The sequence below is a fragment of the Phyllobates terribilis genome, unplaced genomic scaffold (assembly GCF_046119375.1).
Source record: "Phyllobates terribilis strain yellow unplaced genomic scaffold, ASM4611937v1 Scaffold_11__3_contigs__length_659146591, whole genome shotgun sequence".
NCBI classification, from domain to species: Eukaryota; Metazoa; Chordata; class Amphibia; order Anura; family Dendrobatidae; genus Phyllobates; species Phyllobates terribilis.
This window is the reverse complement of record NW_027362771.1, coordinates 632,428,627-632,572,805: the sequence shown is the minus strand read 5'-3', so window position 1 is coordinate 632,572,805 and position 144,179 is coordinate 632,428,627. Positions and strand designations below refer to the sequence as shown.

The following is a 144,179-nucleotide window of genomic DNA, read 5'->3' as shown; positions in this document are numbered from 1 at the left end:
CCATGACAAGGGCCTCTCTTGACAAACATTATCTATGATTACTTTAGTATTTGTGGCCCTCAATTCAAGTTTTCAGAGGGCCATCAGTCGGTCATCAACAGTCTGTGTAAATTTCTATTGAATATGTATCCACTATCTCAGTCACAATGTGGCACACAACCTGTGAAAAGGGCCTCCAATGACAAATATTAGTTTGGTAGGACCACCGTACATTCCAGATTTGTCCACTGCACAGGGTTTGTGAAAATTAGCCCTATGGCTGAGTCATGGTTGACACAGAAAGCCACGATTCCAAGGGCCTCCAATCACAAATAGTAGTTAGGCTGGAGTAGGAATACTGTCCTGGTTTTTCCACTGCACAGGCTGTGCCTGTGACAACTAGCTTGGTGTTACGGGTCCGGGTGGTGGAACCTCTGTGATTCGGTGCAAGGAGGGTCCAGAGAGGCATGACTAAATACCTACTCGGCCTGACCAAGGTCGCACGGCGGCTCAATCGACTCCGTGAAGCAGGGAGGGACCGAGCAGGGGGACCAGGTGCCTCTCTGGACCAACCTTGTGTGAAGGCAGGTGACTCCCACGGGTCAGATGGCAGGAACTGACCAGCACAGTGGATGAGCAAGGCAGGGAGGCTGACAGGAGGTCCGGGTAGAAAAGCAGGCTGGTTCGGCAGATAGCCAGACGGGTGCTCTGGGTAAGCAGGCTGGCGGACACAGCAGGTAACTGGCAGGTGCTTCCAGGTAAGCAGGCAGGCGGGCAGAACTATAGATAGGCAGGCGGGCTGAACAGGACTGATAGGCAGACTGGCAGGCAGAACTGACAGGCAGTGGGACCTGAGGGCTGAATCAAGTGTTAGCACACAGAGCAACAACCTTGCACAGGCACCTCCATATTGGAGGAGGTACTTTAAATAGGGGAAGTCCTCCATCCTTTGGCTGGGGACTATTTAGGATGGTGCGTGCGGCCCCTTTAAGAGGGAGGGAGCGTTCGTGCACCCTAAGCACAGTGCCCGGGAAGCTGTGCGCAGTGCGGGCCACAGTAGCTGCAGTGCGGGAGCCGAAAGACGCCGGACGAGGGCCCTGGCGGTGAGGGGAATGGCGTCTCTGTCCGGCAGGAGACAGAGACGCCGATGCTACACTTGGCTTGTGCCATTAACATCTGAAAATCAGTCAATAAAACCCAAAATGACAAAACAGCCTGTTGTTAAGGGACGTGGACGTGGTGTTGTCAGTGGTGCATGAGAAGGTACTCAGTCTGTGTCAGGTCAGAAGAAGCTAAGAAGCTTGATGCATCCACAATGTTCATGGAAAAAATTCTCGGTCTGGAACGTAAACATGTGTGGAAGCCATAAGAGTGATAGCAGATTCTGTCTTGGATAGCAGACAAGGCCTCTACGCATTTTTCAAGCAGCAACAAATCTTCCAAGACCACACAGTCTGCTGTGGATACACAGAAGGCTGGCCCTTCCAATCCTGAAGCTGGTTCTCCTTCCTCCCGCCATTACTCACAGGAGACATATAACCCCAAGCTTGGCCACGCCGAGGATATGTTTGGTACATATCCTTTGGTTGGCTCTGGCCTATCACTCTGCAGCATTGAAGAGGGACAAGAGGAGGCGGTGTGCGTTGATGCTCAAGTATTTGAGGACCTATGGCCAGAAGAAAGCTACTTGGAGGAACGTCATTTACTGTCTCCAGAGGTTAAGGCTGATGGTGATGAGACACAGTTGACATCAGGTCAGCCTACAATGTCAACTGGAAAGGAGGCTGAGATAGAAGATGAGGTGGTCGATGATGAGTCCACTGATCTGACCTGGACCATTGGCACACATAACCATGACAGCAACACAGAGGAAGATGGATGTGAAGCACCAACACAGGCACCAAGGGGTCGTGTTTGCCCAGAGTGAGAACTGGGTCAACTGTTCCCAAGAGCATCCCCGCTGTGCGTGAAGTCAGGGCTCGGGGGCGTTCAGCCGCTGTGAATTTTTTTTTCTGAAAGTCCTTCAAAGAAAAACATTGTTGTCTGTAGCATCTGCCATACCAAGTTGAGCAGAGGCCAGGGCAAAGGCAACCTGAGCACCACCAGTATGAGAAACCACGTGTCAGTCAAGCACCCTAGTAGGTGGGCGGAACACCAGGGCACCAAATCTGCATCTGCGGGTCCAACTAATAATAATAATAAAAATAATAATAATAAATACTCTTTATTTATATAACGCTATCCTATTTTGCAGCGCTTTACAATTCAGAGGTTCATATTCAACAGTCATAAGTAACATAGCTAAAGATAATACAATAAATAAAGCTAAAATATTGACGACCCTGCTCATAAGAGCTTACGATCTACAATGAGGTGAGGGTGACACAAAGGACAGGGGTTTATTTATAGTGATGGTCCAGCCATCTTGAGGGGATGAGAGATAGATAAAGGCTGCATGAGCTCATCACCAACCAGTATCTGTAGTGCTTTTGGGTTTGGTGGTGACTTATGCCATGTCGCCTGGGCTATGTCCTTCAGAATCTACTGTTCAAGAAGCAGGTGCTCATACCTCCTGCCCACAAGCTTCCATTGCTCACACACAACAAACATCAACCACATCCACTTCCTTGTCCCAGCAAAGTGTCCAATTGTCCGTACCTGAGAGCTTGGAAAGAATGCGTAAATACCCAGCCACGCACCCACAGGCACAAATACTAAACTCACACATTTACAAATTGCTAGCGGTGGAGGTGAGCCATTTTGGCTTGTGGGAGCACAGTCTTCCATGATCTCTTGGCTGCCCCACAATACAGTGTCCCCAGCTGCCACTATTTTGCCAGATGTGCTGCCCCTGCACTACACAACCACATGTTAAACAATCTGAACCGTGCTCTCACCAACGCCGTAACCAGGAAGTTCCACCTAACAACAGACACATGGACAAATTGTTGTGTACAGTGACGATACATTTCTGTCATGCAACACTGGGGGAACCTGGTGGAGGGTGGGACAAAGATGCAAACTGGAACATCACACATCCACGCACGCTAAGAATAGCGGGCCCAACTTCTGTAAGGGTTTCCACCTCTTCATATTTCACTTCCTCTCTCCTCTTATCCTGCTCCTGATCCTCTGCTGAATTACCTTCCCCATCACTGCTAAGCTGGGACCTGTGCAGCAGCGCATCGGCAAAGTGGCAAGACGCTCTGCTGAAGCTGATCGGTTTTGGTCAGAAAGCACACACTGCAACAGAGCTGTGGCAAGCTTTAAAAAATAGACCAATCAGTGGCTCTCCCCGCTGCACCTCCAACCTGGTCTGGTTGTCTGCGATAATGGGCGTAATCTGGTGGCGGCTTTAAAGATCCGCAAGCTGGTAAACGTGCCATGCATGGCTCACATGCTGAAGCTAGTTGTTTAGAAATTTCTGAAAACTTTCTGTAACTTGCCGTACCTACTTGAGAAGGTGCGCCGTATTAGCGCCCATTTCCACCATTCCTCTACTGCTTTTGCTGCTTTTACAGCACTGTAAAAAAGCCCTTGAATTTGCCAAGTCACCAACTCATTTGCGACCTGCCCACACGATGGAACTCCATCTATCATATGTTGGCGAGGATTAGTGAATAGCAGAAGGCAGTAGCTGAGTCAGCCACCACACATAACAATTGTCGAGTGGGTGTAGATCGCTGACATTTATGAGGTTCTTGAGAACTTTGAGTACTTCACCAACCTCGTGAGCAGTGATCAGGCTATTATCAGCATAACCATCCCGCTGCTGTGTCTCTTGAAACAATCACTGCATAATCTCAAAGAGGAAGCTTTGAGTGCCCAGCATGATGGTATGGAGCCAGATTTTGCAATGGGTGATACTACCCAGCCTAGCCAATATTCTGAGGCAACTTTGGGTGATGAGGAGGAAGAGGAGGAGGGAGGGGACTTTTTTCTCTGTGCTACAAAGGGGACTCGTAATGCTAAAGAGGTGATACCCAACCCAAGCTTCATGTCTCTCCAGCCTGGATGGGCTTGAGAGGAGGAGGGGGATGAGGAGGAGGAGGCAAGTCAGCGTGAGGAGAGGATGTGTACTTTTTCTACTGTTGGGGACACAGAACATTTGCCTTTTTGCAGCTTGGCCCACATGGCACCGTTCATGTGTAAGTGTCTGTAACAAGACCCTCGCTTGATACACATTTTATCCAACAGTAATAATAATAATATTTTTTATTTATATAGTGCCAACATATTCCGCAGCACTTTACAATTAAGCAGAGACATTTGCATACAATAAATTCAGTTTAAACAGTTACATTATTACTGAGGTCCCTGCTCGCAAGCTCACATTCAACAAGGCAATGGGTGGACACAATAGATGTAAAGTGCTTGTTATTTCAGGTAAGGCAATTATAATAAGTAGGGATTTTCATATTAGACTGCATGATCCGGTCATCAGCCAGTATGTTTAAGTGCAATAATCAAGTATCGAGTGTAGTTATCCTGTGCATTGAGGGTGTAGAGAAAGATGAATAGTACTGTAGGGTGCAGATTCAGAATAATATTTAGAAGAAGGGAACAGGGGAAAGTTAGTTTACTGAGTAATTGGGGTGGTAGGCTTGTTTAAAGAGATGGGTTTTTAAAGTGCGCTTGATGACGTGGTGGCTAGGTAACAGTTGGATCATCTGGGGTAGAGCATTCCAGAGAACTGGTGGAGCATGAGAGAAGTCTTGGAGATGGAGGTGAGAGGTTCAGATTATGGGGGATGTTAGTCTTAGCTCATTTGTAGAACAAAGGGCACGTGTAGGACGATAGACAGAGATGAGAGAGGAGATATAACGCAGTGCAGAACTGTGGAGAGCTTTGTGGGTGAGAGTGATGAGTTTATTTTGGACCCTGTAGCAAATGGGCAATCAGCGTAATGACTGGCACAAGATGGAGGCATCGGTGAAGCAGCTGGACAGAAATAGGACCCTGGCTGCTGCATTCAGGATGGATTGAACTGAAGAAAGTTTGGTATGAGGGAGACCGATCAGAAGAGATTTGTAGTAGTCCAGACGAGTGTGAATAAGACTGACAGTAAGAGTTTTAGCAGTTTCAAAGGTGAGAAAAGGTCAAATTCAGGAGATGTTTTTAAGGAGCAGGTGACAAGAGCGCCCTATACTGGTTGGCCACCTTTCTCGATCCATTGTACAAAAAGAAATTTCCTTCTCTCCTTTTGGAATCAACAAAGAGTTTTACAATTGAATTGTTCAAAAGGGCCGTGGTAGATCAGTTGCTGAAAACATCATCCTCAGACAATGCTGGTGGCAGAGGTACCGGCTGTTTTAAACAACAAGGGATAATGGGGAGAGACAAGAACACAAGCACCAAAAGAGGTGGGGGAAAATGTGCACAAATTTGGCAATTTTCAATAGACAAGCACAACAGTAAAGTTTATCTGTGCCTGTAACAATGCCAAGGAGGGATCCTCAGAACTGTGACCCCTCCGGTGTACATTGTACCATTTTTTAAAATGGGGGCAAACTTAGCAGACTCCCCGCATACTTTAGTATTGCGAGCCGTGAGCCACACTCACGGGGGCAGGACAATGAGAAGTGACAACCAACTCTCTATGTGTGGAGTCAGTCACGGGTGACAGATGGAGAAGACCAGCCGGACTTCGATGGAAAGATTTATCTCTCGTACAGACGGTACATGCGAGAACAAAGTCCTTGATGTCCTGGCGCAACCGGGGCCACCAATAGGACCGTTGAAGGGACTTAGTGGTACGTTTGACTCCCAGATGAGCTCCGATCTTAGGGGCATGAGCCCAGGAGAGCACCATATTTTGTTGATTAGGGGAAACAAACGTCCTCCCAACTGAACCTGGTTAGAGGACACTGTCACATTATATAATAATTTGGAGGAAGAAGTCCCTGAATCTAATACACCTCCTCCAACGGTGGTAAGACCTACTCATTCTCCCGACTGCTTGGAACCATTTTTTACGGGGTACTCCAAGAGATGAGCAGGTCGGGAATGAGAGGGACTAGACTCAGTCCGGGATATAGCCATAGCCTCAGGCTCCGGGTCGGGAGTCGCGAGTTCGGAAATGGGTCTAGAGAAGGATGGTGCCAATCGATACTGAGGTTTGGCGACCTCCAGCTCTAACCTGTGTTCTGCATGACGCAAATCAATTCGGTTTGCGAGAGCCTGACACCTCACTCATGGTCAAGTGGTATTTAAGTGAACATACATGCATCCTTTCAGATGCTTCAGTTCCTTTTAATTATTAGGTGTCTAAGCTGAACACTTGGCCCGACCTCTCCTTTTATGCCTTGGAGGTGCTGGCCTACCCGGCTGCTAGTGTTGTGTCTGAGCGTGTTTTCAGTTCCACTGGGGCAATCATCACTGATGCCTCTCCACGGAAAATGCAAACAGTCTTACTCTGATTAAAGTCAACAAGGACTGGATATCTCCACAGTTTGTAATCCCTCAAAATGACAGCAAGCAAATTCACCAAAAATGCAGATTCATGCTACTGTTGCTATTGTCACCCCCTTCCCATAAAAACCCGTTTCCTTCCTTCGTCAAGCATGACTCAGCTCATAGGGCTAATTTTCACAAACCCTATGCACATTATGCAGTGGACAAACCAGGACAGTATTCCTACTCCAGGCAAGCTGCTATTTGTGATTGGAGGCCCTTGGGATGGTGGCTACCTACGTCAACCATGACTCAGCCCATAGGGCCAATTTTTAGAAACCCTATGCACATTGTGTAGTGGAAAAACCAGGACAGTATTCCTACTCCAGCCAAGCTGCTATTTGTGATTGGAGGCCTTTAGGATGGTGGCTTCCTGTGTCAACAATGACTCAGCCCATAGGGCTATTTTTTACAAACACTACGCAGATTGTGCAGTGGACAAACCAGGAGAGTATTCCTCCTCCAGCCTAACTACTATTTGTGATTGGTGGCCCTTTGGATGGTGGCTACCAAAATAGTGGTTAAAATGGCCTGGTGCTTGTTTGTAGCAGGCAGTAGGAAATGTTTGGACTACTGCTTTGTGCAGGGCAATCAAAGATTTTTTACGTAGACTAACATGGACAGAAGGCAGGCTGACACCACAAAATAGTGGTTAAAATGGCCTGGTGCTTGTTTGTAGCAGGAAGTAGTAATTGTTTGGACTACTACTTTGTACAGGGCAATCAGATTTTTAATGTACACTAATATGGACAGAAGCCAGGCTCTGACCCCTAAAACAGCAGAGAAAATAAACAGGGGCTAAAAAAAAAAATGCAGCACTCAATGCAAATTTTGTGTGTGCAGGAAAAATATTGATTTGCCTCTGACAAGAGCTGTTTTAAGATGGACACTGTAAGAATACTTTATCGTCTCCCTACCTAATACACAAGCTCTCCCCTGTACTCAGACTTTGTTGTGAGTCTGAAAAGAGCTATTTTTTGGTGGTAATAAGGAGCTAGTAAGCACAGAACTAATACACACTGCAGGTTGCCCTTATAAGGGCTTTTGTTTGATCAAGAGGCCTATACACTCTCCCTAGCAGTTCAGTGATCTCTCCCTAAACTTATAGAATGCAGGCTCCAGACGCAATGTGCACAAAATGGCGGCGGCAGGGCTTAAAAAGACATTATGACGCTAAGCGGCCAACCAATCAAAGTAATGCCACAGCGGGGTACTCTCACAAAGAGTGCAAAGTTTGGGAAGATGCTGAGGGAGTACTTTGCTGACCGTACCAACATCCTCCGTAATTCCTCTGTGCCTTATAATTATTGGGTATCCAAGCTGGATACGTGGAATGAACTGGCTCTCTACGCCTTTGAGGTCCTGGCCTGCCCTGCCGCCAGCGTTTTATCAGAGAGGGTTTCTAGTGCCACAGGTATAATTATAACCGATAGGCGCTTCCACCTCTCAACTGAAAATGCTGACAGGCTGACTCTTATAAAAATGAACAAGGGCTGGATTGGGCCAGACTTCTCAACACCACCGAATGATAGCAGCGTAACATAAACTCAAATCCAGTGTCTTTTCTTGGGAGGTGTATTCCCATGCACCTTTCCACACCCACACATGTGTATAAGCTTCCTGATTTTGGCTATTTGCTCTTGTCCTCCTACTCCTTCTCCTCACCCTCATCCTCCACAACCATATCACCAGGTTGACGGTGATCTGTGATGCAACACCCACATAATTTTTTTTTAAAGGGTGTTTTTGATGCCCGTAAAAAAAAAAATATATACAGTTTGTTCATGTTTACCCCCCAGGGGTAAATGTTTGTCAGCCCATACACTTAGTGCATGGGCATTACAAGTATAGGAGACCCGCTCCTTACTAATAATGGGAACATTGATTTTAGGAGGCTCTTCAACCTCTACATCTCTTCCAAGGGGAATTGGAGTGCCTCCAATTTTTTGGCAGCTTTTGAATCAATGCATAGGCAAACATTATGGGAGACCCATTTTCTAATAATGGGAACATTGTTTTTAGGAGGCTCTCTGACCTCTACTTCTCTTGCAAAGGGCATTGGAGTTCCTCCAAATTTTTGGCAGCCGTTGCTTCACTGCTAGTGTTAGAACCCTCCTTTTAGTTTTTGCTATCTTGTGTTTTGCGGTCACGTGACCAGCTGCCTATATACTCCAGCTCCGCTCTTCTGGCTTTGCTGGACTTCAGTGTTGTTTTGACTGTCTCTCTAGCCTGGTGCTTTTGTGCCTATCTCTCTCTAGTTTGCTTGGTCCTCTGGGACCTCTAGTACTTTTTGTCAGTTTATCTTTTGCTCTGCAACAACTTCTGTTAGGAGGTGTCCCATTTTTGTCCCAGTCCTTAGATCCTTTAGGGACCCCTCCCTTTCTCTATAGGTCTCCGTTCAGACTAGCCGAGGATGAAGGCGGGTCTGTTCACAAGGAACAGGTTGCCCGCTACAATGTAGGGGCTCAGATTAGTCTTACTGTAGGGACAGCTCTCCCCATCTTTCTTTAGCCTATGTTGCAGATCATAACAGTAAGTCCAGCCGAAACAAAAACTTTAAGGAAAGAAATCCGGGGATCAGTATGGTTTCTGTTCAGGATTTGACTCAACGCCTGCAGGGATTGTCTCTGGAGGTGTCCGAGCTCCGGCAACACGTGAGTAGCTGCTCTGGAGCGCATTTTGTGGAACCAAAGGTAGGACTGCCTGATAATTTTTATGGTAAACAACAAGATTTTTTTTCCTTTAAAAATGCTTGTTTATTATATTTTCATTTGAGACCAAGGTCCTCTGGGAATGAATCACAACGCATTGGGTTTATCATTTCACTTTTGCACCAGGAACAAAGGGGTAGGCCTTTTCTCTCCAACCTAATGATCCGTGTTTTAGGTCAGTGGAGGATTTTTTTTCTGCTATGGGGCTATTGTATGACGATCCTGATCGAGTCTCATCTGCTGAGACAGAGCTGAGACGTTTGAAGCAGGGGTCAGGTGATGTTGAAAATTATTGTACACACTTCAGAAGGTGGTCCTCAGAAGTGAAATGGAATGATTCGGCGTTAAAATGTTTTTTTCTTGCTGGTCTAAGTGAAAGGGTTAAGGATCTGCTGATTGCATTTCAAGCACCTGAGACCTGCGGCTGTGGAAAAAGGGGAATTACCTGTTCCTATTCAGGATTTTTGGAAGTTTTTTTCAGAGGAGGAGTCGCAAGTTTTACCTCCTCATAGGGACTATGATTGCACCAGTGAGTTTGTTCCTGGAGCTACTCTTCCCAAGAGTCACTTATTTAATCTGACTATCCCTGAGAGAAAGGCCTTGGAGGAATGCATACAGACGAGCTTGGCTGCTGGTCACATTAGACCTTCTAAGTCGCCTGTGGCCGTTGGATTTTTCTTTGTTAAAAAAGAGGACGGGGTTTACTTCCTTGTCTGGCCTTTCGTGAAATTAATAAGATTACCGTACACAATTCTTACCTATTACCGTTAATTCCTGACTTGTTTAACCAGTTAGTGGGGGCAAAGTGGTTCTCTAAAATTGATCTCCGGGGGGCATACAATTTGTTACGTATGAAGGAGGGTGATGAATGGAAAATTGCTTTTAACACTCCGGTAGGTCATTTTGAGAATCTGGTGATGCCTTTTGGTCTTACCAATGCACCCGCATTTTTTCAGAACCTTATTAATGACATCCTGAGATCTTTGATTGGTAAGAATGTGGTTGTGTATTTGGATGACATTCTGATTTATTCACCAAATCTGGAGTACCATTGGCAGAGTGTACGTGAAGTGTTGTAGTTATTGAGTGATAATTCACTTTTTGCTAAGCTGGAGAAATGTGAGTTCGCTGTGCAGAGAATTAGTTTTTTGGGATACATTATATCCAGTGAGGGCTTTGAGATGGACCCGGTGAAGGTTAAGGCTGTGCAGGAATGGCCTAGGCCTATTGGTTTGAAATCGATACAGAGATTTTTGGGTTTCGCCAATTATTACAGGAAATTCATTAAGAATTTTTCTATAATTGTTAAGCCGCTGACCGATCTCACCAGGAAATGTGCGAATACGGTCCAGTGGACTACTGAGGCCATTGAAGCTTTTGTGTATCTCAAGGAGAGGTTCACTTCTGCCCCTATCCTTATGCAGCCTGATGAGACCAAGCCTTTTTTGGTCGAGGTTGATGCTTCTTCGGTGGGGGTCGGTGCAGTTTTGCCTCAGGAGAACAAGGATGGAGTACATCCCTGTGCCTTTTTTTCGAAAAAATTTTCAGAAACCGAACTTAATTACGATGTTGGTAATCGGGAGTTGCTGGCTATTAAACTCGCGCTTGAACATTGGCGTCATTTCTTGGAAGGTGCTAAATTTCCTATTCAGGTTTTCACAGATCATAAGAATTTGATCTATCTGGATGCTGCCAAGCGCTTCAATTCCCGTCAAGCACGGTGGGCACTTTTTTTTCTCGGTTTAATTTTTCTGTTACTTACATCCCTGGTACTAAGAATGTTAAAGCCGATGCTTTACCTCGCAGCTTTTCTCCCATGGTTGGTACCGAGGAGGAGGAGAGAATTTTACTGGAAGGAGTTGTGGTAGCAGCATTGGACTCCGTTTTGGAAGATGGGATTCTGAAAGCCCAAGAGGATGCCCCATCTAACACTCCCCATGCGAGGTTGTTTGTGCCTAGAACCTTTAGGAGAGATTTGTTTGTGGTGTATCATGAGTCTCGGTTGGCAGGTCATCCAGGAATTTCTGAGACTAAGAGACTTATCAGTCGCAGTTTTTGGTGGCCTGGGTGGCAGAAGGAAGTCATCAAGTGGGTGCTTCAATGTACGGTGTGTGCTAGGTCAAAGGCTTCACATACCCCTGCTGCGGGGTTGCGTTGCCCTCTGGAGGTTCCTAGTGCACCTTGGATGCATCTGGCAATGGATTTTATTACTGACCTTCCTGTGTCCGAGGGTTTCACTGTCATCTGGGTGGTCGTGGACCGTTTTAGCAAGATGTGTCATTTGGTTCCATTCATTAAGCTTCCCTGCGCTAAGACACTCGCTAAGGCGTTTGTTAAGGAAATTGTCAGGCTCCATGGCATTCCCACCGACATTGTTTCGCTTTTGGCGTGCTTTTTGTGACAGGTTGGGAGTCCATTTGTCATTTTCGTCTTGGTATCATCCTGAGTCTAATGGACAGACAGAAAGTAAGAACCAGGATGTTGAACCGTTTTTTGCGTTGTTTTGTGGCAGACAATCAAGAGGGGTGGTCTGAGTTTCTGCCACTCGCAAAATTTGCTCTTAACAACCATCCATCCTCCTCTGTTGTGTGTTCTCCTTTTTTTTGTTGTACTGGGAGACATCCGTTTTTTGGTTCGTTCTCCAAATTGGTATCGGCTGTGCCGTAGGAGGAGAATTTTTCCGGTGATTTGGAGAGAGTTTGGACTAATGTACGTTGCAACCTTCAAGAGCCTAACAAAAAGTCCAAGAAGTATTTTAACAGGAAACGTAAAGAGGTTTTGTTTACTGTGGGTCACATGGTTTGGTTGTCCTCAAAGAATCTGCGGTTGAGGATTCCCTCTAAAAAATTGGGTCCGAAGTTTGTGGGGCCATTTAAGGTGCTTCAGGTGGTTAACCAGTCTGCTGTTAGGTTGGAGGTCCCCACTTCCTAGAAGATTAATCCTGTGTTTCATGTTTCCTTGTTGAAAAAGGCAGATGTATCGGATAGGGATGCCACTGTCACAGTTCCTCCGGTAGTGGAAGACGGCGAATATGAAATTTCTCGTATCCTGAATTCCAGAGGGCATAGAGGGAGATTGCAGTACCTAGTCGCTTGGAAAGGTTTCGGTACCGAGGATAACTCCTGGGTAAGGGCAGATGATGTCTCTGCCCCTAGACTTGTCAGAGCTTTCCACAGGAGGTTTCCTGATAGGCCTGGGCCTGGAGGATCCGGAGGATCCTCATAGAAGAGGGGGTACTGTTTGAACCCTCCTGTTAGTTTTTGCTATCTTGTGTTTTGTGGTCACTTGACCAGCTGCCTATATATTCCAGCTCCGCCCTTCTGGCTTTGCTCGTCTTCAGTGTTGTTTTGACTGTCTCTCTAGCTTGGTGCTTTTGCGCCTATCTCTCTCTAGTTTGCTTGGTCCTCTGGGACCTCTAGTACTTTTTGTCAGTTTATCTTTTGCTCTGCAACAACTTCTGTTAGGAGGTGTCCCATTTTTGTCCCAGTTCTTAGATCCTTTAGGGACCCCTCCCTTTCTCTATAGATCTCCGTTCAGACTAGCTGAGGACGAAGGTGGGTCTGTTCACAAGGAACAGGTTGCCCGCTACAACGTAGGGGCTCAGCTTTGTCTTACTGTAGGGACAGCCCTCCCCATCTTTCCTTAGCCTATGTTGCAGATCATAACAGCTAGGCAAACAGTATGGGAGACTCTCTCCTTTCTAATGGGAATTTGTCGAAACTGTGGCCCTGCTCTGTGAGTCTTTAAATTGTTGATGGGGTTTTTCCTAAATTTTGGCAGCCCTTGCAGTCACAGCATGGGAATTACCGCTATAGGAGAAACACTCCTTCATAATGGGAACATTTTTTTTACTGATACCCTCCTCTTTGGCTCTTCAAAGGGGTATTGGGATGCGTCCGAATTTTTGGTAACCCTTGCCGTCAATGCATACGCAATAACAATATACAGTAGGAGACCCATTCGGTAATAATGGGAACAACAAGGCATAGCCGGCTGATGGCTTTCTGACAATAGCGAGGGACGACTGATGGCCCTTTAAGAATAGTAAGGGGTGCCTGAGGACCCTATAAAAATAGGCTTTGTGACTTTCAGAGTCCCTCCATAATAAATGAAACAGGATGTGTCTGATGATGTGTCACACACCACATGGCCAGATAAGGTTGTAAAATATTAAAATAACATTTCCCAGTGAATGCATTTGTCTTGAAAAATAACGTAAAAAAAAACAGTAGGATCTTTCTTTAGTAGAAAAAACAGAGTCGCCATTGTAACCTCAATGTAATCACATTGTTCAGCTCATGCTCCTTCTGTCACGGGTGTGTCGCCACGAAGATCGTCACGAGTACACAGCCTGACTTCTCGCAGCTGACTTGTTGGTGCTTTGTGTTTTTCGGCAGTGAGGGAGTTAATTCTCTCTCTCTCTGTGCTAGACGAGGTCCAGCCTCACCCAGCTGCAATCAATACTGCTGTAGTGAGACTCCTTCAAATGCCTGCTGGTCTGTTTGGGGAGTGTCGGTGAAAGCATTTCATTCAGACTAACAGAGCGGATCGTGGTGTTTGGAGTTTCTGAGACAAGTGTATTTGGAGTGTTTTTTCCCTTCCTCGCTTTATCATTTATCTCCTTTCCCGTTGGTGTTCCCTCTGTTGTAGTTGTGTAGTTGTTATATGCAAGGTGGTTTTGGTTTTTCCCTTGTACTGTCTCGTTCGTCTAAGTACTGTGTGTGGGCATATTATTACTTGTCCCCTTTTGTTGTGATCGGGGTCCTTCTCAGGACTAGATTACTTAGGTGCAGGGATCCTCAGGAGGTAGGGGTTACGCTGGCGGCCTGGACCTCTGTACCTTTAACACTACCTCCAGGTTGAGGGACTAGTCAGGGCCCCAGCTTAGGGTCAGCTTAGGCCCCCTACCTCCAGTATACAGAGACAGCGTGATATTTTCACCGACCCACTTAGTTTTTCTCCAGCTACCATGGATCCAGTAGCCGGTCTAGCTTGGCAGTTGCAGAGTTTGTCCATGGAGCTGGCGGACGTTAGGTCCAAGGTTTTGCATCCTCAGGAGCAAGCCGGACCAGAACCTAAAGTAGCTCTCTCTGACAGGTTCACTGGGGGGCGGGACAAGTTTTTGTTTTCCGGGAGGCATGCAAGTTGTACTTTCGGCTGCGGCCTCGGTCATCGGGGAGTGAAGAACAAAGGGTGGGAATTGTCATCTCGCTCCTACAAGGGGACCCACAATCTTGGGCGTTCTCTCTTCCCCCGGGCTCCCCGGCTCTCCAGTCAGTGGATAGGTTTTTCGCTGCTCTGGGACTCATATATGATGACCCAGATCGGATCTCCCTTGCTGAGTCTAAGTTACGTAGGATCCAGCAGGGAGATCGTCCGGCGGAGTTCCGTAGGTGGGCCACGGACACCCAGTGGAATGACCCGGCTCTTAGGAGCCAGTTTTGTCATGGTTTATCCGACAAATTACAGGATGTGTTGGCACAGTATGACTCTCCCGCGTCACTGGAAGCCGCTATGGCCCTTGCTATTCGCGTTGACAGACGGCTTCGGGAGAGGTGCGGGATAACTCTACCCCCTGTGATGACTCCACCTCCTACAAGGTCCCCTCATATGGTGGTTCCCCTGGTCAGTCCAGAGGAGCCTATGCAATTAGGAGGGACATCATTTCGGGGGAGGGGACCGGTGGTGCGCCATAAGACAGGAAGGTGTTTCTTCTGCGGGAGAAAGGGACATTTTATTGGGGGGTGTCCATCCCGTCCCTTGCAGAGTGAAGAGTCGTCGGAAAACTGTTGATCCCAGGTTGTGTGGTGGACGGCAATCTGGGAGTAGGTATTTCGTCCCTAGGTTCGTCTCAGTTTCTCGTACCGGCGGAGGTGGTGGTGGGTACGAGAACTGAGAGGATATCTGTTCTTCTGGATAGTGGGGCCGGGGCTAATCTGGTTGATGCTCGGTTTGCCAGGGTTCAAGGCATGCGATTGAGTGAGTTGGCTAAACCCATCCCCATATTCTCGATCGATGCCAGGCCTCTCGGTCAGGGAAGTTTTTTGCAAGCTGTGCATGACGTAAAACTTCAAGTGGGGGCGATACATAAAGAACTGTTGTCTTGCTACGTGTTGGAGGGTCTTCCCACTCCTATAGTGTTGGGCCTTCCTTGGTTAGCTAAGCATAACCCGGTTATTAATTGGCAAACCAGAGAGATAAGCCAATGGAGTAAATTCTGTAATAAAAACTGCATGAACACGGTCATCGGTGCAGTTACTCCTTGGGTCTTACCTCCATTTCTGGCGGACTTTGAGGATGTATTCTCGGAGAAAGGGTGTCAGGAACTACCTCCTCATCGCGAGTATGACTGTTCTGTAAAACTGCTCCCTGAGGTCAAGTTACCTAAAGCTAGGTTGTATAACCTTTCTGGTCCTGAGAGGCAGGCCATGAAGGATTATATTTCAGAAAGTCTGGCTAAGGGGCATATTAGACCTTCATCTTCACCGGTGGCTGCGGGGTTCTTCTTTGTTAAGAAGAAAGATGGAGGCCTACGCCCTTGCCTGGATTTCCGTGAACTTAATCGGATTACGGTCCGAGATCCGTATCCGCTCCCACTTATTCCCGATCTCTTTAATCAGATCGTGGGCGCCAAATGGTTCTCTAAGTTGGATCTCAGGGGGGCGTACAATCTGATTAGGATGAAGGAGGGGGATGAGTGGAAGACGGCGTTTAACACTCCGGAGGGGCATTATGAGAACCTTGTCATGCCATTCGGTCTGACTAATGCCCCGGCGGTGTTCCAACACTTTGTTAATGACATTTTTCGCCGCCTGGTGGGACAGTTTGTTGTCATATATCTGGATGATATCTTAATTTACTCGCCGGATCTGGTGTCTCATCAGGAGCACGTTAGGCAGGTGTTACAGATCTTGCGGGATAATAAACTGTATGCCAAATGGGAAAAGTGTGTGTTCGCCGTACAGGAACTCCAGTTTTTAGGCTTCCTGGTTTCAGCGTCCGGTTTTCGTATGGACCCTGGGAAAGTGCGGGCAGTTCTTGAGTGGGATCGGCCAGAGAATCTTAAGGCACTACAACGTTTCCTGGGGTTTGCTAATTATTACCGGAAGTTCATTCGTAATTTCTCGTCCATGGTTAAGCCTCTCACAGACATGACTAAAAAGGGGACGGATTTTTCTAGGTGGTCTGACAAGGCTTGTCAAGCATTCTCCTCCTTGAAAAAATGTTTTGCCTCGGCACCCATACTCATTCAACCTGATGCGTCACAGCCATTCATTGTAGAGGTAGACGCTTCCGAGGTAGGGGTGGGAGCAGTATTGTCACAGGGTTCGTCCCCTGGTAAGTGGCATCCGTGCGCCTTTTTCTCTAAAAAATTGTCGTCCGCTGAGAGGAATTACGATGTCGGCAATAGGGAACTCTTGGCCATTAAGTTAGCTTTTGAGGAGTGGCGCCATTTTTTGGAGGGGGCAGTCCATCCGGTCACCGTCATCACCGATCACAAGAACCTGCTATATCTGGAGTCCGCGAAACGTCTGAATCCCAGACAAGCTAGGTGGTCATTGTTTTTTACCAGGTTTAATTTTGTCGTTACATATCGTCCTGGGTCAAAAAATGTAAAGGCGGATGCCTTATCTCGTAGTTTCCCTGGGGCCGGGAATACGGACGACCCGATTCCTATCCTTCAGGAGGGGGTGGTGGTTTCGGCAGTATGCTCTGAGCTGGAGGAGGAGGTATTGGAGGCTCAGGGGGACGCCCCTGTTGGACCTCCGGGGAGACTGTTTGTTCCAGATCAGTTGCGACAAAAGGTGATCGAGGCACACCATAACTCAGTTTTTGCAGGACACCCGGGGAGTAAAGCAACTGTGGATCTCCTCTCGCGTCGGTTTTGGTGGCCTAACTTACATAAGGAGGTGGTAACTTTTGTCGCGTCCTGTGGGGTTTGTGCGCGCTCTAAGACCTCACATACCCGTCCGTCTGGGGCCCTCTTACCTTTGAAGATCCGGAGCGTCCTTGGACTCATCTGTCTATGGACTTTATTACGGACCTCCCTCCGTCTTCGGGTAAAACGGTCATGCTCGTTGTAGTGGACAGGTTCAGCAAGATGGCACATTTTATCGCTCTTCCGGCTCTCCCTAATGCTAAAACTCTTGCGCAGGTGTTCATTGGGGAGATTGTGAGGCTTCACGGGGTACCCTCCGAGGTGGTGTCTGATCGGGGGTCTCAGTTTGTGTCCAAGTTCTGGAAGGCGTTTTGTGCACGGCGGGGGATGCATTTGTCATTCTCATCGGCTTTTCATCCTCAGACCAATGGTCAGACGGAACGTATGAACCAGAGCTTGGAGACATATCTCCGGTGTTTTGTGTCAGAGAACCAGGAGGACTGGGCTTCTTTCTTACCTCTGGCAGAGTTTGCTCTTAATAATAGGCGGAGCGAGTCCACTGGTAAGTCCCCGTTTTTTGGGGCATATGGTTTTCACCCCCAGTTTTGTACTTTCAGTAGGGGGGGCTCTTCGGGGGTTCCTGAGGAGGAACGATTTTCCTCATCACTCGCTTCAGTATGGAGAGGGGTGCTGAAGAATCTGAATACTATTGGGAACCGATACAAACGTATGGCTGATAGGAGGAGAGTGTCTGGTCCGGACCTAAGTGTGAACGATCGGGTATGGTTGTCTACCAGGAATATTAAACTTAAGGTTCCCTCCTGGAAACTGGGTCCCAGGTTCATCGGGCCGTACAGAATCAGTTCTATTATTAATCCGGTGGCATTCCATCTTGACCTCCCCCTACGTTTAAAATTCACAACGTGTTCCACAGATCGTTGCTTAAGAGGTATGTGGCGCCGGTGGTACCGTCACCTTTACCTCCCCCTCCAGTGGTGGTCAATGGTAACTTGGAGTTCCAGGTATCGAGGGTCATCGATTCACGCTTTAATCGCCGGTCCCTTCAGTACCTGGTTCATTGGAAAGGGTATGGTCCTGAGGAGAGGATGTGGGTTCCTGCGTTGGATATTAACGCAGACCGATTAGTTCGGGCCTTCCACACGACTCACCCGGATAAACCTGGCCCTGAGGGTCCGGAGGCCCCTCGTAGAAGGGGGGGTACTGTCACGGGTGTGTCGCCACGAAGATCGTCACGAGTACACAGCCTGACTTCTCGCAGCTGACTTGTTGGTGCTTTGTGTTTTTCGGCAGTGAATGAGTTAATTCTCTCTCTCTCTGTGCTAGACGAGGTCCAGCCTCGCCCAGCTGCAATCAATACTGCTGTAGTGAGACTCCTTCAAATGCCTGCTGGTCTGTTTGGGAAGTGTCGGTGAAAGCATTTCATTCAGACTAACAGAGCGGATCGTGGTGTTTGGAGTTTCTGAGATAAGTGTATTTGGAGTGTTTTTTCCCTTCCTCGCTTTATCATTTATCTCCTTTACTGTTGGTGTTCCCTCTGTTGTAGTTGTGTAGTTGTTGTATGCAAGGTGGTTTTGGTTTTTCCCTTGTACTGTCTCGTTCGTCTAAGTACTGTGTGTGGGCATATTATTACTTGTCCCCTTTTGTTGTGATCGGGGTCCTTCTCAGGACTAGATTACTTAGGTGCAGGGATCCTCAGGAGGTAGGGGTTACGCTGGCGGCCTGGACCTCTGTACCTTTAACAGTACCTCCAGGTTGAGGGACTAGTCAGGGCCCCAGCTTAGGGTCAGCTTAGGCCCCCTACCTCCAGTATACAGAGACAGCGTGACACCTTCTCCTCCATCTCCGAAATTACCACATCAGTCAAAATCTGAAAGCACTACAGCACTGCCTTGGCCAAGTGGCAACAGGCTGTGCTGAAGATAACATGCTTAATGCTTAGGTGACAAACCGCTCAGCGCTCCAGAGATGTTTAAAGCTGTAACACAGCAGCCTGATATGTGGCTCTCACCGCTGAACATACAGCCAGGCATAATCGTGTGTGACAATTGGCGGAACCTCCTTTCACCGAGCTAAAGAATATGTCTGTGGTGAAATACAACTCACCGACAAGCTGTGGACTGGCTCCGTACCATCCCTGGTAACATTCATTTGACAACGTGTTTGTGGGTAGGCAGTCCTTCCCAGTAATTTCATTGGGGAGGGCACGGGTAATGTTGTGGGACCCGTGCTTCTGGAAGGTGTAGACGATACCGGGAGAAAACATGGCGGCTGGGGACCGAGTATGGACACCCGGCCGCCGCCGGCATGAGGTTGTGAATAGCTTCCGCCTCCACGAGCCTAAAAGGCCACCTTTCAAGTGCAAGCAGCTTTAGAGGACTTCCTGGGAGAAATGACAGCTGGAGTAGATACGGTTTCCAAAGTCCTCTCACCATGCTGAAAAATATGGCTGTGGTGAAATACAGCTCACCGACAAGCTGTGGACTGGCTCCGTACCGTCCCTGGCCATTTTCACTTGACCAGGTATTTGTGGTTAGGTGGTCCTTCCCAGTAAGTACACTGGGGAGGGCACGAGTAATGTCTTGAACCTGTGCTTGTGGAAGGCGGAGACGACACCAGGACAAATAGTGGCGGCTGGGGACTGAGTATGGACACCCGGCGGCTGCTGGCATGAGGTTGTGAAAAGCTTCCGCATCCCTGAGCCTAAAAGGTCACATTTCAAGTGCAAGCAGCCTTAGAGGACTTCCTGGGAGAAATGACAGCTGGAGTAGATACGGTTTCCCATGTCCTTTCACCAAGCTAAAAAATAAGGCTGTGGTGAAATACAACTCACCAACAAGTTGTGGACTGGCTCCAAACCGTCCCTGGCAACATTCACTTGTCCATGTGTTTGTGGTTAGGCGGTCCTTCCCAGTAAGTAAACGGGCAATGTTGTAGGATTGGTGTTTGTGGAAGGCGGAGATGACACCGGAAGAAATAGTAGCAGCTGGGGACCGAGTATGGATACCCGGTCGCTGCCGCCATAAGGTTGTGGACAGCTTCCGCCTCAATGAGCCTATAAGGCCACATTTCAAGTGCAAGCAGCTATCAAAAATTTGGCAGTATAGTATTGCAGCCTGAATGTGGGTGGGTGGCTGGCTGCATACTTGCGTTTGCATTCCAAGGAATGGGGTAGGGACAACTGAACGCTGCACTGGGACAATGACATGCACAGTGATTGTTGCATGTCTGCAACAACAGGTGCATGGCGGGAGGCATCTTTTAGGCAGTGACCTGGGTGTCAGAAATGCTTCCAGCGGTCTTCCCCCTGCTGTTCCCTTGTCTTTTCAGCACTGTATGCTTGTGTCTGATGATGTGTCACACACCACATGGCCAGATAAGGTTGTAAAATGTTAAAAATGACATTTCCCAGTGCATGCATTTGTCTTGGTTGAAAGCAATGCAAAAGTGCAAAAACAAATCAAAAACCCTACGTGTGAACATAGCCCAAGGTGTGGAGGAGCATTTTTGTTTTTGTATATATTTTTTGCCTTATATACAAGCAATTACCCTGCAAAGGATGTTCCTTAATATATTTTCCTGGAAAATCTATTTTGGATTTGTTTTTGTATGTTTTATTATGAGTCCATAAAAGTGGTGTAATACTCTGACAATGTTGTTTTCAGCAGGTACCTGTGAGTCAGAAATGCTTCCAGGGGTCTTCCCCATGCTGTTTCCATGTCATTTGAACACTGTTTACATCGATCTGGGCAATTTTTAGGCCCTCTGCAGACCGCCAGGGGGAGCCGCCTGAAAAATGGTCGAGTTTCCCATAGACTTACATTGGGCTCGTTGCTTGGGTCGAGCACCCGAGTATTCCAATTTGCTTGACCCGAGCATCGAGTACCTGAGCATTTTAGTGCTCGGCCATCACTAATAATGATATTTAGGCAATGTTTCCTATCTATGAAAAGCTAAAATCATAATAGAAAGTATGACATCAATGTCTATCACCTTGGACCTCCAGGTGGGAAGATATGCTGAAAATCAAGGATCCCATCATTTTTTTTCTACCGAGCCGCATCACATTGACTAGCCCGAATCTGAGATCACCCAGGGGAGACATGTGGATTTGACTTTTATCTACTAAATACATAAGAAAGCAGCTGCGGCCTCATCCAACACTCATCAGTCAATTGTGTAACTGTCCTGATGATTGGAGGCAGCGGAGTGCTGGTTTGTGACAACTTGATAACAGTGGGAGGGATATCTGTATGATTGTCATAACACACTCCAAAAATACAAATACCGTGTTGTCCAGTCTGAGCCTTTTCACGTGTCCAAACAACTGATTTTAAACACATTGATTATTGCCACCTTTGGGAAAAGTTGAGTAACATATTATAAAGTCTATTTTTTACTATGACCTCTTCATTTTGTCATTCCATTATGTATATGTTCCTATAAAGCACTTGAAGGATTAGCAAATGTCCTAACAGTAGTTTTGAATAATTTGAGGGGTGTACTTTTGTTTATATCTATATTACTTTTTAATTCTTTTGAACCTATCAACCCCTCAAAGTCATTTCAAACAGAATAGGGCCATAAAATAAAAAATTTGTATATTTCCTGGAAAAAAATGAAAATGTCTGTAAAATTGTAACCATAACTTTTTAGCAAAATAAAATTTGTTTGAAACATGAAGCTGATGTAAATTAGACATAAATTAGAGAAAAAAATTTTTTATTAACGTGTTTTTGGTGTCTTATCTTGTCTAAGGGAATAAACATTCATAGCTTGAAAATTGGAAAGTTAAAAATTCTTATTAAATTTCAGATATTTACATTAACAAAAAACATATCAACCTAAATTCACCGCCTATATAAAGCACAATGTGTCATGCAAAATATTAATCTCAGAATAACTGGAAAATGTATAAGCATTTCAAGGCTATTGACATGTTATAATTGAAAAATGAGGCTTGGTCATTAATGTCAAAATTGGCTCTGTTACGAAGGAGTTAAAACAACACATAAGAAAGATATGTGATTATGATGAGATAAAGATTATGATGTAGAAAGTAAACACTTGACACTATAAAAGGCTTTGAACTTCTATCGTTGGAATTTTCTGCATCAGGATTACATTCTGCTTGGTTGCTTGCTTGTCATTTTAGGAAAGGCTAAAGGCTGCATGTGTATGGATATCTGAGCTGTAATGATAGGGATACTTCTCATCAAATACATTTTTATACCGTCATTGTAAGAGCAAGTAAACAGAGACAAAACACTTAATACAATATACACAATTTTTTTTTGTACAATGTTGCAGTAAGAAAGGAATCGTCAGGAGTCTAACAATATCATAAAGATGTTTGGACTGATAGACAAATGCCGGTCACATGAAGGTGATATCTGTGAAACAGTTGTGTCATAATTGGCTGGTGGTAGCCCAGGATAAAGCAAGTATATTTAAAGGGACATCTAAGGGTGGATAGTATGGGTGGATTACAGGTCTGATAAGGGTGTTAATGTTTCCTGCTCCTCCTGCTCCTCTTCCTCCTGTGCCTCCACCTCATCCATCATCAACTGAAGGTATTTTTTCAAGACGGCATAGAAGTGGGCCATGTTGGTGGAATATTCAAAGCAGAGCAACATGGCGCACTCGTCCTGCATGGAGGCCCAGTCAATTGTTGTGAAGTGGTGTTCCACAAAGCAACTCGTACTTGCGTGCTGCAGCTGAAACTCCATTATTGCCCGCTGCTGCTCGCACAGTCTCTCTAGCATATGCAAGGTGTCGTTTCACCTCGTTGGTGTGTCAGATATGTGGTGGTGAGCTGGAAGACAGAAGTCATCCTGCAGCACAGACAAGCATGCAGAAGCAGGGTGAGAATGCTAAAAGCGCTCACACACGTCATGCATTTTCAGCAGCAAATCACACATATTTGGGTAGTTCTTCAGAAATCTCTGAACCACTAAGGTTCATCACATGCGCCAAGCAATGAATGTGAGTCAAATCTGCTAGGCCCATAGCTGCTACCAGATTTTGCCCATCATGGCAAACCACCAGGCTGGGTTTGAGGTTTGAGGTTCACGGGCACCAACCACTGTCTGCAGTTTATACCCCTTTCCAGCTCCTGTGCAGAGTGGGATGTGCCCCCGAAGCAAATTATTTGCAGAACAGCCTGCTGGCATTTCCTTCTGGCTGTGCTGAAATTGGTGGTATAGGGCTCACAGTGACCAGATGAAGCGGTGGAGGAGGAATCGGAGTAGGAGGAAGAGGCAACATATACAGAGAAATGTCCAGCAATGCTCGGTGGTGGTAGGATATTTGCTGACACTTCTTCCGTCTCTGTCCCAGCCGCCACTACATTGACCCAGTGGGCAGTTGAGGAGATGTAACGTCCCTGGCCGTGATTACTGGTTCTAGTATCTGTTGTAATATAGACCTTGCCAGTGATGGCATTGTGCAGTGCACATCTTTTGTGGTCAGAAAAGTGTGTGCAAGAGAGGCAAAGTAGTGGCAGCTGGGAGCAACGTACTGTGGTAGAGCCACCAAAATCAGGTTTTTGAAACTGGCGGTCTTCACCAGCCAGAATGGCAGCATTTTAAATGCTGGTAAAATAGAAATGCTGACATTCAGGCTCATTGCTCGTGGGTGGTTAGGGTGGAATTTCCTCTTTCTCTCGAGGATTTTGGGATTGGATTGCAGAAACCTTCCATGGAACAGTGTAGACATGTTTGGAGACATTGCTGGTCATGAGGTTGATGTCACATCCTCTCTTTGTGGGTGGGCAGGTGGCCCTGTTCAATGTGACTGAGAGGACGAGACTGAGAGCGCAGGAGGAGGCTCAGGTTTGTCATGTTTTCTTAAGATGTGTACTCCACTGCACTTCGGGCTTGCATTTGGGATGCCAGATCATGCAGGTGGTGCTCAGGTTTAGAAGATTTAGGCCTCACCTAAGGCTCTAATGGCATAGTGGGCAAACGGCTGGCCGCTAGTCTTCACTACATTGGGCGAAGTCTCATGCCAGGGAGCTCCTTTGAGCTGGCTTTTGGGGATCCATTCCCTTTGGCATAAAAGGAAGTAGCAGAGGATGTAATGGCTATGGGCTGACCACCCTGCTTTTCCACCCTGCCCCCTCTTTTGCTGTGTAACAGTTTTTATAGCACAGAGTACAAGTTTTCTTTTCCAAAGAATACAAGCTTTTTATGCAACAGAGCAACAGGATTTTTTGCCACATAGTACAAGGATTATATGGCACTAAGCAATAGGATTTTATTCCACAGAGTACAAGCTTTTTATGCAACAGAGCAATAGGATTTTTTGCCCCAGAGTGCAAGGTTTATATGGCACTAAGCAATAGGATTTTATGCCACAGAGTACAAGCTTTTTATGCAACAGAGAAATAGGATTTTTTGCCTCAGAGCAACAGGTTTTTATGGTAGAGACCATAAGGTTTTTATGGCACAGAGCAACATGCTTTTAGGGTAGTCTACACAAGACTTTCATGGCATAGAGCAGAAGACTGTTAGGGCAGTCTACACAAGGCTGCTATGGCGCACAGGAACAGGCTTTTATGGCAGTCTACACAATGCAAACAGAACAAGGCTTAAATGGCATACACCACAGGGCTTACATGCCACAGAGAACCACATTGATAGCATACGAGTAACAGAATGGCAGTGCAACCCGTGACTCGGCCAATACTTGGCATGGCTGTGATTGCTCCGGAAGTGCCCACAGCCTAAAAGCTTGTTGATTGGCTGCACAGCAGATTTTCAACAAACTTTATTTGGCTGGTGAACCCAAACATTATGATGAACTTCCAGGAAAAAGGCCGTGTTTGAGGTTTGTGCATGGACGCTAGGAGTCCGGTACAAACCCCAAAATTTACAGTTCAGTTTTTTGCCACAAAATCTAAATACTGAAAACTGTCTATTTGAGCTGAAAGTATGTGTCTTACACTCCGTGGCCTACTATAACTTCTTTGAACCCCTTTTGATCTCTTTAACTGAAACACAGATTTGGGTTGCATGGACTTCGACATTATTATCTGAAAAATTCGAAAAATCGAATAGCAACCACTTGTAACCACTATCCTATTTATCAACAACTTGTTATATTGGAAAAGCTTTCCAAAAGTTATACCATTTTGGATCAGATACCTGCTTTACTGGTGTTTATACACAGGTGGAGCAAATAGAAAAAGCCAAGGTTTCTTCAAGTGAGTTGATGCAAAAATTATCACTGTATGGGGAGTATCAAGAGCTTTTTTTCTTGATTATATAAAGAAGAAATATCTTCTCACAGAATACAAAAATTATTCTTTTATTTAGAGAGCATGAACCAGTAAGCTGTCTTGAAAGTGAAGAAATAATGGTTTCTCAACAAGGAATGCAAAAATTATCTCCTTTTCAGATATACAACAGATTTTCAATCCTAAATGTGATTAAACAATAACAAAAGCTTTTTATAGAGCCATCCAAAAATTATTTCATTTTGGAAGTGGGAATAGCCGAGCTGTTTTAAAAGTAAAGAAGCAATGGCTTATCAATGGATATTTCATTTTTGCGAACCATGAAGAGAGTATTTTTCTCCAAACAGCAGTATATCCTTGAAGAAAATAGATACAGTACAGTTATACAACAATTTGAACAAGTGCCTGGGTGTCTAACTGCAGTGGAAGAAGCTCCCCATCTACATTCCGCTGCCTGCAATATGAACCTTGAGTAGCTACATAAGGGAATAAACAGAAAAAAATGACTGGCACATTCAAAACAAGAAATAGGTGTGTACAGGTATTTACTGTTGCACAACTTCTGAATACCCACAGTTGCGGTAGAAACTTCACAGAGCAGATTACATGGGATAACAAGCTTTAACTTCTCAGAACATGAGATAAAGGAAAAAAAGCACAGTCACACAGTACTGCACCAGGAAGTAAAAACAAAACAGAAAATATAAGAGAGACTTTTTTCTATTTACAATACAGTAAACAAGGAAACTTTACACAACATCACCATCTACTCTCAGAAAAGCATAAAGTCCTCCTTCACACAAACAAAGAAGTCCACAACTGTTGCATATACCAGCATTTACTAGGAGCAGCTACCTCGATATACAAAAAACAAATAAAGCAGCACTCTGTAACACTAAGTATGCGAACATGAAGTATATGAAACTTGAATAACATTACTGCTGTAGAAAATAGAAATAACTTAGAAATCTTAGGGCATAAATTGTCCAATTCATGTGTACTTGGAATCGGCGATAACACGTTTAACGTTATATGCCTTACCGTGGCTGCCAGGCACACATGAATTCGACAATTTATGCTCGAAGATTTCTCATTTATTTCTATTTTCTACAGCAGTAATGCTATTCATATTTCATATATTTAATGTTCAAAAACTTAGCGTTACAGTGTGCTTATTTTCAAACAGCAAAGCATACATATTGCAATTGATTAGTATGCTATGGATTAGATGAACAGAAACAAATGTCTCTGATGGAATGGAATTTACACTATTTATAACATTAAGTGTTCTGGTGAATGAGGAGGAAGATTGAGCAGAACACTGACGAAAGCTGATAGTGTCGCATACAAAGGCTACATATTGGATGATTACATCATAGAAGTGTGCAAAAAAAATCATACTTGATCTTTTTCTCTTTCTCATATTGATCACCTTATCTCCATTTCAGGAAAATAGAAACATTGCAAAAATATACTCCTACTTACACAGAAAAGGTAATGAGCATTTATTTGACTCTACTTATATCAGCTTCATGCTCTATCTACTTCTCTAAAAAAAAAAAAAAAACACCAATGTTCTAAAGACAGAATAAATGGAAATAATTACATTTATTGTCACAGAAAAAGATTCAAGGATGCATCTGAGTACTGAGTTACAATTCTTCTTGTGTGATGTAATATTTAGGGATCAGACATGAGGTCATGTATATAACATATAAAACTTTTCACAATGGACTTTTTATATATCTACATTGAATGGACACTTTATTATAGACATTAGCCTGTCACAATGAAGCTTCAATATATGGAAATTGGGCACAAGATCCCAGATTGTAGAGTAAAATCAAGTGAGTATGATTTTGTGTGATCAGCTTTAGAATTAGTCCACATAAGAATTAGATAGTCAAGAGATTTGAGTGACTCTGATCGAGTCCTGTTCTGGTTCTGGTGCTGGACCAGCAGGGACAGTATTTGAAAACCATGATCTTGAGATTGAGGAAAAACATCAAGCAAAATAGGAGGACCTTGAGGACATAAAAAACTTGCTGACAGATGGACAAGCAGCATGAATCAATGAACCCTGCCAGTTAGATGCCCATAGTTTGAATGGTAGACTACTGTTGCCGTGACAAGCCACTCACTTGCCACAATCGCTTTAGGGAGAAGGTTTGGATTGGGTATAGAAGAAGACAGCAGCATTTAAGTAGTTAAATGGCTATGATCGTTACTGTTAACGATGACTGGTGTAGTCCCATGCATCACTCTATTATCGGTGTAGGCTTGGTACTACTCCGCTAATCCTCACAGTGTTGTCCAATCATCCAAAAGTCCAAACTCCAAGGCACCAGACGTTCTCCTTTGATTAGTTGCTTTATTAAGTTACAGCATAGTAGAGGAAGTATCATGCAATGTTACGGCTGCATAGAGCCTTTATCAAGGCATTAGAAAACAGGTGTACAACACTGTTCACTTGCCGTTTGATAAAGACCCTATATGTTGCATTATACTTTCTCTAACTATGCTGTAATTTAATAAAGATACTTCTAGGAGGGGAAAATCTGGTGCCTTCGAGTTTTGGCTAATGTTAATGGCAGCCACTGACTTTATAACACCGCCATCACTCACAGTCTATGGAACAGGCAACACAAGGACACGCCATGTACCATACATGTATGACGTATACAGAGAAGAGTTGAAACCTGCAACACATGTGAATGTTTCAATTGTGTACTTTCCTTCACTATTCAAAATAGTTTGTTCAAATTGCTTCTGAAGTTTATCTTTATGACCCTCCGCCACTTCGGTAGTCCATTTTTTTTAACTGTTTGACATTATCAAGGTCGTTTTGTGAATGAAGTTTACAGAACTGGACCCAGGCAACAACTAGCTCGTTAACCTTTCTCAGAAATTACTTGTTACCACACACAGTGTGTAGACAACCAATGCCTTTTTATTAATCGCAGGTCAGTTCCTGACTTTTGTAGTCAATGCAATTTAAGTACCAAATAGTGATGAGCGAGTAGGTTCCATTAACTCTTTCGGTGAGCACACTCCGGTGCTCGTCGAGTATTTTGGCATGCTCGGCATTTATTTTAATGTGGCCGCGAATGCAAGTGTCACAGCTGTTAGACAGCTGTGGCACATGCTGAGATTGATTGTTTGACAGGCAATCTCTGCATGTGTCATGGCTGTCTAACAGCTGTGACACTTGCAGGTGTGGACACATTAAAAGAAATGCTGAGCACGCCGAAATACTCGGTGAGCACCCGAGCATGCTTGCCGAAAGAGTCAATGAAACCTACTCGCTCATCACTAGTACCAAATCTTTGATAATCTTTACCTCCTCTTCAAGTGCACTCAAACCAATTTGAACAGGGACACTCCATCCATATCTCTGTTACTCTAGACACTAGGTGCCAATAAAACCTTTCTTATCTTTTTGGATCAGGATTATTACAGACTCTGGTTTTGTTGCAAGGTCTCATTGAAACAGCTAACTAACAAATAAGTACCATTGCGTCCTCCAATTATCCTATAACCATAACTAAATTATCTCCCGTGAGTTATTCTACCTTGCCTTCATTTTATATATAAATATCATGGCGAATGCTTCACATTCATACAACTGGCGGCCTCTCTACCCTGATTACACTGCAGTCTAACATTCTCATCTATCTCCCCAGAGAACTGAGGGCAACGAGAAGAAATATTAATCTCAATATGAAAAAGGAAATACCTGAAGTAAATTACATTTTTATAATATTAAACAGGAAAATGATTATAAAATGGCATTTACAGTTATAGAATATACCGTAATAATAGATTTCTTAAATTAGGCTATGTTCCTACAATGAGCATTTGGCGCTGCAGTTTTTCTTTACAAATTAACTAATTAGGGTTACTTGCATTTTCTTCTGTTTATGTATTTTTCCACATGAATTTTTATCGTGTTTTTTTCTGGTGCAAATGTTGTCCCTTTGTGGTGTATCATGTTTTAAATAAATTTTATCTGCAGATTTTCTTCACCTCAATCAAGTTTAGGGGAAAAATCTGCAAGCAAAATGTGTATCTACTGCATAGGTGGTTGACACGCTGTGGATTTCTAAACTGCACCACAGGTCCGTGTCCGCAATGTAAAAAAAGGACAGCGGGCAAGAGATTTTTGTGTGTCCCATACAGTTGAAAAAATGCATAAAATATTCAGTTTGGGGACTTAGCCTTAGAGGGAAAATAGTTTTAATTGACTTTTGAAGTAGATGTATGTGTTTGCTAATCTTGGGGGTTTAGATCAAAATTACATATTTCCACAGTTTCTTTGCAACATTTTGAGGTTACTGTAAGTCTGAGGAATTTAATTTTTGTTTTCAAGAGGGGTTTAATTACTTCTTTGGTCTACAAGCAGGAGAACAACACGACGATGGTCACAGAGTTCTTACTCTTAGGATTTCAAGTCAACCAATTTTTAAGATTTAAGATATTTACTTTTCTTTTTGTTCATTGTGGTTTATTGCTTGACATTAATTGGAAATTTTGTGATCATCGCCCTGGTGTCCACCAGCAAGAACCTCCACACCCCAATGTACTTCTTCATCTCACAACTGTCCATCAGTGACATCTTATTGACCATAGATATTGTTCCCAAGATGCTTGATGTTCTATTGAATAACGGGGCAACCATTGATTTTAATAACTGCATCTTTCAACTTTATGTTTTTTGTGCCTCAGACACATTTGAATGTCTTCTTCTCACAATGATGTCTTATGACAGATATGTGGCCATTTGTAACCCGCTCCCTTATACCTCTATAATGACAAATGTCCATTGTGTGATAATGGCCACCACTTGCTGGGTGTTTGGATTTTCCATTGTTTTGGTTTACATCATAACAACAGCGAAACTCAACTTTTGTGGCCAGACTATCATTGATCATTTATTTTGTGACCTTGTGCCCTTGATAGAAATTGCCTGTTCTGAAACCATTATTGTAGACATGGAGATTGTTTTCATAGGCTTTCCAGTTATAGTAATCCCAGCCACAATCATTGTAGTATCTTATACCTATATAGTTTTAGCAGTCCAAAGAATCCCATCCAGTACCGGTAGACAAAAAAGCCTTCTCCACCTGTAGCTCCCACCTCACTGTGGTCTCCATATTCTACTGGACAATATTCAACGTTTATGTCGTCCCAACAAAAGGTCTGACAATCACCATTACTAAAGTCATATCTTTGCTATATACTGTGTTTACTCCTTTGATCAACCCCATCATATATAGTCTGAGAAATGAAGACATAAAAAAAGCCATACAAGGAACATCTCATAGGCATGTGACCTGGAATCTCATTCATAATACTTTATGCAGATAATACACAATAGAAGAAAAAACACAAAATGCTGTGTAACCTCAAATTATTTTTAGAGAATATTGGGGCCACATTTCTCTTTCCCCTGATTTTTATTCTTTTTAGACAAGAAGCTACAGAGTGATTCAGGAGATGCCTCGAAATATGCTAAATGCCTATCAACATTTTTTTATTTAACAGCCTTTGGGTCAATCTGTAGGAAGATTAATCTTGTGCAGCCTACATAGGTCCACCAGGGTCTTCTCCACCATTATCTTGATTGTTTGAAGCCATTTTGTAGCTGGACTTCCCCTTTGCCTTGTTCCTTCTATTCTTCCGACCATGAAATTCTTCTCCAGTGATTGCTCTCTTTTGTATGAGGAGTCCAAAGTAGGCAAGTCGTAGCTCGGTGATACTTGCTTCGAGTGACATTTCTGGCTTGATTTGTTCCAAAATTGATTTGTTTGTTCTTCTTGCCACCCATGGTATCTTCTTTCTTTTTAATTTATCTTCCAGGTTTCTCCCATTGAATTGGCTAAGGATAAACATGTAAGAAAACAAATAATGAATCAGATACTGGGAAAGACTTGTATCAATATAATGCAATAGGTTCTGGGACCTTTTTACTACCTTAAATGAAGCTATAGAAAAAAAATCAAACAGTCCCTACACTTTCTGAGAGCAGAACCACCAGACAAAGAGGAGCAATTTAACAGGTTCCCGACTGCCCACTGTAGATAAACGTCGGCGCTTGCTGGGCTCTGTGCAGCGCCGACGTTTAAAAACGGTGGGTGGTCCCGCAGCGCTCAGGACCCCCAGGGTCCTGCAAGTGCTGCGATTCCGGTGCAGAGCGTTAGCTCTGACAGAGGACATCATCGGGACCTGATTGGATCAGGTCCCAATGATGTTAACCGTTTGCTATGTTCTATATGCCGCGATCTATAGTGATCGCGGCATATAGAAGATAGACAGAGGAGAGGGGGTCGTCTTTCTTACCTCTCCGGCGACCCCTGATACCTTCCAGGACCTGGCGTTGCTATGGCAGCTGGAGGTCACATGACCGCCTCCAGATCTGCCATATATGGTGTCCTGCCAGGCTCAGCCTGAAGCTGAAGCCTGGCAGGACACACTGACTGTGAAACAGTCAGCAAAGATCTCATGAAATGTAATACATGTCTATTACATTACATGAGATCAGGGATCAGAAAAATAAAAATTAATGTCCCATACAGGGACTAAGTAAAAATGTAAAAAAAAAGTTAAAAAAAATGTTTTTAAACTGTTAAAAAAAATCACAAAATAAATAAAAATAAATAAATAAAATATTAAACCAATAAATCCGTATATTTATGCAAAACCAAAAAAAGTACACATATTTGGTATCGCCGCGTACGAAACAACCCGATCTATAAAACTGTCACACTAATTAACTTCTTCTGTGCACACCGTAATAAAAATAAATAAAAACGGAGCAAAAAAATATGCTTTTTCATCATATTTCCAAACAAAAAGTGGAAAAAAATGTGACCAAAAAGCAAAATGGAAATAAAAATGGTGAAAACGTCATCTTGTTCCGCAAAAAAAAAGCCGCCATACAGCTTCATCAGCCGAAAAATAAAAAAGTTATAGTGCTCAGAATAAAGCAATGCAAAAAAAATATTTTTTCTACAAAATTGTTTTGTGTAAAAGCGCAAAAAACATAAAAAAATATACAGTAAGTGTAGTATCGCTGTAAACGTACTGACCCGAAGAATAACGCTGCCTGATCACTTTTACCACACGCAGAACGGCATAAAAAAAATCTCAAAAAACAATTCCTGAATTGTTGGTTTTTGTTAATTTTACCTCCCAAAAAACGGAATAGAAAGCGATCAAAAAATGTCACATACCCAAAAATGGTTCCAATAAAAATGTCAACTCGTCCCACAAAAAACAAGCCATCACAGGACTCTGTCGGCCGAAACATGGAAAAAATATAGCTCTCAAAATATGGCGATGCAAAAACTAGATTTTGCAAAAAAAAGCGTCTCTTAGTGTGTGACAGCTGTCAGTCATAAAAACCCCATATAAATCTGGTATCTCTGTAATCGCACCGACCCGAAGAATAAAGTAATCTAATCAGTAATATCACATGAGGAACGGCGTAAAAAATTAATAAAACCAATTCTTCACCTGCTACTGATTTGTTTATTATGTCTCCCAAAGATCGCAGTAAGGCTCGGCTCACATTTATCCTGCGCTCTGCATTGAGCACTTACCCCAGAGTTTCCGTGTAAATCTCTGAAATACGTGAATCAGACCGAACCCATGACGGAAGAGTCCCTGTAATGAGGCAGATATAGGCCACTGTGGATGCTGTCTGGCCTGTGATCCCACGGTGTCAGTTTTTTTAGGTGTGCATAAAAGTGCGGTTGGCCACAGTTTTGTGCACTTCTGAAAAAAAGGACACCGCTAAACAGAGGCCAGACAGAGTCCAGAGTAACTCTGCTGCCTCATTACAGTGAATGGATCCCGCAGGAGTTTCATCTGAATTACATCACTTATAAATTTAGATGGAAACCCCGATGTAAGTGCTCAGCCTGGAGCGCCGGATAACTGTTACGTAAAATGTTCCCAATAAAAGCTTCAACTCAGTCCTCAAAAAAAGCTAGTCCCCACTCAGGTCCATCATCTGTTAAAAATATAAGGGACTTCCAAGTTACTGGTAGCAGAAAGGCTCTGGAAAAGCGAAATGGCCCTTGCCCCCCAAAAGAAATTCAGAAAATTTTGTGCTCCCAAATCCAAATGCCTATTCTACAATAATTTGTTCTCCAATTGTCAAATAGCACTCCGTCCCCCCCAGATCTCGCCGTATGGCTGAGTGGTACGATACAGCCACATATGGGGTATTGACACTAGTGTGGAGTAGAGATGAGCGTTGTTCTACTCGAACTGTTCGCCAATCTCAAATTCGAGCTGTTTTGGGCGGTGTTCGAGCCGGTCGGCGAACACGAACAATTTGAGAAAAATTCGGCTGTTCGAGGTTATGTTCGATAACTGTTCGTGCACCAAAATCATAACTGGATTTTTTCTCAGTAATGATGAAAATTAATGTTAATACCCAGTTTGAGTGTACAGCGGGGCGGGGGGAGGGGCAGGGGATGGATCTCTGCAGGAACAATGAAGATCTCCATTTTTTTTTCTCTTTCCCGCATTTGCAGTGGGGAGGTGCAATCTGTCAGCCTATCAGCAGCGCACACACGGAGCGAAGTGCTTTTTTTCACACAAGCAAGGGCATGTGTGATTGGCAGTGTATGTCACATGTCCTTGCCCTCTAAGACCAAGCCATTTTCCCCGTCGCCACCATTTTCTCACTGCTGCAGCTGCGTGTTAGACGGCACCGCTGTTGCTGTGTGCGCTATACCTTGTTAATTTCAAGCCAATTTTCGCACAAATATACAGATAGCTTGGGAGTAGGGAATAGTTGTGATTGCAGTCCTTTTAAGGACTAGGTTACAGCATTTCCTACAACTTTTATCAGGCAGGTCTGTGCTCTTAAATAGATAGATTGTGGGAGTAAAGACTAATTGTAATTGGAGTCCTTTTCAGGACTAGGTTACATCAGTTTCTATCAGTTTTTGCCAGGCAGGTCTGTGCCAGTGCTGTGCAAGTTTTTTTCACAGCATTTGGCTGAATCTAGCAAAGCTAATCCTTTTTGGCCTATTGCAGAGTGTGTTAGTCAGTGGAGTAGCCTATCTGTGTTGCAAGATATACCACCTGTGTATAGAATACCAATTTTTTTACTGCACCTAGTGAAGTAAAATCTTTTGGGCATAGCATCATTCTATTAGTCCATCTATACTGACCTCCATCAGGTTGCAAACTGAATATAATTTTTTTCTGCATCTAGCTCTGAAAAAATATTTGGGCTTCTAGCAGTGTGTGGGACTTGGTCTATTAGTCCATCTATACTGACCTCCATCAGGTTGCAAATTAAAAATAATTTTTTTCTGCATCTAGCTCTGAAAAAATATTTGGGCTTCTAGCAGTGTGTGGGACTTGGTCTATTAGTCCATCTATACTGACCTCCATCAGGTTGCAAATTGAATAAAAAAATTTTCTGCATCTAGCTCTGAAAAAATATTTGGGCTTCTAGCGGTGTGTGGGACTTGGTCTATTAGTCCATCTATACTGACCTCCATCAGGTTGCAAATTAAAAATAATTTTTTTCTGCATCTAACCCAGCCAATAGTTTTGGCCTAATACCACAGTTTGGCCACTCAGCTCTGCTCGGTTACCATCCATTGTTTTTTTGTGCAAACAACTCCAGAGTTGTGAATTAGTTAACCACCAAAATGAGTGGAAAAAGGCCTGCTGCTGGTGGAAAGGGGAATAGGCGTGTTGGGAAGGGGAAAAAAGGTTGTGTCCGTGGGGTAGGTGCAGAAGAAAGACCATCTTCCAGCCAAACTAAAATGTCTACTTCTTTTAGCGGACAATGTGATAAGATCCCTTTCTTACGGCCACGCCAATCGCTACAAATTCCAGATGAGGCACAAAAACAGCAGGTGCTTCAACGGATATCAAGTGCTCCTTTAAGTGGGCTCTCCTCCACATCAACTTCAACATCACAAATACTCCAGTCCTCAAAGGTGTCACCCAAATCGCACTTGCTTCCTCACAGCTCCCAAATCTCCAGCTGCCCGTCTGAGTATGAGGTAGAACAGATGGTTGAGTCTGCAGAGCTGTTTACTCATACTATAGCCTGGGAATCAGAGGTCGACTCCAGCGCTTCTGTGAATCCAGACGAGGAAATGATCTGCACTGATGCCCAGAATCTTTATGAGTCGGATCCAGGACCAGACGCAGAAGGTTCTGACCATAATGTAGACCCTCATTCCCAAACTGTAACTCCTGTTGGTGGAGACAATGAGGAAGACGATGATAAGACTCAAATACCTGATTGGAGCGACAACTTTAGTTTTTTGTCAGGGCAGGAACAGGTTGGCTCTGAGGACGACGGGTGTGATAACGCACAGGGTGATGATGATGAGGTCGGAGATCCCACTTACTGTCAACCCACAGTCAGCCAAGAGATGAGGTCAGCAGAGGAGGTGGAGGAAGATGCTAGTGACGACGAGGTCAGGTTGCGCCTTCCTGGACAGAGACGTAGTACTGGAAGCACGTCAACAACTGCATCCTCAAACACAACTCTGCCTCTCACCACAAGTCGTGGTGGCTCTTCAGGTCGCATGGGTGCTAAGCCTTGCATAGCCTGGGCATTTTTTCAGATCGATAAAGATGACCCAACTCGTGTTATCTGTAACATTTGTCAGCAAAAGCTAAGTAGAGGCCAAAAAATACATAGTTTGAGTACTTCATGCATGAACCGGCACATGGACATGAAGCATAAGTTGCAGTGGGAAGCTCAGTGTGCTACAATGCGGTCTAGCCGGCCGGGCCAACCACCGTCTGCCATATCTTGTGCATCCGCGGCCTCTTCATCCTCTGTGACTGGGGGGACAGCAGTCACACCTGTTTTGGGGCGCAGACCTGCCACCTCTTTACCCGCAACATCCAGCGTGATTGGCAGGTCATCATTTTCTTTGGAGGTGGTAACACCAGCTGGTCTTGAGCGCTGTCCGACATCGATAGCACCACCTTTGGATCAAGGCAACCTAACATGTCCGCCTGCATCTTCCTCACAGACCGGCAGTTTGCCGGGGACACCCTTATCAACCCCGTCTAAGCACAATAGCCAGCCCTCGGTCCCTCAGATGTGGACAAGTAAAAGACCATTTCCTCCTAGCCATGAGAAAGCTAAGAGGTTGAATTTCACCATCTGCAAGCTCTTGGCTACAGAAATGCTGCCTTTCCGCCTGGTGGACACAGAGGATTTTCGAGACCTTATGTCCGTCGCAGTGCCCCAGTACCAGATGCCCAGTCGGCACTACTTCTCAAAGAAAGGTGTGCCTGCGCTCCACCAGCATGTCGCACACAACATCACCGCTTCTTTGAGAAACTCTGTGTGTGACAGGGTGCATTTCACCACAGACACTTGGACGAGTAGGCATGGACAGGGGCGTTACATGTCGCTGACTGGGCACTGGGTAACTATGGTGACAGCAGGACAAGGGGCTGCTGTCCAAGTCTTGCCGTCCCCACGAGTTGTGCGTCAATCCTCTTTATGTCATTTTTCCTCCACTGCTTCTGCCTCCTCAACCTCCTCTCGGTCTTCCACCTGCACCCAAAGCCTGTCTGGTCATGCCACAAGCTTTCTAACTGCGCAGAAGGGATCCTGCACACCTCCTTACTATGCTGGCAGTAGGGCTCAACGTCATCAGGCGGTTTTTACATTGAAATGTCTGGGAAATGTGAGTCACACAGCTGAGGAGTTGTGGTCAGCTCTGGAGAACCAATTTCATGAATGGTTGTCTCCACTGGACCTGAAACCAGGGAAGGCCGTGTGCGACAATGCTGCAAACCTGGGTGCGGCCCTTCGCCGGGGCAATGTCACACACGTGCCTTGTATGGCTCACGTGTTGAACCTGGTTGTCCAGCAATTTTTAGCCCACTATCCCAGACTAGATGGCCTTCTGCAGAGGGCACGGTCGCTGTGTGCTCACTTCCGCCGTTCGTATCCCGCAGCTCAGCGACTTACATCTCTACAGAAGTCGTTGGGCCTGCCACTTCACCGGCTAAAATGCGATGTGCCTACCCGGTGGAATTCAACTCTGCACATGTTGCAGCGACTGTGGCAGCACCGACAAGCCCTGGTGCAATACGTTCTGACGTATAGCCTGGGCCAACGAGATTCAGAGGTGGGGCAAATCACGCTGGAGGAGTGGTCTCAGATCAGGGACCTATGCACCCTTCTGCACAGTTTTGAAATGGCGACGAAGATGTTTAGTGCTGACGATGCCATTATCAGCATGACTATTCCGGTGATTTACATGCTGGAGCACATGTTAAACAGAATTCGGAGTCAGGTGGTGGCACAAGAGGAGGTGGAGGAAGTAGAGGAGGAGGAGTTGTATGCGGAAGGGCTAACATCTGCAAGGTCCAGACGGTCGGCAGCACCAGGGCGGCAGGCATGTGAGGGTGGGGGAGATGATTTTACCAGGGCGCATGGTAGCAGCCAAACTAGTGAGGAAGGTGCAGGAGCCCAGGAAGAAGTGGAGGACGAACTGATGGAAGACTCATCAGATGAGGGAGACCTTGATCACATTTCTGTTGTGCGAGGTTAGGGGGAGAGGACAGAGGAAGGAAGCATGATTGTTACCTCGCCACCAACACAACAGGGACTTGGTGCTCCTGGATGCACAACACACATGAGTGCCTTCTTGCTGCACTACCTGCAACATGACCCTCGAATTGTGAGAATTAGAAATAATCCTGACTACTGGGTTGCCACACTGTTAGATCCCCGGTACAAAAGTAAATTTGCAGAAATTATTCCTGCCATAGAAAGGGATGCACGCATGCAGGAGTATCAGCAGAGACTGTTGCAGAATCTTACATGTGCTTTTCCACAAAATACCAGTGGTGCACGTAGTGAATCTCACAGTTCCAACTTGCCAACCGTGGTCTGTATGGAATTGTTCAATAAAGGGCCCAAAATTAAGATAACATAGATGGGAGAGGTCTCTATGAATAGGAATTCCTAAGTATTTGATACCCTGTGAGGGCCAGGCAAAGGGAAAGTTGGACTGGATGGAATCCTATATGGATTTAGGGAGGGAGACATCGAGGGCCTCAGACTTCGCTGCATTGATTTTAAAATTTTACCATGTAACAAAGTGATCTATTTCAGCCATAACAGCAGGGATGGATATATGTGATTGAGTGATATATACTAGGACATCTTCAGCAAATAGAGAGCACTTGTACTCGGTGCCTCCCACCTCAATCCACCTAATATTGGGGTTATGGCGAATTGATGAGAGCAGGTGCTCCGTCACTAGGATGTATAAGAGAGGGGACAGAGGACATCCCTGCCTTGTCCCATTGGTGATTGTGAAAGGTGATGAAAATGTTCTGACGCACCCCCTGGGCCTTGGGACACCCGGAGCCGGACCCTTTTTGGTGGATGCTGGTGGTTGTAGTCTTCGTGGCGGCGATCCGGTTCCGTGGCTCAGGGCGGTCAAACCAGTGGCGGAACTATTTATGTGGTTTTGATGTTTAAATGTCCGACTACGCCACCCGTGGATTGCGGTCAGAGTGAACCGCCGCTACAGGGCAGACCGCTAAGGCTGGTGTTGTGGGTGCAGCAGAGCGTAGCATAACTCCCCACGGGAGGAGTATAGCCTCAGGGCAGTGTATGCGGAGGATGGGGGTGATGGTGCAGGGCAGCAGCAGTAACGACACGGAGTCAGTGATGCAGTTCAGGGCCTTTACTCACAGTTCTTATTATCCAGACCACGTCTGCAGGTAACGGCTGCCCACGTCGTACTGTGCTCACCAGGTGAGGGGCTCAGACAACTCCCAGATAACTTTGGAGCGCTTCACAGGACCCCCTTTGTGTGTCCTTTGTCTGGCCTTTCTTACCAACACTTCTGTCCGGCTGCCTCGGGCCTCCTCTTGGTAAACTTGGCGCCAGTTTCCCTGACCCTATGTGGTGCCTTCCTAGCGGGTGGAGCAAGGGGCTGCGCCACATAAAATGTCAGAGCCTCCGGTTTCTAGCTGAGGGTCGTTTCCTGCCTCCACTAGTTCGGGGACCGGTCTCCCCCTTTGGCCTGACCCCTCCACGCAGGTGGATTCAGGCGTGCGGTGGCGACTCGCCCGTCCGCACCCCTGGGATCCCTTCATTCCTCGTTCCTGGAGCCTTCTCCGCTCCTCTTCCTTCCTTCTCCCTCTTGCAGGCCTGGGCCTCTGTTACTAGGCCCGCCTCCGGAGCAGAGCTCATGCAGAGCCCCTGCTCCCTGCCACTTCTGCTCAGACTTCTCTGCACTGAACTAAGATGGTGCCCACCTTTTATACTCCCTTCTCAATGCACCCAGGAACTGCTTCCTCCCTGCTCCTGCACTGCAGGGTTCCCCTTCCTCAGTGTTCCCTCCCCCCACTCCAGCCAGGGACAGGGACTGTCATGCCCATCTCAGGGGCATATTGGTCGCCCTGCCCCACGGCAATGTGGTGTAATGCATGCAGGTGTCGGGTCCTGATCCACACTCCATCCTTATCTGAGAGTGAGATATCACACCTCTGGGTGAGGTGCAATACGTCTGTAGCAACCGAGCCCTCGGTGCTACAGTTCCATTTATCTTCAGCCTAGGTGACGTATTGTGATACAGGGCCGTGATTTTGGCTATAAAAGGGTCCCCTAGACCCCTACCCCAAGCTTTTTAAGAGAATCATATATGGCGTGCCAGGAGACTCTATGGAATGCTTTCTCAGCATCCAACGAGAGTATCTACTTACAAATTTTTAACTGCATCTAGCCCAGGAAATACTTTGTGCCTAGTAGCAGTGTCTGCTAGTCAGCGGATTATCCCGGCTGTTAAGCAAGCTACACCACCTGTAGTTTGGACACTTAATTTTTTCAAAGGAAATGCTTCGGGACCACGGGATACTTAGTGAAGAGCATCAGGAGGCACCCCAAGGCATAGGGGCTGGGACTGGCACTAGGATGCCTTGCGGTGGACAGCCGAGCTCGATCCTTATAAAAGCTTTTTAACTGCAGCAGCTTTAGTGGACGCTACTGGAGCTGGAATTACGCGGCTGCTGGCATGAGACTTGCCCTCCAATAGATCCTTGTAAATGGAATTAAAGTGTATTCATTCAAGTTCGAGGGACAATTTAAATTAAAAAGCTTAGAGCTGCCTCCACCACAGGGGGGCTCTCTCGACCCACCAGCGGACAGGCACCAGTATTGGGAGAGGGGGGCTGGCCGTCAGGGTTCACCGCGGCTCTGGCACAAACCCGGCGACATGGAGGTGGCACGGGCAGGAGCGGACTGGCCGTCTCGGCTTCTCACTTTTTGGATTTTAGAAGGGCATGACATGCCTATATCTGTGTCTCCCCCTCCTTTTACTCCTCCACCTCTTTTCTTTTCGCATGACTATATGTACTTGTCACTTTTCCATGTGTTAGTTGTGTCTTCTGAGCAGTTTGTCAGCTTTTGGACACCTTTGAAGGTGTTTTCTATGTGTTTCTATGTGTTTTTGTTTGCCTGCCATTGGTTTTAACGGTGTTCGAAGGTGTTCGACGAACAGTTCGACGAACAGTTCGGCGAACACACGGGTGTTCGACGAACCGAACCGAACTCGAACACTACGGGGGTGGCTCAACCTCCGTGTCGCCAGGTTTGTGCCAGAGCCACGGTGGACCCTGACGGCCAGCCCCCCTCTCCTAATACTGGTGCCTGTCCGCTGGTGGGTCGAGCCCCCCGCGGTGGGGGGGGGAGTAACATCTGCAGAAGAAAGACCATCTTCCAGCCAAACTAACATGTTGACTTCTTTTCGTGGACAATGTGATACGATCCCTTTGTTACGTACACGCCCATCGCTACAATTTCCAGATGAGGCACAAAAACAGCAGGTGCTTCAGCGGATATCAAGTGCTCCTTCAAGTGGGCTCTCCTCCACCTCAACTTCAACATCACAAATACTCCAGTCCTCAGAGGTGTCACCCCAATCGCACTTGCTTCCTCACAGCTCCCAAGTCTCCAGCTGCCCATCTGAGTATGGGGTAACACAGATGGTTGAGTCTGCACAGCTGTTTACTCATACTAATGCCTGGGAAACGGAGGTCTGCTCCAGAGCTTCTGTTAATCCAGACGAGGAAATGATCTGCACTGATGCCCAGAATCTTTATAAGTCGGATCCAGGACCAGATGAAGAAGGTTCTGAGCATAATGTAGACCCTCGTTCCCATACTGTAACTCCTGTTGGTGGAGACAATGATGAAGATGATGATGAGACTCAAATACCTGATTGGAGCGACAACTTGACTTTTCGGTCAGGGCAGGAAGAGGTTGGCTTTGAGGACGACGGGTGTGATAACACACAGGGTGATGATGACAAGGTTGGAGAACCCACTTACTGTCAACCCACAGTCAGCCAGTCGATGAGGTCACCCGGGCCTTTGCCTGGCCTTTGGGATGTCGCGGTGGTCGGCTCCCTGGCCCGTACCCTGGGGTCACTCTTTAAAAGGGTGGATAATTGTTAATTTTATAAGAGTTTGTGACACCACCTGTGGTATCTGGTGAGAAGCACCAGCGCTGCAGCAGTCCACTGAGGCCCATGATAAGGCAGCTCGATGGTATAGCTCCCCACAGGTGGAGCTAGGTCTCAGGGCAGCGTATGCAGGGGGAATGCAGGACAGGCGAGACCCAGCTGGGTCAGAGCAAGAACGGAAACGGACACGGTAGTCACTTCAGTACCTTTTACTGGAGGAAATTCAGGCACATCCTGGAGCACTGTAGGGTGAAGGGTGCATATCAGGATCCTCCCCAATGAGCGGGTGTAGGGCCTCCTGTTTCTTGCCTCTGCGCAGTAAGTTTCTGACCTGCCTGGAGCTAGGCCTAACTTTGCCTCTGTCCTGCGCTGGCTGACCTTGTGGTAGTGCCTTCTCTTGAAGTTCACACTCCCAGTATGCGGGGCCTAAGCGTCTCCTGGCTCTGTTACGTATCAGCACCTTAGCGATCCTGGGACTTGTAGTTCTCCAGGGATTCCGGTTATGCCTTACTGGGTCATAGAGATCCCGGTAAGCTCGGATCCGGTGTCCGGTAAATGCTTCGGGGTGAGCTGGTTAAGCTCCTCTGCCCCTTATGTACTAACTCGCCACTCGTCTTCGGCCTACTCGGGCCCTCAATAGGCTATACCCACTAACGGCAGCTTGCCGCGCTTCACCGATCTTATGATGCTGGCACACCTTATGCTCTATCTGGGCTCCCTGAATCTAGCTAGCAGGTGCCTCGTGCTCCACTGCTGAACTATTAACTGAGTTCTCTAGACTAGACTGAGCTCCACTGCAGACTGACCTCTCTTAGGCTTCTCTACTGCAGGAACTCTTCAGAGGAACTGAACTGCCTAGCTCCACCTTCCCTATTTATATCCCTAACAGGCTCCCTCTGCTGGTCTGAGGTGGAAGGTGGAGATGTGTGAATGTTTATGGGGGCCTCTTGTGGAGGATTCCATCAATACACTCTTCTAGGATCTGTGATACCAAGCGCAGCGGGGCGTCACAGATGCTATTGACGACGAGGTTAGGTTGCGCCTTCCTGGACAGAGACGGAGTACTGGAAGCACGTCAACAACTGCATCCTCAACCACAACTCCGCCTCTGACCACAAGTCGTAGTGGCTCTTCAGGTAGCATGGGCTCTAAGCCTTGCATAGCCTGGGCATTTATTCAGATCGATAAGGATGACCCAACTCGTGTTATCTGTAATATTTGTCACCAAAAGCTAAGTAGAGGCCAAAAAATCCATAGTTTGAGAACTTCATGCATGTACCGTCACATGGATATGAAGCATAAGTTGCAGTGGGAAGCTCACTGTGCTACAATGCGGCCTAGCAGGCTGGGCCAACCACCGTCTGCCCCATCTTGTGCATCCGCGGCCTCTTCATCCTCTGTGACTGGGGGGACAGCAGTCACACATGTTTTTGGACGCAGACCTGCCACCTCTTTACCTGCAACAGCCAGTGTGATTGGCAGGTCGTCAGTTCATTGGGAAGTGGAAACACCTGCTGGTGTTGAGAGCTCTCTGACATCGAGAGCACCACCTTTGGATCAAGGCAACCTAACATGTCCGCCTGCATCTTACTCACAGACCGGCAGTTTGCCAGGGACACCCTACTCAACCCCGTCAAAGCACAACAGACAGCCCTCGGTCCCTCAGATGTGGACAAGTAAAAGACCATTTCCTCCTAGCCATGAGAAAGCTAAGAGGTTGAATTTCACCATCTGCAAGCTGTTGGCTACAGAAATGCTGCCTTTACGCCTGGAGGACACAGTGGATTTTTGAGACCTTATGTCCGTCGCAGTGCCCCAGTACCAGATGCCCAGTCGGCACTACTTCTCAAAGAAAGGTGTGCCTGCGCTCCACCAGCATGTCGCACACAACATCATCGCTTCTTTGAGAAACTCTGTTTGTGACAGGGTGCATTTCACCACAGACACTTGGACGAGTAGGCATGGACAGGGGCGTTACATGTCGCTGACAGGGCACTGGGTAACTATGGTGACAGCAGGACAAGGGGCTGCTGTCCAAGTCTTGCCGTCCCCGCAAGTTGTACGTCAATCCTCTTTATCTAGAAGTTCCTCCACTGCTTCTGCCTTCTCAACCTCCTCTCAGTCCTCTACCTGCACCCAAAGCCTGTCTGGTAATGCCACCTGCTTTCTAACTGCGCACCTCCTTACTATGCTGGCAGCAGGGCTCAACGGCATCAGTCTTTACTTTGAAATGTCTGGGAAATGTGAGTCACACAGCTGAGGACTTGTGGTCAGCTCTGGAGACCCAGTTTCATGAATGGTTGTCTCCACTGGACCTGCAACCAGGGAAGGCCGTGTGCGACAATGCTGCAAACCTGGGTGCGGCCCTTCGCCGGGGCAATGTTACACACGTGCCTTGTATGGCTCACGTGTTGAACCTGGTTGTCCATAAATTTTTAGCCCACTATCCCGGACTAGATGGCCTTCTGCAGAGGGCACGGTCGCTGTGTGCTCACTTCCGCCGTTCGCATCCCGCAGCTCAACGACTTACATCTCTACAGAAGTCGTTGGGCCTGCCAGTTCACCGGCTGAAATGCGATGTGCCGACATGGTGGAATTCAACTCTGCACATGTTGCAGCGACTGTGGCAGCACCGACAAGCCCTGGTGCAATAGTTTCTGACGTATAGCCTGGGTCAACGAGATCCAGAGGTGGGGCAAATCACACAGCAGGAGTGGTCTCAGATCAGGGACCTATGAAGTTGACACGCCCCCTGGGCCGTGGGGTACCCGGAGCCGGGCCGGTAGACGCTGGGGGTTGTAGTCACTGTGGCGGTGACCCGGTCCGTGACCCAGGGCGGTCAATCCAACGGTAATTTGTATATATGGATTTTATAATGTCCGACTACGCCACCTGTGGAGTGTGGCCAAAGGGGCCGCCGCTGCGGAACAGTCCTCTGAAGCTGGTGGTTTTGCTGCAATGGTATTATTACTCACCACAGGAAGAGTGTAGCTTCAGGGCAGTGTGGGTGGATGATGGTGGTTGTAGTGCAGGGAGTCAGTATTGAACACAGAGTCCGTGTGATGCAGTCCCAAGATCTTTACTCACAGTTGTTGCAGTCCAGATTACAGGTACCAGAGCTATCTCACCCGTCGTGCTGTGCGTACTAAGTGAGGGGCTCAGTCCACCCCCAGATAGCTCCGGAGTACTTAGCAGGACCCCCTTCTGTGTGTCATTTCTCTGGCCTTCTCCCTGCACCTCACACCCAGTGACACTTCTATCCGGTATCCTCGGGCCTTGGCGGGCGACTTGTGTTCCGTCCCCTGGGTCCTATGTGGCTACCTTCTTAGTGAGACTGGTGTGGACTTTTGCCTGCAGTACATGAAATGCTGCAGCCTCCGGTTTCTATTTGAGCCTTGCTGTTTCTCCTCTAGTTGAGGGACCGGTTCCCCTTATCTGGCCTGACCCCTCTACATCCTGGTAGCAGCGGGAGTACAGGTGGCCTTCTGCACGGCCCGTAGCCCTAGGGTCCCTTCGGTTCCTGGAGCCTTCCTGCTCCCACTCCTCTCTTCTCTCCTTCAGTCCTGGGCCTCCCAGGCTAGGCCCGCCTCCGGAGCAGAGCTCATGCCGAGCCTCTGCTCCTGTCACTTTTCCTCCTCTGACTGGCTTGCTCTTTCTAAGATGGCTTCCTATTTATACTCTCCCTGTCATGTGCTCCCCTAAGCTGCTCCCCTAAGCACCCACTACATAGGATCCTCCCACCAGCTAGGGACCTGGGACTGTGCTCTCCCTTAGGAGCAATCTCGCCATAACCCCACTGCGGGTATGTGTTGGATGCAGGTGTTAGGGTCCCGAGCCATACGCCTTCCTTACCTGAGGGTGAGATACCACACCGCTGGGTGAGATGCAGTAACTCTGTGGTGACTGCACCCTCAGGGGCGCCACACACCTTTCTGCACAGTTTTGAAATGGCGACGAAGATGTTTAGTGCTGACGACGATGCCATTATCAGCATAACTATTCCGGTGATTTACATGCTGGAGCACACATTAAACAGAATTCAGAGTCAGGTGGTCGGACAAGAGGAGGTGGAGGAAGTAGAGGAGGAGTCGTATGCGGAAGGGATAACATCTCCGAGGTCCAGACGGTTGGCAGCACCAAGCAGGCAGGCATGGGAGGGTGGGGGAGAGGGATTAAACAGGGCGCATGGTAGCAGCCAAACTGTTGAGTAAGGTGCAGGAGCCGAGGAAGAAGTGGAGGATGAACTGGCGATGGGCATGGAACACTCATCAGATGAGGGAGACCTTGATCACATTTCTGTTGTGCGAGGTTGGGGGGAGAGGGCAGAGGAAAGAAGCATGATTCTTACCTCGCTACCAACACAACAAGGACTTGGTCCTCCTGGATGCGCAAGACACATGAGTGCCTTCTTGCTGCACTACCTGCAACATGACCCTCAGATTGCAGAATTCGAAGTAATCTCGACTAATGGGTTGCCACACTCTTAGATCCCCGGTACAAAAGTAAATTTGCCGAAATAATTCCTGCCATAAAAAGGGATTGACGCATGCAGGAGTATCTGCAGACGCTGTTGCAGAATCTTACATGTGCTTTTCCACAAAACACCAGTGGTGCACGAAGTGAATCTCACAGTTCTAACTTGCCAACCGCGGGACTGTCGAGTCTTCATCACTCAAACCGTAACAGTAACACAGTATCTGCTGGTAACAGCAATTTTGTGAAATCGTTTCACCACTTTTTTAGACCATCCTTTGCAAGGCCACAGGAGACAAGAAGTCTGACACATAGTCAATGCCTAGAGAGGATGGTGCAGGAGTATCTCCAAGTGAACATCGAAGCCATGACTGTGTCACTGGACCCTTGCTCATTTTGGTATTCCAATCTGGAAAAATGGCCGGAGCTCGCCACTCACGCCTTGGAGATCTTGTCATGCCCTGCAGCCAGTGTTCTCTCTGAACGTGTGTTCAGCGCTGCTGATGGTGTGCTGACAGATAAGCGCACGCGGCTGTCCACTGAGAATGTAGACAGACTCACGTTCATAAAGATGAACAAATCATGGATTCGCAAGGACTTTTCTAATCCTGTGTTATCCTTGGGAGGCTAAAAGCTTGAGGATTTGTTAATATCACCTCACCAACCGTTTTAAGCAACTGTGGGGCAATTGATGCCACTTAACCCTAGAACGCATGACCATAAAAATCTACACTTTCATATACCTGCGGCCTTTTAGGCCCGTGTGCAAATAACATTGAATAACTCAAACTCAAATGACAAACAACTATATACATGAAGAATACCTAGAGTTTCAAAATTCTAACTAAAGTAATCTTGCAGAAAATAGAAAACAATTAACAGGGCGGGACTGCGAGGCCCCAGGTATGCGTTCTAGGGTTAAGTGGTGTCTGTGCCACAATTTTGGGAAAAAATGGAAACTCTTTTTGGAGTCCCCTTGCTGTGTCTTACGTGACGTTGGCATCGTCAATTCCAGGTGGGTTGGGTCGCTCCCCCCCCCTTTTAACTGTAAGAAACTACATACACTATGGCTTGGGGTAACACAGATGATTGAGTCTGAAGAGCTGTTTACTCAGAGGTCTGCTCCAAATCTTCAGTGTCTGCTAGTCAGCGTAGAATTTTTAACTGCATCTAGCCTAGGCAATACTTTGGGCGTACTAGCCCAGCTGCGAAGCAAGCTGCACCGCCTGTGTATCTAATAAGAATTTTTAAATGCATCAAGCCTAGGCAGACTGTGGGGACCCCCAACCAAACCCAGACGCTCAGCCCCCCTACCGCCCCGCTTTCCTTGACAATACAATAATGTAACTCTTACAACTGGATGGGTGAGGATCGGTCACAGCTTTATTAACTCTTTATACTCATTCCATTAGAAAGACATTTTATTTCTAAAATAATTAAGCTTGTTGTAGCATGCCCTGGGTCTCCACTCCGGCAACTTGGCCAACAAGTGTAACTCTCCAACATGTCCTTTCTATTTCCAGGCCACGGAGGATCCTGCGTACTCGTATGCAGGACTCTGACCCCCACCCATCACTCTTAACGCTTGTTCCACTCCATCCTGGAGTCCTGACAGGAATATGTCCAGTCCAATATCCATTAAGTGAACACCGTCGGGCCGTATGAGGCCTGCTTTATCTCCTTCCAGTTGTCGGTGTCGTACAAATACACCGCCTCTGTCTCTTCTAAATTTTGCCATCCGAATATTTATTACCCGCCTTGTCCGTTCGATGGCCGTGATGTCTCGCGCACCTTGACATACCGCTATCGGCACAATCTCTGACCATACTATAGCTAGTTTTGTGAAAAATTCTCTGAAGCGCTCAGTGTCTAGTTTCATTATTGCCATTAGTTATGAGCTCTTGTGATGACCTAGGTTGTTTCCCCCGGCCTGTATAACTAAGATGACCAGACATCTTGCCTCTCTCCCTACTTGATTACCTCCATTAGTACCTGTGGCCATAGCAGGCCTCTAATACCTCTCCAGTTGAAATATGTGTTATGAAACTCTAATTTCCTCCCGCCTGGGCGGACTTTCGCCCTTTAATCTGCCCAATATATATACGAGTGGCCTATCACCCACACTGTTGGCTTAGCGTCACCTGTAAAAGAAACAAACCACGTTAGGATAACAAGTCCGGTCTTATGTATCTTGCCAAACACGTGGATCACCATCTCTCTATCCTCTGAACTTCGGTTTCTGACAGTCCTGCTCTTGCTGCTTCTGTGGCCGCGCCTATGCGGAATGAGTGTGTCCCGTAATCTTTGGGGTGGTTCCCTGCCGATGTTATGCATTTATTAAATATAGCTTGGAACTGGTATCTTGCTAATGGCGTCCCATCAATGTGTAATAGGAACAAATTACTTTGTGATCTGATGGTTAGATATGGTTTTACTATTGTTACCCGACTCAGTGTACCGTTTGTGGGTTGTAGAAGTACCCAAGTGCCCCTGCCCGCTGGAACCATTTTCGATTTGTGTATGCGTAGACGTATTGCATTATTGGCTATGACTACGTCCTGGTGTAATAAGCCTCCACTGGTGCTAATTTTGGATTGAGGGACTAATTCGCTTATGCATAGCACCCCGAAGAAGGCGATCACAAATGCAGTAGACAGTAGTGTTGCTTCAAATTGTGAGTGTTAGGGATATGATGTGAGAAATCAGTTTTAGTGACACGGGACGGGACGTCTACACTCCTGACTTGGCTGACCCCTTTTCCACCCTTTTATGGATTGTCTGATGATGAATCTTTGTCACATCTCCCCAATTCAGTAGTTGGAAGTGAAATGCTACTCCGGTAAGACACCGCTGCGCTGACCCCCCTGATATGCCCCTCATCATTAGCTGGTGGAGAAATTCTATGGTGACTTGTGATCTGGCTTGTTCACATTGGTCAACCCGTCTGCCTGCTACTAGTCGTGTACACTCTTCCCATGCCTTACCGTATGCTTGCCACGTCGACGGGGCAACTGACGCTCTGATTAATGGCATCAACTATTCGCCACTAGATCCCATAGGGAAGGTGGGCAACTGTTGTCCCGATGGGTGGGCATTGTGGAAGAGCTCTGTGAAAATCTGCCAATTGAATTGTTATAAAGCGTTAGCAGCAGCTTTAGACCCCTCAGCATAGTGGCTAGCGCGGACCCATACATTGTGTTTTAGGCACAGGAATGCTAGCCTGGGTAGTAGGCCTAGCACTGGGAGAGACGATGATGCCATCTTCTTAATGCAGTGCGCTAAGCTGGTGTTTTTTGTTATGAAGCGTATATTTTTGTAAGCCAGGAGCGCGCCCCATATTTCTATTGCTACCACTATTGGGAAGAAAAATTATTTTCAGGGCTAGATGCAGCGAAAAATTATTATTAATTGAAAAGCTGGTGGAGCTTGGTATAGATGGCCTAATACAATGAGACCCACACACTGCTATAAGGCCAAATATTTTTTCACAGGTAGATGCAGAAAAAAATTATATTCAGTTTGCAACCTTATGGATGTCAGTATAGATGGACTAATAGAACAAGTCCCACACACAGCTAGAAGGCCAAATATTTTTTCAGAGGTAGATGCAGAAAAAAATTATATTCAGTTTGCAACCTTATGGAGGTCAGTATAGATGGACTAATAGAACAAGTCCCACACACAGCTAGAAGGCCAAATATTTTTTCAGAGGTAGATGCAGAAAAAAATTATATTCAGTTTGCAACCTTATGGAGGTCAGCATAGATGGACTAATAGAACAAGTCCCACACACAGCTAGAAGGCCAAATATTTTTTCAGAGGTAGATGTAGAAAAAAATTATATTCAGTTTGCAACCTTATGGAGGTCAGTATAGATGGACTAATAGAACAAGTCCCACAAACAGCTAGAAGGCCAAATATTTTTTCAGAGGTAGATGCAGAAAAAAATTATATTCAGTTTGCAACCTTATGGAGGTCAGTATAGATGGACTAATAGAACAAGTCCCACACACAGCTAGAAGGCCAAATATTTTTTCAGAGGTAGATGCAGACAAAAAAATATTTTGAATTTGCAACCTGATGGAGGTCAGTATAGATGACTAATAGAAAAAGTCCCACACACAGCTAGAAGGCCAAATATATTTTCAGAGGTAGATGCAGAAAAAAATTATATTCAGTTTGCAACCTTATGGAGGTCAGTATAGATGGACTAATAGAACAAGTCCCACACACAGCTAGAAGCCCAAATATTTTTTCAGAGGTAGATGCAGAAAAAAATTATATTCAGTTTGCAACCTTATGGAGGTCAGTATAGATGGACTAATAGAACAAGTCCCACACACAGCTAGAAGGCCAAATATTTTTTCAGAGGTAGATGCAGAAAAAAATTATATTCAGTTTGCAACCTTATGGAGGTCAGCATAGATGGACTAATAGAACAAGTCCCACACACAGCTAGAAGGCCAAATATTTTTTCAGAGGTAGATGTAGAAAAAAATTATATTCAGTTTGCAACCTTATGGAGGTCAGTATAGATGGACTAATAGAACAAGTCCCACAAACAGCTAGAAGGCCAAATATTTTTTCAGAGGTAGATGCAGAAAAAAATTATATTCAGTTTGCAACCTTATGGAGGTCAGTACAGATGGACTAATAGAACAAGTCCCACACACAGCTAGAAGGCCAAATATTTTTTCAGAGGTAGATGCAGACAAACAAATATTTTGAATTTGCAACCTGATGGAGGTCAGTATAGATGACTAATAGAAAAAGTCCCACACACTGCTAGAAGGCCAAATATATTTTCAGAGGTAGATGCAGAAAAAAATTATATTCAGTTTGCAACCTTATGGAGGTCAGTATAGATGGACTAATAGAACAAGTCCCACACACAGCTAGAAGCCCAATATTTTTTCAGAGATAGATGCAGAAAAAAATATATTCAGTTTGCAACCTGATGGAGGTCTGTATAGATGGACTCATACAACAAGTCCCACACACTGCTAGAAGCCCAAATATTTTTTCAGAGGTAGATGCAGAAAAAAATTATATTCAGTTTGCAACCTTATTGAGGTCAGTATAGATGGACTAATAGAACAAGTCCCACACACAGCTAGAAGGCCAAATATTATTTCAGAGGTAGATGCAGAAAAAAATTATATTCAGTTTGAAACCTTATGGAGGTCAGTATAGATGCACTAATAGAACAAGTCCCACACACAGCTAGAAGGCCAAATATTTTTTCAGAGGTAGATGCAGACAAAAAATTATTTTGAATTTGCAACCTGATGGAGGTCAGTATAGATGACTAATAGAACAAGTCCCACACACAGCTAGAAGGCCAAATATTTTTTCAGAGGTAGATGCAGACAAAAAATAATTTTGAATTTGCAACCTTATGGAGGTCAGTATAGATGGACTAATAGAACAAGTCCCACACACAACTAGAAGCCCAAATATTTTTTCAGAGGTAGATGCAGAAAAAAATTATATTCAGTTTGCAACCTTATGGAGGTCAGTAAAGATGGACTAATAGAACATGTCCCACACACAGCTAGAAGGCCAAATATTTTTTCAGAGGTAGATGCAGAAAAAAATTATATTCAGTTTGCAACCTTATGGAGGTCAGTATAGATGGTCTAATAGAACAAGTCCCACACACAGCTAGAAGGCCAAATATTTTTTCAGAGGTAGATGCAGACAAAAAATTATTTTGAATTTGCAAACTGATGGAGGTCAGTATAGATGGACTAATAGAGAAAGTCCCACACACAGCTAGAAGGCCAAATATTTTTTCAGAGGTAGATGCAGAAAAAAATTATTTTGAATTTGCAACCTTATGGAGGTCAGTATAGATGGACTAATAGAACAAGTCCCACACACAGCTAGAAGCCCAAATATTTTTTCAGAGGTAGATGCAGAAAAAAATTATATTCAGTTTGCAACCTTATGGAGGTCAGTATAGATTGACTAATAGACCAAGTCCCACACACAGCTAGAAGGCCAAATATTTTTCAGAGGTAGATGCAGAAAAAAATTATATTCAGTTTGCAACCTTATGGAGGTCAGTATAGATGGACTAATAGAACAAGTCCCACACACAGCTAGAAGCCCAATATTTTTTCAGAGGTAGATGCAGAAAAAAATTATATTCAATTTGCAACCTGATGGAGGTCAGTATAGATGGACTAATAGAATGATGCTATGCCCAAAAGATTTTACTTCGCTAGGTGCAGTAAAAAAATTGGTATTCTATACACAGGTGGTATATCTTGCAACACAGATAGGCTACTCCACTGACTAACACACTCTGCAATAGGCCAAAAAGGATTAGCTTTGCTAGATTCAGCCAAATGCTGTGAAAAAAACTTGCACAGCACTGGCACAGACCTGCCTGGCAAAAACTGATAGGAACTGATGTAACCTAGTCCTGAAAAGGACTCCAATTACAATTAGTCTTTACTCCCACAATCTCTCTATTTAAGAGCACAGACCTGCCTGATAAAAGTCGTAGGAAATGCTGTAACCTAGTCCTTAAAAGGAATGCAATCACAACTATTCCCTACTCCCAAGCTATCTGTAGATTTGTGCGAAAATTGGCTTGAAATTAACAAGGTATAGCGCACACAGCAACAGCGGTGCCGTCTAACACGCAGCTGCAGCAGTGAGAAAATGGTGGCGATGGGGAAAATGGCTTGGTCTTATAGGGCAAGGACATGTGACATACACTGCCAATCACACATGCCCTTGCTTGTGTGAAAAAAAGCACTTCGCTCCGTGTGTGCGCTGCTGATAGGCTGACAGATTGCACCTCCCCACTGCAAATGCGGGAAAGAGAAAAAAAAATGGAGATCTTCATTGTTCCTGCAGAGATCCATCCCCTGCCCCTCCCCCCACCCCGCTGTACACTCAAACTGCGTATTAACATTAATTTTCATCATTACTGAGAAAAAATCCAGTTATGATTTTGGTGCACGAACAGTTATCGAACATAACCTCGAACAGCCGAATTTTTCTCAAATTGTTCGTGTTCGCCGAACGGCTCGAACACCGCCCAAAACAGCTCGAATTTGAGATTGGCGAACAGTTCGAGTAGAACAACGCTCATCTCTAATTGACACTTTTAGAAGAAATTGTGTGACACATTTCGGCACCATTTTTTCCCATTGCCCTGTGTAAAAATGTAAAATCTGAGGGTAAAACTTTTTTTTGTGGTAAAAATATAATTATGCTTTTTTCACTGCCCAATGGTATAAATTTAAAAATTAAAAAATACTCACTACTTCCCTAGATGAATTCCTTGAGAGGTGTAGTTTACAAAATGGGGTCATTTGTGGGGGTTTCTGCTGTTTCGGCATGTCAGCGACTCAAATGTGACATGGTGTCTGCAACCTCTCCCAGCCAACATAGCGCTCCTTTCTCTTCCGAACCCTGCCGTACACAAAAGCAGTGGTTTTTGCCCACATATGGGGTATCGTCGTACTCAGGAGAAATTGCACAACAAATTTCATGGTGCAATTTATCCTGTTACCCTTATGATAATGCAAAATTAGGGAATAAAAAACATTTTTTGTGGGGAAAATGTGAAAATTTTATTTTTACAGCTCAATATTATAAACTTCTGTGAAGCAGCTGGGGGTGCAAGGTGCTCACCACACATCTAGATAAGTTCCCTAAGAGGTCTAGTTTCCAAAATGGTGTCACTTGTGGGGAGTTTCCACTGTTTAGGCACATCAGGGGCTCCCCAAATGCAACATGGCATCTGCTAATTATTCAAACAAATTTTACATTCAAAAAGTCTAATGGCGCTCCTTCCCTTCCGAACCCTGCAGTGCGCCCAAACAGTGGTTTTCCCTCACATATGTGGTATCAGCGCGCTCAAGAGAAATTGCCCAAAAAAGTTTGGGGTCCATTTTTTCCTATTACCCCTGTGAAAATAAAAAAAATTGGGTATAAAGTAACATTTTTGTGAAAAAAGTTAAATGTTAATTTTTTTCTTCCACATTCCAAAAATTCCTGTGAAGCACCTGAAGGGTTAATAAAGTTCTTGAATGTGGTTTTGTGCAACGTGAGGGGTGCAGTTTTTAGAATGGTGTCACTTTTGGGCATTTTCTGTCATAAAGACCCCTCAAAGTGACTTCAAATATGATGTGGTCCCTAAAAAAATGTTTTTGTAAATTTTGTTGGAAAAATGAGAAATCGCTGGTCAAATTTTAACCCTTATAGATCCCTAACAAAAAAAAATTTGGGTTCCAAAATTGTGCTGATGTAAAGTAGACATGTGGGAAATGTTATTTATTAACTATTTTGTGTGACATATCTCTCTGATTTAAGGGCATGAAAATTCAAAATTTGAAAATTGCAAAACTTTCAAAATTTTCACCAAATTTCTGATTTTTTCACAAATAAACGCAAGCGATATCGAAGAAATTTTACCACTATCCTGGAATACAATATGTCACGAAAAAACAATCTCAGAATCAGGGGGATCCGTTGAAGTGTTCCAGAGTAATTACTTCATAAAATGACAGTGGTCAGAATTGAAAAAATTGGCCCGGTCACAAAGGCAAAAACAGGCTCTGGCGCGAAGTGGTTAAGCAAAGGCTTTGGGGCAATATTTAAACCACAAAAACTAAAATTGGTTGCATGTATAAAGAATCAAATAATTATAGAAATCCTAACAGATAAAGGATGCTGATAGGAAAATATTTTGATAATAAATCTTATCTGTATAAACTTTATAAAAACATAGACTGCTCAATAGAGATCTGTACAAGAAAGTGTAAATGTATTCTGATATGCTAAAAGCTCATCAAAGTCATCAAAGAAAAAAAAATTGTATTTTAAGTCAAGAAGTTTAATGGAAAAGGAAAAGAGATGTGAAATGTGAAAAAGTCTACCTAATGGATGAACTTGGTGATGGACTGATATTTAAACCTGAGAAAAATCATAAATATAGTGAAGAGGGATAAAGTGTGTATCGCATGTTGACATACTTGTTTGGAAAGCAAATGTATTTAAGGTTCAATCCTAGGCCTTATTCAATCAGAGCTGACACTCAACAATAAGGAAAACCCTGCTCATAAGAGCACACGATCTTCAGGATAGAGGTCCCTGCCACTAGTAACACTTTACAGAAGAGAGGACACTGCATAAATTTGACACTACAGGAGAGAGGTCTCTTCCCCTAGAAATTCATGCTCTAAATGAGAGAGGTCCTTTCCCCTAGAAGTTCACACTGTATATGAGAGAGGTCCCTTCCTCAATAAGTTCACACTATATATGAGAGAGGTCCCTTCCTCTAGAAGTTCACACCCTAAAGAAATGAGATTCCTGCCTATAGGATGTGACACATCTTTGGATAGAGGGATCTATACATAAGAGTTTACACTACACCTGCCCATAAGAGCTTATACTCTACAATACAGATAGAGATAGAGAGAGGATCCCACTGATCATAAGAGCTTACACTCTACACGAGAGAGCACCTTGCTCAGAATTGCTGACACAGTACAGGAGAGAGGACCCTGCCATTAACAACTTGCATTCTACAGGAGATAGCATACTGTCCATAGAAGTTAACACTTCAAAGGAGAAAGGTTCCTGCTAATAAGAGCAGATACTCTACAGGAAAGAGGTCCCTGCCCATAAGAGAAGACACTCTAAAGGAAAGAGAATGGACACCACCTATAAAAGATTACACCCTATGGGGAAGAGGAGCCTGTCCAGAAGAGCTGACACTCTACCGAAAAGAGCTCTTTGCTCATTTGTGTTGACTCTTTACAGGAGATAGTGGACACTGCCCATAGCAGCTGATGATCTATATAAAACCCTACATTCTAGAGGAAAGAGGTCCTTACCCATAATAGCTTACTCTTTGCGGGACAGAGGTCCTTGCCCATAAGATCTGATATTCTTCAAGAGAGAGGTCCCTGGCCTAAAAGTAAACATTTTACAAGAGAGTGGACTCTGCCCATAAGAGCTGACATTCTAACAATTTTGTCTATAATAGCTGATATGCTACAGAAGAGAAGACCCTGCCTATAAAAGCATACACTCTATAAGAGAGAGGTCCCTTCCCATAAGAGCGGACACTTTACAAGACAGAGTACCCTGCCAATAGATTTGACAGTCTACAGGAAAGAGGATCCTGCACATAGAGCTGACACTCTACAGGAGAGAAGTTATTTTTCCATAAAAGCTTGTAATCCATATATCTTTTGCGGAGTAATGCACTAGGTACTGTAAAAAAAAAAAAATTAAAAATAATGCATGTTTTTGACATTTCATATCCTGCACCCACTCCATACTTGAGCCTCATCTACAGAATGTATAATGTCCTAGCACGGCACTCTTCATCGGGGCTCATTATGCCATCAATTTTTCTCAGCAGCTGGTGTCAATGTGGGAGTGGAGGACAATTGTAGGTATGTGCATGTAAGTTGATGTATCACCATTGTATGTTCTATTTTTCACAAGTAATTCACAGCCCTATTGCAGGATGTCATGAGGCGGTATATGTCTAATTATATGTCCTCTCCTGTTCTTTGTGACATCTATTTTTACTGTTGTGCTTAAGCTGAGACCATGACTGTTATTATTAAATAAAACTTAATTGTCTATAATAATTTTGGGCTTATTACCATTGTTTCTCTTCTGTTTTCTTGTGTTTATAAATTGTTTGCCCTATATTTAGTCCTTTATTATTTACCCTTAGCTTTATGTCACTAGACCTTTTACTATATTCCATAGAGTATTTTCCCCTAGTAAGTCTATTTAATAAACTTATGATGGACAAGGAGTAGATGCTCGGCCGGGCCTGGTCAATCGGCACTGGTGGCTGCAGGAAGGTGCAGAAAATAGTCAATGGACAAGCAGGCAGAGAAAAGGTAGGTCTGATTTAATCATTAACATCAGCTGTTGGTGTAGGAAAGTCTGCACTGATACATGTCTAATTGATTTTGCAAATTGTCTCTTCCGAGAGGAAGATGACTAGAACTCTAGTGCCACCTACAGGAAGTAGAAATCCTAAAAGTCAATAGTGACCCTTTAACGAGCCTTATCACATGACTTAGGATATAAGCCAGAACAAGAAACTCAATTTCCAGACACTGTGTTTTGGGGTACTGCCCCTCGTCAGTGCAAAGTTTGAGTTCTGGTTTTGCTGGGTGAGAGGCATCAGACCGGTATCCAAGGGGTAACATTTTTCCTTGCGGAGAGTGAGTGACATGATTGATTTTGACAATTGTTGGGATTTTTCTCAACATAAATTAGTTTGCTTTGATGTAACAAATCCAACGGCCTCACTGAATGCCCTTTCTGACAAGACATTGGAGGCTGGACATGACACTATGACCATGACAAACTTGGAGGGTTCTTGCCACTGGTCAAATTTGTTGACCCAGTAGTCCATTAGATCATGGGTCAGAATGTTTGAAATGGAAACAGTATATGTACGACTGAATCTGACTGTTCAGTTGGTGCATCTGTGTTTTCTGAAGAGCGCAAATTTGTCACAACAGCAGATAAAACATCTTTTTCATCATGTCAAAAACACTGTAGAAGTTGCTGTTGCTACCTTGGCTCTTTACTGAAGCTCTGACTCTGGTTCAGGCAGGTGAATTTTCAATCTTCGTTGATCACAGAGGAATCTGCTGACCAGTACTGGGGATGGCAGGAGTTTATTGGGCAAAGGCTTCATAGAGCAGATAATATAGGTTGTCCTGATAATAAACCCACTTAGATTATTTTAAAAGCTGCAAAAAGTGCCCACATTTTGCTATTAGGGAGGGTCTAAAGTGCAGCTATCCAATAATCATCATCGCTTTGCCTTATGTTACAAGCGTTGCAGTATATAGGTTGCCATGCTCTCCAGCAGAACCGAGGGCCCTTTTGTTTCATAATCCACAACCCGCTATGATGGTTGGTTTTCATGGCCCGTGATTTTGTCATCATCATGTTCCCTATAACTATCTGCCTCATCCCCTGCCTGAACCAAATCTATCCCCTCCTCCACATCCCATACCTGATGGTTGGCCTCTTCCTTTTCTAAATCCTGCTTAATGTGACGGGGACTTTGAGGGCCCACAATAGACACAAAGTGGCACCAAATGATGTACAGTGGTGGCCAAAAGTATTGGCGCCCCTGCATTTCTGTCAGATAATACTCAGTTTCTTGATGAAAATGATTGCAATCACAAATTCTTTGGTATTATTATCTTCATTTAATTTTCTTGCAATGAAAAAACACAAAAGAGAATGAAGCAAAAATCAAATCATTGATCATTTCACACAGAACTCCAAAAATGGGCCAGACAAAAGTATTGGCACCCTCAGCCTAATACTTGGTTGCACAACCTTTAGCCAAAATAACTGCGAACAACCGCTTCCGGTAACCATCAATGAGTTTCTTACAATGCTCTGCTGGAATTGTAGACCATTCTTCTTTGGCAAACTGCTCCTGGTCCCTGATATTTGAAGGGTGCCTTCTCCAAACTGCCATTTTGAGATCTCTCCACAGGTGTTCTATGGGATTCAGGTCTGGACTCATTGCTGGCCACCCTAGAAGTCTCCAGTGCATTCTCTCAAACCCTCTAATAGTGCTTTTGGAAGGATGTTTTGGGTCATTGTCCTGCTGGAAGACCCATGACCTCTGAGGGAGACCCGGCTTTTTCACACTGGGCCTTACATTATGCTGCAAAATTTGTTGGTAGTCTTCAGACTTCATAATGCCATGCACACGGTCAAGCAGTCCAGTGCCAGAGGCAGCAAAGCAACCCCAAAACATCAGGGAACCTCCGCCATGTTTGACTGTAGGGACCGTGTTCTTTTCTTTGAATGCCTCTTTTTTTTTCCTGTACACTCGATGTTGATGCTTTTTCCCAAAAAGCTCTACTTTTGTCTCATCTGACCAGAGAACATTCTTCCAAAACGTTTTAGGCTTTCTCAGGTATGTTTTGGCAAACTCCAGCCTGGCTTTTTTATGTCTCGGGGTAAGAAGTGGGGTCTTCCTGGGTATCCTACCATACAGTCCCTTTTCATTCAGACGCCGACGGATAGTACGGGTTGACATTGTTGTACCCTCAGACTGCAGGGCAGCTTGAACTTCTTTGGATGTTTGTCGCGGCTCTTTATCCACCATCCGCACAATCTTGCGTTGAAATCTCTTGTCAATTTTTCTTTTCCGTCCACATCTAGGGAGGTTAGCCACAGTGCCATGGGCTTTAAACTTCTTGATGACACTCCGCACGGAAGACAGAGGAACATTCAGGTCTTTGGAGATGGACTTGTAGCCTTGAGATTGCTCATGCTTCCTCACAATTTGGTTTCTCAAGTCCTCAGACAGTTCTTTGGTCTTCTTTCTTTTCTCCATGCTCAATGTGGTATACACAAGGACACAGGCCAGAGGTTGAGTCAACTTTAATCCATGTTAACTGGCTGCAAGTGCGATTTAGTTATTGCCAACACCTGTTAGGTGCCACAGGTAAGTTACAGGTGCTGTTAATTACACGAATTAGAGAATCATCAGATGATTTTTCAAACAGTGCCAATACTTTTGTCCACCCCCTTTTTTAGGTTTGGTGTGGAATTGTATCCAACTTGGCTTTAGGACAATTTTTTTTGTGTTTTTTCATTGAAGACAAATTAAATGAAGATAATAATACCAAAGAATTTGTGATTGCAATCATTTTCAGGAAGAAACTGAGTATTATCTGACAGAATTGCAGGAGTGCCAATACTTTTGGCCACCACTGTATTTCCTCCATCTCTTTTGCATGTTGGTGCTTTCTCCAGAATAAATATTAGCAGGAATACATCGCTGATTCTACATGGACACCTACTGACAAATTTTGTTGACTTTTCAAAAGACTTCAGTAGGTGACCACACATCCCTCATTAACTGCGAATCTTATATTTCAAAGTAACCCAAGCTTTAGATTGACTGCTGCACAATGTATGCCATCACTTCTTTAACATATACAGCATCAAATTCCAGTGGTTTGCGATGTCACTATCCAGGTGGTGTTTTAGCAGCCTGTTTGTTTTTTTTTGCAAAACTAGGTGGGCATGCTTTTCCACATAAAGTCTATTGAAATGGGCTGACATTTTTCTGGCCATATCAAACATCTTTCTCTTTCGTGTTTATTCGCAAATGCAAGAAAACATTGCATTGCACTTTTACAAATGTTAGTAAATGAGTCAGTGCAATTTTATTCCTCAGGTCGGATCACACTGAGAAAAAAATTGCAGCATGCTATGATTGGCTGCAAGAATCGGATCGCACTCGCCAATTCTAATGAATGGGTGTGAGAAAAAAGTCTCACAGCTCACGGTCCATGCATGTGCCAGCCAATTTTATGCACACATCTCAAAGGAACCCCGAAATTTCATCTCTCAGGTACAGTAAATTCACAATGCAAAAAAAAGGAGCATTAACAGCACCTCCAAAAATCATGCATTTGATCTAATGCCTCTCAGCAAAAATATATATAACTAAGCATGAGGTTCTTAGTTTAACATTCTAATCAGACTGTATGAAGCCCACTGCCACGTCACGGCAAACCTCGTAGTGGGACCTAATATTTCCTACCTGAATGGGAGTGGAGCCTTGCGCCAACCACCGCCACAGCAACACTGCACCAGCAGGGCGGGCGGCCTGGTGCCTCACAGCACCCATGCTGCAAGACCGAGTCCCTATGACTCCAGGCCACGCCACCCCACAAGCACAAAACCACAGCAACAATGGTCGACACACTGCACCAACACCACATGAAAGGAGCATTGTTACTCACCTTCCTCAAGCTCTCAAATGAGAGCAAAAATAGGCTAGACCCTCTTTGCAGTCTCCTGCTAATTAAAATCACCTGTGCCAAATGGGAGGAGTGCTGGTCCAAGAAAGGGGAAAGAATATGCGATGCAAAAAAAGGAGCATGGACCGCACCTCCAAAAATCATACATTTGATCTAATGCCTCTCGGCAAAAATATATATAACTGGACATGAGGTTCTTAGTTTAACATTCTGATCAGACTGTATGAAGTCCACTACCACGTCACGGCAATCCTCGTAGTGGGTCCTAACATTTCCTACCTGAACGGGAGCGGAGCCGTGCGCCAACCACCGCCACAGCGACAGCCTATTTTTGCTCTCACTTGAGAGCTTGAGGAGGGTGAGTCACAATGCTCCTTTCTTGTGCTGTTGGTGCAGTGTGTCGGACATTGTTGCTATGGTTTTGTGCTTGTGGGGCGGCGTGGCCTGGTGTCAAGGGGACTCGGTCTTGCAGCATGGGTGCTGTGAGAAACCAGTCCGCCCGCCCTGCTTGTGTAGTGTCACTGTGCGGTGGTTGGCGCACGGCTCCACTCCCGTTCAGGTAGGAAATGTTCGGACCCACTACGCGGTTTGCCATGACGTGGTAGTGGGCTTCATACAGTCTGATCAGAATGTTAAACTAAGAACCTCATGTTCAGTTATATATATATTTTTGGCGAGAGGCATTAGATCAAATGAATGATTTTTGGTGGTGGGGTCCATGCATTCTTTTTTTTGCATTGCATATTCTTTCCCCTTTCTTGGACCAGCACTCCTCCCATTTGGCACTGATGATTTTAACTTGCAGGAGACTGCAAAGAGGGCCTAGCCTATTTTTGCTCTCACTAAAGAGCTTGAGGAAGGTGAGACACAATGCTCCTTTCTTGTGGTGTTGGTGCAGTGTGTCGGCCATTGTTGCTGTGTTTTTGTGCTTGTGGGGCGGCGTGGCCTGGAGTCATGGGGACTCGGTCTTGCATCATGGGTGCTGTGAGGCACCAGGCCGCCCGCCCTGCTGGTGCAGTGTCACTGCGGCGGTGGTTCGCACACGGCTCTGCTCCCGTTCAGGTAGGAAATGTTAAGACCCACTACGAGGTTGCCGTGACTTGATAGTGGGCTTCATACAGTCTGATCAGAATGTTAAACTAAGAACCTCATGTTTAGTTTTATGTATCTTTGCCGAGGGGCATTAGATCAAATATATGTATTTTTTGGAGGTGCGGTGTATGATCTCTTTTTTTGCACAGTAAATTCACAGCCTGAACAGTCAGAAATGAGGGATAGAATAGATATATTGATAGAATAGATAGAAATATGTCAGTGAGATATATAATAATTGCTTTAAGTGTGTTGTTTTCTCTACTTGAATTTAGCTAATAAATAAACAAATGAAAAATAATGGCGTGGGCCCCCCTAGTTTTAATAACTAGCTTAGGGAAAGCAGGCAGCTGTGAGCTGGTCTTATTAGGCTGGGAAGGGCCCAATAACCATGGATAGCTCACAGCTGTCTGCTTAGCCTTTACTGGTTATTAAAAAGTGGGACCCTAAAAAAAAGTACATGGGGTCCCCTATTTTTAATAACCAGCCAAGGCTAAGCAGACAGCTGAGGGCTTACATTAATAGGTTGGGAAAGTCCATGGACATTGGCCCTTTCACAGCCTAATAGGACCATCCCTCAGCTGCCCCAGAAATGGCACATCCATTAGATGCACCAATTCTGGCACTTAACCTCAGCTCTTCCTGATTGCCCTGGTGCAATCGGGGAAATCGGGGTAATGGTTTTGGGTATGATGTCTACTGTGTAATGTCTGCTGGCATCAAGCACAGGGGTTTGTAATGAAGAGGCATCTATCAGACACCCTCATTACTAACCACGTAGTCAAAAGAAAGAAACACACACATAAAAGTACTTTATTTGTAAAAAAGTACTCGCCGACAAATTCTCTATTTTACCTATTTATTAAAAAAAAAAGTAATTCACCGGGTCCACTTTAATCCACATGGAGGTTGCTCGATGATCCCTGTCTTCTTCGTCAAGTGTATGGAGCCCCAATGAAAGAACAAAGCTAAATTCACTGGAGCAGCAGCCACTGCCACTTTTCACGCTGCGCTGCACGAGAACGCCGCTGCTGTGACGAGCGGTGACATCAGTAAGGTTACTGTAGTTCAGCTGCTGTGACCTGTGGTAACCTTACTGACATTACCGTTCATCATTTATTCCTAAAAAGCTGCCAGATAAGCTCCAAAAGTGCTTACTAAATATCTGACTGACACCTATCCTCTCTGTCTCTGTGTCTATCCAATTTATCCATATCTGTGTGTAACATTGATTTATTAAGAAAACTAGCTTTAAATTAAATAGAAACTTACAGTATGTAAAAGTTTATGTAAAAAATGCATTGCATACGGTTGTCATATGGACGTCATATGGATGCTAGTTGAGTTCATGTTCCTAGACAAACAGTTACAAAACCTTAACCTTGTATCATGTTTTTTTTAATAATGACATCCAAATTGAAAAGTAATTTAATGAAACCTAAACTGCTGGGTTGCGAGATTGCTACACATACACTCACAACCATGGAGACAACTGCAATATAATCACTTGGTGCACATTAACCAGAATAGACAATGAAAACAGGTATTCCAAAAAGAAAGAAAGACCTTTTTTATTAAAGGTGTAGAAAAAAAAGCCTTTTGCCTTTTTAAAATAGTATAGGACCAGAAAATATAGGTAGAATCACTTACCACAAGCAAGCACCAGCTACTGGCCGCTGTACTCTGGTAGCTTGTGTACGCATCTAATATTAAACTATTATTGGGACATTAAAGTGGGCTTTATATTTTAGATAATGCATAGTCTTTGGTGGGTAAACAACTGTTTTTAAATTTCAGAATTAGGGAGATTGATCTCTAAAAAAAAAAAGTCTCATTCCAAAACAGAGAGATCACATTTTAATTTATAAACAAAAACAAGCCTTGAATTCAGAATTTGGATTTAGTTATGAAATCTGCAATGAGTGGATTTCTATTCACAGACTTTCCCTATCACTCCTATTTTAGATATCATATCAGCACTGAAGTGCTACACCACAATCTCATTAGGCCTTTTTTATCCCTTTCTTCTGTGCTCTGAGTGCTCCAATGCCTACACAGTACAAGCATAAAATAGCATTCCTTGGTTAAGCTCCTATCTTTTATACTAACTGTGATAATTCTCCTGATTGGTTATGTTACACCATGTTATCGATTGCTGGAGGTCATTATGGGGAACCCCCTCTGTTGCAACTGGCGAGTTTCCAGAAATTCAACATAAATTTGATTTTTCACAGATCAATCCACACACCTCTGTCTGGATTGTAAAAGATTTACTTATGGAGAAACAGATAGTTGACAATGTAGAATAATGACTTAAACTGATTGTGTCACTGTAAGAGGTAACATCGTTCTGCTGTGACTGAGATGAGTGGTATGCAATATATTCCATTACATCCTTCTCTTCCAAATAAGATGCTTGCTAAAGGCAAATTGTAGCCTGAGTTTGGTGGTAATAATAACTAGACTGTTGTGGTGCTGCTGCTAGTGGCTCCCACATTCTTAGCCATGGTATGTTGTTTTTGTATTCTTTCACACTATCTCATCTATGGTAAATGTCATTTTTTTTACCAGATATTTTTTCTTTATAAGTATAATTAATTTTTGACGTTCTTTTCAATTTCAATTACTCAACCATTCCCAAAAGTACTGAACAAGAAATGCTGGCTATGTAGTTACATGTACAGAATGTAAAATATTATTTTTTATTTCTTTAACAAAATTAAACCCTTTTCCTAAAAAGGATGTAAAATAAAAAGCTACACATGCAGAAAGCAAAATTTGGCAGCCGACCTCTGTATTGGTATGGTGTGTATTTTTGACTAGAAAAAAGGGCCCGAAAAACAGAAAGACACAGCTAAATATCTAGATTGAAAAATTAGTTATACCTATGGAACAGAACTCAACCTCCCTTCTTAAAACTCATATAATAATAAATGCTTGGTAGGTACATGATCTAAAAGCCATCTGCTGGAACAGGGTGCTGTAATATTGAGCATGTATGGATGTAAACTTTGATGGGTAAAACAGGTTTGCAAAAAAAATTAACAAAACTTACATTCTGCAAAGTGCACATTCACAGTTAAATGGAATATTGGTTATTTTTTATATACTTTAGCAGAAAACATATTCCCCTTTAAAAGTAAAACTCAATACAATCGCTTGAGTCAAGAAAACACACTCTCTGACTTTTCTTTTTGTAAAAAAATATTGAGCGTACATGCTGCTGCTTTGTACTGCATTCAAAATGAAGAATTAAAATGTGTATTTCAAATGCAGCAAGACAAATGTCTGACACACCACATAACTGCTGCTGTTGACACCTCTCCTACAAATATCTCCCCCTACCAACTGAATCTCTGAATTATTATAAGACTACTACATGTACAGTATCTTCTTCAGTGATGCAGATGTACTGCACATTATTGTCTGGAATAGTCCAACATACTTAGTAATTTATCTTCCTATTTCTACTGAATATATCCTGAAACACCTTAAATGGCTGCTGTATTCCCTGCCTTGGCTTTTATGCCTGATTTGATAGTCTCACCTGATTTATGGGGAAACTCTCAGGGCCATGACTGAGAATGTGTGAGCTTTCTGTGGCTTTTTTTTTAATGACTTGACCAAATCAAATTTCAAATTTATTATGTTAACCAGGACCTGTGGCATTCCTAGAATTCAACACAAATTTGATTGAAAATCTTTTTTCCCATGTGTCCTGTGCCTGAAAGGCCCCAAAAAGACCAACAGTACAATGGAAAACACTTTTCCAAAACATGCTGATCATTTTATCTTTTTGACCCTTCCATGCCACTATACTGTTTGGCTTGTGATATCACACGCTAATCTTAGGAACTCATGCACATGGTTGCAAGGAACATGACCATCCGGTGAGCTGTGCTGTGATACCACTGCATGTACACAAGATTGACTCGCACAGAAGACACCTCCAACATGCTACAATCTGTGGATGCTCCCACCAATCCTTTATTATTATTGGATATTACTGCAGACCAGATTTAGACAAGATCATAAGAATGCAGAGGAATCATCTATCACTCATATATTGGAGGAAGTTATATCAACACACAGACACAGAAGAGACATATTTGAACATTGTATTTTTTTTCTCAATTCACCAGAGTATCATTCTTTACATGTTTCATTAAGCCATTTCACAATTCAATAAGTACCGACATTTTCTCATACTAGATTTAGTGTCCATCGATGAGAGGTCTCCTTTTTATGGTTGAATGACTTCTATATTTTTTGATCAATAAATGTTAACACAGTATTTCACATTTACATGTATAGGAATAGTGCAATTCATGTATTCATTAATCAGAGTGTTGATGCATAGTGCAGTTACATATTTTTATGAAGGGTGCAATGTGCTCTTCCTGCTTTCCATCTCTGTGAAACTGGCTGAGGATCACAGACCACACCCCTGTTACATCACCATTTAGAGCTCACTACAGAGACATTCAAAGCACAGACAGGAAACCTCTCTGCTCTGTGCTTTGAACAGAATTTAGCAGGAAGTAAAGAGTTAGAGTCACCACACGTGATAGCTCAAGAACAGAGCAGAATAACAGCAAGGAAACGATAAAGATTCTTCAATTCAGATAGGATTTAGAATGTTTTAAAAATCTTTGTGCCTGAAAAAACACTTTAAAATTTAACACATGCCATTAAAAAATGTCAAATTAAGGTGTTCGGCATCTTGATATTCTAAAGTGTCTCATCAAACATAAGCAAGACTGATACACCAACAAAATGTCAACTTGTTGTCAAGTGCATGAGATGAAATACATTTCAAAATTATTTCTTGTACGGCTTTGTTAATATCTTTATTTCTAAAACTGTATATAATGGGATTAATTAATGGAATAAACACAGTATATAACAGGGATGTGATTTTATTTATGCCTGCTGTTTGTCCATTTGTTGGGAGAAGATAAACACCTGAAAGAGTTGAGTAAAATATGAAGACCACAGTGAGGTGGGAACTACAGGTGGAGAAGGCTTTCTGTCTGCTTATATGAGTTGGAATCTTTAAAATGGCATGGACAATGTTAACATAAGGAATAACTATTATGCTGGGAATAACCAAAAATGGAATACTTTCTATATATTCTAGTAATTTTATAGGAAATGTATCAGAGCAGGCAATGTTCTGTATGGGAACTAGATCACAGAAGAAATGGTCAATGACATTCGGCCCACAAAATCTTAAGGAAAATATCTGTGATCAACAAGATGTCAGTGATGGAGAGTTTTGAGATGAAGAAGTACCAGGACAATGATGAGTAGGTTTCCACATATCGTGACGCAGAATTCTACAAGTATTAGGCAGAAGAGTGAAAGTCTTAGTTGTAAGTAGAAATGAGCGTTGTTCGACTTGAACTGTTCACCAATCTCAAATTCGAGCTGTTTTGGGCGGTGTTCGAGCCGTTCGGCAAACACGAACAATTTGAAAAAATTCGGCTGTTCGAGGTAATGTTCGATAACTGTTCGTGCACCAAAATTATAACTGGATTTTTTCTCAGTAATGCTGAAAATTAATTTTAATAAGCAGTTTGAGTGTACAGCAGGGCGGGGGGAGGGGCAGGGGATGGATCTCTGCATAAATAATGAAGATCTCCTTTTTTTTTTCTCTTTCCCGCATTTACAGTGGGGAGGTGCAATCTGTCAGCCTATCAGCAGTGCACACACGGAGCGAACTGCTTTTTTTCACACAAGCAAGGGCATGTGTCATTGGCAGTGTATGTCACATGTCCTTGCCCTATAAGACCCAGCCATTTTCCACGTAGCCATCATTTTCTCACTGCTGCAGCTGCATGTTAGACGGCATCACTGTTGCTGTGTGCGCTATACTTTGAGTGTTAATTTAAAGCCAATTTTCGCACAAATCTACAGATAGCTTGGGAGTAGGGAATAGTTGTGATTGCAGTACTTTTGAGGACTAGGTTACATAATTTCCTATGACTTTTATCAGGCAGGTCTGTGCTCTTACATAGATAGGTTGGGAGTAAAGACTAATTGTAATTGCAGTCCTTTTGAGGGCTAGGTTACATAAGTTCATATCACTTTTATCAGGCAGGTCTGTGCTCTTAAATATATAGTTTGGGAGTAAAGACTAATTGTAATTGCAGTCCTTTTGAGGGCTAGGTTACATCAGTTCCTATCACTTTTATCAGGCAGGTCTGTGCTATTAAATAGATAGGTTGGGAGTAAAAACTAGTTGAAATTGCAGTCCTTTTGAGGGCTAGGTTACATCAGTTCCTATCACTTTTTGCCAGGCAGGTCTGTGCCAGTGCTGTGCAAGTTTTTTTCACAGCATTTGGCTAAATCTAGCTAAGCAAATCCTTTTTGGCCTCTAGCAGTGTGTGTTAGTCAGTGGAGTAGCCTATCTGTCTTGCTAGCTACACCACCTGTGTATAGAATACAAATTTTTTTACTGCACCTAGCCAAGTAAAACCTTTTGGGCATAGCATCATTCTATTAGTCCATCTATACTAACCTCCACCAGGTTGCAAATTCAAAATAATTTTTATCTGCATCTAGCTCTGAAAAAATATTTGGGCTTGGGCTTGGAGCAGTGTGTGGGACTTGTTCTATTAGTCCATCTATACTAACCTCCACCAGGTTGCAAATTCAATATAATTTTTTGCTGCATCTAGCCCGGAAATTTTTTTTTCTTCCCAATAGTGGTAGCAATAGAAATATGGGGCGTGCTCCAGGCTAACAAAAATATACGCTTCATAACAAAAAACACCAGCCTAGCGCACTGCAATAATAAGATGGCATCATCGTCTCTCCCGTCTATGCCGGATAGTATTCCTGTGCCTAAAACACAATGCATTGGTCCGCGCTAGCCACGATGCTGAGGAGTCTAAAGCTGCTGCTAACGCTTTATCACAATTGAATTGGAAGATTTTCACAGAGCTCCTCCCCAACGCCCATCCATCGGGCAACAGTTGCCCACCCTCCCTATGGGATCTAGTGGCGAATAGTTGATGCCATTAATCAGAGCGTCAGTTGCCCCGTCGACGTGGCAAGCATACGGTAAGGCATGGGAAGAGTGGACATGACTAGTAGCAGGCAGACGGGTTGACCAATGTGAACAAGCCAGATTACAAGTCACCATTGAATTTCTCCACCAGTTAATGATGAGGGGCATATCAGGGGCGTCAGCACAGCGGTGTCTGACCAGAGTAGCATTTCACTTCCAACTACTGAATTGGAGGGATTTGACAAAGAAATTCATCATCAGACAATCCATAAAATGGTGGAAAAGGGGTCAGCCAAGTCAGGAGTGTAGACGTCCCGTCCTGTGTCACTAAAACTGATTTCTCACATCTATCCCTAACACCATTAACTTGACACTCACAATTTGAAGCTAAACTACTGTCTACTGAATTTGCAATTGCCTTCTTCGGGGCGCTATGCATTAGCGAATTAGTCCCTCAATCCAAAATTACCACCAGTGGAGGCTTATTACACCAGGACATAGTCATAGCCAATAATGCAATACGCCTACGCATACTCCAATCGAAAATGGTTCCAGCGGGCAGGGGCACTTGGGTACTTCTACAACCCACAAACGGTACACTGAGTCGGGTAACAATAGTAAAAACATATATAACCATCAGATCACAAAGTAATTTCTTCCTATCACACAGTGATGGAACACCATTATCAAGGTACCAGTTCCAAGCTATATTTAATAAATGCATAACATGGGCAGGGAACCACCCCAAAGATTACGGGACACACTCATTCCGCATAGGCGTGGCCACGGACGCAACAAGAGCTGGACTGTCAGAAATGGAAGTTTAGAGGATAGGGAGATGGCGATCCACGTGTTTGGCAAGATATGTAAGACCGGACTTGTTATCCTAATGTGGTTTTTTTCTTTTACAGGTGACGCTAAGCCAACAGTGTGGGTGATTGGCCACTCGTATACATATTGGGCTGAACTAAGGGCGAATGTCCACACAGGTGGGAGGAGATTAGAGTTTCATAACACATATTTCAACTGGAGAGGTATTAGAGGACTGCTATAGCCACAGGTACTAATGGAGGTAATCAAGGTAGGGAGAGAGGCAAGAGGTCCGGTCATCTTAGTTATACAGGCCGGGGGAAACGACCTAGGTCATCACAAGAGCGCATAACTAATGGCAATAATGAAACTAGACACTGAGCGCTTCAAAGAATTTTTCACAAAACTAACTATAGTATGGTCAGAGATTGTGCCGATAGCGGTATGGCAAGGTGCGCGAGACATCACGGCCATCGAACAGACAAGGCGGGTAATAAATATTCGGGTGGCAAAATTTAGAAGAGACAGAGGTGGTGTAGTGATACAACACTGACAACTGGAAGGAGATAAAGCAGGCCTCATACAGCCCGACGGTGTTCACTTAATGGATATTGGACTGGACATATTCCTGTCAGGACTCCAGGACAGAGTGGAACAAGCATTAAGAGTGATGGGTGGGGGTCAGAGTCCTGCATACGAGTACGCAGGATCCTCCGTGGCCTGGAAATAGAAAGGACATGTTGGAGAGTTACACTTGTTGGCCAATTTGCCGGTGTGGAGACCCTGGGCATGCTGCAACAAGCTGAATTATTTTAGAAATAAAATGCCTTTCTAATGGAATGAGTATAAAGAGTTAATAAAGCTGTAACCGATCCTCACCCATCCAGTTGTAAGAGTTACATTATTGTCTTGTCATGGAAAGGGGGGCGGTAGGGGGGCTGAGCGTCTGGGTTTGGTTGGGGGACCCCACAGTCTGCCTAGGCTAGATGCATTTAAACATTCTTATTACACTGTGTTCCAAATTATTATGCAAATAATATTTTCTCAGATTTTCCCAAATTACCTATATGAATTGCAGTCATTGTAATTTTCCAGTCAAATAACTATTAGAGTACAATTGAAAGGTTTTTGTAAAAACTGTCTATGATAACAGTATATTTTTAAAAAAATAAAAACTCAAACTGCACTCAAAATGCATGTTACAAATTATTATGCACAGCAGAGTTTTCAACCTTTTCATTTTAATAAAGAACAAAAAAATGGTCATTTTTGAAATTATAAGCATTAGCAGGTTATTACAAACTGAAATCAAACAGTTTTCAACTCAAAACTTTATTCTAGGTGATGTTACATTTGCACATAGGACCCCTTGTTCGAAAGGAGCTTCTGAACTCTCTCATCCATTGAATTTGTCAGGTTTTGGATGGTTTCTGCTTCAATTGTTTTGCATGAGGACAGAACACCCTCCTGAGCTGTTGCTTAGATGTGAACTGTCTCCCACCATCATAGACACTCCTTTTGATGATGCTCCAGAGGTTCTCAATGGGGTTGAGGTCAGGGGAGCATGGGTGCTACACCATAAGTTTGTCCCCTTTTATGCCCATAACAGCCAGAGATGCAGATGTGTTATGTGCAGCTTGAGACGGGGCATTATCATGCATGAAAATGATCTTGCTGCGGAATGCATGGTTCTTCTTCTTGAACCCTGGAAGACAGGTGTGGTATCTCACCCTCAGGTAAGGAAGGAGTATGGCTCGGGACCCTAACACCTGCATCCAACACATACCCGCAGTGGGTGTAGGGCGAGATTGCTCCTAAGGAAGAGCACAGTACCAGGTCCCTAGCTGGTGGGAGGGTCATATGTAGTGAGTGTAGTGGAGAAAGTAGCTTAGAGGAGCACATGACAGGGAGAGTATAAATAGAAAGCCATCTTAGAAAGAGCAAGTCAGTCAGAGGAGGAGAAGTGACAGGAGCAGAGGCTCTGCATGAGCTCTGCTCCGGAGGCGGGCCTAGCCTGGAAGGCCCAGGACTGAAGGAGAGAAGAGAGGAGTGGGAGCAGGAAGGCTCGAGGAATCGAAGGGACCCTAGGGGTACGGGCCGTGCAGAAGGCCACCCATACGCCCGCTGCTACCAGGAGGTAGAGGGGTCAGGCCAGATAAGGCGAACCGGTCCCTAAACTAGCGGAGAAATAGCAAGGCTCAACTAGAAACTGGAGGCTGCAGCATTTCATGTACTGCAGGCCAAAGTCCCCACCAGTCTCACTAAGAAGGTAGCCACATAGGACCCAGGGGACGGAACACACGTTGCCAGCCAAGGCCCGAGGATACCGGATAGAAGTGTCACTGGGTATGAGGTGCAGGGAGAAGGCCAGAGAAAGGACACACAGAAGGGGGTCCTGCTAAGTACTCCGGAGCTATCTGGGGGTGGACTGAGCCCCTCACTGAGTACGCACAGCACAACGGGGGAGATTGCTCTGGTACCTGCAATCTGGACTGCAACAACTGTTAGTAAAGATCTTGGGACTGCATCACACAGACTTTGTGTTCATTACTGACTCCCTGCACTACAACCACCATCATACATCCACACTGAAGCTACACTCTTCCTGTTGGGAGTAATAATACCATTGCTGCAAAACCACCAGCTTCAGAGGACTGTTCCGCAGCTGCGGCCCCTTTGGCTGCACTCCACAGGTGGCGTAGTCGGACATTATAAAACCCATATATACAAATTACCCTTGGATTGACCACCCTGGGTCACGGACCGGGTCGCCTCCACAGTGACTACAACCCAGAGCGTATCCCGGCCCGGTTCTAGGTACCCCATGGCCCAGGGGGCGCATCAACTTCATAGGTCCCTGATCTGAGACCACTCCTGCAGCGTGATTTGTCCCACCTCTGGATCTCGTTGGCCCAGGCTATATGTCAGAACGTATTGCACCAGGGCTTGTCGGTGCTGCCACAGTCGCTGCAACATGTACAAAGTTGAATTCCACTGTGTCGGCACATTTCAGCCGGTGAACTGGCAGACCCAACGACTTCTGTAGAGATGTAAGTCGTTGAGCTGCGGGATGCGAACGGCGGAAGTGAGCACAAAGCGACCGTGCCCTCTGCAGAAGGCCATCTAGTCTGGGATAGTGGGCTAAAAATTGCTGGACAACCAGGTTCAACACGTGAGCCATACATGGCACTTGTGTGACATTGCCCCAGCGAAGGGACGCACCCAGGTTTGCAGCATTGTCGCACACGGCCTTCCCTGGTTGCAGGTCCAGTGGAGACAACCATTCATGAAACTGGGTCTCCAGAGCTGACCACAACTTCTCAGCTGTGCGACTCACATTTCCCAGACATTTCAAAGTAAACACAGTCTGATGCCGTTGAGCCCTGATGCCAGCATAGTAAGGAGGTGTGCAGGATCCCCTCTGCGCAGTTAGAAATCTTGTGGCATGACCAGACAGGCTTTGGGAGCAGGTGGAGGACTGAGAGGAGGTTGAGGAGGCAGAAGCAGTGGAGGAACTTTGAGAAAAAGAGGATTGATGTACAACTCGTGGGGATGACAAGACTTGGACAGCAGCCCCTTGTCCTGGTGGCACCATAGTTACCCTGTGCCCAGTCAGCGACATGTAACGCCCCTGTCCATGCCTACTCACCCAAGTGTCTGAGGTGAAACGCACCCTGTCACACACAGAGTTTTTCAAAGAAGCGGTGATGTTGTGTGCGACATGCTGGTGGAGCACAGGCTCACCTTTCTTTGAGAAGTAGTGCCGACTGGGCATCTTGTACTGGGGCACTGTGACGGACATAAGGTCTAAAAAATCCTCTGTGTCCACCAGGCGAAAAGGCAGCATTTCTGTAGATAAACAGCTTACAGATGGTGAAATTCAACCTCTTAGCTTTCTCATGGCTAGGAGGAAATGGTCTTTTACTTGTCCACATCTGAGGGACCGATGGCTGGCTGTTGTGCTTAGACGGGGTTGAGTAGGGTGTCCCCGGTAAACTTGCTGGTCTGTGAGGAAGATGCAGGCGGAAAAGTTAGGTTGCCTTGATCCAAAGGTGGTGCTCTCGATGTCGGAGAGCGCTCAACACCAGCTGGTGTTTCCACTTCCAAATGAAATGATGACCTGCCTATCACACTGGCTGTGACGGGTAAAGAGGTGGCAGGTCTGCATCCAAAAACATGTGTGACTGCTGTCCCCCAGTCACAGAGGATGAAGAGGCCGCGGATGCACACGATTGGGCAGACGGTGGTTGGCACGGCCCGCTAGGCCGCATTGTAGCACAGTGAGCTTCCCACTGCAACTTATGCTTCATATCCATGTGACGGTTCATGCATGAAGTACTCAAACTATGGATTTTTGGGCCTCTACTTAGCTTTTGGTGACAAATATTACAGATAACACGAGTTGGGTCATCCTTATCGATCTGAAAAAATACCCAGGCTATGCAAGGCTTAGAGTCCATGCGACCTGAAGAGCCACTACGACTTGTGGTCAGAAGCAGAGTTGTGGTTGAGGATGCAGTTGTTGACGTGCTTCCAGTATTCTGTCTCTGTCCAGGAAGGCGCAACCTAACCTCGTCGTCAAGTGCATCTGTGACGCCCAGCTTCGCTCGGTATCACAGATCCTAGAAGAGTGCATTGATGGAATCCTCCACAAGAGGCCCCCATAAACATTCACACATCTCCGCCTTCCACCTCAGACCAACAGAGGGAGCCCGTTAGGGATATAAATAGGGAAGGTGGAGCTAGGCAGTTAAGTTCCTCTGAAGAGTTCCTGCAGTAGAGAAGCCTAAGAGAGGTCAGTCTGCAGTGGAGCTCAGTCTTGTCTAGAGAACTCAGTTAGTAGTTCAGCAGTGGAGCACGAGGCTCCAGTTAGCTACATTCAGGGAGCCCAGTTAGAGCTTAAGGTGTGCCAGCGCCATAAGATCGGTGAAGCGCGGCAAGTTGCCATTAGTGTGTATAGCCTAGTGAGGGCCCAAGTAGGCCGAAGGCGAGTGGAGAGTTAGTACATAGGGGCAGAGGAGCTTATTCAGCTCACCCCGAAGCATTTACCGGACACCGGATCCGAGCTTACCGGGATCTCTATGACCCAGTAAGGCATAACCGGAATCCCTGGAGAACTACAAGTCCCAGGATCGCTAAGGTGCTGGTACGTAACAGAGCCAGGAGACGCTTAGGCCACGCATACTGGGAGCGTGAACTCCAAGTCAAGGCCCTTCCACAAGGTCAGCCAGCGCAGGAGAGAGAAAAAGTTAGGCATAGCTCCAGGCAGGTCAGAAACTTACTACGCAGAGGCAAGAAACAGGAGGCCCTACACCCGCTCATTGGGGAGGATCCTGATATGCACCCTTCACCCTACAGTGCTCTGGGATGTGCCTGAATTTCCACCAGTAAAATGTACTGAAGTGACTACCATGTCCGTTTCCGTTCTTGCTTTGACCCAGCTGGGTTTCGCCTGTCCTGAATTCCCCCTGCATACGCTTTTCTGAGGCCTAGCTCCACCTGTGGGGAGCTATACCATCGAGCTGCCTTATCACCGGCCTCAGTGGATTAGTGCAGTGCTGGTGCTTCTGACCATGTACCAAAGGTGGCGTCACGAACTCTTATAAAATTAACAATTATCCACACTTTTAAAGACTGACCCCAGGGTACGGGCCCGGGAGCCGACCACTGCGACATCGCAAAGTCCAGGCAAAGGCCCGGGTACCGAGTCATCCCCATCCCCTGGGCTTGTCACATTCTCCTCCACCTCCTCTGCTGACCTCATCAACTGGCTGATTGTGGGTTGACAGTAAGTGGGATCTCCAACCTCATCATTATCACCCTGTGTGTTCTCACACCCGTCGTCCTCAGAGCCAACCTCTTCCTGCCCTGACCGAAAAGTCAAGTTGTCGCTCCAATCAGGTATTTGAGTCTCTTCATCGTCTCCACCAACAGGAGTTACAGTTTGGGAATGAGGGTCTACATTATGATCAGAACCTTCTTCATCTGGTCCTGGATCCGACTCATAAAGATTCTGGGCATCAGTGCAGATCATTTCCTCGTCTGGATTAACAGAAACTCTGGAGCAGACCTCCATTTCACAGGCTATAGTATGAGTTTACAGCTGTGCAGACTCAACCATCTGTGTTACCCGATACTCAGACGGGCAGCTGGAGACTTGGGAGCTGTGAGGAAGCAAGTGCAATTGGGGTGACACCTCTGAGGACTGGAGTATTTGTGATGTTGAAGTTGAGGTGGAGGAGAGCCCACTTGAAGGAGCACTTGACATCTGTTGAAGCACCTGCTTTTTTTTGTGCCTCATCTGGAATTTGTAGCGATGGGCGTGTCCGTAAGAAAGGGATCGTATCACATTGTCCACGAAAAGAAGTAGACATCTTAGTTTGTCTGGAAGATGGTCTTTCTTCTGCAGATATTACTCCCCCCCACCGCGGGGGGCTCGACCCACCACCGAACACGCACCAGTATTGGGAGAGGGGGGCTGGCCATCAGGGTCCACCGCGGCTCTGGTACAAACCCGGCGACACGGAGGTCGCACGGGCAGGAACGGACTGGCCGTGTCGGCTTCGCACTCCAGCGTAGTCCCTCTGCCATCTCGCGCCCGTAACCTCAAAGGGATGCGCAAGCGACTTTTCTTCCCAGGGCTGTTCCCCACCCAGCAGGAACGCGGGAGAGCTCAGGTCGGCCTTTCACCGTACTCCCTTACCTCCCTCGCCCTCTTTCCTTCTTCCGTTCTCCATCTAACCCCTCGGCTCTGTAGTGGCCGCTCTCCCTCCTGCTCTCTCCTTCTCACAGGTGGACTACCGAATGTATTCACACTGTGGCGAATCTTTTGGGCCCAGGCATAAGAAGTTGTCGACGTAATGGATAATATGTGCCCCCTTAGAAACGTCCATTACAACCGATTCAAGGAAGCAACTAAACGCCTCAAATAGTGAGCAGGATCTGGACCACCCCATGGGCAAACAGCGATATATATAGTATGCTCCTTCCCAGAAGCAGCCCAATAGGTGGACACTATTCGGAGGCACAGGCAGTAAGTAACCGGAACACCGCATCAATGTCTGTTTTGGCCATTAGGGTGACCCTTCCCAACTTCTTGATCCGCCTGATTGCCTTGTCAAAGGATGTACAGTATATACTACTGTACTTGGTTCCGCGTTGATGTTGTCGTTTACGGACCTGCCCTTTGGATATGACAAATGGTGGATTAGTTCGAATGTATTGGGTTCCGTTTTTGGCACAACTCACAACGGGGATACCACTACGTCTTGTAAGGAAAGTGTTCTGAATGAAACCGCCATTCTACCTAAAGATATTTCTTTTTTTAATTTTCTTGTCACGACGTCTGGGTGTTGGTAGGCTGATTTTAGATTTTTACTCCAGCCTTTCTTGATTTTAGAAGGGCATGACATGCCTATATCTGTGTCTCCCCCTCCTTTTACTCCTCCACCTCTTTTCTTTTCGCATGACTATATGTACTTGTCACTTTTTCATGTGTTAGTTTTGTCTTCTGAGCAGTTTGTCAGGTTTTGGACACCTTTGAAGGTGTTTTCTATGTGTTTCTATGTGTTTTTGTTTGCCTGCCATTGGTTTTAACGGTGTTTGAAGGTGTTCGACGAACAGTTCAATGAACAGTTCAGGGAACACACGGGTGTTCGACGAACCGAACCGAACTCGAACACTACGGGGGTGGCTCAGCACTACTGACTATTCTCTAGATTTAAATTTTACGATTGTCCTCTCAATACTAGTATTATGAGTAGCTGCAATCCCTTCAGGTTGCTGAGGTATTCATTCTCCTCCAGAATGGCACAGCCATATATGCAGTTGCATGAAAGTTTTTTGTGTATTCCAGCACATTCTCAACAGCTAATTGTAGATACCAGGACACAGACAGTGACACGAGGAATACTAGACCGCGGCGTAGAAATGCAACAACCCAGAAACAGGACCAGTACCTTTTCTTTTGTGCACAAAGGAAAAAAACATGCAATGGGACAACTGTTGTACATGTTTTTAATCAAACTTTCAGAAAATTACTCCATGGGGTGAAATGAAGGCATGATGTCCTAAAGTAGAACCTGTGTTTATAACCACTTACAATGGATTTCAATTTGTATTCGTTAGAGAAGACCAGAGTTGGCAAGTCCTTCATTGTTGCCCCTTTCTCCATACTGATTAGGGTAGATTTACACTGAGAACATGTGACAGATGCAAGAGAGTTTGAATACATCCTAGTGAACATTATGATTCCTGCAACATCAACTATAATGACTGTTTTTGCAATGGGTGAGTGGAGGCATATCCTTGGAGGGTTACACAAACATCCAGCTTGTGGTATGCTGACTAGTGATGAGCAAGCACTAAAATGCTTGGATGATCGTTACTCGAGTCAAGCAAATCGTAATGCTCGGGCCCTCAACCCGAGTAACGAGCCCAATGTAAGTATATGGGAAACTCAAGCATTTTTCTGGTGGCCCCCCAGAGGTCTGTCTGAAGGGGACCTAAAAATTGCCATTATCGATGGAAAAACTGCTCAAATTACATAGTAAAAGCATGGGGAAGACCCTTGGAAGCATCTCTGACTCCCAGGTCACTGCTGTGAACAATGTTATCGGAGTATTACGCCACTTTTATGGACTCACAATAAAACATACAAAAATGAAACCAAAGTGGATTTTCCTGGAAAAAATGTTAAGGAACATCCTTTCCAAGGTAATGACTTGCATATAAGGCAAAATAAATAACCCCCTAAAAAAATGCTCCTCCACACCTTGGACTATGTTCACATGTAGCGTTTTTAATGCGTTTTTGCACTTTTGCATTGCTTTCAATGGTGAAAAATACATTCACTGGTAAATGTCATTTTAAAATTTTACTACCTTATCTGCCCATGTAGTATGTGAGAAATGAACAAACACATCCTGTTTCATTTTTGAAGGAGGTACTCTGAAAGTCCCAAAGCCTATTTTTATAGGGCCATCAGGCGGCCCTTACTATACGTAAAGGGCCTTCTGCTGGGTATGCTTTGTTGTTCCCATTTTTAAGGAGCTGGTTCCATATACTGTTATTATGTATGCAGTGACTTCAAGGCCTGCCTAAAATTTGGAAAAACCCCAATACCACTTTGAAGAAACATAGAGGATGGCCACATTTCAAAACAAAATTTCCATTATAAATTAGCGGATCTCCTATGCTGTTATTGCATATGCAGTGACTGGAAAGCCTGCCCAACATTTGGAAAAACCTCAATACACCTTTGAAGACATGTAGAGGTGGGCCTCATTTTTAAAAAATGTTCCCATTATTAAGGAGCGGGTCTCCTTTACTGTAATTGCGTATACAGTGACATCAATCCCTGGCCAAAATTTGAACACAACCCAATAACTCTTTGAAGACACATAGAGGATGGCTTGATTTAAAAAAAAAATCCCATAATAAAGGCGTGGGTCCATTATAATGTTTCCATTATTAAAGAGTGTGTCTCCTATACTGTTATTCTGTATGTAGTGACTGCAAGGTCTGCCCAAAATTTGGAAAAATCCAAATATCTCTTTGAAGATACATAGAGGAGGACCTCGGTCAGAAAAAATGATCCCATTATTAAGGAGTGGGTCTCCTATACTGTTATTGCCTATGCAGTGACTTCAAGGCCTGCCCAAAATTTGGAAAAACCCCACTACCCCTTTGAAGACACATAGAGGCAGGCCTCATTTAAAAAAAATGTTTGCATTATAAAGGAGAGGGTCTTCTGCACTGTTATTGCATATGCAGTGACTGCAAGGGCTGCCAAAAATTTGGATGCACCCCATTACCCCTTTAAAGAGATGCAGAGGAGGGCCTCATTAAATAAGTTCCACTACAATCATCTGGTGGTGTTGAGAAGTTTGGTTGAATCCAGCCCTTGTTCCTTTTCATAAAAGTCAGCCTGTTATCATTCTCAATTAACAGGCACTTGCGCCTATCAGTTATAATGACTAGTGTTGAGCGAACATGCTCGACACTGCTCCGTACTCGCCCGAGCATCATGCTACTCGGGATGTTCGGCGAGCACCGAGCATTTCCGGGTTACTCGGGCGGGAGCTCGGGTCTCCGCCCTGCATGTTTGGCGCTCTGTACAGAGCCAATGAACATGCAGGGATTGCCAGCCAATCACTTTAATGCCGCAGCCATGTTGTTTGTGGGCATTACAGTGATTGGCTGGCCGCAAAGCCTCACCTCCCAGACAATCAGCCCGTCATGATTGGTGTGTGTGGGTGTCTGTGCGTGTGTCTGCGAGTGTGTGCGGGGTGTCTGTGCGTGTGTCTGCGAGTGTGTGCGTGGTGCCTGTGCAATGTCTGCGGGTGTGTGCGATGTCTGCGGGTGTGTGCGATGTCTGTGCGATGTGTGCGGGTGTGCGCGGTGTCTGTGCGATGTCTGCGGTGTCTGTGCGATGTTTGCGAGTGTGTGCAGTGTCTGTGCGATGTCTGCGGGTGTGTGCGGTGTCTGTGCGATGTCTGCGAGTGTGTGCGGTGTCTGTGCGATGTCTGCGGGTGTGTGCGGTGTCTGTGCGATGTCTGCGAGTGTGTGCGGTGTCTGTGCGATGTCTGCGGGTGTGTGCGTGCAGGCAGACATAGGCCGATGTGACACTACTACTCCCATCAGCCTATGTCTGTCCCCCGTCCACTCGTGCCAGCAGGATCAGCTCGATGGGAGCAGTAGTTCCCATCAGCCTGATCCTGCTATTTAAATTGCCCTACTGTGTCCCCAATAAATTTTAAATACATGTCATTGGTGGCCAGTGGTTACCTACAATAAATTAGTTCATACATTACCTGTCCCCGCCGATCGCCACCTAAAATAAAGTAAAAAATAAAAAACTACACCTATACTCACCTAGACACCTAATTCCCCGAAGCCATCGATCTCCTGTAATAAAATGTAAAATAATAAACCACAACCTTATCCTTACCCCTCCGTAGTAGTCCACGAGTGTCCCACGATGATCTCCGGTTTAGAGCAGCCACATAGAATGTGACCGCTCTGAACCGCTGCCGCCGCTAGAATGATGGGGCCGTAAGGGTTCGCCGCAGTTCAGGCAGCGCTGCTACGGTTTGCTCCTTTACGGCCCTGCTGTATCGTGAGAAATTCCCACGGTACAGCAGTGCCGTAAAGGAGGTCTCCGGAGCTGCGCTGCCTGAATGCACTCCGCTGACCTCAGTCAGTGGCTCCCGCTGCCGGGAGCGGACGTGTTCCCGGCAGTGTGAGCTTACAGCAGCCATGCACAGCTCCAGATGTGACAGCTGTGCATGGGAGATCAGCGCAGGAATGTGGAAAGGTAACTATTTTTTTTTAGTAAACTAAGAATTAAATTAAATGGTGTGTTTTATTTCAAATAAATTATTTTTTTCTGGGTGTAGTGTGTTTTTTCTTTTTAACACTTTGTAGGTTAGTAATGGGGGTGTCTTATAGACGCCCATCATTACTAACCTGGGCTTCATGGCAGCTGGCGCTGACATGAACCCCAACCCTATTACCCCCTGCCACCGCACCAGGGCAGCGTGGAAGAGCGAGGCTAAGTGCCAGAATTGGCGCATCCTATGGATGCGCCATTTCTGGGGCGGCTGACGGCTGGTGTTTCTAGCCTGGGAGGGGGCCAATATTCATGGCACCCTTCCTGGGCTATTAATATCAGCCCCCAGCTGTCTGCCTAGCCTTTTCTAGCTATTAAATAGGTGGTACCCCACATCATTTTTTGGGGGGGTCCCCCCATTTTAATAGCTAGTAAAGGCTAGGTATTCAGCTGGAGGCTGATATTAGTAGTCTGGTATGCTCCGTGGGTATTACCCACTTCCCAGGCTTCAAACATCTGCCCCAGCCGTCTGCTTAACATCTGCTAGAGCCTAAAATTATGGGCGATCCCACGCCAATTTTTTTTAAAATAAATAGTGTTGAGCCACCCCCGTAGTATTCGAGTTCGGTTCGGTTCGTCGAACACCCGTGTGTTCGTCGAACTGTTCGTCGAACACCGTTAAAACCAATGGCAGGCAAACAAAAACACATAGAAACACATAGAAAACACCTTCAAAGGAGTCCAAAACCTGACAAACTGCTCAGAAGACACAACTAACACATGGAAAAGTGACAAGTACATATAGTCATGCGAAAAGAAAAGAGGTGGAGGAGTAAAAGGAGGGGGAGACACAGATATAGGCATGTCATGCCCTTCTAAAATCCAAAAAGTGAGAAGCCGACACGTTCAGTCCGCTCCTGCCCGTGCCACCTCCGTGTCGCCGGGTTTGTGCCAGAGCCGCGGTGAACCCTGACGGCCAGCCCCCCTCTCCCAATACTGGTGCCTGTCCGCTGGTGGGTCGAGCGAGCCCCCCTGTGGTGGAGGCAGCTCTAAGCTTTTTAATTTAAATTGTCTCTCTAATTTGAATGAATACACTTTAAATCCATTTACAAGGATCTATTGGAGGGCAAGTCTCATGCCAGCAGCCGCGTAATTCCAGCTCCAGTAGCGTCCACTAAAGCTGCTGCAGTTAAAAAGCTTTTATAAGGATCGAGCTTGGCTGTCCACCGCAAGGCATCCTACTGCCAGTCCCAGCCCCTATGCCTTGGGGTGCCTCCTGATGCTCTTCACTGAGTATCCCGTGGTCTCGAAGCATTTCCTTTGAAAAAATTAAGTGTCCAAACAACAGGTGGTGTAGCTTGCTTAACAGCCGGGATAATCCGCTGACTAGCAGACACTGCTACTAGGCACAAAGTATTTCCTGGGCTAGATGCAGTTAAAAATTTGTAATTAGATACTCTCGTTGGATGCTGAGAAAGCATTCCATAGAGTCTCCTGGCACGCCATATATGATTCTCTTAAAAAGCTTGGGGTAGGGGTCTAGGGGACCCTTTTATAGCCAAAATCACGGCCCTGTATCACAATACGTCACCTAGGCTGAAGATAAATGGAACTGTAGCACCCTGAGGGCTCGGTTGCTACAGAGGTATTGCACCTCACACAGAGGTGTGATATCTCACTCTCAGGTAAGGATGGAGTGTGGATCAGGACCCGACACCTGCATGCATTACACCACATTGCGGTGGGGCAGGGCGACCAATATGCCTCTGAGATGGGCACGACAGTCCCTGTCCCTGGCTGGAGTGGGGGGAGGGAACACTGAGGAAGGGGAACCCTGTAGTGCAGGAGCAGGGAGGAAGCAGTTCCTGGGTGCATTAAGAAGGGAGTATAAAAGGTGGGCACCATCTTAGTTCAGTGCAGAGAAATCTGAGCAGAAGTGGCAGGGAGCAGGGGCTCTGCATGAGCTCTGCTCCAGAGGCGGGCCTAGTAACAGAGGCCCAGGCCTGGAAGAGGGAGAAGGAAGGAAGAGGAGTGGAGAAGGCTCCAGGAACGAGGAATGAAGGGATCCCAGGGGTGCGGACGGGCGAGTCGCCACCGCACGCCCGAATCCACCTGCGTGGACGGGTCAGGCCAAAGGGGGAGACCGGTCCCCAAAACTAGTGGAGGCAGGAAACGACCCTCAGCTAGAAACCGGAGGCTGTGACATTTTATGTGGCGCAGCCCCTTGCTATACCCGCTAGGAAGGCACCACATAGAGTCAGGGAAACTGGCACCAAGTTTACCAAGAGGAGGCCCGAGGCAGCCGGACAGAAGGGTTGGTAAGAAAGGCCAGACAAACGACACACAAAGGGGGTCCTGTGAAGTGCTCCAAAGTTATCTGGGAGTTGTCTGAGCCCCTCACCTGGTGAGCACAGTACTACGTGGGCAGCCGTTACCTGCAGACGTGGTCTGGATAATAAGAACTGTGAGTAAAGGCCCTGGACTGCATCACTGACTCCGTGTCGTTACTGCTGCTGCCCTGCACCATCACCCCCATCCTCCGCATACACTGCCCTGAGGCTATACTCCTCCCGTGGGGAGTTATGCTACGCTCTGCTGCACCCACAACACCAGCCTCAGCGGTCTGCCCAGCAGCGGCGGTTCACTCTGACCGCAATCCACGGGTGGCGTAGTCGGACATTTAAACATCAAAACCACATAAATAATTCCGCCACTGGTTTGACCACCCTGAGCCACGGAACCGGGTCGCCGCCACGAACACTACAACCACCAGCATCCACCAAAAAGGGTCCGGCTCCGGGTGTCCCAAGGCCCAGGGGGTGCATCAGAACATTTTCATCACCTTTCACAATCACCAATGGCACAAGGCAGGGATGTCCTCTGTCCCCTCTCTTATACATCCTAGTGACGGAGCACCTGCTCTCATCAATTCGCCATAACCCCAATATTAGGTGGATTGAGGTGGGAGGCACTGAGTACAAGTGCTCTCTATTTGCTGATGATGTCCTAGTATATATCACTCAATCACATATATCCATCCCTGCTGTTATGGCTGAAATAGATCACTTTGTTACATGGTCAAATTTTAAAATCAATACAGCGAAGTCTGAGGCCCTCGATGTCTCCCTCCCCAAATCCATATAGGATTCCATCCAGTCCAACTTTCCCTTTGCCTGGCCCTCACAGGGTATCAAATACTTAGGAATTCCTATTCATAGAGACCTCTCCCATCTATGTTATCTTAATTTTGGGCCCTTTATTGAACAACTCCATACAGACCACGGTTGGCAAGTTAGAACTGTAAGATTCACTACGTGAACCACTGGTGTTTTGTGGAAAAGCACATGTACACTGTGTTCCAAATTATTATGCAAAAAGTGTTTAGGAGTGATAAGGGAAGAATTTGTTTGTTTGTCAGTAAAACTCATTGATGGTGATGTGTGTCAGGGCTCTTTATATCACTGTAAGCAATTGCAGACACCTGTGCTAATTAGTTTGGCAGGTGTGTCCAATGAAAGGCAAGACTACTTAAGAAGGCTGTCTCACATTATTAAGCAGCCTACATTTTCTGCCAAAATGGGAAAGAAAAAGGATGTGTCGGCTGCTGAGAAGCAACAAATTGTGGAGTGTTTAGGTCAAGGCATGACTACAATCAACATTGTGCGATGATCAGGATGAAGTGTCTTGGCAATCAAGAAGTATGTAGCTGATTCACAGTACACACGTGTGCGTGCTGATAAGGGCAAATTGAGGACTCTTTCCTACAGGCAATTACGTCAGGTTAAAAGAGCAGCGGCAAAAAAGCCTTGTCATAGCAGCAGACAAGTTTTTGAAGCTGCTGGTGCCTCCAACGTCCCCTGAACAACAAGATGCAGGGTCCTTCAGAGGTTTGCAGCTGTGCATACGCCATCCTGTTGACCTCCTCTATCCACTTCATACAAGCAGAAACGGCTCCAGTGGGCCAAATATTACATGAAGACTGATTTCAAAACTGTTTTGTTCACGGATGAGTGCCGTGCAGCGCTCGATGGTCCAGATGGATGGAGTGGAGGATGGCTGGTTGATGGACACCCCAAACAAACACGGCTACAGCGCCAACAAGGAGGAGGTGGAGTAATGTTTTGGGCTGGAATCATGGGGAGAGAGATTGTCGGCCCCTTTAGGATCCCTGAAGGCGCTAAAGATGAACTCCATAATGTATGTGGATTTTCTCAAACAGCACTTCCTGCTATGGTTCAAGAAGAAGAACCGTGTATTTCACAGCAAGATCATTTTTTTGCATGATAATGCACCATCTCATGCTGCACATAAAACATCTGCATCTCTGGCTGATATGGGCATAAAAGGGGACAAACTTATGGTGTGACCCCCATGCTCCCCTGACCTCTACCCCATTCAGAACCTCTGGAGCATCATCAAAAGGAGTGTCTATGATGGTGGGAGGCAGTTCACATCTAAGCAACAGCTCTGGGAGGGTATTCTGTCCTCATGCAAAACAATTGAAGCAGAAACCATCCAAAACCTGACAAATTCAATGGACGAGAGAGTTCAGAAGCTCCTTTCGAACAAGGGGTCCTATGTGAAAATGTAACATCACCTAGAATAAAGTTTTGAGTTGAAAACTGTTTGATTTCAGTTTCTAATAACCTGCTAATGCTTATAATTTCAAAAATGACCATTTTTTTGGTCTTTATTAAAATGAAAAGGTTGATCGAAAAGTTTGGGGGATCTAAGAGTGTGGCAACCCAGTAGTCATGATTACTTCGAATTCTGACAATATGAGGGTCATGTTGCAGGTAGTGCAGCAAGAAGGCACTTATGTGTCTTGCGCATCTCGGAGCCCCAAAATTATTTTCCGGGCTAGATGCAGCTAAAAATTATTATTAATTTTAAATCTGGTGGAGCTTAGTATAGATGGCCTAATAGGATCAGTGCTGCACACTGCTACAAAGCCCAAATTATTTTCCAGTCAAGATACAGATAAACATGATTAGTAATTTTAAATCTGGTGGAGCTTATTATAGATGGCCTAATAGAATCAGTGCTGCACACTGCTACAAAGCCCAAATTATTTTCCAGCCAAGATACAGATAAACATGATTAGTAATTTGAAAGCTTAAAATGGTTGGTAGGGTGATTTTAACCAATCATCAAGCTTTTACCCTCCCCAGGATGACACAGGGGTAGAAAAGTCGTTTCGGATCCATGATTTGTTCATCTTTATGAACGTGAGTCTGTCTACATTATCAGTGGAGAGCCGCGTGCGCTTATCTGTCAGCACACCACCAGCAGCACTGAACACACGTTCAGACAGAACGCTGGTTGCGGGGCATGACAAGATCTCCAAGGCGTAAGTGGCTAGCTCTGGCCATTTATCCAGATTGGAAGCCCAAAAAGAGCAAGGGTCCAGTGACACAGTCATGGCTTCAATGTTTACTTGGAGATACTCCTGTACCATCGTCTCTAGGCGTTGACTATGTGTCAGACTTCTTGTCTCCTGTGGCCTTGCAAAGGATGGGCTAAAAAAGTGGTGAAATGATTCCGCAAAACTGATGTTACCAGCAGATACTGAGGTTCTGTTACGGTTTGAGTGCTGAACACTTGACGGTCCCACGGTTGGCAAGTTGGAACTGTGAGATTCACTACGTGCACCACTGGTGTTTTGTGGAAAAGCACATGTAAGATTCTGCAACAGTCTCTGCTGATACTCCTGCATGCGTGCATCCCTTTCTATGGCAGTAATAATTTCTGCAAATTTACTTTTGTACCGGGGATCTAACAGTGTGGCAACCCAGTAGTCAGGATTATTTCTAATTCTCACAATTCGAGGGTCATGTTGCAGGTAGTGCAGCAAGAAGGCACTCATGTGTGTTGCGCATCCAGGAGCACCAAGTCCCTGTTGTGTTGGTGGCGAGGTAACAATCATGCTTCCTTCCTCTGTCCTCTCCCCCCAACCTCGCACAACAGAAATGTGATCAAGGTCTCCCTCATCTGATGAGTCTTCCATCAGTTCGTCCTCCACTTCTTCCTGGGCTCCTGCACCTTTCTCACTAGTTTGGCTGCTAACATGCGCCCTGGTAAAACCATCTCCCCCACCCTCACATGCCTGCCGCCTTGGTGCTGCCGACCGTCTGGACCTTGCAGATGTTAGCCCTTCCGCATACAACTCCTCCTCCTCTACTTCCTCCACCTCCTCTTGTGCCACCACCTGACTCCAAATTCTGTTTAACATTTGCTCCAGCATGTAAATCACCGGAATAGCCATGCTGATAATGGCATCGTCAGCACTAAACATCTTCGTCGCCATTTCAAAACTGTGCAGAAGGGTGCATAGGTCCCTGATCTGAGACCACTCCTCCAGCGTGATTTGCCCCACCTCTGGATCTCATTGGCCCAGGCTATACGTCAGAACGTATTGCACCAGGGCTTGTCAGTGCTGCCACAGTCGCTGCAACATGTGCAGAGTTGAATTCCACCGGGTAGGCACATCGCATTTTAGCCGGTGAAGTGGCAGGCCCAACGACTTCTGTAGAGATGTAAGTCGCTGAGCTGCGGGATGCGAAAGGCGGAAGTGAGCACACAGCGACCGTGCCCTCTGCAGAAGGCCATCTAGTCTGGGATAGTGGGCTAAAAATTGCTGGACAACCAGGTTCAACACGTGAGCCATACAAGGCACGTGTGTGACATTGCCCCGGCGAAGGGCCGCACCCAGGTTTGCAGCATTGTCGCACATGGCCTTCCCTGGTTTCAGGTCCAGTGGAGACAACCATTCATGAAATTGGTTCTCCAGAGCTGACCACAACTCCTCAGCTGTGTGACTCACATTTCCCAGACATTTCAAAGTAAAAGCCGCCTGATGACGTTGAGCCCTACTGCCAGCATAGTAAGGAGGTGTGCAGGATCCCTTCTGCACAGTTAGAAAGCTTGTGGCATGACCAGACAGGCTTTGGGTGCAGGTGGAAGACCGAGAGGAGGTTGAGGAGGCAGAAGCAGTTGAGGAACTTTGACATAAAGAGGATTGACGCACAACTCGTGGGGACGGCAAGACTTGGACAGCAGCTCCTTGTCCTGCTGTCACCATAGTTACCCAGTGCCCAGTCAGCGACATGTAACGTCCCTGTCCATGCCTACTCGTCCAAGTGTCTGTGGTGAAATGCACCCAGTCACACACAGAGTTTCTCAAAGAAGCGGTGATGTTGTGTGCGACATGCTGGTGGAGCGCAGGCACACCTTTCTTTGAGAAGTAGTGCCGACTGGGCATCTGGTACTGGGGCACTGCGACGGACATAAGGTCTCGAAAATCCTCTGTGTCCACCAGGCGGAAAGGCAGCATTTCTGTAGCAAAGAGCTTGCAGATGGTGAAATTCAACCTCTTAGCTTTCTCATTGCTAGGAGGAAATGGTCTTTTACTTGTCCACATCTGAGGGACCGAGGGCTGGCTATTGTGCTTAGACGGGGTTGACAAGGGTGTCCCCGGCAAATTGCCGGTCTGTGAGGAAGATGCAGGCGGACATGTTAGGTTGCCTTGATCCAAAGGTGGTGCTATCGATGTCGGACAGCGCTCAACACCAGCTGGTGTTACCACCTCCAAAGAAAATGATGACCTGCCAATCACGCTGGCTGTTGCGTGTAAAGAGGTGGCAGGTCTGAGCCCCAAAACAGGTGTGACTGCTGTCCCCCAAGTCACAGAGGATGAAGAGGCCGCGTATGCACAAGATATGGCAGACGGTGGTAGGCCCGGCCGGCTAGGCCGCATTGTAGCACACTGAGCTTCCCCCTGCAAGTTATGCTTCATGTCCATGTGCCGGTTCATGCATGAAGTACTCAAACTATGTATTTTTTGGCCTCTACTTTGCCTTTGCTGACAAATGTTACAGATAACACGAGTTGGGTCATTTTTATCGATCTGAAAAAATGCCCAGGCTATGCAAGGCTTAACACCCATGCGGCCTGAAGAGCCACCACGACTTGTGGTGAGAGGCAGAGTTGTGTTTGAGGATGCAGTTGTTGACCTGCTTCCAGTACTACGTCTCTGTCCAGGAAGGCGCAACCTGACCTCGTCGTCACTAGCATCTTACTCCACCTCCTCTGCTGACCTCATCTCTTGGCTGACTGTGGGTTGACATTAAGTGGGATCTCCAACCTCATCATCATCACCCTGTGCGTTATCACACCCGTCATCCTCAGAGCCAACCTGTTCCTGCCCTGACAAAAAACTAAAGTTGTCGCTCCAATCAGGTATTTGAGTCTCATCATCGTCTTCCTAATTGTCTCCACCAACAGGAGTTACAGTTTGGGAATGAGGGTCTACATTATGGTCAGAACCTTCTGCGTCTGGTCCTGGATCCGACTCATAAAGATTCTGGGCATCAGTGCAGATCATTTCCTCGTCTGGATTCACAGAAGCGCTGGAGTCGACCTCTGATTCCCAGGCTATAGTATGAGTAAACAGCTCTGCAGACTCAACCATCTGTTCTACCTCATACTCAGACGGGCAGCTGGAGATTTGGGAGCTGTGAGGAAGCAAGTGCGATTGGGGTGACACCTTTGAGGACTGGAGTATTTGTGATGTTGAAGTTGATGTGGAGGAGAGCCCACTTAAAGGAGCACTTGATATCCGTTGAAGCACTTGCTGTTTTTGTGCCTCATCTGGAATTTGTAGCTATTGGCGTGGCCGTAAGAAAGGGATCTTATCACATTATCCGCTAAAAGATGTAGACATTTTAGTTTGGCTGGAAGATGGTCTTTCTTCTGCAGATGTTACTGTTGCTTTAACACCTACCCCACGGACACAACCTTTTTTCCCCTTCCCAACACGCCTATTCCCCTTTCCACCAGCAGCGGGCCTTTTTCCACTCATTTTGGTGGTTAACTAATTCACAACTCTGGAGTTGTTTGCACAAAAAAACAATGGATGGGAAACGAGCTGAGCTGAGTGGCCAAACTGTGGTATTAGGCCAAAACTATTGGCTGGGTTAGATGCAGAAAAAAATTATATTCAGTTTGCAACCTGATGGAGGTTAGTATAGATGGACTAATAGAGAAAGTCCCACACACTGCTAGAAGGCCAAATATTTTTTCAGAGCTAGATGCAGACAAAAATTATTTTTAATTTGCAACCTGATGGAGGTCAGTATAGATGGACTAATAGAGAAAGTCCCACACACTGCTAGAAGGCCAAATATTTTTTCAGAGCTAGATGCAGATATAAATTATTTTTAATTTGCAACCTGATGGAGGTCAGTATAGATGGACTAATAGAGAAAGTCCCACACACTGCTAGAAGGCCAAATATTTTTTCAGAGCTAGATGCAGAAAAAAATTATATTCAGTTTGCAACCTGATGGAGGTCAGTATAGATGGACTAATAGAACAAGTCCTACACACAGCTAGAAGGCCAAATATTTTTTCAGAGGTAGATGCAAAAATTATTTTTAATTTGCAGCCTGATGGAGGTCAGTATAGATGGACTAATAGAGAAAGTCCCACACACTGCTAGAAGGCCAAATATTTTTTCAGAGCTAGATGCAGACAAAAAAATATTTTGAATTTGCAACCTGATGGAGGTCAGTAAAGATGGAATAATAGAGAAAGTCCCACACACTGCTAGAAGGCCAAATATTTTTTCAGAGCTAGATGCAGACAATAAATTATTTTTAATTTGCAACCTGATGGAGGTCAGTATAGATGGACTAATAGAGAAAGTCCCACACACTGCTAGAAGGCCAAATATTTTTTCAGAGCTAGATGCAGATATAAATTATTTTTAATTTGCAACCTGATGGAGGTCAGTATAGATGGACTAATAGAGAAAGTCCCACACACTGCTAGAAGGCCAAATATTTTTTCAGAGCTAGATGCAGAAAAAAATTATATTCATTTTGCAACCTGATGGAGGTCCGTATAGATGGACTAATAGAACAAGTCCCACACACAGCTAGAAGGCCAAATATTTTTTCAGAGGTAGATGCAGACCAAAAATTATTTTGAATTTGCAGCGTGATGGAGGTCAGTATAGATGGACTAATAGAACAAGTCCCACACACTGCTAGAAGGCCAAATATTTTTTCAGAGCTAGATGCAGAAAAAAATTATATTCAGTTTGCATCCTGATGGAGGTCAGTATAGATGGACTAATAGAATGATGCTATGCCCAAAAGATTTTACTTCACTAGGTGCAGTAAAAAAATTGGTATTCTATACACAGTTGGTATATCTTGCATCACAGATAGGCTACTCCACTGACTAACACACTCTGCAATAGGCCAAAAAGGATTAGCTTTGCTAGATTCAGCCAAATGCTGTGAAAAAAACTTGCACAGCACTGGCACAGACCTGCCTGGCAAAAACTGATAGAAACTGATGTAACCTAGTCCTGAAAAGGACTGCAATTACAATTAGTCTTTACTCCCACAATCTATCTATTTAAGAGCACAGACCTGCCTGATAAAAGTCGTAGGAAATGCTGTAACCTAGTCCTTAAAAGGACTGCAATCACAACTATTCCCTACTCCCAAGCTATTTGTAGATTTGTGCAAAAATTGGCTTGAAATTAACAAGGTATAGCGCACACAGCAACAGCGGTGCCATCTAACACGCAGCTGCAGCAGTGAGAAAATGGTGGCGACGGGGAAAATGGCTTGGTCTTATAGGGCAAGGACATGTGACATACACTGCCAATGACACATGCCCTTGCTTGTGTGAAAAAAAGCACTTCGCTCCGTGTGTGCGCTGCTGATAGGCTGACAGATTGCACCTCCCCACTGTAAATGCGGGAAAGAGAAAAAAAAATGGAGATCTTCATTATTCCTGCAGAGATCCATCCCCTGCCCCTCCCCCCTCCCTAATGTACACTCAAACTGCGTATTAACATTAATTTTCATCATTACTGAGAAAAAATTCAGTTATGATTTTGGTGCACGAACAGTTATTGAACATAACCTCGAACAGCCGAATTTTTCTCAAATCGTTCTTGTTCGCCGAACGGCTCGAACACTGCCCAAAACAGCTCGAATTTGAGATTGGCAAACAGTTCGAGTCGAACAACGCTCATCTCTAAAAATAAATCCTTTATTTTAACACTAAATGACATTTGAGGAGTTAATAAAGATGCAGTCCTTAAATTATTATTTATTTTTTAATTAATTTTTCCCAAAAATTTTGACGTGGGCTTTGCCATATTTTTGTATGCCAGCCAGGTACAGCATCCAGCTTCTATGAACGTGCCATTTTCCGGGGTGGCTGCGGACTGCAATTTGCACCGGGGGGGGGCAGAAAGCTTGGGCCTCCCTGCGCTGCAGATTCCATCCCCCAGCTGCCTAGTTGTACCTGGCTGGACAGACAAATAGGGAGAAGCCCCACGTATTTTTTTTTTTAATTATTTCATGAAATTAATGAAATAATAAAGAAAAAAAGGGCTTCCCTATATTGTTGTGTCCGGCCAGGTACAAATAGGCAGCTGGTGGTTGGGCGCAGCCCGTTCCTGCCTACTGTACCTGGCTGGACACAAATATAGTGCGAAGCCCCACGTCAATTTTTTTTTAATTATTTCAGGAAATTCATGAAATAATTTTAAAAAAATTGACGTGGGGCTTCGCACTATATTTGTGTCCAGCCAGGTACAGCAGGCAGGAACGGGCTGCCCCCAACCACCAGCTGCCTATTTGTACCTGGCCGGACACAACAATATAGGGAAGCCCTTTTTTTCTTAATTATTTCATTAATTTCATGAAATAATTTAAAAAAAAAATACGTGGGGCTTCGCCCTATTTTTGTGTCCAGCCAGGTACAACTAGGCAGCTGGGGGCTGGAATCATAGAAGCGCCATTTCTGGCGCTGTACCCAACTCATCCAGGGCCCTGGTGCGGTGGCTCACTGGGTAAAAAAGGGGTTAAGGCCAGCTTGGCATTATCAGCTGGCCCTAAGCCCGAAATTCAAGGGGTCACGCCAATATTAGACATGACCGCCATGAATTTCTAGTAAAGTATTTAAAAAAAACACAAACACCCAGAAAAAAATCCTTTAATTGAAATAAACACACAATTCTTTATTGTTCTAAATTAAACTATAATTACCATCACGCCCATTCCAGCTGAAGCCAACGATCTCCTGCAATAAAAGAAAATTAATAAAGCAACCTCATCCTTACCTTTCCATGGTTCCCACGACAGCTTCAGCTCTGCTACATCGAGATGATAGGCTGGACCGCAGCAGAACGCTGCCATCCAGCCTGTCATCCCGCAGACACTGAGAAGCGCAGGCATGCTTGCGCTCCTCAGTGTCTCTCTGTGACGGCATCCAGATGAGCCGAGGTCATGTCCAATGAACCCGGCTCACCTCATGCACGTCACTGACAGCGTGGGAAAATTCTCCTGAACTCAGCGCTTCAGCGTGAGAATTTTCCCACGCTGTCAGTGACGTGAATGAGGTGAGGTCATGTCCAATGAACTCAACTCACCTCATGCACGTCACTGACAGCGTGGGAAAATTCTCACGCTGAAGCGCTGAGTGCAGGAGAATTCTCCCACGCTGTCAGTGATGTGCATGAGGTGAGCTGAGTTCATTGGACATGAACTCGGCTCATCTGGATGCCGTCACAGAGAGACACTGAGGAGCACAAGCATGCCTGCGCTTCTCAGTGTCTGCGGGATGACAGTCTGGATGGCTGCTTTCTTCTGCGGTCCAGCCTGTCATCTCGATGTAGCAGAGCTGAAGCTGTCGTGGGAACCATGGAAAGGTAAGGATGAGGTTGCTTTATTATTTTTCTTTTATTGCAGGAGATCGTTGGCTTCAGCTAGAATGGGCGTGATGGTAAGTAGAGTTTAATTTAGAACAATAAAGAATTGTGTGTTTATTTCAATTAAAGGACTTTATTCTGGGTGTTTGTGTTTTTTTTAACTTTGACTATGGGTTTAGTAATGGGGGTGTCTTATAGACGCCTCTCCATTACTAACCTGGGCTTGATGTCAGCTGGCATTATAAGCATCAACCCCAACCCTATTACCCCACTGCCACCGCTACAGGGCAGTGGGAAGAGGGAGGCTAAGTGCCAGAATTGGCGCATCCTATGAATGCGCCATTTCTGGGGCGGCTGACGGCTGGTGTTTCTAGCCTGGGAGGGGGCCAATATTCATGGCACCCTTCCTGGGCTATTAATATCAGCCCCCAGCTGTCTGCCTAGCCTTTGCTAGCTATTAAATTAGGGGGGACCCCACGTTATCTTTTTGAGGGGGTCCCCCATTTTAATAGCTAATAAAGGCTAGGTATTCAGCTGGGGGCTGATATTAGTAGCCTGGGAAGCTCAGTGGGTATTACCCCCTTCCCAGGCTTCAAACATCTGCCATAGCCATCTGCTTAACCTCCGCTAGAGACTCAAATTAAGGGGAACCCCATGCCAATTTTTTTTTTAAATAAATCCTTTATTTTAACACTAAATGACAAGTACAGTAATCAACACTGTCACTGTACTTCATATATATGTGACTGACATGTTTCTATCTATCTAATCTATGTATGATTCTCTATTCCTTCTATTCTAAATTGTCGGGTACAGATGCTGAATTGCCGGCCGGCTTTTTTAAAGAGACTGTGCATGAAAACACTATTATATTTTTAAATAATTCCTTTAAACTAAATGACAAGTACAGTAAGCAACACTGTCACTGTACTTCATATATATGTGACTGACATGTTTCTATCTATCTAATCTATGTGTGAAGCTCTATTCTTTCTGTTGAAAATTGTCGGGTACCGGTGTATGCCGCTGATGAATTGCCGGCTTTTCGCGTAATACATTCTACATTATTCTTAGTTGTTTTACTTCATGTAGAATTAACCTACAAGGAAAGAAAGGATTTATTTTCATTCCGATATTTGTGTCCCATTGACTTGCATTGGTTTCCGGTATCGGAATCGGCGATATCCGATACTTTTTGGTTATCGGTCCGATCCAATCCGATATGATATTTCCTGATATCGGAAGGTATCGCTCAACACTATCCTTAACATATTTCACAGGAAAGCACTTTCACTTTCGTTTTTGAACGTTTTATTTTGAGCCTGTAAAAGTGGCTTAATACCTCTGACCACGTTGTTGACAGCAGTGACCTGGGGGTCAGAAATGCTTCCTGGGGCAATCCCATGCTGTCCCCATGTCATTTGAGCACTGTCACTATCGTTTTGGGCACTTGTTAGGCTTTTAAAAGACTGCCAGAGGAGCCGCCGCAAAAATGCTCGAGTCTCCCATAGACTAACATTGGGCTCGTTGCTCGGGTCGAGCACCCGAGTATCACGGCGAGCTCGGCCCAAGCTTCGAGCACCCGAGCATTTTAGTGCTCGCTCAACACTAATAATGACCCCGGAGGCACTAAAAATACGCTCTGACAAAGCGCTAGTGGCAGGGCAGGCCAGGAACTGCAAGGTGTAGAGAGCCAGTTCTTGCCACGGGTCCAGCTTGGATACCCAATAATTATAAGGCACAGAGGAATCACGGAGGACCTTTGTACTGTCAGCAAGGTACTCCTTCAGCATCTTCCCAAACTTTTCCCTCCTTGTCAGAGTACTCCGCGCATCAAGGCCTGGGTGATGGGAGGGTCTCAGAAAACTGTTTCACACCTTTGACAGTGTTTCCCTGCCTCTGTTGCATCGCATTTCTGTCTCCCTCGCCTGTACTTCTTGGTTGTCCACGGAACTGTGACCACTGCCGCTATCATTTTCAGATAGGGATTTTATTAATAATTTAGCAACAGGGGCCTGCTGGTACAACAGCATTATAGTAGACCCCTGTGGGAAAAAGAGATAGAAAGTTTTGTAGTGTGGGTCTCAAAGTGTGACCAACCAGTAATTACTGTCGGCCAGAATGCGAACAACGAGAGGGTCATGTGAAAGACAGAGGAACATAAAGTAAGCCACATGTGCCAGGCTGGTAACAGCCAAGACTTCCCTGTCCTTACCAAGAGGATGACTGTCCATGCTCTCTTCCTCATCCTCCTGTAAGGGAAACCCTAATTAACCCAGGCTCCTCAATCCTCGCCATCGGGAGAACGTGTTCAGCCCCAGGGTCTGACTGGATCCCAGCTTCCACTGTATTAACCCAGTGTGCCATCAGCGAGCTGTACCTTCCCTGGCCACAAGCTCTGGTCTAATAGTCTGTGGTTAGCTTGACCTTCCCAGTAACTGTGTTGTTGAGGGCACGGCTAATGTTCAGGGACACATGCTTATGTTATACAGGGAGGCACACCAGCAGAAATAGTGGCACCTGGGGACTGAGTCCTGAAGGACGGCCACATTCATCAAGATGCGGAAAGATTTCATCTCAATGAGCCTAAATGGCAACATTTGAAGTGCAAGAATTCAAGAAATGTGTGAGTCTAGTAGTGTGGCCTGTGGGGCATTGGCTGCGTATTTGCGCTTGCGTTCTAAGGACTGGGGTAGAAACAACTGAATACTGCACTGGGACAAGGACGTGGACTCTGATGGTTGCAAGTGTGCAATGACGGGTGCAGGGTGGGAGGCATCTTCGCCTTTGCCATGGACAGGGGATTGGCGTGCACACAGAAGAGAGGAACAGGCAGTGGTGTCACCCGCAGACACTGTTTATGGACCCTTACATTCCGCCCAACTTGTCAGGTGCTTTGCTGTAATGTGCCTGAGCATACTGGTGGTGGTCAGGCTGGTAGTTTTGTGGCACTTGTTGAAGCCGGCATTGCAAATAGCCTTTTGGGGTTATCTGAACAGTTTTTAAAAAAGAGCCAGACCCTGGAAGACCTAAGAGTTGGACTGTCAACTTCCCTCATGTTTGTGTTTTGGGGAACAGTTTCCCACCTTTGTCTGTGGCCACCCCACTGCTTGTTCCTGACTGTTGTGGTGCTACACCTCCCTCCCCCTCTGTGCTGCTGTCCTTGCTATGCATGTCACCTTGCCAGGTTGGGTCTATGACTTCATCGTCCACCAGCTTATCTTGCATGTACACACTCTGGGCTTCCTTCTGACTTGGTGGTAATTGTGTCTCATCATCATCATCCACTTTCGAAAGTTTCCCACCATCACCTCCATGTGACCATGGCTGCTCAAATGTTTGGGTATCGCTACATGCCATCTCCACTTGCCCCACTTGAAGCGGGTCAGGAGAGTGGCCCCAATCTATAAATGGAAAAGTGAACAGATCTGTTGAGCGTCCAAGTGTGGGAACAGTTGTCTTATGGAACTGGAGAGGATCTGCAAGGAAGAATGGCAGAGGATCCCCAAATTTAGGTGTGAAAAATTTGTTGCATCATTCCCAAGAAGAATCATGGCTGTACTAGCTCAAAGAGTGCTTCTACTCAATACTGAGCAAAGGATGTGTTATTTGAGTATTCCCTTTATTTTTTTGAGCAGTGTATATATATATATATAGTTTAATAACTCACCCAGGAAAAGAGTCATTGACGATCTGCTGAAGAATAATGATAAAACTATTCATATTTAATATCAGTTTATTGAAGACATTTGAAAGGAGAAAGTTTTTTGGGAAAAAAAATTAAATCCAAATGGTGGTGCAGATCTTATACCACGATTTACAATACATATGCAACATTCAGTGATTGCCCTACATAATAAAATCACACAGTCTACTACAATGGAACGCGATGCACAGGGCTATAAATAGAGGTTATCTGGTGGGCATTACACACAATCCTATAATAAGCTGAACTCCAGCACTATATACTGAACATCAATAGGAAAATATAAAGGCTGTAATAAAACAACCTAATCAGACTTTTCAGAGGTTGAAGAGATCAATTTTTTTTTAACTCTGAAACTCCTAAGAAGGGATGTGAAATTTTCTGTCTCACAAAAATTAGAAAATAATCAAAAAGTTATAAAATTGCACCAATAAAAACTGCAGATTGCTATGCAAAAATAACAAAAAAAAAAGTTCAACAGTTCTGAATATAGAAAAATGACAGCGTTGTGGTCCTCAGACTTTGAGTGGCAGAAAAAAAAAATAGTTTAAAAAGTGATGTTCTTGTACAATAATAATCATTAATGCATAAATAATCAATAATGCATTATCATAATCGTATTCACCTTTACTATAAAATATTATCATTATTTATTCTGTATGGTGAACACTGTAAAAATAAAATACCTGCCAGATGCAGCCTGAAAGCTAAACATACTCCCTCATACAATAAAATCTTAACGATCACGTCTTGGGTAGGAGTAGGAGCCAACCACCATATGTTAAAATTCTTTTATCAGTCAGCTTTGATATTATGTAGTTGGATGTGTTCCCAGGATCTGGTATTAACACCTGCACTCCAAATATCAGTTACACCATGTGCCCATGCTATCATATTCACCCATAACAATGTTTCTTATGATTTGCTAATCCCCAGATGTAGAGGGTAACAAAGGGAACCATCATATCAATTACACCTTCCATTATTCAGGCTCTAGCTTCATAGATGTATCTGATTTTAGGATGAGGAGAGAATCAGCATGGTAGCACCATATTAGGGTAACACACCGTACACACATTTTTGTTTTTAAATCTGTGTGATTTCTAATTTTGTCCTGTATATAAAGACGCAAAGTCACACAGGTTATAGATATGATGCCCATACTACGTGTAATTCCTCTGTTTTTATGTCCGACAGGGTTATTCACAATTTCATCCACTAGTTTTTATAATACAGTCATGGTTGAAAGTGTTGGCACCCTTGAAATTGTTCTGGAAATGAAGTATTTCTCCCAGAAACTTATTGCAATTACACATATTTATTTTCTTTGTGTGTATTGGAACAAGACAAAAAAAGACTAAAAAAGAAGACACTTCACTAGTGATGAGTGTATTCGTTACTATTCGCTATTCGCACGGATAGTACGGTATTCGGGTTACTCGTTATTCTGCGAGTATTTATGTACTCACCTCGCTATATTCGGATGTCCCCCCCTGCAGTTTTTATCGCCACCTTTGCAGCCACTAAACATGCTGGGCTTCTTAACCAATCACAGTAATGCCGCAGATCTGGATTGTGGCATTACTGTGATTGGCCGCCCAGTGTCATAGGGTCTATTTATGCCCTGCCGCCGCCATTTTGTGCTCATTGCATCTGGAGCCTGCATTCTACAAGCATAGGGAGATATCGCTGAGGTGCTAGGGGAGAGTGTTTAGGCCTCTTGATCAAACAAATGCCCTTGTAATGGCTACCTGCAGTGTGTACTAGTTCAGTGTAGAGTAGTGAGGGATAGATACTCGAGCAGGGACAGTTTAAAGGAGCCGCTTACTAGCTCCATAATACCTCCAAAAATTAGCTCTTTTCAGAGCTGAAGACACACAACAAAGTCAGAGTACAGAGGAGAGCTTGTGTATTAGGTAAGGAGTGTATTAGGTAGTGTTCTTCCAGTGTCCATATTAAAACAGCTCTTGTCAGAGACAATGCAATATTTTTCCTGCACACACAGAATAAGCATTGTGTGCTGCCTTTTTTTTAGCACCGGTCTATTTTCCCTGCTGTTTTAGGGGTCAGAGCCTGGCTTCTGTCCATATTAGTCCACTTAAAAAAGCATTTTGTGCTCTACACAAAGCAGTAGTCCAAACATTTCCCACTGCCTGCTACAAAGCACGCACTAGCCCATTTTAACCACTATTTTCAATACACTAGAACAACAGCAAGGGTTATCTGTGCCTGTAACAATGCAAGGAGGGATAAGTTGCAGAACATGGTCAAGGGGTACTTAAGTGACCATACGTGCGTCCATTCAGTCGGTTCAGTTCCCTTTAATTATTGGGTATCTAAGCTGAACACTTGGCCCGACCTCTCTTTATATGCCTTGGAGGTGCTGGCCTGCCCGACTGCTAATGTGGTGTCAGAGCGTGTTTTCTGTTTCGCTGGAGGAATCATCACTGATAGGCGCACACGCCTCTCCATGGAAAATGCTGACAGACTTACTCTGATTAACGGCAACAAGGACTGGATATCTCCACAGTTTGTAATCCATCCAGGTGACAGCAAGCCAACCTAAATTCACCAAAAATGCAGATTCAGGCTACTGCTGTTAACATCACCCCCTTCCCATAAAAACCTGTTTCCTTCCTTCGTCAACTATGACTCAGCCCATATCGATAATTTTTACAAACCCTATGCACATTGTACAGTGGACAAAGCAGGACAGTATTCCTACTCCAGCCTAACTACTATTTTTGATGGGAGGCCCTTGGGATGGTGGCTTCCTACATCAACCATGACTCAGCCCATAGGGCTAATTTTTACAAACCCTTTGCACATTGTGCAGTGGACAAATCTGGAATGCACAGTGGTCCTACCAAACTGATATTTTTCATTGCAGGCCCTTGTCACAGGTTGTGCCACATTGTGACTGAGATAGTGGATACATATTCAATAGAAATGTACTGTCAGTCACCCTGTTTGGCAAAAAGCATGCCTGGCTTGTGCCACATTGTGACTGAGATAGGGGATACATATTCAATTGAAATTTACACTGACTGTTGATGACCGACTGATGGCCCTCTGAAAACTTGAATTGAGGGCCACAACTACTACAGTACTCCATCGTAGAAAATGTTTGACACGGGAAGCCCTTGTCATGGAATCTCCCTGCACCTATGACACAGCCCCAAGGAGTAATTTTTGGAAATACAATCCACATTCTGCACTGGATCAAGTAGTACAGTATCAAGAAGTCTTATCTTCCTATACAATCTGGGGAATATTGACAATCAAAATCTCTGAGCCATTTGGAGAAGCTTCTCCAACCCATCCTGGCGGGGGGCACCATATATCCTTTGTCCATTTACTTGCACAAGTGATATATTTGAGCTCGTCATCCAGTTGACTAGTGCAGGTTTATTTTTCCAGTTCACAGAGTTCAGGCATACCTGAGGATCGCAGGCCGCACTCACTGCTACCTTCTAGTTCTCCATGTCTCTTCACGTTTTTCTCTGTAGTCTCTGTCCTTAAATGAGTTAAATAATAGAGCGAGGGCCCTTCAATATGAATAAGTGAGGGCACTCTCAAATGTACGCAAGAGAGACCTCCAAAATCTCTAGAGGAGGGCAATTCAAAATGTATGTTACAGGGCCACACGAGGGCTCTCACAAAACTCAGCTTTTCTGCTTACTGCAGTCCCTCTGAACATTTCAATTTAGGGCAGCAGTATCACATGGTGGTGGAGGAGGATCAAGCCCAATGCTACAATGGGCACATAGTAAACAGCTACGGAATATATATTCCACTATCTGAGTGTCAATGATGGAGGGACAGCCCAAATGTCTAAGTAACAGCTGTCCCTTTAAAACGCATATTACAGAGCCACCTGAGGGCTCTTAGGTCAAAGATCAACATACCTACTAGAACGTTCTAGCTGTGATTGTAAAGTGCTGGGGAATAGTGAACTAAAAATGATGTATGACAGAGGGACCTACAAAATGTATAAGTCAGGGCCCTCCGAATTGTAAAAGGCAAAAAAGCCACAAAAGTATGTGTGAACAAAGTCTAAAAGGGATAGCTTGGCTTCTCTTGTTTATTTAGCCTTATATACAAGTGATTGTGCAGGAAAAACTGTTTATTCACATTTTTGGCCTGTTAAATGCAATTTAGGTTGGTTTGTTAGTTGTTCTTGTGTGTCTGTAAAAGTGGCGTAATACTGTGACAAACTTATTCCCAGAAACCATATGTGTGTCAGAAATGCATGCAGGCATAATCTCCAGGCTCTTCCCATTCTGTTTCATCACTTTCCCATCCATTTCAGCTTTTTTCTCAGCCTCCCAGACCCCTTTGTAGGATCCTGTAGAAAATTACTCACATTTCCCATTGGCTTACATTGTATTCGCTATTTGGAATGAATACGTGATTATTACAAAGTACTCGTTACGATTATAGCGATTACGAATATTACAGTACTCTCATCACTAAACTTCACCCAAAACCCCCAAAATGGGCCAGACAAATTTGTTGGCACCTTTCCAAAATTGTGAGTAAACAATTTTGCTCAAGCATTTGATGCCCGTTCACACTCACCTGTGGCAAGTAACAGGTGTGGGCAATATGAAAATCACATAGAAAACCAAATAAAAATGGGAGAAGTTGACTCAATCTTTCTATTGTGTGCCTGTGTGTGCCACACTAAGCATGGAGAACAGAAAGAGAAGAAGAGAACTGACTGAGGTCTTCTGAACAAAAATTATTGAACATTATCAAAAATATTTTTAGATCCGAGAGTCCTCTGTGGTTGATACCTTTCAATGGCTAACTGAAAAGATGGTAACAAAATACAAGCTTTTGAGACTACTAAGGTCTCTTCATCAGGCCTGAACATTATCAACAATCTCAATATTACAAGGCCATCTCCAGAGATCATGATGTTACTTTGTCCATGGTCTGCAAAATAATGAGGAAGTTTACAACCCATGGCACTGTAGATAATTTCCCTGGACATGGATGACAGAGAAAAATTGATGAAAGGTTGCAATGCAGGATAGTCCGGATGGTGGATAAGCAGCCACAATCAAGTTCTTAAGAAATTCTGACTGTCCTGACGGCTCAGGGGGCATCAGTGTCAGCACGAACAATATGTAGACATATAAATTAAATGAAATGCTATGGCAGGAGACTCAGGTGTACCCCACTGCTGACATAAAGAGACATAAAAAAGCTAGACTGTAGTTTGCCAAAATGTATGTGCATAAGCCAAAATCCTTCTGGGAAAGCTTCTTGTGGACAGATGAGAACAAGATAGAGGTTTTTGGAAAAGAAAATCATTCTACCATTTACCGAAAACAGAATGAGGTCTACAAAGAAATTAACACAGTACTCACAGTCATATAGTGTGAAGGTTCAAAGATGCTCTGGAATTGATTTGCTGCCTCTGGCACTGGGTGCCTTGACTTTGTGCAAGACATCATGAAATCTGAAGATTTCCAAAAGATTTTGGGTAGCAATGTAGTGCCCAGTGTCAGAAAGCTGGGTTTGTGTCTTGGATCATGGGTCTTCCAGAAGGACAATAACCCCAAACATACATCAAGAAGCCCCCAGAAATGGATGGTAACAAAGAGCTGGAGAGTTCTGAAGTGGTCAGCAATGAGTCTAGATCTAAATCCCATTGATCACTTGCGGAGACATCTTAAAATTTCTGTTGGGAGAAGACGCCTTCACATATGAGAGACCTGGAGCAGTTTGCAAAAGAAGAGTCCAAGATTTTAGCTGAAAGGTGGAAGAAGCTTGTTGATTTTTATAGGAAGCGATTGATTGCAGTTATTAAAAATATAAAGTTGAGGGTGCCAACAATTTGGCACTGCCTAATTTTGGCAATTTGTGTGAAATTATGTCCAATTTGCCTTTTTTTCTTTTTTTTGTGTTGTTCCAATACACACAAAGGAAAGAAAGATAAAAGGTTTGGTACCGTTTTAGGCATTTGAAAAAAGATTGCTCTCAGTGGCAAAAATCAGATAATATTGTAGTTATGTTAGCCATTAAAAGGTATCATAACTACAAGATTATATTATTTTTCCGACAGACACAAAGGAAATAAACATGTGTATAAAAAACATGGAATTCCAAAAATTTTCTGGTAGAAATACTTCATTTTCTGCAACAATTTCAATGGTGCCAACTAGTGTTGAGCGATACCTTCCGATATCGGGAAATATCGGATCGGATTGGATCGGACCGATACCGAAAAAGTATCGGATATCGCCGATTCCGATACCGGAAACCAATGCAAGTCAATGGGACATAAATATCGGAATTAAAATAAACCCTTTCTTTCCTTGTAGGTTATTTCTACATGAAGGAAAACAACTAAGAATAATGTAGAATGTATTGGGGGAGGTGGGGGAGACAATAAAGGCATAGAGGTTTAGCACAGTCAAATGGAATAGCAGGAATTACTATTTTTTTATTATGTTCTGAGTTACGGAAATATTAACTATGTTAAGTATTTTTATATTTTGTCAGATATTTATGTTTCACTACTTCCATGCTCTTCACCTTCTTTTTTACTTCTCCCACACTTTCTCCTTCATCATCCTCAGCATCTTTTTCATCCACTTCTTCTTCACCTTCTTCTTCTTCACCTTCTTTGTATTATTCTTTTTTTTACATTCTTCATATTCTACTTCTTCATCTTCTTCATATTCTTCTTCTTCATCATATTCTTATTTGTGACAGGCATTCCTGTAGTTGTTATCTATAAAAGGTTGGACATTACACCTTTCGTTCTGCCCGTCACAAAAGATTTACAACAGGATTTGTCCGCGTTCAGTTTGGCCTGCAGCAGCAGGTCTTTTCCAGGGGCACCACGAGGAGGAACGGACTCACCCCCATACACTGCTTAGTCATCTTCTGCTTATAATTTAGATATTATCTTTTGCTCTAATTTTTAGTCTTATGCTTAATGTTCTTCCGCTTTTTGTTCTGCAGCTTCTTGTATTTCTGCTTCTTGGTTTTCTGTCTCTTGTTCTTCTGTATCTTGGTGCTTGTCTTCTCTTCTTTGTCTTCTTGGTCAACTTCTTCAGGGTCATCTTCTTGGTCTTCTTCGGGGTGGTCTTCAGGGTCGTCGTCTTCGGGGGTCCTCGTCTTCGGGGTCCTCATCTTCTTCGGGTTGGTCTTCTGGGTCCTCGTCTTCGGGGTCCTCGTCTTCTTCGGGGTGGTCTTCAGGGTCCTCGTCTTCTTCGGGGTGGTCTTCAGGGTCCTCGTCTTCAGGGTCATTGTCTTCGGGGTCCTCGTCTTCTTAGTGTTGGTCTTCAGGGTCCTCGTCTTCAGGGTCCTCGTCAGGGAGATCCAGAGTGATTACCAAGAACCATTTCAAAAAGCTTGAACTTGGAAATGTAGCAGAAGGTACAAGAAAGCTGAGGAACTACTGAGGACCAGCTGACGGTACTGGAACCCGGATGGGTAGCAGAAGGTACAAGAGCCAATGGAACTACCGAGGACCAGCTGATGTTACTGGAACTCGGTTACTAAGCAGGAGGTACCTGTGCCAGAAAGCACTACCAAGGACCAGCAGACGTTGGTGGAACTTGGATACCGAGAAGGAGGCACCTAATCCAAAGGCACTGCCGAGAACCAGCTGACGGTACTGGAACCCGGATGTGTAGCAGAAGGTACCCATGTAAAAAAAAGTTCAAGGCCGCGAGCCGGCCGCAGTTACCAAAACCCACAGTCCTACAGGGGGTGCTTGTCCTATTGGCACTATGGAACCAGCCTTCATTGCCAGATCCCGCAGCCCACATAGGAGTCACCTAAACTGCAGGCACCATAGAGTCGGCTAACCCGACCGCAACACGACAGGACAACGCATTGGAGGCAAAGTGACGTTGACACTACCCGGAAACAGCTGGCGTGCTGGAACCAGGCTGGGCAGGAGGGAGTACCCATGCCAAAGACACTGCCGAGAACCAGCTGATGGTACTGGAACCCGGATGGGTAGCAGAAGATACAAGAGCAAATGGAACTACCGAGGACCAGCTGACGGTACTGGAACCCGGATGGGTAGCAGAAGGTACAAGAGCCAATGGAACTACCGAGGACCAGCTGATGTTACTGGAACTCGGTTACTAAGCAGGAGGTACCTGTGCCAGAAAGCACTACCAAGGACCAGCAGACGTTGGTGGAACTTGGATACCGAGAAGGAGGCACCTAATCCAAAGGCACTGCCGAGAACCAGCTGACGGTACTGGAACCCGGATGGGTAGCAGAAGGTACCCATGTAAAAAAAGTTCAAGGCCGCGAGCCGGCCGCAGTTACCAAAACCCACAGTCCTACAGGGGGTGCTTGTCCTATTGGCACTATGGAACCAGCCTTCATTGCCAGATCCCGCAGCCCACATAGGAGTCACCTAAACTGCAGGCACCATAGAGTCGGCTAACCCAACCGCAACACGACAGGACAACGCATTGGAGGCAAAGTGACGTTGACACTACCCGGAAACAGCTGGCGTGCTGGAACCAGGCTGGGCAGGAGGGAGTACCCGTGCCAAAGACACTGCCGAGAACCAGCTGACGGTACTGGAACCCGGATGGGTAGCAGAAGATACAAGAGCAAATGGAACTACCGAGGACCAGCTGATGGTACTGGAACCCGGATGGGTAGCAGAAGGTACAAGAGCCAATGGAACTACCGAGGACCAGCTGATGTTACTGGAACTCGGTTACTAAGCAGGAGGTACCTGTGCCAGAAAGCACTACCAAGGACCAGCAGACGTTGGTGGAACTTGGATACCGAGAAGGAGGCACCTAATCCAAAGGCACTGCCGAGAACCAGCTGACGGTACTGGAACCCGGATGGGTAGCAGAAGGTACCCATGTAAAAAAAAGTTCAAGGCCGCGAGCCGGCCGCAGTTACCAAAACCCACAGTCCTACAGGGGGTGCTTGTCCTATTGGCACTATGGAACCAGCCTTCATTGCCAGATCCCGCAGCCCACATAGGAGTCACCTAAACTGCAGGCACCATAGAGTCGGCTAACCCGACCGCAACACGACAGGACAACGCATTGGAGGCAAAGTGACGTTGACACTACCCGGAAACAGCTGGCGTGCTGGAACCAGGCTGGGCAGGAGGGAGTACCCGTGCCAAAGACACTGCCGAGAACCAGCTGACGGTACTGGAACCCGGATGGGTAGCAGAAGATACAAGAGCAAATGGAACTACCGAGGACCAGCTGATGGTACTGGAACCCGGATGGGTAGCAGAAGGTACAAGAGCCAATGGAACTACCGAGGACCAGCTGATGTTACTGGAACTCAGTTACTAAGCAGGAGGTACCTGTGCCAGAAAGCACTACCAAGGACCAGCAGACGTTGGTGGAACTTGGATACCGAGAAGGAGGCACCTAATCCAAAGGCACTGCCGAGAACCAGCTGACGGTACTGGAACCCGGATGGGTAGCAGAAGGTACCCATGTAAAAAAAAGTTCAAGGCCGCGAGCCGGCCGCAGTTACCAAAACCCACAGTCCTACAGGGGGTGCTTGTCCTATTGGCACTATGGAACCAGCCTTCATTGCCAGATCCCGCAGCCCACATAGGAGTCACCTAAACTGCAAGCACCATAGAGTCGGCTAACCCGACCGCAACACGACAGGACAACGCATTGGAGGCAAAGTGACGTTGACACTACCCGGAAACAGCTGGCGTGCTGGAACCAGGCTGGGCAGGAGGGAGTACCCGTGCCAAAGACACTGCCGAGAACCAGCTGACGGTACTGGAACCCGGATGGGTAGCAGAAGATACAAGAGCAAATGGAACTACCGAGGACCAGCTGATGGTACTGGAACCCGGATGGGTAGCAGAAGGTACAAGAGCCAATGGAACTACCGAGGACCAGCTGATGTTACTGGAACTCGGTTACTAAGCAGGAGGTACCTGTGCCAGAAAGCACTACCAAGGACCAGCAGACGTTGGTGGAACTTGGATACCGAGAAGGAGGCACCTAATCCAAAGGCACTGCCGAGAACCAGCTGACGGTACTGGAACCCGGATGGGTAGCAGAAGGTACCCATGTAAAAAAAAGTTCAAGGCCGCGAGCCGGCCGCAGTTACCAAAACCCACAGTCCTACAGGGGGTGCTTGTCCTATTGGCACTATGGAACCAGCCTTCATTGCCAGATCCCGCAGCCCACATAGGAGTCACCTAAACTGCAGGCACCATAGAGTCGGCTAACCCGACCGCAACACGACAGGACAACGCATTGGAGGCAAAGTGACGTTGACACTACCCGGAAACAGCTGGCGTGCTGGAACCAGGCTGGGCAGGAGGGAGTACCCGTGCCAAAGACACTGCCGAGAACCAGCTGACGGTACTGGAACCCGGATGGGTAGCAGAAGATACAAGAGCAAATGGAACTACCGAGGACCAGCTGACGGTACTGGAACCCGGATGGGTAGCAGAAGGTACAAGAGCCAATGGAACTGCCGAGAACCAGCTGGCTGTGCTGGAGCCCAGGGTAAATACTAAAAACAGAGGAGCCAGAGGTGTATTTGGAGGAGGTTTTAAATCCGTAGTACAGTGGATGTGGACAAAGCAGGAGAATTTGCCGGACACACAGCTGGGCAGCAGCTGACGTTACTGAACCCCAATAACACTGGAGCAAGCGTTGACTGTGCAGACGGCACTTCTGAGCAGCAACTAGCGGTATTGGAGCCCAGGGTAAATACTAAAAACGGAGGAGCCAGAGGTGTAATTGGAGCAAGTTTTAAATAAGTAGCACAGTGAATATGGACAGAGCAGGAGAAATTGCCGTGAACACAGCAGGGGAACAGCTGACGTTACCGAACCCCAATAACACCGCAGCAAGTGTTGATTGTGCAGACGGCACTTCCGAGCGCCAACTGGCGGTGCTGGAGCCCAGGGATAAGAATGAAAACAGAGGAGCCAGAGGTGTAATTGGAGCAACTTTAAAATGTGTAGTACAGTGGATGTGGACAAAGCAGGAGAAATTGCCGTCCGTACAGCAGGGGAACAGCTGACGTTACCGAACCCCAATAACACGGCAGCAAGTGTTGACTGTGCAGACAGCACTTCCGAGCGCCAACTGGCGGTGCTGGAGCCCAGGGATAAGAATAAAAATAGAGAGGAGCCAGAGGTGTAATTGGAGCAAGTTTTAAATAAGTAGCACAGTGAATATGGACAGAGCAGGAGAAATTGCCGTGAACACAGCAGGGGAACAGCTGACGTTACCGAACCCCAATAACACCGCAGCAAGTGTTGACTGTGCAGACGGCACTTCCGAGCGCCAACTGGCGGTGTTGGAGCCCAGGGATAAGAATGAAAACAGAGGAGCCAGAGGTGTAATTGGAGCAACTTTAAAATGTGTAGTACAGTGGATGTGGACAAAGCAGGAGAAATTGCCGTCCGCACAGCAGGGGAACAGCTGACGTTACTGAACCCCAATAACATGGTAGCAAGTGTTGACTGTGCAGATGGCACTTCCGTGCGCCAACTGGCGGTGTTGGAGCTCATGGATAATACTGAAAACAGAGGAGCCAGAGGTGTAATTGGAGCAACTTTAAAATCTGTAGTAGTGAGAATGTGGACAGAGCAGGAGAAATTGCCGTCCGCACAGCAGGGGAACAGCTGACGTTACTGAACCCCAATAACATGGTAGCAAGTGTTGACTGTGCAGACGGCACTTCCGAGCGCCAACTGGCGGTGTTGGAGCTCAGGGATAATACTGAAAACAGAGGAGCCAGAGGTGTATTTGGACTAGGTTTTAAATCAGTAGTACAGTGGATGTGGACAGAGCAGGAGAAATTGCCGTCCGCACAGCAGGGGAACAGCTGACGTTACTGAACCCCAATAACACGGCAGCAAGTGTTGACTGTGCAGACGGCACTTCCGAGCGCCAACTGGCGGTGTTGGAGCTCAGGGATTACAGTTCAGGTGGTAGAAACATGAACAGAACAGGAGACCTGGATACTGTTGCCAACCAATTATTTATTCTGGAAGAGGACTGGCAAATTCATGAGAGATCCAGGCCTTGTTCATTTTGAGAAAAGTAAGCCGGTCAACGTTATCGGAGGATAGTCGCATGCGACGGTCTGTTAGTACACCACCTGCGGCACTAAAGACGCTTTCCGATAATACACTAGCAGCAGGGCAAGCTAGCACCTCCAGTGCATACTGACTAAGCTCTGGCCATGTATCCAGCTTACAGACCCAAAACTTGAAGGGAGAAGAGCCGTCTGGGAGTACACTAAGAGGGCAAGACATGTAGTCTGTCACCATCTGACGGAAACGTTGCCTCCTGCTGACTGGAGCCGTCTGTGATGGTGTAGACATTTGTGGCGGCGGGGACACAAAACTTTGCCACATTTCGGCCATACTGGTCTTGCCTTGTGCTGAGGCGCTGCTTCTGCTCCCTCTTTGTGCAGAGCTTCCTCCACTGCCTCGACGCACTGAGCTGCTTTGTAAAGCACTAGCAGCACTGCTCTCGGTTGGAATGGAGAACATGATGGAATGCACCAGTGCGTGTTGGTACTCCCGCATTTTACGCTCCCGGTTCAACGGTGTTATGAGGCTTTGTAAGTTGTCCCGGTAGCGAGGATCTAGGAGGGTGGACACCCAATAATCAGCCATGTTGAGAATGTGGGCGATGCGGCGGTCGTTTCTCAGGCACTGCAGCATGAAATCAACCATGTGCTGCAGACTGCCAACTGGCCAAGAAACGCTGTCCCCTGCTTGAGGCGTGATCTCTGCCTGCTCTGCATCACCCCACCCTCGCTCTAGATACTGACTACTAGAGCATTGTGTACCTCCCTCCTCTGGACAGATGTCTTCCTCATCCATTGACTCCTCCTCATCCTCCTCACAAAGTGTCCCCTGCCTAGGCCTTTGTGAGGAACCACGTTGCGCAGACTGTAGAGAAGCAGATGGCATTTGTGACTCCTCATCCTCCACCTCTTCCAAAACCTCGTCCCTTAGTGCTTGCAGTGTTTTTTCAAGCAGGCAGATAAGGGGGATAGTCATGCTGACTAGTGCATCATCTGCACTCGCCATCCGCGTGGAATAATCGAAGGCACGCAAAACGTGGCAAATGTCCTTCATAGAGGCCCACTCAGTGGTGGTGAAGTGTGAACGGCGCGCACTGCGACTTGTTTGCGCCTGCTGCAGCTGGTACTCCATTACTGCTGCCTGCTGCTCACACAACCTCTCCAACATATGTAACGTTGAATTCCACCTGGTGGGTAGGTCACATATGATGCGATGTTCCGGAAGACATAATCGGCGCTGCAGAGCTGCAATGCGTGATCTTGCATTGCTGGAACGCCGCAAGTGAGCGCACTCTATGCGGACCTTGTGAAGCAGTGCATCAAGATCCGGATAGTCCCTCAAAAAACTCTGCACGACCAAGTTGAGCACATGTGCCAGACATGGGATGTGAGTGAGGTTGCCTAGGCCCAGAGCTGCCACCAGATTTCGGCCATTGTCACACACTACCATGCCTGGCTGGAGATTCGCTGGCACAAACCACACGTCACTCTGCTGCTTGATGGCATTCCAGAGCTCCTGCGCTGTGTGGCTTCGATTCCCCAAAGAAATTAATTTTAATACGGCCTGTTGACGTTTGGCCACGGCTGTGCTCATATCGGTCATCATAACAGGTAACCGTTCACGGGTCGATGTGGAGGTAGACCGTGACGGCTCCTGCAGCGCTGATTCAGAGGAATTGGAGTATGAGGAGGAGTCAATGTGTACAGACTGGATTCCTGCAATCCTTGGAGTTGGCAGAACACGTACAGCGCCACTCTCAAGATCTGTACCCGGCTCCACAACATTTACCCAATGGGCAGTGAGGGAAAGGTATCGTCCCTGTCCATGCTTACTGGTCCACGCATCAGTGGTCAGGTGGACCATGCTACTGACGGCGTTTTGTAGCGCATGTTTAATTTTTCCCTCCACATGATGTTGCAGGGCAGGGATGGCTTGCCTGCTGAAATAAAAGCGGCTGGGCACGTTGTATTGTGGGACTGCCAATGCCATAAAGTTACGGAATGTGTCAGTCTCCACAAGCCTGAATGATAGCATTTCAAGGGCCAGTAGTTTAGCAATGCCAGCATTCAGAGCCTGTGCTCGGGGGTGGTTTGCCGAGTATGGGCGCCTTTTCTCCCATGCCTGTGCTAACGATGGCTGTAGACTGGCCTGGGAGTGTGAGGATGACTGGGAAAGTGGTGCTGTGGGTGGAATTACACTGTGTCTCTGTACAACAGTGCCAGAGGTTCTTCCATGGCGATCCTGTGAGGAAGCCGAACCAGCTGTGTGTGAGCTGGAGGAAGAGGCTACAACATGAGCTGAAGAGGTGGTAGGTGGCGCTGTAGGTTTGCCTAGGTCTTCAGTGTGTTTTTGCAACTCCACCATGTGCTTGGTCTGCACATGTTTCCACATATTTGTGGTATTGAGGTTGCTGACACTTTTCCCTCTTTTCACCTTCTGATTACATAGCTTGCATTTGACAAAGCAAATGTCCTCTGCAACTGTGTCAAAAAAGGACCAGGCACTGCAAGTCTTGGGAGCGCGCGCTTTGGATTTTGGAAGAGCCATGCTCCTAATGGGTGCCGAAGTGGAGGCTACAGGCAACCAAGTCTGCCCCCTCCCTCTCCCTCCTTTTTGGGCCGTTCGGGGAATCTCTTCCTCAGAGCTGCTCCCACCACCTTCCTGTCCCTCATGCCATGATGGGTCAAGGACCTCATCATCTACACCACCCTCTTCAAACAACTGCTTCTCCTGGGTAGTCTCGACAGCACAGTACGTACCAGAAAGTGGCACCTGAGTCTCATCATCAGATGCGTACTGAGGTGTGCTGCTGACCATAGGCACTGGCCCACCCGCCTCTTCAGATTCAGAGAGACAAAACGGTTGCGCATCACTGCATACTACCTCTTCTTCAAATTCTCGAATTCTGCTTGGCTGGCCCCCTCTTTCCAAGCCAAGAGATTCAGAGAACAGAAGTAGAGATGGCTCCTGTCCAGGGCTCTCTGACTGCCTGGGCAATTTGGCAGGTGGTGAAGAGACAGATGGGTGCTCTTCAGTGCTCAGGACCTGAGAGGATCTGAAACTAAATGAAGTCGATGCGTTAGCTGCCATCCATCCGACAACGGCTTCAATTTGGTCCTCGCGCAGCAGTGGGGTACGGCTAGCTCCTACAAAGCTGCGCATAAAGGACTGTTCCCTGGTAAAACTGGGGGATGCTGAGTCACTGGTGCCCGCAGCAGGCACAGAATCCCCACGTCCTCTCCCTGCAGGCACAGAATCCTCACGTCCTCTCCTTGCAGAAACTCCACGCCCACGCCCACGCCCACGACCACATGCCTTACTCCATGCCTTCTTCATCTTGGTAGACTGATAAAGATAGGCAGAAAAGTACTAAGGGCTTAGTGTGCTTATTCCTGAACAGCTGCTAACAGGTATAAGAAACACTAATTTTATAAAGTGTGGACTAGACTTTAATATGAGCTAATGTGGCCTACACAACTGTAAAGTGGAGTGTTTGGTGAACTTTATTTAGGCTTTTTTTTGTCACAAAAAGACACTGGATGTACATAAAGATGTAATAACGATAGTATCACAAACTTTTTGTAGCTATTACAATGTAGGAAGGTAACCTACAATGCAATAGATGAGGCTGCAAAAAATAGGCTAATACTAATCTGGCTGGGGCTGCAGGGCCCAAGGCTGCAGAAAGGCTCCTCTATCTACTCCTATATAGTGTGTTTGGAATCAATTTAGCTGAATACGGATGGAACCACCACACTAATAGGAGATATCAGGAAAAATTATGAATTGGCAATAAAGGAGAATGTATGAGGCAGTGACACACACTGAGTGCACTACAACCAGACGGGGTTGAAGCACACACTACAGGGTGAGCTGCACTCACACACCAGACCTTGCAGACAGCAATGAACAGTACAGATGCAGAGCACTGTGCACTAGCGCTGCAAGACCAAAAAAATTTCTCCATCTACTCCTATATAGTGTGTTTGGAACCAATTTAGCTGAATACGGATGGAACCACCACACTAATAGGAGATATCAGGAAAAATTATGAATTGACAAAATAGGACAATGTATGAGGCAGTGACACACACTGAGTGCACTACAACCAGACGGGGTTGAAGCACACACTACAGGGTGAGCTGCACTCACACACCAGACCTTGCAGACAGCGGTGAACAGTACAGATGCAGAGCACTGTGCACTAGCGCTGCAAGACGGAAAAAAATTTCTCTATCTACTCCTATATAGTGTGTTTGGAACCAATTTAGCTGAATACAGATGAAACCACCACACTAATAGGAGATATCAGGAAAAATTATGAATTGGCAAAAAACGACAATGTATGAGGCAGTGACACACACTGAGTGCACTACAACCAGACGGGGTTGAAGCACACACTACAGGGTGAGCTGCACTCACACACCAGACCTTGCAGACAGCGGTGAACAGTACAGATGCAGAGCACTGTGCACTAGCGCTGCAAGACCAAAAAAATTTCTCTATCTACTCCTATATAGTGTGTTTGGAACCAATTTAGCTGAATACGGATGGAACCACCACACTAATAGGAGATATCAGGAAAAATTATGAATTGGCAAAAAAGGACAATGTATGAGGCAGTGACACACACTGAGTGCACTACAACCAGACGGGGTTGAAGCACACACTACAGGGTGAGCTGCACTCACACACCAGACCTTGCAGACAGCGGTGAACAGTACAGATGCAGAGCACTGTGCACTAGTGCTGCAAGACGGAAAAAAATGTCTCTATCTACTCCTATATAGTGTGTTTGGAACCAATTTAGCTGAATACAGATGGAACCACCACACTAATAGGAGATATCAGGAAAAATTATGAATTGGCAAAAAAGGACAATGTATGAGGCAGTGACACACACTGAGTGCACTACAACCAGACTTGGCTGAAGCACACACTACAGGGTGAGCTGCACTCACACACACAGACCTTGCAGACAGCGGTGAACAGCACAGGGAACTGTGCACTAGCACTGCAAGGCACAGTGATTTAGAAAGTAGCTTGGGTAAAGCAGTATAGAGCAAATAGGTAGCTAAAACTGTCCCTCAGAACAACAGCATCCTATCCCTAACTGAATTCACAGCAGAGTGCGCTCAAAATAGCGGCGGTGGCTTTTATAGTGCATCATGACATCATTTCAGCAGCCAATCACAGCCATGCCATTAGTTAAGATGCCTACATGCCTAACAGGATGTGCCCACACTTCTTAGGATCCTCATTGGCTGAATAAAATGAAAATGTCTCATTGCATTATGGGAACTTCCGATTCCGGTATACGATATTGCAAAAGTATCGGAATTAAGTATCGGAATTCCGATACCGCGAATATCGGCCGATACCCGATATTTCAGTATCGGAATGCTCAACACTAGTGCCAACACTTTTAGCTGTGACTGAATATATAAATGGAATGTTTTAACAACTCCAGAAAAGGTATTGTCCTCACATGAGGAATCTCCTGTGTTTAAAAACCAAAAGGAAATCAACTTCTAATGATTCATTTTTGTAAATAGACCATAAAGTTTTTAAAGTAAAAAGTAAAACTTTATCAATTATGTTATGCCAAAGTCTAAAATAAAAAGTATATGCTGATATAGAAGTTGAGTAAAGTTACAATAAAGACTTGAAAAGGACCCGTCATCACGTCGTAAGTGGCCAGTTTTTTCCCTTATATTTTTTCCACTGCACCCCTGAGTATTCATTTTTTTTTTTGTTTTAGTTTTCAAATCCGTCCTACAGCTCCATAGGTTTGGGCTTTTTTACTTAGGGTTAATGTTTAAAGCTCTGTTATAGCGGAACGTGGCTCGCAGTGAAATAATGGTAAGCTGCCAAAATGCATCTTCTCAGACAATCCTGTGAGATATGCCTCCTTCAAAAAGATTATACAAATTAGCCCTAATTAAAAAGTCCCTAACTCTGGAGCAGTATGGTGGTATTTTTAGGAAGATAATCAATTAAAAAAAGGCATAAGGGAATACGCAGGATTAAATAACAGCAAAAAAACTAGCTACTTTTAACCTGGTGACAGGTTCACTTTAATCTGAAGATAAACAATACAGGAATAAAATGTGAAGTGGTCTGACACCATCCCGGCCCACCCACAAAAATAGATATTAAGAAGATGATTTCTGCAGCTGCGAGATTATGTTTTTCTATGTCAAATAGCCAAACCTCTGACCCATTTTAATATATAAATTATATTCCCCACTGCTATTCTATGTTTCCCATTCAGGAATCTCCGTCACCCATGGAGAACTGTCTGTCCAGACACTTATATCCGTTCAATATTCAGATTCTCCTGTGTCCTCCACATTCTACCCCAGTGTCGATGTATCTCTGTGGACCAATTACAACCTGTTGCTTTATAAACGTAAAGTCCACAGGTATGTGTGACTCGCCCCCTGAGCCGTGGGGCACGCGGATCCAGGCAATAGAGAAACGATGGGGGTAGTAGTGGCGGCCCGTTACCGCAGCTCAGGGTGGTCAGACCAATGGTAGTCTGCTACGTACTGATGATAATGTCCGACTACGCCACCCGTGGATTGCGGTTATTAGGAACCGCAGCTGCATGCAGACCGCTGGGGCTGATGATGTGTACACCTGGGGTAGTGTGACTCCCCACGGGAAGAATGTGGCCCCAGGGAAGTATAATGGAAAATGGGAGTGATGGTGGTGAGAGTCCCAGTACCGGTAGTGCTGGAGGCACGAAGGAGCACACAGACAACAAGTTACAGTCCAGGGTCTTTACTCACAGTTAGTATCCAAGTCACTTCAGCAGGTAATGACTGCCCGAGCCGTGCTGCGTCCACCAGGTGTGGGGCTCGGTCAACTCCCAGGCAGCTCAGAAGTATGGCTCAGGACCCCCTTCTTTCCTTTCTCTGGCCTGCCTCACCAGTGACTTACTTTTGTCCAGCTGCCGCGGACTTGCGCAGGTAAACGTGGGCCCCGTTCCCCGCTGTCCTATATGGTGCCTTCCTAGCAGGTTTGATGACGTGCTGCACCAATAAATGGTCACAGCCTCCGGTCTTTGGCTGAGGGTTGTTTCTCCTCCACCAACTTGGGATCCTGTACCCTTAATCTGCCTGACCCTTCACCCTGGATTCTCGTGGGTTCTTAGGGTCCCTTCCACCTTCTTGTTCCTGAGCCCTTCTGTTTCTCTGTCTCTTCTCCTTCTTTCCTGTTCCTTTCTGCTTCTGTTCCTTTCTTCTGGCTCCGGCCTTCACCCTAGGCCTGCCTCATGGAACTGGGCCCAGACTGAGCCACAGCTCCCTGTCAGCCCTCTCTGGCTGCACTCCTTCTCTCACTGAACAGACCCTGTTCTAAGATGGTGCCCACCTTTTATAACTCCCTCTAGCCATGAGCCCAGGTGACCAGCAACCAATGAGCTCCTATCTACGTTCAGGAACCAACCCCTATCTGCTCCTACATCACTGGGTTTTCCTCCCCCCTCCCCACTCCAGACAGGGACATGGTCTGTCGTACCTGCATTTCTGTCTAATGGGAGTACCGTTGAGCTGTCCCTCGGAAATGGGGTGAGTGTGCTGTATGCAGCTAACTGAGCCCTGGTCCATACTCCATCCTTACCCGTGAGTGGAATACCACACCTCTGGCAGAGGTGCAATACCCCTGTAGCGGCTGAACCCTCGGGGCACTACATGTGCACACGACAGAGACATAGTTAGGGGTTCAGCACATCTAAGTGGCCCCCTAACTAAGTAATCTTGCTTACAACTGCGGGAGTGCGCCCTAATTGTACGTATAGGAGATCCTCAGCAGATGTTAGTGCTGATACTGAAAATAACTATACAAACAACAACACTGGCATTACCACAATTTATTGGCCACAATGTGCTATCAGTTCTCCAGTAAGAGATTACATTGCTATTATATACAGGGTCTTACAGCCAAAGTTCTTTCTGAGGGAGTTGTTCACTTTTCCCATTTTTTCCATTTGGCCGAGACCACCATGACAACTCTTTCCAATCAAGACACGTCTGTAGCGCTTGCAACAAATACACATTTGACTTCTTACATTTTCAGAACCATCTCCATCTATCCATCTCCATCTATTCCCAACCTAAACAAACTCCTCATCATACAAATACCCCAGTGCTGAGCTTTATGTTGCTGTATTTATCCCTATTACTGGACCCACAGCTACCCTATAAAAGTATCTCCCTAGTACAAACTGTGCAGAACCCCATTTCCCTATAACACACAGTGTAATGGCCCCCAAAGCTACCCTATTCACAGTATGATGCCCCCACAGCTCCCTTATACAGTGTGAAGACCCCCATTGCTCTCTAGCACACAGTGTGATGGCCCCCAAAGCTACCTTATTCACAGTATGATGCCCCCACAACTCCCTTATGCACAATGTGAAGACCCCATTGCTCTCTAAGACACAGTATGATGGTCCCACAGCTACCATACTCACAGTATAATAGAGCCCCCACAATACACAGTATACGAGGCAAACAGTTCACAAATACAAAGCTTAATGGCTCCAAAATCCCACCACCCAGTATGGTTTCACCACTGCTCTTCTTTTACACAGCAAGATTGCCCTGTAGCTTCCCTATACACAGTATAGTTATCCAAAGCCCCTTAAACAGTCCAGGGTCCCCTGCTTGGTAAAATGGCCCCAAATGTAATCCACACACAACATAATGTCCCGAAACACTCATATAAAGATTATAATTCTGAAAATCTCACCTTTACATAGTTTAATGCCGCAAAGCCCCCTGTGCACAGCATGATGTCTCCCACAGTAGTCTTCCCACATAGTATAATGCCCCTAAAGTCCCTGAATACCAGAGTAAAAAAAACCCTAGGCCTCCCTGGCATTGGCAAAAGGTGTACCGTTATATCGTTATCTCTGGACCTGTAAAAGCGCAGTTTGAACAAAATGACCATCATCCTGAAATATGCTCCACATAGTCTGCTGTTTCCAGTTTTTAACTACTATGGAATAAAGTTCACGTTTTAAGAACTGGTGGGTGCGCTCTATTTTTTCTTATATGGACTGTACTCATATAGTATTTGCTGTGGGAAAACACTTTTGGAAAATGTTTTCAATGTTTTACCTGAAGCATTTTTCTAGCATCTTTATGGAATGCATGGGTGTCAGCAGCTTGTTTTACACTCTCTGTATATAAACAATAGTGGTGGCTTGAATGCAGAAGTCACCAGAAGAATGGACGGGTTACTATTTTAACCACATGGTGCATTATGAATCCTGAAGTACCGTATTTTTTTGGATTATAAAACACACTTTTTTCCCCAAAATTTTTGGGGAAAATGGAGATGTGTCTTATAATCTGAATGTTGCCTACTGGGGGCAGCAGTAATGAAGCCCAGGGCTGGGATGAGGTGGTGTTCAGTGATGCGAGGCTGTGTGGCCTCTAGACTTTCCTCAGCTCTGGAGATCTCATCATGTGCATGCACCACCTCAGGCAGCCATTTTCCAGAAGTCCACTGCAGTGAAAGGATGGGAAGTGCGGGGACACCCGACAATTTTTTAAAGTCCGGAGCCCACACAGCCTACCACTGCCAAACATCCCCTCCTCCCAGCCCAGGGCCCACAGCATCATCCCACTCCTGCCACCCCACTGCCTCCAGCTTCCTGCAGCAGCATCCCAGCCTCCTGGGACCCTGCTACACCTACAAGAGTGGACAATAAGACGTACCACCATTTTATAAAAACATTTTTTCTGATTTTCTGTCCCAAAATTTGGGTGCATCTTATGGTCCAGTACATCTTATTATCCGCAAAATATTGTAATTAAAAGAAGTGACTAAGTCTGAACATGCACAGCTCGTCCTTTTGACATAGCTGTGCATATGTTCATACTTTTCTAAAAATGTTTTCATCTGATGAAGGCTATATTAGCCGAAACACATTGTATGAATTTTCTGTAATGACCTTTTCCAGTTGCTAGCTGTGATATTCCCAGAACACGGCTCCAACAGTTATATAAAATATTTTTAATAAAACCTTTTTTCATCATTATGACGACATCTTGGTGATTCATCTTGGAACTTCCTTCTGTGAAACTGAAGCGCCCTGCAGAATCTCCAACATTTTTTTAGCGCTGTTTCCTGATGAATTTCCTGTAAAAAATTTCACTACTCTTCTGGTTCTGGGTCTTTGGTTCATACTTGCCTGCTATTGTAAGCAAATAAAGAGTTTGCCTAGAAATTATTAAATCTTTCAAAATTTGTATTTATGCAGATTTGTCATTTTTTTTGCCAAATTTGATTTGCAGCATATCAACTTAAAGCAAACAACGAGCTTTTCTTTGCCTCAAATTGCCCTGGAAAAATGTATAACATTCTGAAGTCTTCTAAAACTGCATTGAGACTCATTAAATCTCTTTAATGCCAATCCAGCCACAGTAAGGTCAAAGTGACCTTTACCAATATGGCTATGATAATAATCAGCTGTGACCAATAGCCAATTTAAGAAAACATTACAGTATCAGACTTTGTATTCTTAGGTATGATAAAGCCACCTAAATGACTGAAAACCCTTTTAGACATTACACTTGAGCCTGGATATGACAGTGTGCCCAGAAAAACCTGGGCCAATTCTTTCCATTGGTTCAATTTGGTTGATAAATTTGTTTAAAGGGGCTGTCCAGTCCAAATCGATAAGTCTTCAGTCACTCTATGTGACTGCAGCCTTATGAATCCACCCAGCACACGTTCTGTGCACTGAGGGAGTTCACCGGTTTCTGATCCAGAACCCGAGATTATGTATGTGTTTTACATACTCCCGGCCAGGGCCCATCTGGTGGCCATGGTCTTGCTTCCATACACTTGTGTAGAGCAAGGCTGTGACTCAACTAGTGACCCGGTCAGCCAGTGGGCTTGTCGGACTGGAGAGCGCAACCTCACTCAATTCAAGTGTATGGAAGCTAGGACACTCCAACTGACCGGGAGTATGTATAACACATATACACCCTCTAGTCCCGGGTCACAAATTTGCGAATCCCGCAATGCACAGTGCATTTGCTGGTGGGATACATAAGTCTGCAATCACATAGAGTGACTGCAGAAATATCGATTTGTACCAAACAACCCCTTTAATGCTAACAAAAAATCTATTATCCCACAAGCCAATAAACATGCAGCGCTGTCAACTATGAATGAGGGCACCATTGAATCACTTTCCATTCCTCTCTGCGCCAATTGGTAGTTTCCTTCAACCTAAATAGCTCTTACACAAATTTTTTAAAAAAGCTGCCCGATATAAAATTGCTTCAAAAGACAAGAGTGTGCTCCATGTAAAATTCATTCATAAGAAGAGGAGACGCTGCCATTGTCTGAAGAGAAAATTATTTTATTGTTGAAGCAGGCCAGCATTCTCTCATACAGTCTGATTTTTATTTGTGATCAGGAGAAAAAAATTTCGGTAGATGAGATTGTGAACTGTTTTTTTTCACCTTTCTCTGTAAGAATAGGAAGAAACAAGGTTCTAAAAATGGTCCCTATCCCTGAGCTTCATACACATGCTCTCTACGGGAACCGCAGGGTTCAACATGTACTGTAACTATTGTTCTTTTAATTATTTTATGAAATTTACCCAACATAAAATTTTCCTGGTTATTTTTTCCAGACAATCCTTTTAAAATTTCTAAAGCTATGAAAGTATCAATTTTAAGAAAACAATGAGAATCCATAGCCCAAAATCCAAAAAAATACTTTATAAGCACATTACTTTATCTACATAATTGTTATATCATTGTTACAAATTATCCATTAACTGATCATTTCCTTTAGAGACTTTTTTATATCCTTATTTCTCAGACTGTATATAATGGGGTTCACCATTGGAGTGAATACAGTATATAGCAGTGCTAGGAATTTATTAAGGTTTAAGGTTTGTCCTCCTTTTGGTAAAAGATAAACACTTAATAAAGTAATGTAGTATATGGAGACTACAATGAGGTGGGAGCTACAGGTGGAGAAGGCTTTCTGTCTACTGACATTGGACTGGATGCGGAAAATGGTGACCATAACATTATTATAAGAAATTATAATAATAGAGATGGGGATGAAAAGTAAAATGAAACACATTATAAAGAGCTCTAACTCAATAGTGTAAGTCGTAGAACAGGCTAATTCTACCAGAGGAACAAGATCACAGAAAAAATGGTCAATAATATTTGGTCTACAAAAGGTCAGCATTGATATTGTTACACAATACATAAATGCAATGGAAAAACCCAGCACCCAACACATGGCGGCCAATATCACACAGCGGTCACTTGTCATGATAGAAGTATAACGGAGGGGATTACAGATGGCCACATATCTGTCATAGGACATCACTGTGAGGAGGAAACATTCAAAAGCTTCTGAGGCAGCAAAAAAATAAAACTGAGTCATACAAGATATAAAAGTAATGTGTCCCTCATTATTTAATAGAATGTTGAGCATATTGGGGACAATGTCTGTGGGTAACAAGATGTCACTGATGGACAGTTGTGAGATGAAGAAGTACATTGGAGTGTGGAGGTTCTTGCTGGTGGACACCAGGGTGATGATCAAGAGATTCCCATATATTGTCCCACAGTAAATCATCAGGAGAAGACAGAACAGGAAATAATTAAATTTTTGGCTTAGTTGAAATCCTAGAAGGAAAAAATCCATGTCCAAAGTCATATTTTTCTCCTGCATAAATACAAATCACATATATATATAATTTAGAATAGAGTAGAGCAATTGATAGTATTTTAAGTGTATATATGTCATCTCTACTTTATGAACACTGTTGTAATGTTTCTGCAAAAATTCATCAAACAATTTTTTTTTTAAAGACTAATGTATGAGCCCAGCCTTGCTTCTCATATCACATCACTTACCTCTGATATTTGCATGGCCTTCTTCTTAGCAATAAAAATATAATAATAATATATTATTCTAAGAATGAAAAAGATCGGTAGAATAATATCCACAATGACATCTTGCTTGTAAGTGAGGCTTAATACGGCAGCTCGCAGCATAAAGATCTGTAAAGTTTTCATATATAAAAGCATTAGAATAAAAGTAATTGATTGTTTTCACATATAAAAAACAGAAAACATCTCAAGGAAGAAAAATTCAATTTACTCGTGTGGAAAAAAAAAGATTTAATATTCAAATATATAAATGAAACTGTCGCTAATCAGTTACCAATTACACAGGAGGATTCCATTATGACAAAGGAAGTCCAAATAACATGTGAAGAGGTGATAGAGGTGATGGAGCTGTGAAAAAGAGATCAGAATGATGATTTAAGCTCATTTTAATTTAAAAACCTCACACTTTTTTTAGCATTTGCAGTTTTTGTCTTGGTTAGACTGGAGCATGACCTTTCTATTTAAGCTGCCATTAAACAGACTAATGCACACATCCTCCTCAATTACCTCTCCGCTGCCTCTCCCATCAATTTACATTTGGATCTTTCACCACTTCTCCTCTAGTTATTCCTGTACTTCTCCTCTAGTTTCCCACCACTTCTCCTCTAGATGTTCCTATACTTCTCTTCTAGTTTACCACCACTTCTCCTCTAGGTGTTCCTGTACTTCTCCTCCAGTTTCCCACCACTTCTCCTCTAGCTCTTCCTGCACTTCTCCTCTAGTTTCCCACTTCTTCTCCTCTAGCTCTCCCTGTATTTCTTTTCTAGCTTCCCACCTCTTCTCCTCTAGCTCTTCCTGTACTTCTCTTATAGTTTCCCACCAATTCTCCTCTAGCTCTTCCTGTACTTCTCTAGTTTCCCACCACTTCTCCTCTAGCTCTTCCTGTTCTTCTCCTCTAGTTTCCCACGACTTCTCCTCTAGCTCTTCCTGTACTTATCCTCTAGTTCCCCACCACTGTTCTTAATAGTCTTCTTAGGGGACTTGAAGCTGCGATGGTCTGATCTTTTGTGCTCTATACAGCAATGCCACAGCAAAAATCATGGTCTACTTTGAAGCCCGGCCACAGGCTTAGTTTCAAATGAGCTCCATAATGACAAGCATGGAGGTCTTCAACAGACCCAGGATCTCATGGCCAACCCATTGGCAACCTACGATCATGTAGTAGGTATGCCGATGTGCTCGTGGAATTAGAGCGGCATTTGACAGGTTGGCAATCACAGCAGGAGCTCCACTCAGCTTGGGATTGCTAAGGGCAGGACCTGGCTGTAATACACAGCCATGACTTGCTGGGAACTTGGTGAGCTTACCTGTGAGCCTGCTCCATACAACTGCTTCCGACTTGCACCCTATCTGTATACGGCACATTGTAAAGGGGTAAAAGTTTTTTTTCATCATGTTAAATAGTTAAAATTGCAACGTACTTGTAAAGTCAAGGAATTTTGCAATATACTTCTTGTTGAAAATCTGCTCTATTCACAAGAATGGACAGATTTTTATTTTTTCAGTTTATTGCCTGTTGCCTTGGTTCCCGTCCACCTCTGCAGTGTATCAGTGGTTGCTGGTCATTAAGGCAAAAGAGCAATGCTTATGGGTTCTCTGCTATTCAACTTTTACTTTTTCTGAATAGAGAAAAAAAAACAATGAATGAATTGCTTGCTTTTGTTTTTTCATTCATTCAGTGTTGAAAAAATCTGAATAAAAAGCGATCAAAAAATGTTTTGTACTCCATCATGGAAAGAAAAAAAATGTTCAACTTATCCCACAAGAAATTTGACCTCACACAGCTCTTTTAGCCAAAAAATAAAAATGTTATAGCTCTCAGAAAATAGTGATGAAATAATTTTTGGTAACAAAGCTAATTTAGTGTGTAAAAGTAGCAACACTTAATAAAAAAAATATATAAATTTTGAATTGCTCTAATCATCTAACTCAAAGAATAAACCCGTCTTATAACTTATTCTGTAAGGTAAATTGCATAAAAATAAAAACACTTCTTGAACTGCTGTTAATTTGTTCATTCTGTCTCCTACAAATCAGAATAAGACCCTGTTCACATATATCTTGTGCTCTCCGCTGAGCGCTTCTGTCAAGGTGTCCGTGTACATCACCAAAAAGCACGATTTAGATGAAACCCCGATGGAACTAATCACTATAATTAGGCACATGGAGTCACTTTAAAGCCCTTTTGGCCCCTTTTTCTGCTGTGTCCTTTTAGGCTTCTTGTTAGCGCACAAGAGTGTGGTCGACCATAGCTGTGTGCATGCCTAAAAATAAATTACCAGAACAGATGCCAAACAGACTCCAAAGTGACTACATCTGACTCATTATAATGACTTATTTTCAGGAGTTTCATCTGAATAGACTTTTTTGGGGTTGCACAGAAACCCAGATGTAAGTGCTCAGCATAGAACAAAAGAATGTGATCCCAGGCTTCTACTGAAAGTCATAAAAAATGTTACGCACTCTACAATGTTATAAAAAAGAGACTTCAACTTATGACAAAAAAGCTCAACTGTCAATGGAATTATGGAGGTTTTCAACGGTGCTGACAGGAAAAAAACTCTGGGAAAATGACAATTCTCCAATCCCTTATCTCAACAAAATAAAAACCAGGGAAGTCTGATTGCCCACATCCAAATGTCCCCTCCCTTCTGAGCCCCACAGTGCCTAACCACAGTTATCATCCACAAGTTTGGCATTGCTGTAGCGGGTAGAAGCCACTTAACAATTTTCAGGCTGCGTGTCTTCAGAAGCAGAAGCTCTGAACATTGTACGGACATTAATCTGGTTTGTTTGCAATTCTCCAGAAAAATCACTGGCAAGGATGTGGCAGATAGAAAACACTTGTGAGGCCAAAATAATCACTGCAGCCATAGTTGAATTCACTGAGAGGTGTAATTTCTAAAATTTTGTAATTTTGTGTTTTTTCTGCTGTTCTGGCACCCCACAGGATCTGTATATGTTTCCCACAAATCTATTCCAGCAAAATCTGGGCTTTAAAAGCCAAATATTGGTCCTAACATCTCAGTCCTGCCGTGTGGCCAAACAGTACTATCTGATGACATACAGGGTATCACCACATTCGGGAAATTGTGCTGTCCATTTTCATCATTTACCACGGTGTAAAGAAAAATTTGCAGGCAATGAAAAATTTAATTTTACCACTAAAACGTGACTGATGGACAGGTCTGAATTGCAAAAAGAACTTCAGCACTCCATACATGAATATATAAGAAATATTGTATCTAGACTAATGTCACTTAACTAGCTCTACCAGCCCATACATTGTAGGTTTAAAGCCCAAGCAGAGACATATTGTTCATACAGGCTTACAGCCCAAGAGTGGCATATCTAGTGGTAGCGTAACGTAGTTACCCATCATACGAAGGTGACCTTGTGGTGGTTAATGGGCACACATAAATTGGCCAAATTATGTGCAAAAAACCTTCATTTTTCCGTGACATTAGTCTAGATACAATATTTCTTATATATTCGTGTATGGAGTGCCGAAGTTCTTTTTGCAGTTTAGATTACTTTTTTCTTCAGAGCACCCGAATAGACCAGTGAGCGACCCCTCTTTTTTTTCTATTAATCATTTTTGGGATCCCACTCCTGGAACATTGCAGCAGGTACATGTTCACACTATTAGAAGTTTGACAGCCTTTTTTCTGACCATGCGTCCCTCCCACTAATTCCTTCTATTCCTTCACAGGTGGTTTTAACTAGCTCTACCAGCCCATACATTGTAGGTTTAAAGCCCAAGCAGAGACATATTGTTCATACAGGCTTACAGCCCAAGAGTGGCATATCCAGTGGTAGCGTAGCGTAGTTACCCATCATATGAAGGTGACCTTGTCGTGGTTGATGGGCACACATAAATTGGCCAAATTATGCGCAAAAAACCTTCATTTTTCAAAGTGACATTAGTCTAGATACAATATACCTTATATATTCATGTATGGAGTGCCGAAGTTTTTTTTGCAATTTAGATTACTTTTTTCTTCAGAGCACCCAAATAGACCAGTGAGCGACCCCTCTCTTTTTTCTACTAATGGACAGGTCTGGTCACATGCTACTCCATCAGCAGCCATTGTATGGACTGGAGATATGTTCAGACTGTGAGGAAAGCTGCAGGAGCAGGAGGAGAACCTGTTAAACCTTTACAATAGTAAATGCCAGAAGATCATATCCCCAACACAGCTGTTAAAATAAGGAGAATATGGCCAACCAGTTAACTCATTCTGCAGCCTGCAACAGACAGTGCAATACAGCAGCTATAGGAGGAGAACGTTGAAATTTTTTTCATAACTTCCAACTTTTGTTCCCAATTGCTTGCATTTAAGTAAGAACATTTTTTTTCCTAAAGGTGGACAACCCAATTAAGGAAATAAATATTAAAATTTGAAAATGTCAATTTTTTTCAAAATTTTCGTCAAATGTCAGATATTTTAACTAAAACTATTAAGATTTAAGCCGAATTTCATTGCAAAACTTAAAGTTCAATCGGTCAAAAAAAACCAAACAATCTCAGAATCACTGGGACGTGTTGATGCTTTTCAGAGTTATTACCACGTAAAGTGACTTATCACATTTGAAAAAACAGTGCTTTCTCATTAAGCTCAAAACTGTGTCCATCACCAAGAGGGGAAAGTTGTCTTCTGTTAGTTTAGTTATTTTTTTAGATATCTAATTTTATAATTGAGTCCAAAAAATGGCCAATCTAGTCAACTATGTTTTAGTTCTTCAAATCATAAATTTGTTTCTGAAAACAACAAAAAAAAAATCAGAAAGCCAGAATTGTTACTCTCCGAAAATGTAATAAAAACGTTATAGGTCATGGTACAAGAAAAAATAAAAGTTAAAAGCGAAAAACAAAATTTATTGTATTTAATCATGGAAATGATAACCTTTTATTAAACCAGGCTTTACAAAGTTATTAAAGCTGAGAGCATTAATCAGGTACAAATTAATAAACAATAATAGTAAAAGTAATAATAAATTAATAAAAATATTTGGCCCAATACATTATTACATTTCTGCCTTTTTTGTTTACTTTTTGGTATTTTTAATTAGATTTTGATTTTCACAATTTTCTTCTTTTAATTTAAACCTTTTTTAAAGCCCTTATTATATGTGTTCATATACGATGATGTTTAATGGCCCAAATACTTTTAAAATGATGTCTGTCATTAAATTAAATTGCGCAAAATCAAAAATGTTCTTTTTTTCTTCTTTTGTCTGTTTGGCGACTTTTTAGTATAAAAAGACACACATTTTGCTAAATAGTAAAAGTAACTGGAGAATTAAAACATCCCTCTCGGATGGAGCTGCTTAATTTTTGAGCCAAATTTTGTGATTTTTAAAAAAGTCGCAGTTGTTCAAATCAACTGAAATCATCAGAAAAAGAAGTCAGACCAAAATAGTCCTAAAAAAATAGGCAAACACATGTAAAATAGAGTATATTTAATACCTGCATATTAGAGGGATGAGGCATAAATGAATAATAGGTGACAAAACCTGACAAGAAAAAGCACAAATGCAATAATAAATCAAGCCTCCCAACATCAAAAGTGACTTTAAAAATTTCTAATGTGATTCGGAACCCATTGTGTTTTCTGTGATATATTCTTGAAATCACTGAAATTTCTCACAATCACTTAATGAACATCAGAATTTTCCATTTTCTGAAAAAAAGCAATTGCCTTAGAATCGTGTTCCTATGTTGAAAATGTCCTTAATAATAGTGAAAAAACAATGAAGTAATTCTACTTACAATGTTACATAGCAGCCATCCAATATGATGCTCCTCTGTGAGATGACAGGTACAATGTTACTACCCAAATACATATATATATATATATATAAATGGAATGTTTATAACAGGAAAGGTTTTTTCATTACATGAGGAATCTCCTGTGTTTAAAAACACAGGGGGAATTAGCTTCTAATGATTAATTTTTGTAAATAGGTCACAAATTTTTTTACAGTAAAAAGTAAAAAGTACAAGTTTATTAAATGTGTTTAAGGACAATGAAAAAAAGTAACAAAGTCTGAAATAAAATGTATAATCTGATATAGAATCTGAGTAAACTTAATTAAGCACTTGTAGAGGGTCCGTCATCAGGTCATGAGCAGGCATTTCTTTGCTCTTATATTATTTCCCATTTTTTGTTTTTATTTTCAAATCCGTTCTACAGTTTCATAGATTTGGGCTTTTTTTAATAGAGTTAATTTTTTATGCTCTTTTACATGGGTGTGTGGCTTTTGGGGAAATAATACTGAGCAGCCAAAATTCAACTTCTCAGACAATCCTGTGAGCTACGACTCCTTGAAAAAGATTACAAAAAAATGAGCCCTAATTAAAAAGGCCAATAACTCTGAAGCCGTATAGTGGTATATTAAATAAATAAATAGATAAAAGAAAGGCACAAGGCGAGCGGCCGGATTAAAAAAAACAGCAAACACTGCACCACTTTTGACCTGGTGACAGGTTCACTTTAATGTTAAGATAAACCATACAGGAATAAAATATAAAATGGTCTGACACCATCCTGGCCCACCCACAAAAATAGACATCGATAAGATCAGCAGAGATTTCTGCAGCCTCACATAGTTAGAGGTTCAGCACATCTAAGTGGGGCCCTAACCAAGTAACCATGTTCTCAACTTTGGGGGTGCACCCTAATTGTGGGTATAGGGGATCCTCAGCAGATGACAATGCTGTTACTGAAAATAAATAAATACAAACACCAATACTGACCACCATTTGTGGTGTCCCCGCTGCTCCCTTATGCACAGAATAATGCCATGACAGCTCCCGTACACACTGTATGATGGGCCCATAGCTCTCCTAAAAAAGCATGATGTCTTAATGACTTCCCTATACCCAGTATGATGGCCCCCACAGCTCCCCTATTCACTTTTTGATATCCTCACAGCTCTCTTGAACACAATATGGTGACCTGTACTGCTCTCTTATACACAGTAGGATGTTCACACAGCTCTCCTATACACAATATAATGGTCCCATAGCTCACCTATAGATAGAATATGTCCTTACAGCTCCTTTATACACAGTGCCAAGACCCCCCTTGTTCTCCTGCACACAGTGTGATGGTCCCACAGTTCCCCAATAAGCAGTATGATGGCCCCCACTGCTCCCCTATACACAGGATGCAAGTGACACAGCTGACTGTATGGTGGCCACAAAATCTCACCACAAAGTATCTTATCCCCACTGCTCTTCATATAAGCAGCAGGATTGCCCCATTGCTTCCCTATACATATTATAGTGCCCCCTAAGCACTCCATAAATAGTAAAATGGCTCAACAGTTGTTCTCATACAGCATAATGCCCCCAAAGTCCCTCTATAGACATTATAATACCTAAAAGCTCCCATTTTTATAGTTTAGCATCCGAAAGACCCCTATGCCCAGTATGACGTTTCCCACAGTAGTCTTCACATAGCATAATGCCGCCACAGTTTCCTTATATCACAGTATAAGACCCCTCTGCCTCCCTGGTATTGTCACAAGGTGTACTCAAATAGTTATTCTTGTAGGAAAAAACTTCAGGAAAATGTTGTCAATGTTTTACGTGAAGCATTTTTCTAGCATCTTTATGCAATGGTTTGATGTCAGCAGCTTTTTTTACACTCTAAAAAATAGTGGTTGCTTCAATGCAGAAGTCACCAGAAGAATGGACCAGTTCCTTCTTTTAGCCACTTAGTGACTTTTCAAGCCTGAAGCAATTAAAAGAAGTGTCTAAAGTCTGAACATGTACAGCGAGTCCTTTAGACAAAGCTGAGCATATGTTCATATTTTTCTATATTTTTTAGCGCTGTTTCTTGATGGGTTCAAGGTGTAATTTTCTTGAAAAAGATTCCACTACTCTTCTGGTTCTGGATTTTTGGTTCATACTTGCCTGCTATTATAAACCATCAAAGTCTTTGACTAGAAATTAGTGAATCTTTCAAAATTTGTATGTACACTGCTTTGACAATTTTTTCCCCACAAATTAAATTTTCAGCAAATCAACTTAAAGCAAATCACAAGCTCTGCTAAGCCTCAGATTGCCCTGGAAAGATTCATAACTTTCTGAGGTCTTCTAAAACTCTATTGAGCCCCATTAAAGCTCTTCAACGCCAATACAGACACAGTAATGTCAAAGTGGCCTTTACCTATATGGCTTTGATAATAACCAGCAGCCTATTTAAGAAAACACTGTAGTATCACACTTTATATTCTTTAAAGCCACCTAAATTGTTGAAAACTTTTCTGACCTTACATTTGAGCCTGGATATGACAATTTCCTCTTACAAAACTGGGTCAATTCTTTTCATTGGTTCAATCTTCTGACTGAGAAGTCCTTGGAGTCGGAGGTCAGGGTATTTGACAGAAAAGGACAAATTTCAGGTACAACTGAACCTTGATGTTCAGATAATGCATCTTAGCTTGCTGTAGTGTGTCAGGATGGAACAGTCCTAGATACCATATCCAATCCATCATGTCATATGTATAACTGTAATTGATGCTTCCTCGACTTCTTGTTTCCATAGCACGGGCGCAGATGGTGGGGCATTGGATCTACAGTGATAAGTTAGCGGTTTCTTGGTCAGGTGTGTAGTCCTCAGGCATTTGCTCAGTGAAAAGTTTTGCAAGCAGGGAACACAACTTTTCCTGGCAATACCCCAATTTTATTTCTCTTTAAGAAGCCAAAAAAAATCCCCAATTTTGCTTTAATAGTAAGAATCTAAAAGAATGGATATCCAATGTTGATAAATTTGCTTAATGCTAACAAAACATCTATCATCCCACAAGCAGATGATCATGCAAGTGTCAACAGCCAACATGCCATAAACCATGAATGAGAGCACCATTGACTCACTTTCCATACCTCTCTGCGATAATTGGTCTTCACAGTCAACATAAAAAGTGCTTACACAAAATTTAGAATAAATCTGCCCCATGTAAAATTGCTTTAAAAGACAAGAGTGTTTTCCATGTAAAATCCACTCATAAGAAGAGGAGTTGCTGCCATTGTCTGAAGAGAAAATTATTTCATTGTCGAAGCAGGCTAGCATTCTCTAATATAAAAGCTATGAATCTGTTGAATTGTCACAGAAACTGTTGATAGCATCAAAAAGCTTTAGGTTAGTGATGAGCAAGCACTAAAATGCTTGGGTGCAAGTTAATCGGGTCGACTAAATCGTAATGCTCGGGTGCTCAACCCGAGTAACGAGCCCAATGTAAGTCACTGGGAATCCCGAGCATTTTTCCGGTGGCCCCCACACGGAGATCTGGAGGGGCTCTAAAAATTGGTCAAATTGATGGAAACAGTGATGAAATGACATGGGAACAGCATGGAGAAGACCCCTGGAAGCATCTCTGACTCCCAGGTCACTGTAGTGAACAATGTTGTCAGGGTATTACGCCACTTTTGCAGACTGACAATACAACATACATAAACAAAGCTAGAATGGATTTTCCTGGGAAACAAATCTTAAGAATCATTCTTTCCTGGGTAATGACTGTATATAAGGAAAAATAAATAACCAAAAACAAAAATGCTCCTCTACCCCTTGGGCTATGTTCACACACAGTCTTTTTTAAGCGTTTTTGCACTTTTGAATTTCTTTCAACAGTGAAATATACATTCATCACTAAATGTAATTTTACCATTTTACTACCTTATCTGGCCATATGTTGTGCTAGACACGATAAGACACATATAGAATGAACACTCATTTCCAGCTCATTGTGCCATCTAGCACCAGTCCCTATTTTAAAAGCAGTTAACAGTGTTATCAATAAGGAATATTATTTTTTTTCTAGCATGGAGTATAATACAATAATCCCCGACTAGAAGCCTGTAAGATGCGATCTCTACTGCTAAAGATCACCCATACACAAATCTCAGATAAGAGAGGTAATATAGTACAATAGAAAATATAATTTAACCGGCTCCGAAGTGGTTTTTTTGGTACGTTGCACCACCAAACTGTGTAGGAACGCAAGCAACCCTGTAGACTTTCATCAATTTCGAATTAATGATCACCTTTTAAAATTATGAATCAGTCAACAAGTGCATGGAAAAAATCTATCAAGTTATGGACTGTGGAAGATATGTATGAAACCAGAATATGAACACTAATTTCCAGCTAGTGAAACCTAACACCTGTCCCTATTCTCTAGGGAATAGAATTTTTTTTTTCTCAGCAAGGAGTATAATACAAAAATCCCTAACTAGAAGCCTGTAAGACCCTATCCCAATTGCTATATGTCACCCGTACATGAATCTCAGATAAGATAAGTAATATAGAACAATAGAAAATATAAATTAATCATTAATTAATTCATTAATCATGGATGAGTGTATTACGTTATGCATAGTGCAATAACTCACCTGTACACAAATTTCAGATAATCGTTAATATTGGAGAATATAGAATCAATTTGAATTGTCCTTCCCATTATAAACGAGGGGGTCACCTATACTGTTATTGCCTATGCAGCAAGATCAAGGCCTGCCAAAAATTAGGACATGCTTCAATACCACTTTAATGTGACATAGTGAAGGGCCTCATAATTTTTATAAAAAAATTATTAAGAAGTGGGTCTCCTACATTGTTATTGAATATGCAGCAAGTTCAAGAGCTGCCAAAAATTAGGACGCACTACATTACCAATTTTAAGAGATGTAGTGAAGTGATTCATAAAAATTGCTTTAAAAATTATTAAGGAGTAAGTCTCCTATAAAGTTTTTGCGTATTCAGCAAATTCAAGGGCTGCCAAAAATTAGGACGTGCTCCAATACCAATTTGAAGAGACATAGTGCTCAGTAAAACAAATATTTTCCTTTATTAAGGAGTGGATCTCCTAGACCGGTAATGGCCATGCACTAAGTGCATGGGCTGAAAAACATTTACCCCTGGGGTGTGTAGATATATATTATAGATAAAGTCAGTGGTAGGCCTCTTAAAATAGTTCCTACTCGCAATACAAACACCTTTAAAAAATTATGTGGGCATTGCAGGATGGTGATATGGTGGTGGAGGATAAGGAGAAGGATAAGGAAGAGGACGACATGAAATAGATGAAATCCAGAAGTGTATACCCATGTCTAGGTGTGCATGGGAATAGACCCTCCAAAAGCACCACTGGATTTGAGTTTATGTTCTGCTGCTATCATCCGGTGGTGTCAAAAAGTTTGTCCTAATCCAGCCCTTGTTCATTGTGATAAGAGTCAGCCTGTCAGCATTTTCAGTTGACGGGCGGATGCGCCTATCATTCTTAATACCCCTGGCAGTACTAAAAACCCACTCTGACAAAACACTAGCGGACGGGCAGGCCAGCTCAGGACCTCCAAGTCGTAGAGAGAAAGTTCATGCCACATGTCCAGCTTGGATACCCAATAGTTATAAAGCACAGAGGAATCATGGAGGATGCTGGTACGGTCAGCAAGGCACTCCTTCAGCATCTTCCAAAACTTTTCCCTCCTTGTCAGAGTACCCCACGCATCAGGGCCTGGGTGCTGGGAGGGTCTGAGAAAACTTTCCCAGACCTTTGTCAGTGTTCCCCTTCTTCTGCTGCATCTTGTTTGTGTCTCATTCGCCTATGCTCCTTGGTTGTCCAAAGAACTGTGACCCCTGCCGCCAGCGTTGTCAGCTGGGAATTTTTTTAAATAATTCTTTAACAAGGGCCTTCTGGTACTGCAGAATTTTATTAAACCTGTCCACCATGGGAAGGAGTGATAGAAATTTCTCCTTATAGCGTGGGTCTAGGAGTGTGACCAACCAGTAATTATTGTTGCCCAAGATGTCTACAACACGAGGGTCACATTAAAGCAGCGGAACCTAAACTCAGCCATGTGTGTCAGGCTGGAAACAGCCAATACTTCCCTGTCCGCACCAATAGGACGTCTGTCCATGTTCTCCTACTCATCCTCCTCCTGGTTCTCCTCCTGGCCCTCTCCCTCTTCAGGCCATCCACACTGAACAGACAATATGAATGTGGTGTGGGTAGTACCTGCTGTAGCGTTGAAAACCAGCTCCTGTTCATACTCCTTCTCCTCCTCCTCATTATCTTCATGGTGGTGGCAACCTGACTGGAAGAATTATCTGCTATCCAACCAAAAACCTTTTTTCAACCTGTTTAGCGGCAACCCTAGAAAATGGGACAGGAAGATAGGTCGACATAATGTGGGTGTTTGTTGTGCTCCCTCAGCAGGCACAGTTTCATCTTGCCCAAGGTTTTGGCCTCTGCGTGTACCATCAGCATCAGGTCCACATCCGCGTCCCTTACCACATGCCTTGCCCATTTTAAATTGAGTATAATCTTTTGCAGCTTGCAAAAAAATGTCTGGATTAATACCACAGTACTTGATCACGTCTGATGACCAATTCTTTTGCCCAGTGATGGCATACCGATGCTATTTTACAACGAAACAAGTGTGAATATTTATTGGACACACAAGTAGCAGACTTTAAATGGAGTATAATATTTTGCAGCTTTCAAAAAATGTCAGGATTAATACTGCAGTAATATTTGATCACCTGAGGTGATGGACATGTTTCTCTGCTTCCACAATACAGCTATACTATTTAAATAAAAAAAATCTGGCTGTATGCTGCTAACAAGCAAATGGAGCAATACAAATGGTGCATTATATTGCTTTTCACCAAAATTAGCAGGATTAAGAGCAAAAATAATATTATCAGCCCTGATATCTAGGGCTATTGTTAGTAGTTCCAGCAGCAAAAAGAACGTGCAATGGACCCTATTCTGTAGTACACTAGGTACCACAAACTCTGCCTAACTAGTGCTATCAGCAGGATTAATATTTTCTTCAAAATGAGCCGTTACAAGGACTGTTAGAGTAGATTTATAATAGTGGTGTGGAATCTCTGTTTAAAATAAGCGCCAATTCTCTCCCTCACACAGCTGCAGCTCTCGCCATCTTCTCACTCTGTGTCTTTGACCGGTAGACTGTGATGAGCATAAGGTCCCGGGTCTTACATAGGCCCGATGACGCTATTTGACCAGTTAATCACTATAATGCCACAGCCAACATGGCTATGACACTAAAGTGACTGTTCGGCAATCCCTGCATGTAATTAGCTCCCTAACATGCGCCAAACATGCGGGGAGGAGACTCGAGTACCCGTCTGAACATTCAAAAAATACTCGACAAGCAACGAGCATCTCGAGCACTGTGCTGTTCGGGCGAGTCACGAATAGTGACGAGCATGCTCTCTCATCCCTAGTTTAGATGAATTCTTCGAACAGAATAAAACCAATGCTAATGTTAGACTTTTAGAATTTTTATATTAATACAGTCTTATTTTTATTTGCTGTTTTTTTGCCTTTTTATGTATCAATAGGAAGAAACAAGGGTCTTTAAATGGTCCCTATTCCTGAGCTTCATACACACGCTCTTGACAGGAACAACAGAGTTTAATATGTAACTGTTGTTCTTTATATTATTTTAGGAAATTTACCCAACATAAACTTTGCCTCATTTTTATTACTTCTAGATAAGTATACATTTTAAGACAATGTGACTCCACAGCTCAAAATCCTTAAAAATACTTTATGCGCATATTACTTTATCTATATACTTTTATATCATTGTTACAAATTATCCATTTATTGATCATTTCCTGTAGAGATTTTTTGATGTCCTTATTTCTCAGACTGTATATAATGGGGTTGATCAGTGGAGTAAATACAGTATACAGAAGTGATAGGAATTTATTAAGGTTTAAGGTTTGTCCTCCTTTTGGGAAAAGATAAACACTTAATAAAGTGATGTAGAATATGAAGACTACAATGAGGTGGGAGCTACAGGTGGAGAAGGCTTTCTGTCTACTGACATTGGACTGAAAGCGTAAGATGGTGACAATAATTTTAATATAAGAAATAATAACTATTATGATGGGGATGACCAATACTAGAAAACATATTATATAAGCTTCTAACTCAACAGTGTAAGTGCTAGAACAGGCTAATTCTACCAGAGGAACAAGATCACAGAAAAAATGGTCAATAATATTTGGCCTACAAAACATCAGCAAAGATAATGTTACACAGTATATCAATGCAATAGAAAAGCCCAGCACCCAACACATGGTGGCCAATATCACACAGCGGTCACTTGTCATGATAGAGGTATAACGGAGGGGATTACAGATGGCCACATATCTGTCATAGGACATCACTGTGAGGAGAAGACATTCAAAAGCTTCTGAGGCACAGAAAAAATAAAACTGAGTCATACAACATATAAAAGTAATGTGTCCCTCATTATTTAATAGAAAGTTGAGCATATTGGGGACAATATCTGTGGGTAACAAGATGTCACTGATGGACAGTTGTGAGATGAAGAAGTACATTGGGGTGTGGAGGTTCTTGCTGGTGGACACCAGGGTGATGATCAAGATGTTCCCACCTAATGTTCCACAGTAAACCATTAGGAGAAGACAAAACAGGAAATCATTTAATTGTTGGTTTAGTTGAAATCCTAGGAGAAAAAAATCTATATCCAAGGTCATATTTTTCTCCTGCATAAATAACAAATAACATATATAAATTAGAGTAGAGTAATTTATAGTATAGTATTTATAGTATGTAAAGTATTTTAATCTGGTTTTAAATCATTATAAGTCACCTCTAGGGATGAGTGAACCCAAACTGTAAAGTTCAGGGTTCGTACTGGACACCTAGTGTCCGGTACCGAACGACCAAACATGGACTTTTTTCTGGAAGTCCATTTTACTGTTTGGGTTTGGTACAGAACAAAGTTTTTTAAAAGGCTGCACTGCAGCCAATCAACAAGCATTTAGGCCATGGGCTCTTTCATAGCCATCACAGCCATTATTGACTGGAGCACCATATGTCCCAGAGTGTAAAATTGTTGGATCAAGGGTGGAGCCACCATTCTGCTCTGATTAGCTTAGGGACAGAGCGCAGCTTGAGTGATGAACAGTGTTTGGGTCTTTGTGTGCACTCTGAAAAAAAAACCTCTTTGTGTGTATTCTGAACGCGTCTCTGTCAGAGTACTGTGCCAAAAAGCCTCTGTGTGTACTGTGCTATTGGGTATATGGAATTACTTTGCCAAAAAGCCTCTGTGTGTACTCTGAAAATGTCTGTGGGAGTACACACACACCTTTAAGTCTATGTGTGCTCTGCACCCATCTCTTTGGGAGTACTGTACCAAAAAGCCTTTGTACGTACTCTGCACTAGTGTTGAGCCACCCCCGTAGTGTTCGGGTTCGGTACGGTTCTTCGAACACCGGGATGTTCGTGGAACTGTTCATCGAACACCTTAAAACACCGTTAAAACCAATGGCAGGCAAACAAAAACACATAGCAAACAGCTTCAAAGGTGTCCAAAAGCTGACAAACTACTCAGAAGACACTCTCTTTAAAAAAGCCGGCCGGCAATTCAGCAGCGGCATACACCGGTACCCGACAATTTAGACAAGAAGGAATAGAGCATCACACATAGATTAGATAGATTGAAAAACATGTCAGTCACATATATGAGAAGGACAGTGACAGTGTTGCTTACTGTGCTTGTCATTTAGTGTTAAAGGATTTATTAAAAAAATTATTAGTGTTTTCATGCACTGTCTCTTTAAAAAAGCCGGCCAGCAATTCAGCATCGGTACCCGACAATTTATAACAGAAAGAATAGAGCATCACACATAGATTAGATAGATAGAAACATGTCAGTCACATATATAAGAAGTACAGTGATAGTGTTGGTTACTGTACTTGTCATTTAGTGTTAAAATAAAGGATTTATTTAAAAAAAAATTGGCGTGGGGTTCCCCGTAATTTTAGTCTCTAGCGGAGGTTAAGCAGATGGCTGGGGCAGATGTTTGAAGCCTGGGAAAAGGGTAATACCCACGGAGCTTCCCAGGCTACTAATAGCTGAATTGCCGGCTTTTCATGTTTCACTGTGAGCACTGTTCCCATCGATTTGGGCAACCACTGTAATGCCACAACCACCATGGCTGTGGCATTACAGTGAGTGGCAGACAATCCTGCATGATTGGTGCTCTAAATAATGCCAGACATGCAGGACACGCTTTTGGTGCACGAACAGTTATCAAACATAACCTCCAACAGCCGAATTTTTTGCAAATCGTTCGCGTTCGTCGAATGACTTGAACGCCGCCCAAAACAGCTTGAATTTGAGATTCTTGAACAGTTCTAGTCGAACACCGCTCATCTCTACTCTGCACCCATGTCTGAGGGAGTAATTTGTCAAAAATCCTCTTTGTGTACTCTGCACCCCTGTCTATGGTAGTACTGTGCCAAAAAGCCTCTGTCTTCTCTGCACCTGTGTCTGTGGGAATATGTGCCTTTTAGCCTCTGTGTGTACTCTGCACCTGTGTCTGTGGTAGTACTTTGCCAAAAAGCCTTTGTGTGTACTCTGCGCCCATGTCTGTAGGAGTACTTTCCCAAAAAGTCTCTGTATGTACTCTGCACCAGCCTCTAGAGGAGTACTGTGCAAAAAAGCCTCTGTGTGCACTCTGCACATGTGTTTAATTTTAATTTCTGGAGACCCCAAAACATTGGGAATGGAAAATAGAACAAACAAACTGCGCTGGAGTCCAACAATGGCTTGATGTGGCTGGTATACTTCTCTATTCAACGTATCATAAGGACAAGTCCTTTGGGATCCATGCAGGGAGATGAAGGGATGCTGCAGCGCAGACAGGTGAGCAGCATGGAGAAAACACCGAAAGCACGTACAGATGGCCTGCACTTTTAGCAGCAGCTCTGACATCTCAGGGTAATTTTTCAGGAAGCTCTGCACCACCAAATTCAGTACATGCACCAGGCAAGGGATGTCTTTGCCCGTTATCGCACACCACCATGCCGGACTTGATGTTCAACAGCACCAATTGTTCATCGGTCTGTTGTGTGATCCCCGTCCACAGCAAATGCTCAATTTGGGAAATTTCCTCCAAACAGATGAGTTTCAGAACAGCCTGCTGTAGTTTACTCCTGGCTGTTCTGTAGTTGGTCCTGCAGGTGATTCACTGACCGCATGAGGAGGTGGTGTAGTAGGATGAGGAGACAACATGGCCAGAGAAACATACAAAAAACACCTAGCAACCCTCGGTGGTGGTAGGACATGCGCCGTGACGCTTTTTGCCTCAGGGCCAGCTGCCACAACATTTACCCAGTGGTCAGTGAGAGAGATATAATGTCCCTAGTTATGTAGATCTTTACACTGATGGTGTTGCGCAGTGCACATCTGATGTTTTCCACAGCATGTGTGTACATGGCAAGGATGGCCCACCTGGAAAATTAATGGAAGATTAACCAGAAATGCGGTCTCCGATATGTTGGGGAGACTACCCAACATGTCCGACACCGCATTTCACAACACAAATCCACGATTAGGTGCAAAAAGACATTATTACTGATTCCTGCCCATTTTATAGAGGCTTGCTTGTCATAATGTTTCTCAATTATGCTTTCAAGTGTTGGAGTGTATCCCAACACCGAGGTGGGGTGGTAGCCGCATTTTAAGATTAAAAGAAAGAGAATCCTTTTGGATTTTTAAATTAATTACCTTGGAACCATATGGGTTAAATAGGGAGTATGAGTTTCTTTATTAAAGGTTTCTATTACTGTAGGAATCAATAGGATTCTTTTCTCATGTCTTCATATATGTCTGTAATTGTATTCACTATGGCTTGCCTTTATATAAAATTATATATGAATTATATAAAAATCTCTAATATTAAGGTCGCTAATGTAATTCTCTGTTTATTTCACAGGCTCCTTCGATTTTTCAGAGGTATTTGCTCTGGCATCTTTCCACATGTCTCTTGTTTTTTATTTAACCCCTTTTTCTTCCCTATAGTTTTCTCGTTTTCCCTTTCAAGCTTGGTGTTTCAGTTTGTTTTATTTTCCCTTGTTACTCTTATCCCCCCATGCTCTTTTCTTTTTTTCTCCTTCTTTTTTCTCCTTCTTTTTCCTCTCATGTAGTTGATTTTCATTTTTCTCACCTCTTTTCTATGCTCATCCATGGAGTATCCCTGCTCCAAGTCTTATTTTCACATAGTGCGCTTTAGATTTACTGCGCATGGTGAAACGCAACTCAGCCCTCTCTTTCAGGATCATAGCGGTGCGTCATTTCCGGTGAGCGGTAGTGACGTCACATCCGGCAAGCGGTGGAACGCAGACTGCACCTCACTCTTTGGTCGCGGTGGTATAGTTTTCCAGAATAACGACATCATCCACTTACCACAACCTTTCACATCCACCCCTTTCTGCCCTGACGTACATAAAGTGGGACACATCTCCCACATGCACACACCGGCGCATTGATATTCTCCTGCGCTACATGGATGCACCCTTGTGGGATTCCTGGACTCAATTAAGTAACTTTCACAGCTATATTCTTGGCTTGATACTTTCTGATATGCACCCTGAGGATTTCAGTCTTTCTTTAGTTTCTGAAGGGGTTTTCTTTATCTCATTATTCCTCTATGTATTTTACCTCCTGGCTCCTTCTGGAATGAATACCTTGTGGATTCTAAGCCTGCCAGCTCTTTTCTGATCTTATGGCATTGATAATTTCTTACTGATTATTCTTATATTATAGGCACAATTTGCGCTTGAATATGACCACCTATGCTTGAACAAAGTGACCCACTACTTGGCAACCTTATATATGAGCTTTATGTATGTTGAAGAAAAAATATATGTATGTAATATGTATGGCTTTATTATTTAGGTGACCATATTAAATATAGTGTTTATATTCTTTATTGACACAGATAACCTTGATAAAGGCAATTAGCCGAAATGAAACGCTCCGTTGGTTATTATCTCATTATTGTCACTCTTTTGGAAAAAATTCAATTTTGGAATGATACACAGTTGTTCCTTTACTTATTAGTTCTGGATGTTTTAGTTAAGATATGATGCTCCACCCTGTCCTCACTCCTGCCCTCATTGCTGGTCTGCACACAACAGAAAGCCGCACCAGATGGCACCTGTGTTTTGTCATCATCATCAGAGATGTGCTGTGACCGTTTGCAATTCGCTCACACGTGATCATCCTTGAACAGAACAAGTGGTTGGGCATCAATGCCCTCAATCTCTTCCATTTGTGGGGCAAGGCCAGATGGATGGCCCACGGAACCCCAGCCAACAGAGTCATCAAAAAGCAGAAGTGACTTTTGCATGACTTGGGCTCAGACTGCTTGTGTGGTTTGCAAGGGGCTGAGGTGGAAGCCAGATGCCTATGAGCCGCAGGTGCAAACTCTGCACTTTCAGCATGGGATCGCGTGGAAGACAAAGAAAATGAAATGAAAGCACTCTCAGCCTTCCAATCTAAAACCGACTCTACTATTTCTGGCCTCACCATTCTTCCACCGGTACTTGGGCCTACAAAATTAGGCAGAACGTCCTGTCGTCTGCGTGCACCAGAGGAGGGTGTTTCATTTGGGCACATAGCAGGCACAAATCAGCCACGTTCTCACCCTGCAGCAGCTACATCACCACCAGCAGCAACATGGTCACGTACCCTATTTGATGCTCTCCTCATTCTTTGTACCCCAAAACAGTGCAGAGTATTACATGGCCTGTATACAGAAAAAGAGTGGCCAGCAGATTATTGCACTGCCTGAATGCAGAGTGCCCCCACAGAGACTGTTTTCAGAGTACCCCTTAAAAAATACATAAAAACAAAACACAAAAACAGTATTGTCGACCTCCTCCTCTGCCTCTTCCATCTACATCGCTTTCTCAACATCTACCTCTTCCACAAATTCTTCCTCCAATTGGACCTCTGCCTCCTGGTTCAATATTATTATTTTATTTTTTTTATTCTATATTAAGTCATTTAAATTTTCTTATCCACGTTTTTTTGCGGGGCAATGGTACTGCTCTTTCCACCATAATGTATAAACCCAGCCTTGCTTTTCAAATCACATCACTTACCTCTGACATTTTCATGTTCTTCTTTGTAGCAATAAAAAGAATATGTCATTCTTATATTTATCTGAGAATGAAAAAGATCAGTAGAATTATGGCCACGAGGACATCATGCTTGTAAGCACAGATTAATATGGCAACTTGTACACTATAACGACCTAACAAGTTTTCATATATAAAAGAATTTGAAAAAAATTAATTGATTGGATTCACATATAAAAACAGAAGAAAAAATCCATTAACTGTGTGGAATTATTTTTTTATATATAAATATATAAATTAAGCTGCTGCTAATCAGTGACCAATTGCACAGGAAGATTCATTAAGGCAAAATAAGTCCAAATAACATAATCTGATGTGAAGAGGCGATGGAGCTGTGAAACCATGATGAGAATGATGGTTTAAGTTCATTTTTATATAAAAATCTCAAGAAGATATTTAGTATTTGCTTTCTCTGTCTTGGTTAGACTGGAGCATGACCTTTCTATCCAGCCTGCCAGTAAGGAGACTAATACACACGCCCTCCTCCAGCTTCTCCACCACCTCTCCTCAGCCTCTTCCATCTCTTTACATTTGGATCTTTCACCACTCCTCCTCTAGGTCTTCCTGTACTTCTCGTTTCCCACCATTTTTTCCTATAGCATTTCCACTTTTCCTCTCAAACAAAACCATTTTTAATCTGCGTACTCCATATGTTTCTGCACTTCTCTCTTAATATTTGCCCATGTCTACAGTGTCCATTTTAGGACATGATCAGATATCAAAGTCAAACATCAGAATAATGCCAGTTTGAGGCTAAATACCCTGTCTGAGAACTGACTGATATCTGACTTTGACAAGTGACTTTGAGATGTGACTTTGATAAGTGACTTTGAAATCTGACTTTGATATGTGACTTTGAAATCTGACTTTTAAGTTAACTTTACAACTGATAATAATAAAAAAAACTTCACTGTCCGCTGCTGGGATTTGAACTCAAAACTCTCTGTCCAGAAGCCAGTGCACTTACCATTGAGCTATACACTCAATTGATGAAAGCAGTTTTTCTGGGCTAATGAGATCAACCATGAAAATACTCTGGGTGTCTAAAAGTCATTGTGATTCTGATTCTGATGTTTGAAGAAAGTCAGGTATCAGACTCACATATTAAAGTCACACATCATTTGAATTTGACTTAGAGGAGGTATTTGTTAAAGTACCAATGAGTTTCAGACAGGTTTGCACTGAAAATTACATAACCAAATAGAATGCCTAGGTTTCTTCAACTGAGTTTATAGCTGAATGGTTAGTGCACAGGCTTCTAGACTTGGAGTTTTGTCAAAGTCACATATCATAGTCAGTTGTCCTAAAATGGACACAGTACATGTCATCCTCTTCCAGGAGTGGGTGATAAATGCAGAATTAGTGCACTTGTTTCTATTATACCTTTTCTCTGATTGCTCCTCACCTGGTTTTCGCTCCCACTCCTG

General features: G+C 44.3%; 2 protein-coding genes and 1 pseudogene across 2 annotated transcripts; 1 reads left to right on the top strand and 2 right to left on the bottom strand.

Moving 5' to 3' along the window:
* Window positions 1-23,777: 23,777 nt before the first annotated feature.
* On the top strand, window positions 23,778-121,513 carry LOC141167518 (olfactory receptor 5AP2-like; annotated as a pseudogene).
* Window positions 121,514-121,600: 87 nt separating this feature from the next.
* On the bottom strand, window positions 121,601-122,521 carry LOC141167517 (olfactory receptor 1496-like). Its single transcript, XM_073654913.1, has one exon. The coding sequence runs from the start codon at window positions 122,519-122,521 to the stop codon at window positions 121,601-121,603; it is 921 nt and encodes a 306-aa protein (XP_073511014.1).
* A 13,828-nt stretch (window positions 122,522-136,349) lies between these two features.
* On the bottom strand, window positions 136,350-137,309 carry LOC141167516 (olfactory receptor 1500-like). The gene has a single exon (XM_073654912.1). It carries the CDS (start codon window positions 137,307-137,309, stop codon window positions 136,350-136,352), a length of 960 nt encoding a protein of 319 aa, XP_073511013.1.
* Window positions 137,310-144,179: the final 6,870 nt, after the last annotated feature.

Excerpts from the sequence above, each read along its gene's own strand:
- LOC141167517 (XM_073654913.1), bottom strand. The coding sequence starts at position 122,521 with ATGCAGGAGAAAAATATGACTTTGGACATGGATTTTTTCCTTCTAGGA.
- LOC141167516 (XM_073654912.1), bottom strand. The coding sequence starts at position 137,309 with ATGCAGGAGAAAAATATGACCTTGGATATAGATTTTTTTCTCCTAGGA.